This window comes from Miscanthus floridulus, chromosome 11 (genome assembly GCF_019320115.1).
Source record: "Miscanthus floridulus cultivar M001 chromosome 11, ASM1932011v1, whole genome shotgun sequence".
NCBI classification, from domain to species: Eukaryota; Viridiplantae; Streptophyta; class Magnoliopsida; order Poales; family Poaceae; genus Miscanthus; species Miscanthus floridulus.
In genome coordinates, this window is record NC_089590.1 from 65,096,140 (window position 1) to 65,231,086 (window position 134,947).

The following is a 134,947-nucleotide window of genomic DNA, read 5'->3' on the forward strand; positions in this document are numbered from 1 at the left end:
AATTTTGGTGTAAACAGCATTTCAATCCCGCTACATTTGAGTGATGATGCTTCATGGAATTCAGGAGGATTCGCCAGTTGGTTAGATTCCTTGCGGTGGACCCTATCCACCCGAGTTTAAGTCCTCGACTTAGCACGGGTGCTCACATTTTTTTGTATTTATTCTAGGATTTTAACGACGTTGTACTTTTAGTGGTAGGCGATGTTCCCATCAACAGCGAGGTGCCTGTGGTGACTTCATTAATTTCAAGATGTGCCGACACAGTCTTTCGTAGGTGCTCATAGGGGTAGGATTTGCTTAAGTCAAAAAAATTAAGGAGGATTCAAACTAGTATAAGCTTTATCTCTTATCTTATCTTATCTTATATCCCTAAAAAGTCTCTAACGTCAATATTTACCCAGTGATACCAAATCTTATTTTTTCCCTTCTCACACGTATGTGTCTAATACTAATAATCCTCACGTGTCCACGTCCTAACCGATTTCAATATGAAGACCGGATCCACATTTCCACATCCGATATGAAGTCTTCAGAGCTCAGCGTCTGCGTCTGATCACCAAGGTTCAATAAAACAAAATCATGTTCTAGGTGAATATATCTAGTTTTGTATCGAAAGCAGTTTAAACCCACTCCATTCCGCTTGCACCTGAGAAATCTGGGCATGGGTGGCTCCTCGGAGAGTGGACATGTGGTTCTGTTCATTTTGCAAAAAAAGGCCTTCAAAATTCTTATAATCAACCCGAGTTCCAACTCCTTTGCTAAGAATAGTAAATGTGTTCTAATAATATGAAAAATTCTGAAAATAGATCGTTGTTTCGAGAAGTCCCTCGTAGTTTTTCAAAAATGCCCCGCTCCCATCCCGCACCAACAGCCCTCCCCAACCTCATGCTCTCTCTCTCCTTTCTCTCCTCTCCCCGCTGCCCCCACCTCTGCCCCTCTCCTCCCCGCCAGCACTCGAGGATGGAAGTCGCATGGCCTCTGCAGCATGGGGGAGCGCATTGGGTGGGCATGGATCGGCCGGATCTTGCTAGTCCCCACAATAGCCATGGCCGATGGAGGCAGAAGCGCTAGCCCCTCTATGCTGGCATGGGTGCCGTCATAGCCAGAGCATGGGAAGACGCATGCCCTTTGCAGCGTGAGGGAGTATGTGGAGCTGTGCGAGATCTAGCGGTGTGCAGATCCAGCAGCGTGCGACATCTGGTGGAGGAAGAGGTGGAAGCTCTGATTAGTTGTAAGTTTCCTCCTCTGATTAGTGTGGTTACCTGTTCATACCCATACCCATACCCATACCATACCCATCGCCCGCATCCCCCATCAACAGAACGTCCAAGACCTTCGCTATGGTGACTGGTGTAGGACTCCTCCGCCAAGGGCAATCCCACCTGAGGGAGGTACGCTGTTGTTGTCTTCGGCTGCTAAAGTGCTAATCTGATGGCGACGCAGTGACATTCATCTCATAAGATCTACATGACAAGATGTGTTCATCTTTGGATTTCTTTGTAATTTGGTTTTGGATTTGCTCATTTTAATCCATGCTTCTGATCAATTTTAGATGTAAATAATTGAATGCTGAGAGAAGGCAGAGCAAAGGGGTAGAAGAGTGGCATCTTTGATTGAAGGTTGGCGAGAACAAACTCAATACTATAGTTCTTTGTGCTGCGCAGATTTGCCTCTGTTTTTGTGATGGCCTAGAACAAGATGCTGCATCTCAATTTTCTGATCCAATCCAAAGTCTTTTTATTTGTCTGAGATTGCATTATCCGTCTGTTTTTTTTCTGAACAAATAAAGGCATCCATTATATTATGTTATATCCCATTTGTCGATAGAATATCGTCGGTAGTCCTTCAAGGGGTATTCCACGAAGGTAGATTGATTGGTAGAGGAGCATGAGATCAAGAACAAGAAGGCAATAGAGACACAAGAGTTAGATAGGTTTAGGCCGTCAGCATGACGTAATACCCTACTCCTATGGTCTATTGGTTTGTATTGGCTATCGTATGATATTGCGTAAGTTTGGAGGGGGTCCCTGCCCTCCTTATATAGTCCGGGGAGCAGGGTTATAAGTCGGTTAGATCTGAGAGATAACTAGAAAGTAATAACTAATTACAGGAATCTTGGGATCATACATATCCTAATAGATCTCATAGTATCTTCAGGATATCTTCCAGATGTCTTGTGAAAGGCGCTGACCAGAGTCGTGCCCCACAAGGCTTCGTCTTGTGGCCTGGGCCGCCCCTGAGGGTGCAGCCCATGTGGTCTACCATGGGTATCCCAGGTCATACCCCCCACAGCTAGTCCCCGAGTGCCTTGTACCCATAGTGCAACGCTGTTTTGAGCATGTCCGGGCAGGTGCGAACGAAGCCGAGAAGTCAAACTCATGGTCCGACCACCGTAATGAGTTGCCGAGCAGTTGTGAGCAGTTGCCAAGCAGCGTGTACTATCACCGAGCAGCTCAAACCATAGCTAAGTAGCATAACCCAAGCATGGCTTGCCATAAAGGGTGTAAGAAGCTCAAGTTTAGAACCAAAAATTTCTTCGCAGTGGAACAAGTGTGCCCACTTAGAGTCCGACCACGTGAAAAAGAGATAGTCTTCTTCAACTTCAAGAGGCGTGGAGTCTTCAGGAATAAAGCAAGCACATTCACCGTGAGGTGAAGTGTGCCCACTTAGTCCCCAAGCCTGACAGCAGATGACACAGTCATATGGTGCCAGGGTCCAAAGTAGAAGAATAGTAAAAGACCAGCCAAGCAGGCAGCCAGTCCTCGAGCAAAGCTCTGAAATGAGAGAGAGCACATTCACCTCAAGGTGAAGTGTGCACACTTAGTCCCTAAGCCTAATAGTAGGTGGCACAGTCACGTGGTGCTAGGGTTAAAAACATAAAAATAATAAAAAGACCAGCCGAGTAGGCAGCTAGTCCCCAAGCTGTTTATGGAGATATCTAAAAAACCCAACTATGGAGAAAAAACCGGAGTAACGGTTGTACAGTAACTGTTACCGAGCCTCAATAAATGGTGGAGAAGTCGATGATTTATTCGGCGAGTGATAACCAATGGTAGCGATAAATTAGCTACATGGGATGCGGTTGCGTGAAAGCCCTTGTTATGGCCCAACAAGCCACGTCGGAGAATTCGAAGGGGCACAAATAGCGGGAAAGGTTTCCCAAAAACCCTTGAATGCAAAAGGGTGGGGAAAGTTCTTTATAACTACACCGCCGCATCCCTCGTTCATACCTTTGCCACTTTGCCATTCTGTCTTCATCCTCAGCCCTCACATTTCTAGATTCGCATCCACGCATGCTCCCGATGCCAGTCCCCATCTAGATCTAAGAGATGACACCGAAGAGGAGAGTTGTGAAGCCGAAGAAGGCGAGCCCAAAGAAGGCAGGAGCGGGAGACAGTCGCGATGAAGAGTGGGTGCCATCGCGCATGGGGGAAGCGGAGCTCAAGAGATTGGTGGAGACGGGCGTGCTTCCTGACCGCATCACCGCTGGATGGCGGCTAGCCAATGGTGAGCCCTTTCCGATGCCTAACACTGATGAAGCTATAGTCTTCGAGGATTATTTCTAGCATGGGTTGGGGTTCCCTGTTCATCCTTTCTTGCAGGATCTGCTGGAGTTATGGGCGATTAGTCTATGCAATCTCCACCCCAACACCATATTACACATCTTAATTTTTATCCATTTCTATGAGACATTTCTAGGGGTTCTACCACACTTCAACCTCTTTAGACACCTATTCTGGTTGAAGAAGAAGGGCGGCGGTGGATCCAAGGTGGCCGGTGGCGTATATCTACAGCTCTAGGATGGAATGGCCAACGAGTACATTAATGTTCTGCTGAATAGTTCTCTGAAAGGGTGGAACTCCAAGTGGTTCTACATGAAACAAAGTCACCCTGCAATCCACTGCGACGTCCACCATATCCCGAAGAACCAGAAAAGCTGGTTGGAGAAACCAAACAGTGATGACATAGAACAAGTAAGGGAACTCCTTGACCTGCTTGAAGGCATAGAGATTAGCGGCGAACTAGTGGCGGCGAGCTTCATAGTGTGCTGAATCTAGCCCTACAAGGAGAGGGCCCACCCGGGCTTTGACTACAGAGGTGATGATGATGGGACCCAAGAGAGGACGAAATGACTGACGAAACAAATTGTCCTAGAGCAGGCCACAGAGCTATTCACTCCCGGCGCCTTGTTCCGCTGGCCGAAGCAAACAAGGGCCTTCAACTATACAAATCTACCTCCTTAGGTAACCATCTCGATTGTTTTTTCCTGACACTTATAATCCTAACGCATTGTCGCACAGTGAACTGATGCACTTATGCAAAGATCTATTCGTAGGAAAGAGTAGTGTACTTCTCTAGTGTGCCGAGGGGTGTAGACACCTAGCCATCGGCTCGGCCTGAGGAAGATGCGGCCAGTGCTTTGTCAGAGTCTGGGGATGATCAGACAGAGTATTCGCCCCCAGTATCAGAGAAAGTCTAGGGAAAAAGAGCAGCGATAGACAAGCCGGCCCGAAAGAAGAGGAAGACGGCAGCCGCCGGTCCCCTCAAACTGGGCGGCATCTCGCTTGGTGGCGACCAGACCACTTGATAGCAGAGGACCGCGGTGCGTGAGTGGTCGGACAATGATGAAACTTTGGTGGCTCCTCCACCAAGCACAGAAGCACTTCCACGCAACACTCACATGGAGGAACAAGCAAGGAGAGGTGAAGAAGTTCCCGAGCAGCAGGTGATGGGAGTCCCCAAGCAGCAGACGACGGGAGTCCCTACACAGTAGGCGGAACAGAGGCCAACAGTGGAGGAAACTAGACCTCCACCCCAAAGTATGGGAGTCAACCCCATGGTCGCGCCTGGGTGCTCGGGGAGGCATCACTGGTTTAAGAAATTGTTCCAGCAGACCAAACCATGAGTATACTTTCCTTGGAGTTACTTTGTTGTCATTTCTTAGCTTCTTTGGTGCTTGACGAACTGATTTGATGTAGAGCGAAACATGCGGAGGGTCTGACCCCACCAGTCCAGACTGCTGAACCATTGAGGGCTGATCCCATAGTGGAAGCAACGCCGGTAGCTAGCGTCCTAGAGTCTCCGAGAGCTCGACAGCCGGAGGAGAAGTCAACCGCTACTTCTGGCGATCTTGGGAATGATGAACGAGTGGCATTGGTGATAGATAGATCAGCGACAGTGCTTGAGGCAACGGTGAGAACCACCAGGTCTTTGAGAGCAAAGGCTAGAGTTGCCAGCAATGCGCCAGAGTCTAGGGCGGTGAAGCCGGTGGTGCTCAAGGGACAAATGGCGCTTCCTGAGGCATCGTAGGGCATGGTCAGAGCCGCTGTCCAGCCATGGAGCCCCCCGATGGTGCCTCGAGCTACAACGGAAGAGGATGAGGTGGAGGAGAAAGAGCGCGCTGAACCTCGACCCCAAGCTGCTTGAATCCTCCGCAAGCGTGGCGATGAAGTGGTGGTTATCATGGAGGAAGATGACACCAGGAAGATGCGGAGATTGAAGACCGCCCTCACTGAAGTGATGAAACAAATCGAGGTCAGTACTACATCTGGAGTGGTCATCTTTGATGTTGATGATCGAAGTTCATCATTATAATTGTGTATTTGTAGGGGATAACTCGGACTGCCGAGCAATGACATCAGCTAATAAAGAGGATGGAACCCCTCACCGAAGAGAACGAAAAACTCAGAGAGGCGATGAACCTAATGGAGAGAAACATCCGAAGAGCCCAGCGTGAGCGAGACCTTGCTGAGTCCAACGCGTGAGATCTAGAACACTAGAAGGGGGTCCTGGCCGAGCAACTGGTGGCTACATGCGAGCAGCTAGCGGCTACGTCCGAGCAGCTGTGATGCAAGTCTGAGGACCTAGCGAGTGCCTCCATGTAACTGGAACAGACATCTGAGCAGCTCAGAAGCGTATCCGAGTAGAAAGTAGGTACGGTATATCTGCGAATGTGCTTTGTATTGCTGAACAACTATATTTTTAGCAATGACTGTTGTGCTTATAGAGCAAAACACGAAGCTCGGCCAGCTGCGCCAAGCCCTCGAACAACTCTAAGAGGAAAAGATGAAGGAGACAGGGTGAGCAGATAAACTAGCCGAGGAGTTGAACGGTAAGTATTCCCTAGTCGGAGTTAATGCTGAAGTACTTTTCTTTTTTGACAGAACTATGTAATGCTTGTAGACTACCGTCAGAGGGTCAAAGTGCAATTCGATGTGCTGGAGAAGGACGCCTGAACATAGAGGGACAAGTTTGATGCCATAGTTGTCGGAGTCAAACCAGTGCTCGACTGCATCGACCTAGAGGTGGCTCCTCAAACCGACGGCAGGTCACCGCGCCCAGACATCATCATCGAAAGGTGTAAGATGACGTGAAAAGAGCTTCAATCGCAACACCGTTGTTTCCGGCATTACTCATGCCCTTGCGGTGGTCTGATCCCACTATCCATCTATTGACCTTCAGGCGATAGGGGGTAGATTCACTGAAGGGCTAAGCGAGACAGAGACCTAGCAGCTATAAGATGAGGTGGAGGATACGGCGAGAAAGCTAGCCGGTGACATCAACTAGTTTGGTGAGACGAGCAGCGATGGTGAAGTTCGATGATATGCTCAGTGATATGCTCAGAGATTATCATCTATAACTTCTAGATAATGTAGTTAGAATGCGCAATAGCACAAAAAACACTTATGTATGTGATAAATGTTACAAGGTGCATGTGTATGCAGTTTGAGGTCGATGTTCGGTGAAAAAATCTTTGCAGTTTTAACCATAACGCAATTATACATAGTACAAGTAGCATCCAAGCAGTTGGTTTGCTACTGAACACCATGGCCTCAGCTAGCCCATAGTCCATAACATCGAGCGCGGAGCCCGTGCATGTGTAGGAGGAATAGGCATGACCAAGGAGCCGCAGCCGACCATCCATAATGTAGAGCGTGGAGCCCGTGGCACGTGTAGGGAGGGATCGAAGACTGGGTCTTCTCCATAGAGAAAAGAGCGGGACGTGTGCTGCTCGGTGGTTACCGAAATAACTTAGAGATATAGGTAGTATAAGCGGCGCCCGAGCAATTAGTTCTATGCTGAGCTCTCTGCCTTGGCTAGCCCATGGTTCATAACATCGAGCGTGGAGCCCATGGACATGTGGGAGGAACAGGCATGACCAAGGAACCACAACCGACCACTGATAACGCAGAGCGTAGAGCCCATGGCATGTGTAGGGAGAGATCGAGGACTAGGTCTTCTTCGAAAAGAACAGAAAAGAAAGTATGTTGCTCGCTGATCGGCGAAATACCTTGGAGATTTGGAGTAAAGTGTTCGGCGATTTGGAGAAAACTGTTTGGCGATTTGGAAAAAAACTTATTCAGTGATTTTGGGAGAAGACATGCTCGGTGATTTGGAGAAATCGTTCGGCAATTTTGGCAAAAACGTGTTCAGCGATAACGTTGGAGATTTGGATAAACATGGTCGGCGCAGTTATGGCGATTTTGAATTGAAGTTCGCTATGGAGTAGCATAGAGCTCGGTGACCGTAAGTAGCATAGAGCTCGGTGACCGTAAGTGGGGGTTAAACCACAATGGAGAAAAAGTGGAGACAAGTTATGGAGACCAAAACTTTATTCAATATAAAGTGGAGAGTACATATCTGGAGCGTTTCAAGGATAGAAACATATAACGTGCTCGATGTGCTATGAATTGGGAACATCAATTCCGTCTAAGTCACATAGGCGATAAGACCCTGGTCGGGTGACCTCTTTGACGACGTAAGGCCCTTCCCAAGGGGAGGAGAGCTTGTGCATCCCTTTGGTTTTTTGTTTTCTGTGGAGAACGAGGTCGCCGATAGCAAATGAACGGCCTTTAATGTTGTGGTTGTAGTACCTCTGCAAGCCTTCTAGATATTGGGCTATGCGGACATAGGTGATTAAGCGTTCTTCCTCGGCCCTATTGACGTCCTCTGTCCGATCAGCTACGGCCTACTCTTCATCATAATTTTTCACCCTAGGTGCTGGGAAGGCAATATCCACTGGTAGTATGGCTTCTAGCCGTAGACCAAGAAGTATGGAGACACACCGGTGCTGTGACTACCTTAAGTACACAGTCCCCAGACTACAGCTGGTAGCTCCTTGAGCCATCTACCCGGGTGCTTTTCTTCTTTTTGATATAGTCTCTTTTTGAGGGCATCAAGGATCATGCCATTCCCCGTTCGACCTGGCCGTTGGCTCTAGGATGAGCAACGAAGACATATTTGATGAAGATGCAATGGTCTTCGCAGAAGTCCCAAAAGTGATGCCTAGTAAATGTAGTTCTAAGGTCGGTGATGATGCTGTTCAGGAGACCGAATCTATGGATGATGTCTTCGAAGAGTTGGACTGCTTTCTTTGCAGTAGCCGAGATGAGCGGTTTATATTCAATCCACTTGGAGAACTTATCAATGGCGACGTATACGTACCAAAAACCACCTGGTGCTTGCTTAAAAGGGCCAATCATGTCCAGTCCCCAGCATGCAAAGGGCAAGGAAGTGGGAATAGTCTGCATTTCTTGTGCCAACACGTGTATTTGCTTAGCGAAAAATTGGCATCCTTCACAACATCGGATGAGGTCTTCTGCATTGGAGATGGCCATGGGCCAGTAAAAACTAGCTTGAAAAGCTTTGCCGACCAGTGTTCTCGAAGTCACATGGTTGCCGCAGGAGCCAGAGTGAATTTTAAGAAGTAACTTCACTCCATCTTCTTGTATGATGCATTTTTGCAGAATCCCTTCCTTAGCACTTTTCCTCATCAAGTTATCATCTACCAGCACGTAATGTTTGCTTCGATGGATTAGGCGTTCGATTTCAGTCTTATTGGTGGGTACTTCGACGCTAGTAAGGTACTTGATGAATTGTTCCCTCCAATCGGCGGCCGGCGAAGGTACCGCTAGTACCAGCTGCTCGACGTGGGGAACTTCCTGAACTTCCTGAACAAAGACCCCCGGTGGAATCGCGGCGCGAGAAGAGCCCAACTTAGATAAATGGTCGACGAGCTAATTCTGGTCGCGTACCACATGGTGGTACTCGATGCCGTAGAATTTTCCTTCAAGCTTCTTGATTTTGGCGCAATATGCATCCATCTTCTCGCTGGAGCAAGACCAGTCTTTGTTAAGCTGGTTGATGACCAGCGCGGAGTCCTTGTATACCATGAGGCATTTAACGCCGAGCTCAATGGATATACAGAGTCCATGGAGACATGCTTCATATTTGGCGACGTTGTTGGAGGCCGGAAAGTGTATCCGGAGAATATATTAGAGCTTATCCTTGGTCGACATAATGAACAAAATGCCCGCACCAGCACCGTTGATGTTAAGGGCGCCGTCGAAGTACATCACCCAGTGCTTGGGGCAGGTGGTGGTGATGGGATCTTAGAGCTCGGTCCACTCGGTGATGAAATCAGCAAGCGCCTAAGACTTGATTGTAGGCCTGCTTCTGAATTCAATGGAGTAAGTGTCGAGCTCGATAACCCACTTGATGATATGGCCGTTGGCCTCTTTGTTGTGGAGGATGTCCCCTAGAGAGAACTCAGTGACCACGGCGATCTTGTAATACTCAAAGTAGTGGCAAAGCTTATGTGACATGATCAGGACGGTGTACAACAGCTTCTGAACCTAAGGATAATGAGTCTCAGGCTCGTTAAGAACCTCACTAATGAAATATACTAGATGTTGCACCTTATAAGCATGCCCAGCTTCCTCATGTTCGACCACAATTGCTGTGCTGACGACGCAAGAAGTAGCGGCGATATAGATCAGGAGAGTTTCATCTGGCCGTGACACCGTCATGGTCGGAGGCATTGTTAGGAATAACTTAAGCTGCTCAAAAGCTATGTCTACCTCTTTTGACTAGGAAAAGCGCTCGGAGGCCTTGAGGAGTTTGAAGAAAGGTAGCCCTTTTTCACCGAGGCACGATATGAAGCGGCTTAAGGCAGCCATGCAGCCTGTAAGTTTATGTATATGCTTGACGCGTGTTGTCCGTTTCATGTTAGTGATGGTAGAGACCTTGTCAGGATTGGGTTCGATGCCACGAGCACTGACGATGTAGCCCAGCAGTAAACCAGATGAAACTCCAAAGATGCACTTTGAAGGGTTCAAATTCCATCGGTACTTTTTTAGGTTGGCGAATGTTCTTCGAGGTCGACAATGAGATTGTCGGCGGTTCTAGACTTGATGACCACATCATCGATGTAAGCTTCGATGTTGTGGCCGATCTGTTGATCGAGGCATATCTGGATGGCCCTTTGATAGGTCGCCTCGGTGTTCTTGAGTCCGAAGGACATGGTGGTGTAGCAATATGCATCGAAGGGCGTGATGAACGATGTCTTGATTTGGTCTTCTTCCTTGAGAGAGATCTAGTGATAGCCGGAGTAACACTCAAGGAAGAAGAGCAGTTCACAGCCGGCGGTGGAGTCTACAACCTCATCTATCCGAGGCAAACCGAAGGGGTACTTAGGGCAGTGTTTGCTAAGATCAGTGTAATTAACGCACATTCTCTATTCTTTATTCTTTTTTCGAACGAGAACAAGGTTTGCTAACCACTCAAGGTGATACACTTCTTTTATAAATCCGGCAGCTAAGAGCTGTTTTATTTCTACCCTAATAGCCTCCTTCTTGTCTGGCGTGAATCGGCGGAGTTTCTGTTTGATCGGTTTGGCGGTTGGCGAGACATTCAAGGAGTGCTCGATCTTCTCCTGTGGTACCCCCGGCATGTCTACAGGTTTCCAAGCAAACACGTCGGCGTTGGCACGTAGGAAGGAGACGAGCATGCTTTCCTATTTGGGGTCAAGGTGAGCCCCAATCTTCATGGTCTTGGAGGGGTCATCGAGGCCAAGGCCGACCTCCTTTATTTCCTTGGACTTGACGGAGGCACAGGGAGGCTCCAGCTCTAGGATCTCCATGTCGTCGGTGGACAACGTCTTGGCTTCGGTGACCACGCTGGCCATCTAGATGGAGAGGTCAGTGGCTTTAGTGAGGGCGAGACTCTCTATCTCACAGGCGTAGGTGATGGAAAGGTTAGCCCGCAGGGCCAGAACTCCTGCAGGCGAAGGCATCTTCAGCACCAGATACATGTAGTGCGGTACAACCATGAACTTGGCCAGAGCTGGCCGACCAAGTATGGCATGGTAGGCGGTGTTGAAATCGGCGACGTAGAAGTTGATGTGCTCGATGCGGTAGTTGCTTGTCATGCCAAACTGTACTGGTAGGGTGATCTCTCCAAGCGGTTTGGAGGCCCTACCAGGTACCACACCCCAAAAGGAGGAGTCAGAGGGTGTGAGATCTGCTAATCCGAGGCCCATCTCCTTTAGGGCTCTAACGAAGAGGAAATTCAGAGCGCTCCCACCGTCGACGAGTACTTTTCTGAAGAGCACCTTCTGGACGGTTGCGTCGAGGATGAGGGGGAAATGCCCTGTGTAGGGAATGTTCGCCCACTAGTCGGCCCTGCTGAAGGTGATGGAAACTTTGGACCATGGGCGATAGCTGGGGTTGGCGATAATGCCCTCCGTAGTGACGTTGAGCACCCGCCGTGCAGCGAGCTTCCACTCTCTTCTGCTCTTGGTGGAGGCGAGGCCCCTAAAGATGGTGGCGACCACCTTGTCATGGTCCTGGAAGGCATTGTCATTGCCCCTAGGTGGTTGGCGACCTCCGGCTCCATCGTTGGCGTCGTCGTCTAGCTTTTTGTCCGGGGACTCCTAGGCCAAACCGAGACAGTTCTTTATCTTGTGCTTGGCATTTTTATGGAGAGGGCATGGGCTGTCGAGGATCTTCTTGTACTACTCATCGTAGTTGCGCTTGGCGCGAGGTTCATTGATGGCAGCGACGATGTGGTCTAGCCGGTGGCGGCGATTTTGACCAGTCTTGGGTCCTTCTGGCCGATCACGGCCATTGTCATGATGATAACTGCGGTCATCATGGTGGTGGTCGTTGTGGCGGCGGTCATCGGAGCGGTCGTCGTAGCGACATGCTGGGCGATGAGTGCCCGCATCCTCATTGAAGCGTACCTCGGCGTCCTTAGCATCGGCATACTGGTTGGCGATTGTGATCATCTCGCCGATCCCTGTGGGTGGCTTACGGTTGAACTTAGAGCGAAGCTCGCGGTGATGGAGTCCTCGGATGAAGGCGGTGATGACCTCGGCTTCCGTGATGTTTGGAATAGAATTCCTCATCTCAAAAAAGCATCGGATGTAGCTGTGGAGGAGCTCGGATGGCTTCTAGTTGATACGGTTGAGATCATGCTTAGTTCTCGGTCGTGTACATGCAGCCATATAGTTGTCGGTGAAGACTTTTTTCAGCTCATCCTAGGATTCGATGGATTCCGGGGCAAGGCTAGTAAACCAGTTCATGACGGTTGGTGCAAGCATGATGGGAAGATAGTTCGCCATGACACTGGTGTCTCCCTCGATGGCACGAACAGTAGTGGCGTAAGCCTGCAACCACTGTGTTGGATTCATCCTCCCCTCATAGGGCTCGACCCTAATGATTTTGAAACCACGGGGCCACTAAAGTGTTCGAAGCGCCCTTGTGAATGTCGGGGGCCCTCGGGGTTGTCGGCACCGTCATCTATAGCGTTGCCGCCAGTGATTGGCTTGAGGGCTGAGTCTAGGTTATCGTACTCTTTCTCGTACTCCTGGCGGCAGCATACTTCGTCCTCATGGCGACCGAAACGGCGTTCGTCGATACGTCGATGTGCATCTCAGAGATTGTTGAGGTGCACCCAGACATCCTAGTCGACCTCCCGGTCATGTTGGCGGTGATGTTCGGCGTGGTGGCCCCTAGCTCCGCCCTAGAGGGGTTGCTTGTCGTCGCGGTGCTAGTCGGTGAAGCAACTTTGGCGGCGATCAGTTCTTGTGGCGACTGACCGACGAATTGAAGTAGTGGAGTATGAAGGTCTCTAATCCTATTGAATCTCATTTGACCTGGCAGTGCGCCGCTTTAAGCATGGCGGCGACCTTGGCGAGCTCGGGCGTCTATGGGAGGCGGGCGAGCTCGTTGGCGGCCACTGCCAGATTGGCGCTTGGAGTCTTGAAGTCGTCGTGGCTGTCAATGTGGAGAAACTCTTCGTCAAGGTTGCGCTGGAGTGGCCTTCCTTGCGAGTCGAGCTGCTGCTCAGCCATCGCGAGGGCATTCTCGTTTGCTCGGCGTTGTGCGCGGTTGATGTTTCGGTTCTCACGAGCGACACGTTCCTTCTCGGTTTTGCCGTTCCGAGGAGGGCTATCGACACTAACGTTGAAGATTGTGCCACCCTAGAAGGGTGGGAGAAGGAGTTGCTCAGTGAAGGTTTCAGCGAGGGTCTCCGTAGAGCCCTAAGACTCGGAGCCTAGATTTTCTCCCAGGATGGTCTGGAGGGACGCTCTGGGCACCGGCCTATGTGTAGCATGTTGACGACTGGTGGAGGCGGGACGGCGAGCTGGTCGGCGAGTGGATGGGCGTCTCCCACCTGGTCGGCGAACTTTCCCCTCAGGGCGCCTTGATAAGTAGCGGCGATGTTGGTGAGCCCGAAGGGCAGAGCCGCAACTCCTGGAGTTTTTGGAGCAGCCTCCGATAGATTTGGATCAGAGAGTGGTCGGGACTGAACCAAAGTGTCTAGGGTCAATTCGAAGATGGAGAGGCAATCGACAAGCTTCAGACTGACCTGATCGATGGACTCGATCAGATCATCGTTGTTGACCTGCCTCCTCTGGTAGCGAGGAAGTGGGCAGCGAGTTGCTGATGAAGGTGGCCTCGGAGGTGGTTCCGAGACCAGATCTGCAGTCGCAGGTGCGGGGATGATCAACGCAGAGACGATCTACGCCGGCTCGAAGAGCTCTCCGACTCCGTCATCGTTGATGATCTAGGAGATCAATCCAACCGTAAAGATCTGGCCGAGCTACGGGAGGGACGAAGAGCCTGCGGAAAAAGGCATCTTGTTCGACAAGGAAACAGCACGCAAGCCCCTACCTGGCGCGCCAACTGTCGACAGAATATCGTCGGCAATCCTCCGAGGGGTATCCCCCGAAGTTAGATTGATCGGCAGAGGAGCGTGAGATCAAGAACAAGAAGGCAACAGAGACGCACGAGTTAGACAGGTTCAGGCCGCCAGTATGACGTAATACCCTACTCCTGTGGTCTATTGGTTTGTATTGGCTATTGTATGATATTGCGTAAGTTTGGAGGGGGTCCCTGCCCGCCTTATATAGTCCGGAAAGCAGGGTTATAAGTCGGTTAGATCTAAGAGATAACCGAAAAGTAATAACCGATTACAAGAATATTGGGATCATATATATCCTAACAGATCTCGTAGTATCTTCAGGATATCTTCCAGATGTCTTGCGGAAGGCGCCGACCAGAGTCGTGCCCTGCAAGGCTTCGTCTTGTGGGCTGGACCGCCCCTGAGGGCGCAGCTCATGTGGTCTGCCATGGGTATCCGGGGTCGTACCCCCACACCATTATAAACAGGTTACTCTGGATGCACAAGAGTGGAAGAGGTATCGTTTTTAGAATAATAACCGATTGGTTAGTTTGATAATGAATGCTTGGCCCTATATATCTTTGATTATTAATAAACAAAACATTGGTTATCTATCTTCTTATATAGTATTAAATACCATGCTCAATTTACATTTCAGGTGGCCAGCGGGAGCAGCTTTGCAGGATGGGAGCAGATGTACTGTTGATTGGAATGCCGGTTTAATTTAGCTCCACAAATTATCCATATGCTGCATTCAAGGTGGTTGATGCAGCTCCTCAGGAATAAATTATCTTGGAATGTCTCCGATTGGTACAAAAATTTAGGTAAAGATCTAGATCAAGAAGTTCTCCAGCGTCCATTCACGCTGCAATTTATATTTGTCAATATCCACAGCTAAGCGTTTTTCATGCTGTGGTTTAGATTTCTCTGAAAGTTATGTGCACCGTGCATGGCTTCCTAGACACAAATTTATGGCCTGAAAGTTTTGCATGTTCTTAAAGGCTTCCTGAACACACATTTATGGCTTGAAAGTTTTGCAGCTACGGATTTTGTTCAGGGGCAACAAAGAGTATTTTTACATAGACGTATTGTTTTGTTAGTAGATTATTACTGAATATCTAGGTTGCCAAATGTATAGCTTATGGTGCAAAACATATTGCCTGGAGCATTGACTGAAATTACTTCTACCCACATCAGATTATGATCTCTTTAATTATCCTACTGTGTTGTTTGGTCAATAGCTTACTAATGAATATATAGGTTGCCAAGAGTATAACATGTGTTGCAAAACACGTTGCCTGGATCATGATTGAACTGATTTACTACCACTCTAGACTACTGATTGTGTGGGGGCTTGTGTTTTATACACCGGCTCTGAAGCTCTCGGTGCACTAATATTGTATCTTTACCTACCTGGCTGATCAGGTTTAAACATTGCACAAAATATTTACCCTGATTCCTAAGATGTTTTCAAAAAATGGAACTCTTGCTTCTCATTTAATTGTTATTGTTATGCTGGGATTTTATAATTTGCTTCCTTTTTTGAGTGTTTGAAGCATAATAGTAATATTTTTACCATGCTTCATTGCAGCCCACTGCTATAGATGCTGACATCAATACAAATTCTCCTCGCCATTCGATGGTCAAGACTTTGAAATCTCTTCTAGGATGTCGCTTTGGTCGGTTGTTGAGATTTTCCAGTTAGTGTGTTTAAGTTACATGATGCTTAGTTATCCATGTTTCATATATTTCTCATCTGCAGCATATACAAGCATTCTTAGACGCAAAGAAACATTCCTTTTGTAATATGCCAGATCGCCTATTGCTCACCATCTCTGTTTGACATTGAAAAAACTTATTACTGTATTAGTCAACCAGATACTTCGGTGCGCTATACAAATGACACCTGCTTCATGGCATCCGTGGTTAAATATTGGCCCACAGAAAAAAAATATATAATTGGGATTTTTCATTTCCTTTTTTTTGAGAAGTCGAAAGGGGGGAGGGAATCACCCACCTGATTCACATTAATATTTGGCTCTTAAATAGCCATTATGGATTACAACTTGTTCCATTTTGAAAATAGATGGTTTAAGTTTACGTGGCGTTAGAAATTGCTAGGCACCAGGAGGCTGCAATGCTTCTCTCATCACGGGGCAGCCGAGAGCTCCAAAGATGAGCTTCCGTTTTGCAGGCCACCAGCGTCGCACTCAGTGAAGCCCGGTCCGATCGGAAAACTTTGTTGTTCCTTCGCTTCCAGATATGCAATGAACACAGCAGGAGGAATGTGTTGAAGAACCTCGCTGGAATGTGAGCAGGAGGTTGGATGTCTTTGATCGCCTGAACCGGGCACTGTATTTGCAGTGCATTCCAGAACTCTTGGGCATTCGGACATCCAAAGATGATATGTGCAGCTGTTCTTCCGGCGCTTGACAGACTTCACAAATTGTGTCTTGCGCTATCCCTTTTCTCAGATTCATTTTGCACTGAATTTTCTCTTAGGACAGCAGCCACGCAAAGAACTTCAGTCGCGGTGTGGCTTTGTTTTGTCAGATGAACTTGTCCAGGCGTCTGGGCTGCCGTGTGCGCTCTTGAGTGCCCGGTATAGCCGCGAGGCGTCCAGGTCTCCATTTTTCTTGAGCATGTGGCTGCACCGTTGGTCTTTCCCATCAGTGAGTGCATGCTGTCCCATGACTTAAGTTAGTTGAAGTAGCTGAGCCGATGCCAGTGATGATCGCCGAGCAGTCAGTGATGCTTCAAGCTCGCCCCCAAATTTTTCATTTCCTTTGAAAATTAGGACATGCAGGATATGTGGTTGCACTGTTTGTGTAATATGCATGTCTCTATATATAAATATATGTCCTTACATTTTAGTTACCACAATCCATACGATGTAGTGATGATAATGGTTTGTTTTCTTTAATTCATTGTAGGGCGCCCGAAGGACGCATGATGTTCTAGTAAAAAAGAAAGAAAGAAAGAAAGGTTGTCTTTTTTTACCTCCCTTCGCCCTACTCTGCTTTTGGCCCGGTCTGGCCCAGCCAGCCACGGACACTCTCTCCAATTTCCACCCCGAAATGGACAAATGGTGTTGTCCGTGACCTAAATCCCCAAATTCCACGGATATTTAACTTTTTTACCATTATAACGGATGTCACCTCTTCAGATAGCACTTTTAAAATTGTTCATACATATTTACCATCGAGAGAGAGCATTTGATACATTCTTGCCATTTTCGTTGATGTGGCACGCCAACTCGACCTGACAACATAGACCGACCACGGAAAATAACATTTTTACCCCTCATCTATTTCTTCTATCTCTATCCCGTCCTCGCTCGACCTCCCGCCGGAACGCAGGTGGTGGTGGTGGCGCCCGTTACAGCGATTGGTGACCGCCGCGAGCTTCTCCTTGAGCCCGTCCACCTCGACCTGCTTGGATTGGAGCTGGCGCTGGAGGTCGTCGAGCGCCGCCTCGTACGACACCACGGCCTCGCGGAGGGGCGGCGCTGAAGGGTTCGAGCGCGGGATGTGGCCCACAGCGGCGGAAGCGGTCGTGGAGGCGCGCAAGGTGGTGGAGCTTGGCGACGACGGCCGCGTTCGCGGCGCGCATCTTGTCGGGGTCCTAGGGGCAGCGCGCGCCCTGGAGCGCGGCCCACCCCGGAGACGGCGTCGAACACCTCCGCCATCAGCGCGTCCGTGTCGCGGGTACGCTCGGCGCCCTTGGCCACGGCGGCAAACCTCTCCTTCTCCTGCTCCCCCTCCTCCCAGATCTTGAGCTTCTCCTCCTCCTCCTCCCCCTCCTCTTCCTCGATTCCGCCTCCGCAGCGGACGGGGACCACCGACATTTCTTGCTGCTGGAGACGGCGTCGGCGAAGGGGTCGTCGTCGTCGTCGTTCAGGTCACTGTCGATGGAGTCGCGGAGGGTGTAGTTGCAGGGCGGGCGGTTGGAGAGGCAGGAGGAGGCGACGCGATGGATGAGGTCACCGACAGTGACCGGCTTGGTCACCATTCCTCGACGCTGAGACCGAGCCTTCCCCTGCGGGCTGCGGCCATGTTCGTCGCCGACGTCGAGCGCGGCCGTGGACCTGCAGGCCGTGCCCCCGGCTGCCTTACCCCCAACTTCCCCTATGTCCTGTCAGCCGCCGCCATGGACCCCTTCGTCGGCCATGGCCGGAGGTCTAGCGAGGAAGGGATAGAGATAGAAGAAATAGATGAGGGTCAAAAATATCATTTTCCGTGGCTGATCTATGTTGTCAGGTCGAGTTAGTGTGCTACGTCAGCGTAAATGGCAAGAATATATTAAATAGTCTCTCTCTGTTGTAACTATGTACAAGCAATTTTAAAAGTGAAGAGGTGCTCATTGTAACGATAAAAAGTTAAATATCCCCCGATCCCATGCCGTCCCCACTCTCGATGGAGCTGGGTGGCGCCGCCAGGAGCGCGAGGCTCTCCTCCGACGATGCCGCCGCCGCAGCTGCAGGCGAGGACCGGCTCAGCACACTCCCCGACGACGTCCTCGTCCTCATCCTCCTCAAGCTCAGCACCCGCGCCGCCGCCCAGATCAGCGTCCTCTCCCACCGCTAGCGCCGCATCTGGGCTCTCCTCCCTGTGCTCTGCTTCACTTTTCCCACTGAGCCCCACCGGTTGCTTGACGCCCATGAGGTGCTCGTCCGCGCCCTCCTCGTCCGGGCCAATGGCGCCACCCCTGAGTCTCTGGAGGTCTGGCTCCCCACCGCCGCACGCCGAGTCTCCGGTGACCTAACCATTTTCAGCCATGGTCCGGTGCAAGATGAAGAGGAGCAGGCCGCGCAAAGAGGCGCCTTTGAGCTCCCCTGCTTTGAGAAGGCCACCTCGATCTCGCTCTACTTGGCTTTTCAGGGTCTCGCCGTGCCTCCCACCGGTGTCGTCACTCGGCTCACCGGTCTCCGCCTGAGTGGCGTCTGGTTCCACGGCCCAGGCGAGCTAGGCGACGCCGTGTCCTCGCCGCGGTGCCCGTGCTTGCAGAGGCTCACCGTTGAGGACGCCCGTGGGCTGTGTGATCTCGCCATACATTCGGATTCTCAGCTGCTGATGGAGCTCAGGGACCTGCACTCCTTGTCTCAGCTCACCGTTATGGCGCCGGCGCTCAAGGAGTTAACTGTGGTATTGTGTTTTTTGCAAGAGTCCACCGGTCGCCAACATCTCAGCCCCTCAGCTGGCCAATCTTAATTGGAGTGATGAATATGATCCGATCTCTGTCCACCTTGGCAAGATGGAACATCTCCGGATGCTGCGCACTGACTATTATCATGTTTATGCAACTGAGACCTTCCTACACAATCACTCTTGTTTAAGTCTCTTGCAGCGCTTTGAGGGCATCAAAACTCTTTTCCTAGTGCTGGTGTATCCACGGGTGAGTTCTCACTTCTATTATCTGGAGCCACATAGATGTTTTGGTGTAATAACATTTGATTCATCATATAATTTATACGTATGTCATGAAACTAATCATGCACTACTTTTCCCAGTAAGCATGTTAGCTTATCAATTTCTCTTATCATGCACCATTTCACTATGTCTAATCCCCACTCTTGCTCTTTAGATATTTATCCTTTAGACATCAACATGCTATTACTGAAATGTTCTGCCTATTGTCAATTCTGCAATACGACCTTTTCTTTTCAACTTATGTGTTGCGCCCGCGGCAACGCCCGGGGTTCCTGCTAGTGTTTTCTTGTTATGGACCATACTGTATGAGAACATCAAAATGCTAGAAGTTTAAGTCCATTATATTTTGTATTTTGTTTATGGAAGTTGAAGCCTTGCTTTTTTTTCCACAAGCTGGAAGTGTATAAGAACCAAATATAGGCACGTTAAACTTCAGCCAATCTATGATCCTGCTTGCTAGCTCATGGTATTTAGAACACGGATATAATATCTCCAGTATCTGGAAAGTGCAAAATTGACATGTTTCTGTAGCTTATAAGTCGACTGATGCTGTTTTATTGTGAGAAAAAAACACTGTATTATGGCTGATACGATGAAGCGAACAGGGTAATAAGCTATGCCTAAGAGCATCTCCGAGAGTTCCCTAAACTCCCTTATAATTCTTTTTTTTTTTTGAAAGATAAGGAAAAAATTCTCTCCAACAACTCCCACCTCGGAAAAACGGAGCCAATCCGCGTAAGACTCCGCGTACCCTTCCTCTGTGGCCGTTCCGCACCGCCTGCCGCGCTCCTCTCCATTGTCCTTTCTCGCGCGGGCGCAGCCTCACCTTCCTCCTCTGCCGCCGTTCCACACTGCCGGTCGCGCTCCTCTCCTCTGTCCTTTCTCGCGCGGCCTGCGCTGGTCCTCTGAGATGCAGCCCCCCTTTCTCGTGCGGCCATGCTGGTGCTCTATGGAGATGTAGCCCTTTCTCGAGCGGCCGTGCTGATGCTCTTCCGAGATGCAGCTTGATTCTCAGACCGGACCCCCTGCCCCCTCCAGGTTGGTCACCATCATCAAGGTGGATCAGTGTTGAATTTGGTCATGATGTTATTCATGGTGGTGATCTTTGCCTTTTCTCTTTTTCAGCTGCATATGTGGGACATCTGTATATCTTGCTACTAGATTCTGAAGTGCTGGGTTTGGTTGAGAAGAGGAATGAATAGATTGATTTCTTCCTTTTTTATTTGTACAATTTTGAGTTAAGAAATTTTCAAAATGAGTTCAGATCTAAACTCACGGTCAGCCAGTGACGCACGACGTCGCCAAGGGCTGGTCCGGCGTTCAGGTACCCCGCCGGCACGCTTGCTTGCTTCCTTGCTTGCTCCGATCAGTGTCTGACACACTCACTCACTGCGTATTGGCTTGTGCGACGTACGCAGATGTTTTTAGATGTCATTTATTGGAAATTTTTTGAGATGATCTTCTTTTTTTCTCCCTAAATTTTTTTTTAAGGAGTTGCTAAACTATAAATTTTTAGGAGAAAAAAGTAGAGAACTCTTGGAGATGCTTTCCTACTGGCTTGAGAGAAAAAAACTGTGTCACAAAAAAAAATTGCATGGATTTCTCATACAAATCTCGCTAATAGTGGCTAAAAGTTCCTTAAAAAAAGAAACATCCTGAGGTGAAACGGCGTGGACATTTGTGAAAAGGTAAAATTGACTATGACACTGAAAGTGACTTCTCCTTGTTGCAGGACATTCAAAATAGAGCAGTTTGCTGAAAGATATTCTGCTGCTTATCAAATTTGCTGGTGGACGTCGGACCTAATAAAATATTCATTTCTAACATTTGAGGAGAGAGGAGCGGTAAAATGATCGTTATGCCCCTGCCTCTTTCTTCTTCCTTCTTCCTTGCTTTCTTTCTTTTTTTCGAGCACGGGTGGGCAGCGAATTGGGCGAAGGTGGCTGCGGCCTCGGTCGGCGCCCGCGGCGAGCAGCGAGACATGCTCGCGCCAGGAGAGGAGCGGTGAGTAGTGAGTAGGCTGGGGTCGCAAAACAGGATGCGGGCCAGCGCGGCACCCGGGACGCGAAGGATCGGGGTCACGAAACATCATTGGCACACGCGGCGAGTAGGGCACTACACCCGCGCGGGAGTAGCGAACGACGGTGGGCGCGGTAAGCAGGCAGCGAAGGACCGGGGTCGTGATACGTCGTTGGCGGACGTTGTGAGCAGGGCGTGGGTCGGCGTGGCACCCGGTGGGATTCACGAAACGATGGCGGCACATCGAGTAGGACACATGCTGGGGCGGTGACAAGCGGACACGGCGAGCTGGGGGAGAGCGCGAGCTTCGCTCCGCCGACACGGGCTACGTCGCAGCCTCGCGGGCGTGGGCGGGTTCTGCCGCTACCTTGCGGGCACGTGTGGTCTCCGCCGCGACCACGCATGCGCGTGCGTAGGCTCTGCAGCGGCCTCGCGGGCACGTGTGGGCTCCGCCGTGGATACGTAGGCGCGCGCGTAGGCTTCGTCGTGGCCTCGTGGTCTTCGCTGTGGCTCGCGGGCGTGGGCGTGGGAGGCGTGGTTGCAGGAGCTCGCCGGCCATGGGAGCACAAGCCGCCAGGGGCAGCCAGCCGCGAAGCAAAAGGGCTGGGCGGATGGAGGTCACGGCTGGCATCGTGGCATGGGCAGGTGCGGGCGGACGGAGGTCACGGCCAACGTTGCGGCTTGGGCAAGCGCGGGTGGCCATGGTGGATGCGTCCGTCTTCGTGGCCGGGCTCGCGGCCTGGGCGGGGGCCATGGGTTCCTTGCTGCTAACTCGGATAGAGAGAGGGGAAGAAGAAAGAGGTAGGGGCATAGTGGATATTTTACCGGTCTTCTCTCCCCTCGAATGCCAGAAATGAATATTTTATTGAGTCCAATGTTCACCATCATATTTGACAAGAAGCAGAGTGTCTTACAGTAAATTGTTTTATTTTGGATGTCCAGCAGCAAAGGGAGGTCACTTTTTAGTGTCCCGTAGCCGATTTTGCATGTTTTGTACGTAGAAAAAAATATTTCATATAACTGTGAAAGTGGAAAATTAGGCATGTTTTGTACGCAGATGAGCCAGAGGGCCGACCTTTGATGTTTTGGCCAAAAAAATGTATAATCAGTGGTACAGCAAAAATGCTATTACCTTTTTAGTGGATAAAAATAGAAAAAAGTTCACATTATATCTCTCAACTTTTGTGAAAGTCTGTTTTTTCTTCCTGAACTCTAAAACCAGGTGTCGGGTTCATAAACCTAGGGTCCCGGATGGGTCCACTTCCTAGCAAAAGCTCGGCCCAACAGACAGCATTACAACAACATATGACTCCTAGGCTGGTGTAAGGTCGAGATGGCGTCTAGGGGGGTGAATAGTCATTTTTTAAATTTAATCGTGTCAGCTAACCGAAACAAATACGGAATTAAAACAATCTGTCTAGCCTAGACTACACCCCTCTATCTAAGTTCACAAGCACCTTATGAAGATCTTAATTATGCAACAAAGGTGCCAGGCTAGCTAGAGCTCACATATCCAATTCTAGGAGTAAGGTCACACACACCTATGACACTAGTATTTTATACACCGGGGAGCTCCTACACAATTCTAGTAAGCAAAAGCACAATGCTTCTAAGCTCACTAGTAATACTCAATAACAAGGCAACCAATGCCAAATTAGAGAGCGCAAATACTTAGCTACTCAAACTAAATAATATGACTAACAAGGTTACACAAACCAAATTAGTCACGTAAGGGAGCTACTTCTTATGCTATACAAGCTAGAAGGTAACTAGCAATCTACACAAGCTAACTAATTAGAAAAGCAACTACACAAGCACAATGTGTATGAAAGTAATTACAAGCTTATATAACGAGGATGCAAACCAACAGGAAGAATAATGTTGACACAGTGATTTTCTTCCGAGGTTCACGTGCTTGCCAATACGCTACGTCCTCGTTGTGTCGACTGCTCACTTGGTGGTTCGGCGGCTAATTGACATCACCCGCTAAGCCCGCACGTCGGGCGCCGCAAGAACCTACCCCAAAAATGAGGGTAGCTCAATGACACGCTCAACTAGAGTTGCTCTTCGCGGCTTCCGCGGAGCGACCACAATGCCTCTCACAAAGCCATTCTCCGGAGCACCGCACAAGCTTCTTGCGGTCTTCGATGGAGACCACCACCAAGCCATCTAGGAGGTGGCAACCTCCAAGAGTAACAAGCACCACCAGCTTACAACTCGATCACCTAGTGCCACTCAATGCAACCTCACGATGCAATCGTACTAGAATCGCTCACTCACTCAATCGGATGAACACTATCAAGCTAGAGTAAGTTAGAGGGCTCCTAAGTACTACCACATAGGCCACCAAGGCTCTAATGTGCTCAGCTACCAGCCTAAGGCCGAGACCCCTTCTATTTATAGCTCCCACGAAAATAGAGCCGTTATTCCCCTTCACTGGACACAACTCGGGGTGACCGGACGCTCTGGTCAGATCGACCGGACGGACCCTGCCAGCGTCCGGTCAACGGATGCACGCCACATGTCGCCTCCATTCAACCTCAGTCGCTTGATCTCAATGGTCAAGTGATGACCAAACACAGCATAGTGACAAGACTAGACGCACCACTACCGAGTCCGGTTGTTTCTAGAGAGGTTCCACTTATGATCGGACGCATCAGTTTGATCATGACCGGACGCAGGACTCTAGCATCCGGTCACTTTCAGTAAGCTCCTAGAGCTACTCCACCATGATCGAACGCGTTCGGTTGGTCACGATCGGACGCAGCATCAGCGTTCGGTCCTTTCTCCTCTTCTCTGTGCTGCCACATCAGCGGGACCGGACGCACCCACCCAGCGTTCGATCAAAGACTGACGCCTGTGCCTTCACTACTGCCATTGACCAGATGTAGGACCCCAGCGTCCGGTCACTGCATGACCAGTGTCCGGTGCACTCTGTGAAACCCCATCTTTTCTGTACAGAGCGCCGGTGGCACCGGTGGACTGTCCACACTCTAGGGCAGACACTCCGCCGGTAAAGTTCCAAACCCTTTTCTTTACCGAGTTGATCCACATCAACTCTAACTTCTTCTCCTTTGTAAATGTGCCAACACCACCAAGTGTACACCATGTGTATGTGTGTTAGCTTTTTCATAATCATTTTCCAAAGGATTAGCCGCTCAATTTGCCATGCCACTCGATCCTAGCGACGATGCAAAGTTAGATCACTCAAGTGGCACTAGATGACCGATATGCAAATAAGTTTGCCCCTCTTGATAGTATGACCATCTATCCTAAATCCGGTCATCAACTTCTCTACACACCTATGACCGGTGAAATGAAATGCCCTAGGTTATACCTTTGCCTTGCGCATTCCATTCCATCTCCTCAAATATCGATGCAACACATGCACCAACACGATCAACAATGATATGATCCACTTCATATCATCACGTGATCATATTGATTCATTGATCTTGACTTCACTTGCTTTTCACCGTTGCCTTCGTCCATCAACGCCAAGTCTTGCTCAAGCTTTACCGCCACGTGGTCCATCGCTCCAAAGTCTCTGACTTGCCCATCACTCTTGCAACTGGTCCATCAAGCCATGTCTTGTCTTGATCTTCTCATAGGTCATCCATTTGGTGGGAAACCTCCCCCTAAGTCATTTTTGTTGGAAACCTCCCCCCTATGTGATATCATAGGTCATCCATTTGATACATTTGAGTTCTTGTAGATGAGGGATGCATTCTTCATTTGATGACCATTTAAGGTTGAGGATCACTTGTGGAACCATCGTCTTGCATGATTGATACCACGTGTATATGTGATACCACTTGAAAGAATTTTCTAGTATGGAACCACTTGTTGGATTTGTCAATTTTGACCATTTCTTGAGCATTTGCTATCTTTATGAGTACTACTTACAGGATATCACTTGTGAGTTGATCTAGACATTACTTGTGAATTCTTGATAAAATACTTGAGTCTAGATACCACTTGAAACAAACAAACTCAATATCTATTTGCAATGTTGTCTTGTGCTTGTACTCTTATCACTATCATGAGCTTCCATGGTTGACTTAAACTAAGTTGATTTGTCTAAGCTTCCAAGTCCGGTTTCACTATTGCCTTCATCCATCGGCGTTAAGTCTTGCTCAAGCTTCACCGCCACGCGGTCTATCACTCTAAAGCCTACGACTTGCCCTTCACTCTTCCAACCGGTCCATCAAGCTGAGTCTTGTCTTGATCTTCTCCACCTTGATCACATGACTCAATGTTATGTCTCATGTGCATTGAGCTTCTTCATCATCACATGTGTGAGCTTTGCAACATCTCTGAGCCATTTCTACCTTTATGGCATATGTTGCTCACACACATATACATGTGGACTAATCATCTGTGTATCTCACATAAACACAATTAGTCCACCTAGGTTGTCACTCAACTACCAAACCACACAAGGACCTTTTAGCCAGCACAGATACCTAACAACAGGCTGGAAGAGCGATCTAGTCTCCGATCGGAAGGCTTGGCCAAGAAGGGGACAACACCCGCTTCTGACTCTGACCTGTTTTTCCGACCGAGAATACACTGAACCTCTGCTTGTAGCTCTTCTCCAACCGGCGTGGTCGGAGCCAACTAGGAACGACTGACCGGGGACGCCCGCCCGGTGAGGACCCAAGAATTAGGCAGAGCACATAAGGCAAGGCGCTCAAGTCAACCGTAATACCAAGGACCATACCCTGCACACCTGTAGGACAGTACCGCCAGGCCATACCAGAAGGGTGCTTTACAACCTTCCAGGCATGTTAGAACCTGAACATTATTATGGGCGTCGGCATTTGCCTTACAGTGTTGTGGACGCTGGCATTTACCATACTAGGCGAATACGGTAAAGCCTACCACACGTGTAACAGAACCGACCAATTATACGAAATTAAGTAAGAAAAACACCCGTCAGAGCAGATGATTTAGCAAACTTAAGCCCGTATAACCCGGTAGTCCGTGAAATCACGAAGGATTTCAAACCAACTCACATACCAGCCAAGATCGTAATAAGTTTAGCGGTCACCATCACATATTACATAAAAGTTCACATCACAGGTACATCAGAGTTTGAACATAGTTATTACAAAATGAGTTCAAATAAAAGTAGCGGAAGCCATTTGTTCAAAACCACACACACTCACACGGAGTTCAATTACAGTGCCAGCTAATGATCATCTCCAACAAAAGCATTAGACGAGACATAAGGGATGACCATGCCCATGGTCCTAAGCATCACCCATCGCAGGATAAAGGCAGTTGATATAGTAGCCGTAATACATCTGTCCATCTGCAACAAGTGGGAATAAAACCCTGAGTATGAGAAGGTACTCAGCTAGACTTACCCGACATAACCGAAAATAAAGTGACACCAAGGATTATGAAGGTTTATAGTAGGGTAGCTGGCTCATTTGCAAAAAGGCATTTTTAGTATTTCAAGCACCTTTCCAAAAGCTTTATTGCCAAGTTAATTATTATTAACCTGTCGACTACATTTGCACCTATACTAGAGCAAGCATGTGATTAAGCAAATAATGATAACCAATGATCATTAACAACTTCCATAATGTCATATTCATTATAACTGTCCAAGTGTTCCATCAACATTACTACGATGAAGTCACTCAAGTCAAGTGCTCACTATCCAGGAGCGATGGCGATTTGAATCGATTCCTAACCAGCTGGTGATTTATTCCTTACACAAACCTCACTCACCCGCTAAAGTGAGGTATCGGTCACCGAGTCAACTATCCAAGAAAATCTCGAGTTTGCTAGGAACCACATGTACCCAGGGGCTGACCGACTACCTTTCGGTCTTATCATCGCGCCCCCGTGTCCTACCACATCTGCTCCGGTACAGTGCGTTGCGGGCAATCTACTCGGCCTGAATAATCTCCCAGCTTCATGGTCGAAAGGTACTTTATTTGGCCAGCTAAATGTAAGGCATGCGTTCAATATGACTCGAGGCCCAACAACGGTCGGTCCTTAATCGACACAGACGAAAAGCACTACAGTCCAGAACCTTGTAAGTCTCCGTCCGGTCTCAACTTCAAATTAACACTTAGTTATACCATGACTACATAGTTATCCAAGCAGATCTAGGTAACCGCCTATAGCTCGCAGGTGACAGGAAATCACCCGACTTCTACCGGTCTAAGCAAGCTAAGCATTGACTCGACTGCGGATACCAGGGTAACAAGGATATAGTATAACAAAGGTAGACAAGGTATAATACAGCAACAGTTGCAAACAACTCCTGAACATAATGCATCAATTAAAGTAAAGCATTTAATTAATAATTGTAAACCGGGGAGAAAAATGCTCTGGGGCTTGCCTCTCTCGAAGGAGCTCGAGTGGTGATCGGGGCACTCCGGAAGTTCCTCAACGTCCGCCTCGTCTGCTTCGGTCACTTCCTACGGCTGCACCTCGAGTTGCTCCTCAGGCTCCTCAGGTATGACGACTAGGCTCTCGGTTTGCGATCCTGTATGATGCAGGTGCGTAAGTGCTTATGCAAAAGGTGCATCAGATGAAATGAACACAATGAATATGCTTGAATGCAAGGTAGTCAACATCATCCAAGAACATGTACTACAAGCACATGTCATCTACTGCATTCTCTTCTACTACTAATATGCTAAGTCAACACATCTCATTAAATGCTTCAAAGATACAGCAAAGCTTCACTAATTTCTTAATCATGCACAAAGCAACATTTGATTGAACCATAATTAATAATAGGTTTGAATAGTAACATCTATTTTTATAGCTTAGAAAAATCTTAGAAAATTACCATAGCACAGTACTACCCTAAGTAGTCTATCATTAAATTTTTATGGCATTTGGATAATTGGATTAGCCTACACAAAAATGACAAGCTATGGCATACTTATGAACATGAAAATACTTTGTACTGTGAAAAGTGTCAAACAACAGATGTAATATTTTTCCTATGTTCTACACAGTAAATAATCACTACACAAAAATTATCACATATATGTTTTATACAAATTTTGCCCTCTAGCAAAACTAACAAAAATTAGCTATTAAAGGCACTTGAACTACACCTCACAATTTTTCTACAGGACATGCATGGCATATATTTTTACTAGAAAGTACATTACACAAGAAGAGTAACAAACTTGGAATCATATTTTTCTAATACATATAGGATTTACTAAACATTTTACAAGATATTAGCAATATCAAGAATTAAATAAAGCTCTACAGTAAAGTATCTCAAAAATGACATGCAATATTTTTATCATGTAGATCTGGTGACAAGGAACACAACAAATTTGTTTCAACAAATTTGGAGCCATTTTGAGCAAGTTATAAATTCCCAAAGCATTTAAATAGAAATCTGAAAATCATTTCTTAAATCCTTTCAAAAATCAGCCGATGAAAATGCTAGGTACACCCGGTGCTGTGCACCCAGACTCGAGTCAGGGCGTTGACGAGCGGGCCCCCACGATCAACGACCCCCACCTGCCGGTCAGACCGAGACAGGGGCGGAGCTGACCGGCCAGCTCTCGCCGACGGTGAGCTAGCCGGCGACGCGGTCACCACCAGCATCTCACCCGCGACAAGGCGGACGCGGTGCACCAAGAGAAGGCACCGGAGGAGCTCAGAATGGAGCAAGATGGTGTGCATGGCGGAGCGGAGGCGTGGCTCATCAGCGGTACGCCGACTCCGGCCATGGTAGGGCATGGGGAGGCGCGCAAGAGTTTTGCGACGGCAAGGCGGTGCTCATGCGTGCAAAAGGAAGGAGAGATGTGGAGTGGAGAGGGGCTGTCCGCGCAGAGCCAAGCTCCGCCGAGGAATTTCCGGCCGGAGAAGACTTACCACGGCGAACAGACTCGAGCACCGGTTGCGAGAGGTGGAGGCGATGCTGCTGGCAAGATGGAGCGGCCTACGGCGAGCTAGGACGGTCGGGCGAGCTAGTTTCGGCGAGGCACGCAGTGGCGGAGGCGAGCGCGTGTGCGTGGGTTGCTGCTGCTGTTGTGCTGCTGCTGGCGGAGTGAAGAGGGAAGTGGGGGAGTGAGGGGGAGCGCAGCGTGGTCGGGCAGATGAAGGCACGATAGGAGGGCGCGGGGCAGGCCGGGGCTAGCTTGCGCAGCTGGGCCGAAGGCGAGGCGCGCGTCCCATTTAATGAAAATGTTCTTTTTCAAATTCTTTTCAAATCTTTTTTCATTCAAATGAAATTTTAAACTATTTCAAAGCAGTTTCAAAAGTTAGTGTAAAAATGAAAGTTGTTCCATTTTTTAAGATCTACAACTTTGCTTTTATGACCAAAGTCCAATTCCAAATAGATTTTGAATTACAAAATAAAATCAATATTAACTCAAAACCCTAATTTTGGAGAATTATTTTTAAAGGCAAAATTTGGTAAAAATTTAAATATGAACATTGCTCCAAATTGTATCCTAAGTATTTTTAAGCTATCTTAGTGATTAAAACAAGAATCATGGCATCCAAGCATGAGCATGGCATTTCACATTGTTTGAACCATAAATGAATTTCAATCACTTAAGCATCACATGAAATGATACTTCATTTCTTTCGAAATGAAATGCATGAATGATGCTTATGCATGAGGTGATGATGATTATGCTCATGGGATGAAATGTTAATGCATGCTTAACATTGAGGTGTTACATTCCTCCCCCCTTATAAAAATCTCATCCCGAGATTTGGGTTACGAACCATTTATTATAAAAATCTTCATATGCTTTTTGTAGGTATTCTCCCGTTTTTCAAGTTGCATCTCCCTCATCATGGTGATTCCACTGTATCTTGTATGTTTTCACCACACTATTCTAAGTAGCACGTTCTTTAGTGTCTAACACACGGACCAGTTGCTCACGATACACCAAATCTGATTTGAGTTTGATGCCTCGAGGTTCTATTCTTTCCTCTGGAACACACAAACACTTCTTGAGTTGTGATACATGGAAAACTGGAAATACGGTACTCATTGTCTCAGGTAACTCTATCTTATAACCTACTGGACCTCTCTTTTCTAAGATCTTGTATGGTCCTATGAATCTAGCGGCAAGCTTTCTTCAGACTCCAAACCGTTTCTTCTTTATTGGCGTGACCTTTAGATAAACATAGTCACCAACTTCAAACACAAGAGGTCTCCTTCTTCTGTCTGCATAACTTTTCTGACATGATTGGGCCGCCTTCATATTTTGTTGAATAATATGAACTTTCTTCTTGGCCTCTTCTACAAAGTCAATACCATAATACCTTCTTTCTCCTGGCTCGACCCAATTCAGTGGTGTTCTATATTTTCTGTCATACAAAGCTTCGAATGGAGCCATCTTGATGCTTTCTTGAACATAGTTATTACAAAACAAGTTCAAATAAAAGTAGCGGAAGCCATTTGTTCAAAACCACACACACTCACACAGAGTTCAATTACAGTGCCAGCTAATGATCATCTCCAACAAAAGCATTAGACGAGACATAAGGGATGACCATGCCCATGGTCCTAAGCATCACCCATCGCAGGATAAAGGCAGTTGATACAGTAGCCGTAATACATCTGTCCATCTGCAACAAGTGGGAATAAAACCCTAAGTATGAGAAGGTACTCAGCTAGACTTACCCGACATAACCATAAATAAAGTGACACCAAGGATTATGAAGGGCTTTATAGTAGGGTAGCTGGCTCATTTGCAAAAAGGCATTTTTAGTATTTCAAGCACCTTTCCAAAAGCTTTATTGCCAAGTTAATTATTATTAACCTGTCGACTACATTTGCACCTATACTAGAGCAAGCATGTGATTAAGCAAATAATGATAACCAATGATCATTAACAACTTCCATAATGTCATATTCATTATAACTTTCTAAGTGTTCCATCAACATTACTACGATGAAGTCACTCAAGTCAAGTGCTCACTATCCAGGAGCGATGGCGATTTGAATCAATTCCTAACCAGCTGGTGATTTATTCCTTACACAAACCTCACTCACCCGCTAAAGTGAGGTATCGGTCACCGAGTCAACTATCCAAGAAAATCTCGAGTTTGCTAGGAACCACATGTACCCGAGGGCTGACCGACTACCTTTTGGTCTTATCATCTCGCCCCCGTGTCCTACCACATCTACTCTAGTATAGTGCGCTGCGGGTAATCTACTCGGCCTGAATAATCTCCCAGCTTCATGGTCGAAAGGTACTTTATTCGGCTAGCTAAATGTAAGGCATGCGTTCAACATGACTCGAGGCCCAACAACGGTCGGTCCTTAATCGACACAGACGAAAAGCACTACAGTCCAAAACCTTATAAGTCTCCGTCCGGTTTCAACTTCAAATTAACACTTAGTTATACCATGACTACATAGTTATCCAAGCAGATCTAGGTATCCGCCTATAGCTCGCAGGTGACAGGAAATCACCCGACTTCTACCGGTCTAAGCCGGCTAAGCATTGACTCGACTGTGGATACTAGGGTAACAAGGATATAGTATAACAAAGGTAGACAAGGTATAATACAGCAACGGTTGCAAACAACTCCTGAATGTAATGCATCAATTAAAATAAAGCATATAATTAATAATTGCAAACCGGGGAGAAAATGCTCTGGGGCTTGCCTCTCTCGAAGGAGCTCGGGCGATGATCGGGGCACTCCGGAAGTTCCTCAACGTCCTCCTCGTCTGCTTCGGTCACTTCCTGTGGCTGCACCTCGAGCTGCTCCTTAGGCTCCTCAGGTATGACGACTGGGCTCTCGGTTTACGATCCTGTATGATGCAGGTGCGTAAGTGCTTATGCAAAAGGTGCATCAGATGAAATAAACACAATGAATATGCTTGAATGCAAGGTAGTCAACATCATCCAAGAACATGTACTACAAGCACATGTCATCTACTGCATTCTCTTCTACTACTAATATGCTAAGTCAAAACATCTCATTAAATGCTTCAAAGATACACCAAAGCTTCACTAATTTCTTAATGATGCATAAAGCAACATTTGATTAAACCCTAATTAATAATAGGTTTGAATAGCAACATCTATTTTTATAGCTTAGAAAAATCTTAGAAAATTACCATAGCACAGTACTACCCTAAGTAGTCTACCATTAAATTTTTATGGCATTTGGATAAGTGGATTAGCCTACACAAAAATGACAAGCTATGGCATAATTATGAACATGAAAATACTTTGTACTGTGAAAAGTGTCAAACAACCGATGTAATATTTTTCCTATGTTCTACACAGTAAATAATCACTGCACAAAAATTATCACATGCATGTTTTATATAAATTTTGCTCTCTAGCAAAACTAACAAAAATTAGCCATTAAAGGCACTTGAACCACACCTTACAATTTTTCTACAGGACATGCATGGCATATATTTTTACTAGAAAGTACATTACACAAGAAGAGTAACAAACTTGGAATCATATTTTTCTAATACATATAGGATTTACTAAACATTTTACAAGATATCAGCAATATCAAGAATTAAATAAAGCTCTACAGTAAAGTATCTCAAAAATGACATGCAATATTTTTTATCATGTAGATCTGGTGATAAGGAACACAACAAAATTTGTTTCAACAAATTTGGAGCCATTTTGAGCAAGTTATAAATTCCCAAAGCATTTAAATAGAAATCTAAAAATCATTTCTTAAATCCTTTCAAAAATTAGCCGATGAAAATGCTGGGTGCACCCGGTGCTGTGCACCCAGACCTGAGTCAGGACGTTGATGAGTGGGCCCCCACGATCAACGGCCCCCACCTGCCGGTCAGACCGAGACAGGGGTGGAGCTGACCGGCCAGCTCTCGTTGATGGTGAGCTAGCCAGCGACGCGGTCACCACCAGCATCTCACCCGCGACGAGGCGGACGCGGTGCACCAAGAGAAGGCATGGGAGGAGCTCGGAATGGAGCAAGACGGCGTGCATGGCGGAGCGGAGGTGCGGCTCATCGACGGTACACCGACTCTAGCCATGGCAGGGCGCGGGGAGGCGTGCAAGAGTTTTGCGACGGCAAGGCGGTGCTCATGCGCACAAAAGGAAGGAGAGAGGTGGAGCGGAGAGGGGCTGTCCGCGCGGAGCCAAGCTCCGACGAGGAATTTTTGGCCGGAGAAGACTTACCACGGCGAATAGACTCGAGCACCGGTTGCAAGAGGTGGAGGCGATGCTGCTGGCGAGATGGAGTGGCCTACGGCGAGCTAGGACGGTCGGGCGAGCTAGTTCCGGCGAGGCACGCAGTGGCGGAGGCGAGCGCGTGCGCGTGGGTTGCTGCTGCTGTTGCGCTGCTGCTGGCGGAGTGAAGAGGGAAGTGGGGGAGTGAGGGGGAGCGCAGCGTGGTCGGGCAGATGAAGGCACGATAGGAGGGCGCGGGGCAGGCCAGGGCTGGCTTGCGCAGCTGGGCCGAAGGCGAGGCGCGCGACCCATTTAATGAAAATGTTCTTTTTCAAATCCTTTTTCATTCAAATAAAATTTTAAACTATTTCAAAGCAGTTTCAAAAGTTGGTGTAAAAATGAAAGTTGTTCGATTTTTTAAGATCTACAACTTTGCTTTTATGACCAAAGTCCAATTCCAAATAGATTTTGAATTACAAAATAAAATCAATATTAACTCAAAACCCTAATTTTGGAGAATTATTTTTAAAGGCAAAATTTGGTAAAAATTTAAATATGAACTTTGCTCCAAATTGTATCCTAAGTATTTTTAAGTTATCTTAGTGATTAAAACAAGAATCATGGCATCTAAGCATGAGCATGGCATTTCACATTGTTTGAACCATAAATGAATTTCAATCACTTAAGCATCACATGAAATGATACTTCATTTCTTTCAAAATGAAATGCATGAATGATGCTTTTGCATGAGGTGATGATGATTATGCTCATGGGATGAAATGGTAATGCATGCTTAACACTGAGGTGTTACATTCCTCCCCCTTATAAAAATCTCATCCTAAGATTTGGGTTACGAAACATTTGTTATAAAAATCTTCATAAGCTTTTTGTAGATATTCTCCCGTTTTCCAAGTTGCATCTCCCTCATCATGGTGATTCCACTGTATCTTATATGTTTTCACCACACTATTCCGAGTAGCACGTTCTTTAGTGTCTAACACACGAACTAGTTGCTCACGATACACCAAATCTGATTTGAGTTTGATGCCTCGAGGTTCTATTCTTTCCTCCGAAACACACAAACACTTCTTGAGTTGTGATACATGGAAAACTAGAAATACGGTACTCATTGTCTCAGGTAACTCTATCTTATAGCCTACTGGACCTCTCTTTTCTAAGATCTTGTATGGTCCTACGAATCTAGCGGCAAGCTTTCTTCAGACTCCAAACCGTTTCTTCTTTATTGGCGTGACCTTTAGATAAACATAGTCACCAACTTCAAACACAAGGGGTCTCCTTCTTCTGTCTGCATAACTTTTCTGATGTGATTGGGCCGCCTTCATATTTTGTTGAATAATATGAACTTTCTTCTTGGCCTCTTCTACAAAGTCAATGCCATAATACCTTCTTTCTCCTGGCTCGACCCAACTCAGTGGTGTTCTACATTTTCTGCCATACAAAGCTTCGAATAGAGCCATCTTGATGCTTTCTTGAACATAGTTATTACAAAACGAGTTCAAATAAAAGTAGCGGAAGCCATTTGTTCAAAACCACACACACTCACATGGAGTTCAATTACAGTGCCAGCTAATGATCATCTCCAACAAAAGCATTAGACGAGACATAAGAGATGACCATACCCATGGTCCTAAGTATCACCCATCGCAGGATAAAGACAGTTGATACAGTAGCCGTAATACATCTGCCCATCTGCAACAAGTGGGAATAAAACCCTGAGTACGAGAAGGTACTCAGCTTGACTTACCCGACATAATCGAAAATAAAGTGACACCAAGGATTATGAAGGGCTTTATAGTAGGGTAGCTGGCTCATTTGCAAAAAGGCATTTTTAGTATTTCAAGCACCTTTCCAAAAGCTTTATTGCCAAGTTAATTATTATTAACCTGTCGACTACATTTGCACCTATACTAGAGCAGGCATGTGATTAAGCAAATAATGATAACCAATGATCATTAACAACTTCCGTAATGTCATATTCATTATAACTGTCCAAGTGTTCCATCAACATTACTACGATGAAGTCACTCAAGTCAAGTGCTCACTATCCAGGAGCGATGGCGATTTGAATCGATTCCTAACCAGCTGGTGATTTATTCCTTACACAAACCTCACTCACCCGCTAAAGTGAGGTATCGGTCACCGAGTCAACTATCCAAGAAAATCTCGAGTTTGCCAGGAACCACATGTATCCAGGGGCTGACCGACTGCCTTTCGGTCTTATCATCGCGCCCCCGTGTCCTACCACATCTGCTCTGGTACAGTGCGCTGCGGGCAATCTACTTGGCCTGAATAATCTTCTAGCTTCATGGTCGAAAGGTACTTTATTCGGCCAGCTAAATGTAAGGCATACGTTCAACATGCCTCGAGGCCCAACAACGGTCGGTCCTTAATCGACACAGACAAAAAGCACTACAGTCCAAAACCTTGTAAGTCTTCGTCCGGTCTCAACTTCAAATTAACACTTAGTTATACCATGACTACATAGTTATCCAAGCAGATCTAGGTAACCGCCTATAGCTCATAGGTGACAGAAAATCACCCGACTTCTACCGGTCTAAGCCAGCTAAGCATTGACTCGACTACGGATACCAGGGTAATAAGGATATAGTATAACAAAGGTGGACAAGGTATAATATAGCAACGGTTGCAAACAACTCCTAAATGTAAATGCATCAATTAAAGTAAAGCATTTAATTAATAATTGTAAACCGGGGAGAAAAATGCTCTGGGGCTTGCCTCTCTCGAAGGAGCTCGGGCGGTGATCGGGGCACTCCAGAAGTTCCTCAACGTCCTCCTCGTCTGCTTCGGTCACTTCCTGCGGCTGCACCTCGAGCTGCTCCTCAGGCTCCTCAGGTATGATGACTGGGCTCTCGGTTTGCGATCCTATATGATGCAGGTGCGTAAGTGCTTATGCAAAAGGTGCATCAGATGAAATGAACACAATGGATATGCTTGAATGCAAGGTAGTCAACATTATCCAAGAACATGTACTACAAGCACATGTCATCTACTGCATTCTCTTCTACTACTAATATGCTAAGTCAACACATCTCATTAAATGCTTCAAAGATACACCAAAGCTTCACTAATTTCTTAATCATGCACAAAGCAACATTTGATTAAACCCTAATTAATAAATGTTTGAATAGCAACATCTATTTTTATAGCTTAGAAAAATCTTAGAAAATTACCATAGCACAGTACTACCCTAAGTAGTCTACCATTAAATTTTTATGGCATTTGGATAAGTGGATTAGCCTACACAAAAATGATAAGCTATGGCATAATTATGAACATGAAAATACTTTGTACTGTGAAAAGTGTCAAACAACAGATGTAATATTTTTCCTATGTTTTACACAGTAAATAATCACTGCACAAAAATTATCACATGCATGTTTTATACAAATTTTGCTCTCTAGCAAAACTAACAAAAATTAGCCATTAAAGGCACTTAAACTACACCTCACAATTTTTCTATAGGACATGCATGGCATTTATTTTTACTAGAAAGTACATTACACAAGAAGAGTAACAAACTTAGAATCATATTTTTCTGATACATATAGGATTTACTAAACATTTTACAAGATATCAGCAATATCAAGAATTAAATAAAGCTCTACATTAAAGTATGTCAAAAATGACATGCAATATTTTTATCATGTAGATCTGGTGACAAGGAACACAACAAAATTTGTTTCAACAAATTTGGAGCCATTTTGAGCAAGTTATAAATTCCCAAAGCATTTAAATAGAAATATGAAAATCATTTCTTAAATCCTTTCAAAAATCAGCCGATGAAAATGCTGGGTGCACCCGGTGCTGTGCACCCAGACCCGAGTTAGGGCGCTGACGAGCGGGCCCCCACGGTCAATGGCTCCCACCTGCTGGTCAGACCGAGATAGGGGCAGAGCTGACCGGCCAGCTCTCACCGATGGTGAGCTAGCCGGCGACGCGGTCACCACCAGCATCTCACCCGCGACGAGGCAGACGCGGTGCACCAAGAGAAGGCATGGGAGGAGCTCGGAATGGAGCAAGACGGCGTGCATGGCGGAGCGGAGGCGTGGCTCATCGGCGGTACGCCGACTCTGGCCACAGCAGGGCGCGGGGAGGCGCGCAAGTGTTTTGCGACGGCAAGGCAGTGCTCATGCGCGCAAAAGGAAGGAGAGAGGTGGAGCGGAGATGGGCTGTCCACGTGGAGCCAAGCTCCGACGAGGAATTTTTGGCCGGAGAAGACTTACCACGGCGAACAGACTCGAGCACCGGTTGCGAGAGGTGGAGGCGATGCTGCTGGCGAGATGGAGCGGCCTACGGTGAGCTAGGACGGCTGGGAGAGCTAGTTCCGGCGAGGCACGTAGTGGCGGAGGCGAGCACGTGCGCGTGGGTTGCTGCTGCTGCTGCGCTGCTGCTGGCGGAGTGAAGAGGGAAGTGGGGGAGTGAGGGGGAGCGCAGCACGGTCGGGCAGATGAAGGCACGATAGGAGGGCGCTGGGTAGGCTGGGGCTAGCTTGCGCAGCTGGGCCAAAGGCGAGGCGCGCGACCCATTTAATGAAAATGTTCTTTTTCAAATTCTTTTCAAATCCATTTTCATTCAAATGAAATTTGAAACTATTTCAAAGTAGTTTCAAAAGTTGGTGTAAAAATGAAAGTTGTTCCATTTTTTAAGATCTACAACTTTGCTTTTATGACCAAAGTCCAATTCCAAATAGATTTTGAATTACAAAATAAAATCAATATTAACTCAAAACCCTAATTTTGGAGAATTATTTTTAAAGGCAAAATTTGGTAAAAATTTAAATATGAACTTTGCTCCAAATTGTATCCTAAGTATTTTTAAGCTATCTTAGTGATTAAAACAAGAATCATGGCATCCAAGCATGAGCATGGCATTTCACATTGTTTGAACCATAAATGAATTTCAATCACTTAAGCATCACATGAAATGATACTTCATTTCTTTTGAAATGAAATGCATGAATGATGCTTATGCATGAGGTGATGATGATTATGCTCATGGGATGAAATGGTAATGCATGCTTAACATCGAGGTGTTACATTCCTCCCCCTTATAAAAATCTCATCCTGAGATTTGGGTTACGAACCATTTGTTATAAAAATCTTCATATGCTTTTTGTAGATATTCTTCCATTTCCCAAGTTGCATCTCCCACATCATGGTGATTCCATTGTATCTTGTATGTTTTCACCACACGATTCCGAGTAGCACGTTCTTTAGTGTCTAACACACGGACCGGTTGCTCATGATACACCAAATCTGATTTGAGTTTGATGTCTTGAGGTTCTATTCTTTCCTCCGAAACACGCAAACACTTCTTGAGTTGTGACACATGGAAAACTAGAAATACGGTACTCATTGTCTCAGGTAACTCTATCTTATAACCTACTAGACCTCTCTTTTCTAAGATCTTGTATGGTCCTACGAATCTAGCGGCAAGGTTTCTTCAGACTCCAAACCGTTTCTTCTTTATTGGCGTGACCTTTAGATAAACATAGTCATCAACTTCAAACACAAGGGGTCTCCTTTTTCTGTCTGCATAACTTTTCTGACGTGATTGGGCCGCCTTCATATTTTGTTGAATAATATGAACTTTCTTCTTGGCCTCTTCTATAAAGTCAATGCCATAATACATTCTTTCTCCTGGCTCGACCCAATTCAGTAGTGTTCTACATTTTCTGCCATACAAAGCTTTGAATAGAGCCATCTTGATGCTTTCTTGAACATAGTTATTACAAAACGAGTTCAAATAAAAGTAGCGGAAGCCATTTGTTCAAAACCACACACACTCACACGGAGTTCCATTACAGTGCCAGCTAATGATCATCTCCAACAAAAGCATTAGACGAGACATAAGGGATGACCATGCCCATGGTCCTAAGCATCACCCATCACAGGATAAAGGCAGTTGATACAGTAGCCGTAATATATATGCCCATCTGCAACAAGTGAGAATAAAACCCTGAGTACAAGAAGGTACTCAGCTAGACTTACCTGACATAACCGAAAATAAAGTGACACCAAGGATTATGAAGGGCTTTATAGTAGGGTAGCTGGCTCATTTGCAAAAAGGCATTTTTAGTATTTCAAGCACATTTCCAAAAGCTTTATTGCCAAGTTAATTATTATTAACCTATTGACTACATTTGCTCCTATACTAGAGCAAGCATATGATTAAGCAAATAATGATAACCAATGATCATTAACAACTTCCATAATGTCATATTCATTATAACTGTCCAAGTGTTCCATCAACATTACTATGATGAAGTCACTCAAGTCAAGTGCTCACTATCCAGGAGCGACGGTGATTCGAATCGATTCCTAACCAGCTGGTAATTTATTCCTTACACAAACCTCACTCACTCACTAAAGTGATGTATCGGTCACCGAGTCAACTATCCAAGAAAATCTCGAGTTTGCTAGGAACCACATATACCCGGGGGTCGACCGACTGCCTTTCGGTCTTATCATCGCGCCCCCGTGTCCTACCACATCTGCTCCGGTATAGTGCACTGCGGGCAATCTACTCGGCCTGAATAATCTCCCAGCTTCACAGTCGAAAGGTACTTTATTTGGCCAGCTAAATATAAGGCATGCGTTCAACATGACTCGAGGCCCAACAACGATCGGTCCTTAATCAACACAGACAGAAAGCACTATAGTCCAAAACCTTGTAAGTCTCCATCCGGTCTCAACTTCAAATTAACACTTAGTTATACCATGACTACATAGTTATCCAAGCAGATCTAGGTAACCGCCTATAGCTCATAGGTGACAGAAAATCACCCGACTTCTACCGGTCTAAGCCAGCTAAGCATTGACTCGACTACGGATACCAGGGTAATAAGGATATAGTATAACAAAGGTAGACAAGGTATAATATAGCAACGGTTGCAAACAACTCCTAAATGTAAATGCATCAATTAAAGTAAAGCATTTAATTAATAATTGTAAACCAGGGAGAAAAATGCTCTGGGGCTTTCCTCTCTCGAAGGAGCTCGGGCGGTGATCGGGGCACTCCAGAAGTTCCTCAACATCCTCCTCATCTGCTTCGGTCACTTCCTGCGGCTACACCTCGAGCTGCTCCTTAGACTCCTCAGGTATGATGACTGGGCTCTCGGTTTACGATCCTGTATGATGCAGGTGCGTAAGTGCTTATGCAAAAGGTGCATCAGATGAAATAAACACAATGAATATGCTTGAATGCAAGGTAGTCAACATTATCCAAGAACATGTACTACAAGCACATGTCATCTACTGCATTCTCTTCTACTACTAATATGCTAAGTCAAAACATCTCATTAAATGCTTCAAAGATACACCAAAGCTTCACTAATTTCTTAATGATGCATAAAGCAACATTTGATTAAACCCTAATTAATAATAGGTTTGAATAGCAACATCTATTTTTATAGCTTAGAAAAATCTTAGAAAATTACCATAGCACAGTACTACCCTAAGTAGTCTACCATTAAATTTTTATGGCATTTGGATAAGTGGATTAGCCTACACAAAAATGACAAGCTATGGCATAATTATGAACATGAAAATACTTTGTACTGTGAAAAGTGTCAAACAACCGATGTAATATTTTTCCTATGTTCTACACAGTAAATAATCACTGCACAAAAATTATCACATGCATGTTTTATACAAATTTTGCTCTCTAGCAAAACTAACAAAAATTAGCCATTAAAGGCACTTGAACTACACCTCATAATTTTTCTACAGGACATGCATGGCATATATTTTTACTAGAAAGTACATTACACAAGAAGAGTAACAAACTTGGAATCATATTTTTCTGATACATATAGGATTTACTAAACATTTTACAAGATATCAGCAATATCAAGAATTAAATAAAGCTCTACATTAAAGTATCTCAAAAATAATATGCAATATTTTTATCATGTAGATCTGGTGACAAGGAACACAACAAAATTTGTTTTAACAAATTTGGAGCCATTTTGAGCAAGTTATAAATTCCTAAAGCATTTAAATAGAAATCTAAAAATCATTTCTTAAATCCTTTCAAAAATCAGCCGATGAAAATGCTGGGTGCACCCGGTGCTATGCACCTAGACCCGAGTCAGGGCGCTAACGAGCGGGCCCCCACGGTCAATGACCCCCACCTACCGGTCAGACCGAGACAGGGGCAGAGCTGATCGGCCAGCTCTCGCCGACGGTGAGCTAGCCGACGACGCGGTCACCACCAACATCTCACCCGCGACGAGGCGGACGCGGTGCACCAAGAGAAGGCACGGGAGGAGCTCGAAATGGAGCAAGACAGCGTGCATGGCGGAGCGGAGGCGCGGCTCGTCGGCGGTACGCTGACTCTGGCCACGGCAGGGCACGGGGAGGCGCGCAAGAGTTTTGCGATGGCAAGGCGGTGCTCATGTGCGCAAAAGGAAGGAGAGAGGTGGAGCGGAGAGGGGTTGTTTGTGTGAAGCCAAGCTCCGACGAGGAATTTCCGACCGGAGAAGACTTACCACGACGAATAGACTCGAGCACCGGTTGTGAGAGGTGGAGGCGATGCTGCTAGCGAGATGGAGTGGCCTACAGTGAGCTAGGACGGCCAGACGAGCTAGTTCCGGCGAGGCACGCAGTGGCAGAGGCGAGCGCGTGCGCGTGGGTTGCTGCTGCTGCTGCGCTGCTGTTGGCGGAGTGAAGAGGGAAGTGGGGGAGTGAGGGGGAGCGCAGCGTAGTCGGGCAGATGAAGGCACGATAGGAGGGCGCAGGGTAGGCCAGGGCTGGCTTGCGCAGCTGGGCCTAAGGCGAGGCGCGCGGCCCATTTAATGAAAAATGTTCTTTTTCAAATTCTTTTCAAATCCTTTTTCATTCAAATGAAATTTTAAACTATTTCAAAGCAGTTGCAAAAGTTGGTGTAAAATGAAAGTTGTTCCATTTTTTAAGATCTACAACTTTGCTTTTATGACCAAAGTCCAATTCTAAATAGATTTTGAATTACAAAATAAAATTAATATTAACTCAAAACCCTAATTTTGGAGAATTATTTTTAAAGGCAAAATTTAGTAAAAATTTAAATATGAACTTTGCTCCAAATTGTATCCTAAGTATTTTTAAGCTATCTTAGTGATTAAAACAAGAATCATGGCATCCAAGCATGAGCATAGCATTTCACATTGTTTGAACCATAAATGAATTTCAATCACTTAAGCATCACATGAAATGATACTTCATTTCTTTCGAAATGAAATGCATGAATGATGCTTATGCATGAGGTGGTGATGATTATGCTCATGGGATGAAATGGTAATGCATGCTTAACACTGAGGTGTTACAACACGCGTCTGACATAAACAATATTATGGGTGCCGATGATCGTCTTGTACCTGATAGCATGGGTAACAAGACTTAGTAAAACACAAGCACACTCTTTCTCTCTCTCTCACTTGTAAGGCTATCTTTTTTTACCTATAAAAGGGGATACGCTCCCTCCCAACAGAGAACGGTCATTCCGACTCTGCTAGGCTTTAGATATTCTGAGCACTCAAATAGCTCCACGGCTCTAGAACTCTAAAGCTATACAGAGCATACATTCTAATACTTAGCACACGTAGGAGCTCCCATCACTCTTGACTCTTCGGTCCAGAGTCCGACCGGACCTTTAACACCCATTTCTTATTCTCACTCGTTTGTAACCCCACAGTAAACTTCGAGTACCTGGCCTTAGGAATAAAGTCATCAACCGACTAGAACTACACGTAAGGCACGTTGTCTGAACCAGTATAAACTCTGTGTCATTGAGTGCTAGGTCACATCCAATCACAACGCACGACAAAACTATAAATATTTACTTGTTGGTTACTTTTCGCACCGACACTAGATAAATCACCTTCCTGAACTTTTAAAACCGTTCGTTTTACCTCCCTGACCGATTGTAAGCGGTTTTCAAAGGCGGTTTTGTATTTTTCTTTTTTATTTATTTTGGTTAATTTTTTGGAAAACCATAGTAAATCACAGAAAAACCATAAAAATAAAAAATTCAATTTTGTTGGACTCCACATGAGTAGATCTACAAAGTGAATATATAATATGATATGCTTTAATACTTTTTTTTATTGTACCTTTACATCTATGTTTTTCTATAATTAATTCATAGCTGCAGTTTCGATGGTCTAATTATGGTAAAATTTTTATGGTGGGCTAATTATTGTATGCTTCAATTATAGTCAAAATTTCATATTTATTGGATCACGTATAACTTAGTTATAGATTTATTTACGTGTATACTTGTTAAAAAGTATTTATAAATCTGTAATTAAGTTATACGTGATTATGTAATTTTTACTATAGTTCAAGCATACAATAATTAATCTACCATAAAAATTTTACCATAATTAGACCATAGAAATTATAGTTATGAATTAATTATAGAAAAACATAAATATAAAGTTACAGTAAAAACTTTGTACTAAAGTATGCAATATTATATGTTTAATGTGTAGATTTACTCCTATGAAGTCCACAAAAATTAGGTTTTTCATTTTATAATTTTTCTATGATTTACTATGATTTTTTAAAGATTCAGTCGAAATATATAAAAAAGGAAAAGACAAAACCGTCTTTGAAAACTGCTTATAACGGAGGTAAAATGAACGGTTTTAAAAGTTTAGAGAAGTGTTTTACCCGGTTTTAGAGTTTAGGGAGAAAAAATAAACTTGGGTAAAAGTTGAAGAGGTAATATGGACTTTTAGCTAAAAATGCTATTACATGGGCCTGTAGGCCTTATCAGCTCATCCTTCCCTGCCAGGCCGACCCCGTGAGCCGTGGCCCGCCACCTGTAGCCTCGTCAAGCCCGTCCAGGCGTAGGCCACTTCGTGAGTTCGTCGGTTCGTCCCCAGGCGGACACCAGTTGCGGCACCGTCGCGAGCCGATCTGTGTCTCTCACTTGCCATCTCGCCTCCGCGGCGCGAAACCCTAGGTTCGCGACGCCATGGCTGCCTCTGGGTCGCCCCGTGATGGTCGAGGCGCCGAGGAGGACGAGGCGGCGCGCAGCGGCAGCAAGTCGCTAGACGCCGAATGTAACGACCGCTCAAATGGGAGCGGGGACCGGGACCACCGCGGCAAGTTGAAGCGGCGGGAGGAGGAGGAGAGCGAGAGCTCCGGAGAGGACTCCGGCGAGCGACGGAAACGGCGTAGAAAAGAGAAAGAGCGCCGGCGCCGGCGCCGCAGCCGCAGCGAGAGCTCGGGCTCGTCGTCAGAGTCGGAGTCCGAGTCGTCGTACTCGGGATCCAGCGTGGAGTCTGAGAGCGAGTCGGTGTTGGATTCGGAGGAGGAGAGGCGGCGGCGGCGGCGCAAGAGGAGGAAGGAGAGGGAGGAGGAGAGGAGACGGAGGAAGAAGGAGGAGAGGAGGAAGAGGAAGGAGAAGGAAAAGGAGAAGGAGAGGAGGAAGGAGAAGAAGAAGAGGAAGGAGGAGAAGAAGAATTTGGGGAAGAAGGGCGCAGTGACCAACTCGTGGGGGAAATATGGCATCATCCGTGAGGTCGATATGTGGTGAGTAGCTTCATTCCTAGTTTCAGGGTTTGGCATAAGACATGAATTGCTTGAGTTTTTCAGTTGTTATTTGTTATTTTTGTGCTACTAGATATAATTCAATCTGAAATGCGGAAATGACATCTCCAATTCCTGTAGCTTACTGAAAGCAAAGATGAAATATAATTCAATCGGAATATCTTAGATTGGATTGGAATGCATGAAACAGTAGCCTTATCACTGGAATGATAGTCTGGTAAGAGCTTATATTGCTCCTATTCTACTACTAGCTTTGAAGCAAAGTCTGCAAGCTCACCTTTTAAAGTTCATATTATGATACACTTAGAAAATTATACTTATGCTTCACCATCCAGTTCACTTAGCAATACTATACTAATACTGAGGGCATGTTATATGGGACTTTGCTAGCTTAATCCAACGTTCCAGCCAGCATCATGTAGTATCTTTCACTAAATGAGATGGGTTTGGACTCTAATTAATTAATCATATGAAGCACTAATGTTATTTCTACTACATTTCTTTGAATTAACTGTGCAATGTGTTTTGTAGGAGCAAGCGACCAGAGTTCACTGCATGGCTATCAGAAGTCAAGCAGGTATATTTCTTTCTGTTATTCTGTATGTGTTGATTTGTTGATGCACAGTGAGGGAGGCAGAGGTCTATGTGGATCCACGGCATTGTTCAATTTAGTTTTTTTTTGTTAATGTGAACCCAGGTTAATTTGGAGGCATTGTCAAATTGGGAAGAGAAGCAAATGTTCAAGGAGTAAGCTACTCTACTGTCATGAAATCGCTTCAATAATTGCAGACCTTGTCGTGAACTAAGAAAAGAAATAGCTACTGTATCATTGATGTTCCAAGGTGTGTCTGTATCTCAGATTCATGGAGGATCACAATACAGCCACTTTCCCGTCAAAAAAGTAATGGCTCTCGTCTTTTGGGTATAATAACTTTTATTAGATGACAGTTCAGGAAAAGGATTCATGATTTCACTCCTTATGTTCTCTTTCAGATATTATAATTTAGATGCTTATCATCTCAAAGCAATGGAGAAAGAGAAAAAGAAGGGTTTAAAGATGTCTGTGACAGAACGTACAGTATTTAATGATGAGGAACAGCGAAGGTACGTAAAAATGAAATTGTTCTGAAAAAAACATTTGTTGGTTTCCACAATACTGTCCATATACTTTTCTTAAAACATGGGTCATCAATAATGTTGTTAGTGTCTTTTCTAGAGCTATCAGTTTATGGTTTGTGGGCTATTATCTTTACACTAACCTTTTGCATGTTCTATGTAGGGAGTATTATGAAACTCTTGGATTTTAATTGGGTTTGGAGTTTTTCTGCATTGATTAGTTCCTTTTTACATTTTTTATTTGAAAAAATCATGCAGATTAGAATTGTTGAAGGAGCGTGAACGACGAAAGGAGGAAGAAGTGGAAGCTTTAAAACGCTCTATGCAAGCTGGACTGGTTAGATTATTTTTTTGTTTCTTTTGGCAGTTCTGATTTATCTTCTAGTCATCATATAAATTCTAGAATGCTCATGAATTATGTTTTCTGCCCTTGCTGAAAGTTTTTTTTTTCTTCTATTAGTAGTTTTAAGATAGTGGCCCAGTATTAAGTGTATATAGCCTATATATAGTTTTTCTAGTGCCATGCATATATTTGGCCAAAGAGCATAGCACATCATGGGAAGCAGTATGCAATGGACATGGAATGTGCAATGTGTTCGAAGTGATAGATTTACTAGTCAGCACATAACAGCCCTTTCATTGAATATGCATACGAAGACTTTGTAGTTGACATCTATTACTTGTGTCATTTTGTGCCACCAAGTTTGATTTCACAGGTGGCCTAATCGTACAAATGTACATTTTAATATCTTCTATTGTATCAGCCTCATATATTGTCCATTTACCTGAAATAAATGTAGTGGCAAGTAGTGCTTTGGACCTTACGTTGGAATACTTGAGTCCATGGTATCACAAGTTTATTTTCGTTTTCATATTCAGTCCTTGTTTTTTTTTTGGGTAATAGTCCTAATACATGTTCTAGTAAATATAATATGCATTATTTATCTATCTCTAGATTTTCTTAGATAATATCCCTAGCAGGGTATTTTTTTTGTGTATACATTGCGGAAGGAATAAGCCATGGCATGGTAATTGAAAGCAGAACTTGTTTCTTTCTGTCATCTAAGCTGTGTCTGTCTTCTGTGTTTTGCTCATTCTTAGGCTCAAGACATGAAGGAGCAGGCTCGTCTACGCGAAGAAATGAACTACCAATACAGGTTGGGCAATTTTCAGGTAGGTTCGCTCTTCCTAAACTTTGCAAGCCTTTGCAGTTAGAAGTTGATGGTTCAACACACACTCCTCTGACTTAAATCAATCATTTCCCGATATCAGGCTGCAGCTGCAATCCAGAAAAGATTGGATCCTGATGCTCCTTTGCAGTAATCGGCTGGTGGATAGCCCAATTCGCTGCAGTTGTTCCTTGGCTTTCCTGAACACTGTAGGACGACGAGCATACCTTAGCATGTTAAACTGCTGTCAGCTACTACAAAGTTTTTTTTTACATAGTGTGTCAGATGCTACTATTGTGTATTGTATCGGCAGAATTTTGAATTCCAGTTTCAAAGTTTGTTTCCCATGTTCCAACTACCTTCGTCATTCATCACACATTCACATGCAGTGTGCTATTCTGTTGCATTATTTTTGGACCTGCCCGACCGGCCGTCTCCAGCGTTGTCGTTGTGCACGGCCCACATGCAGAAACGGTAGCAGGTGTCAGCATGATGAATCAGGATCCATCTGGAGTTGTGGACTGACATTTTTTTTTCTTGAGCCACGAGGCAATCAAATCGTTCTGTAAACTTCTTGCGTTCGAAACGTTCCATCATCCTTCCTGTGTCCCTAATTTCAATATCATGGTATGTAAACAAAATCAATATCATGGTCTGAACTTTGGGCACCTAAGCACCTGATCGATACGTGTTTTTGTGTTCTCTTGATTTAAGTAACCGGTGGTTGCAATCATTCGTGAGTTGCAACAGATCAGTGTTCAGATTCTTTTATCAATAAGTATATTTTGAAAAAAAAAAAAAATTAGTGCCGATTGTTTCAGCGTTACCGGTTAGGAAGCAGGCTAACGACTAACAATCAGCGGTAATCGGTGATATAGATGGACATCCTGATTTCGGAAGCGTTGATAAGGTCAGGAAGCAGGAATCAAGGTAGGTTCAACGACGATAAGATGATGCGGACCCTATGTTGCTTTTACGAAGATGTAGAAACTCTCTGCAAATTTTTTCGGTGTGCGATGAACATCCAGACTCGAGAGTTCGTTGGCACACTCAGCCAAAGATCTATCTGCTATATAACAACTGAATTCGCCACCGGAAGAAAAGCATGAAGAGGATCACAACGAACGAACAGAAGTAAAATACTATGCATGCACATACAGACGATCTTCACACATCATGTATTCAAGTTGCTCAAATAAATAGATCCAACAAAAACCAAAAAAGCGCAATCTACCACAACTCAGAAAACCACGCAGAAATCCCATCCCATACAGACGCGGACGCCTAGGCCTAGCGCTTGATGCTGCTCCTGACCTTGCTCCACGCCTTCTTGCACGACTCGCCGGCCGCTTTGATGCCCTTCATCGCTGCGGTCTTGAGGTGCTTCAGCTCCTTGGTCCGCTCCTTCACCTGCTGATCGAACCCGCCCATCTCCTCGACTCCTTCGTTGCCCTCCGCTCCGCTCGCGCTCTCGTGGAGAAAGATGGGTGAGAAGGAAAAAAAAATGAAAGGCGGCGGCGTCGCTGACTTGTCGCGCGTTTGGATCGCACAGGGAGATGGCGACGGGGAGGAGGAGACTATATAAAAGGTAGCCCGGTGCGGTGTGCGGTGTGCGGGTGTGGTCGTGAAGTCGGGGCTGATCTGTAAAGCTCTGGAAATGAGTTGTGCGGCCGCGTCGGCGTTCGACGGAACGGTCAAGGGCGGCGGTTGACGTTTGAATCACGCGATTGGAGGGTGCGATGCGAAACAGTCTGTAGAATTGCCTAGCCATCGAGTGAGTGTCCTGAGGTACATGTGACTGACATGTGGGTCTGACGCATGCCTGTCGGTTCGTGCTAATTGCCCCAATTGTCCTTTCTAACCTTCTTCTAGGTTCTGTTTGTTACGAGAAAAAGCTTCTTCTGGAAAGCAAAAAGGCAGCGGTCGATGCTTCTTCTTCTTCTTTAAGATGAAAGGAAGCGCGTACGCTGGTCCTGTGAGACTTTCGGCGGATCCGTGTGGTTAGGTTTAAGCCTGGGCAAAGAATACATTTTCCCAACCGAAACGTTGGGTAAGGTGAGATTCCTATTGGCCGGTGCTGGTTTTTATGTTTGATCATCAGAGAAGTAATAACAACCTGGAACTGGAACGAACTCTGGGTGTGAACGCGCTCGTGCTGGGTTGGGTGGATTCATCGGCACGAAAAAACTCCATCGGCGGCGACGGCACACAGCGTCGTTTTCTCGGGCTCCCGGCGTCGTGGGCCCGCTCGGCGCACCGCCGAGACTGTTTTTTTTCCCCCTCGCGGATGGATCGGGTTAGCTCAGGATGAATCAGATTGATGCAACATTACCAAACGGAAACAGCTTCATAGATACATCTGGCACATGAAAAATCAGTCGCGAAAAGAGCTATTGATATCAAGTAACAGGTCGCGAAACGAGCTATATATTGATATATCAAGTAACAGGCTGTTCCAACGAATCGAAATGCTTGCAACAAACATAGGCATCATCTCCAGGAGTTCATAATACGTGACAAACAAAATTGATCCTACGAGGCTACAACTACGAGTCTTTCTTGGACGCCTTCCTCTTGATCCGGCTGAAAGGGCCGACCGTCTGGTCCATGATGTACATGTATATGACCTGGCTCCAGGACCTGTACGACTTGAGGCTGTCGTAGTACTCCGGCGCGGTCTCCTTCACCCTGTGCAGCCTGGTGCCGGGGATCCTGGGGAAGTCGTGGTGCTCGTTGTGGTACCCGACGTGCCACGCCATCAGGTTCAGGGGCCCGTAGTACGAGTACGTCTCCTGCTCCGGGCTGAACACGTAGTGCTCCGTGATGAAGTGGCCCGCCATGGGGTGCATGCCGCCGCCGACGAACGTGGAGAGGATCAGGTACGCGAGCGACTTCCAGCCGCACAGCCAGACGAGGCTGGCGTCAAGACCGGCCTGGACGGCCAGGTTGGTGAACTCCCACAGGCCCGGGGGCTTCGGCTTCAGGAAGACCGGCCGCAGCGCGTAGAAGAAGAGCTGGAGCACGACCCATATGGACTTGCTGACGGCGTTCCTCACGGCATGCGCCTCCGCTTGGCTCGGGATGTCCATGTCGATGCCGTCCACACCCTGGAACCGGTGGTGCTCCAGGTGGTACTTTTGGAACGTTATGGACATGGGGACGCCGATGGGGAGGTTTGCGAAGATGCCCAGCCAGCGATTGAGGGATGGGGTTGTGAAGGCAAGGTTGTGGCTCAGCTCATGGATAGCAAGGAACAGGTTGTGGTTTAGGAAGGAGCCGAAGAAGTAGGCCACCGTCAGTAGCTTCAACCAGCTGGCATCGCGGAGGAATGTAGCAGTCCATAGCTGAAGCGACACAACCAAAGCAATCTGCAAAAAACAGTTGAAATAACCATCAAAGCATGTCGCAGTTAAAACTTGATATGAGAAGTGATGGTTTCTGGCTGTAATATCTTAATAATGAAATTGGCAGAAGATTCTATGCTTAAATTGGGAATTCGGACCATACTGACCGTGTCATACAGGTATGCACAAACAACTTCAGCAGATACAACAGAACATATCAGTGCAAATAGGAGTACAACTTATTGCTCCAAAAAGTAAATTCAGCTTATGGGCAGGATGGCAGTAGCCCTTACGATTTTTTCTTACAAGGGGTATGAGATGTGCCTTGCCAGCTTGCCCAGCCAAAGTTAAAAGGCCAACGAAATAGTTGGTGGTGAAAGGGATATGACACCACCTTTGCACATGAAGCCAAAATTCAGCAAGGACTGACAACAAGATACTCTGATTCAAATGATTGCACAGAAAATGGTGCCGGGAATAGTAATTCAGTAAGGATGTGTCAATGTGCTTACAGATTCATGCCATATTCAAGTCATTCATCTTTTGATAATGGTCTCACATACTGGCATTAAAGTCTTAGTTGATTTACATTCCTCATTAATGACCTCAATAGGAAATGAAAAACACTTTTTCTTCATGCAGTTCTTAATTCCTATGGTTCTTCCCACAATCTCACCATGATAGAGGGTACCAAAGATATGTTTGCATCTTGTGGTTGATTTGAAATTACTGTCCTAAATTTGTCATACGAAACTGAGGGTGCAATATGATCAGAAGCAAGATATGTCATGGCCAAAGTTGGTGGGATTTGCCTACCCTTCAAGGAAGTAGCAGTAACTAGTTAGGGCCTAGGAGAATGAATCTCTTAATCGCTCCTGAAGTTATAATCTTGAAACAACCAGGAAGGTTTAATGCATGTCTTGAAAGGGAGTGCCGGTAGTCAATAAGAAGAAGCAACTGCCATTTCAGGAACCCTTTCAGGCTTAGAGTTACAGCTGGAACTGATTCAGGGCCAACAAGAAAGGTTCAGCAGGGCACAATAAAGTCGGCAGCTTATGCCACCTAGCCATATGCCATTAGGCTCATTATGGGAAACAATTCAAAAGATGATTTGACCGTATTCTTTGGTTACTACTTCATCTTGTTTGCACCATAAAACCCCATCTTAACAGTTAGCAGTTTGCAGGCACATCAAATTTGCAGTGACATAAGGAATACTAACCAGTTAGTCGAAGACAAGGCAAACAAAATTACAAAACAAGCAAGTAACAGAAGAAAATGTGAAAGTCCAAAGAATTGTGCCTGCAGTCTTCCTAACAAAGAAAAGCATATCTACAATCACTTCGTCATAGTGGTGGTTCCAGAGAATACCTCTAGCAATGTACCGTAAGCACCATAACCTGCACAATGCCAAACTAACCTCGCACTGAAACCGTAACAAACAGCACACCAATTCTGAATTCAGATATGCGTAGTAACTTTAGGGCTACCCAACTTTAATGGATCCAAACCGACTTGTATCTGTTCAGCAAACGCCAAACATCGTAAAAGGAAACAGCGTGAATCATACTTTCAGGCGAGCTCAAATCCTCGATCCTATATTCCTCATTGCACACACAGAAGCACACAAGAAGGAAAGAAAGAAAGAAAGAACAGATGCAAAGAGCAGAGCGTAAAGGAAGCAGATCACGGCACCTTGAGGAAGGCCCACGGATCCGGGCCGAAGAGTTCCTTGATCTGCGGGTACTTGGCCAGGATCTCCCGGCGGCGCGACGCGTGCGGCTCGTCCGTGTACGACCAGAAGAAGTCCGTTGCCATCACCCCTTCCTCCGCCTCCATCCCCGCGCCCATTGCTCCCCTCCCTCCCTCTGGCCCCGCGAATGGCGGTGGCTCGCGGACGCAGTGGCGATGGCACGGGGTGGAGCTGGCCGCTGGCGCCCGAATGCGGGTAGGTGGATTCGTCGCCTCCTTTTCACGCGGGCGGCGTGATCCTGTGTGCTATCTTTGATGAAAGTATCTACCGGCTATGGGTGGGCGTGGAGGCGTGCAGCGGCGGAGGGGGTGGGAGAGTTTCTATTTCGGGGAATCCGGAGGTGACGACGAGCATGAACGTGCCCTCGCTGGGGGAGAACGTGACGCGGAGCTGGCACTGTGGAGTCAACATGTCATTGAAGGCGATGGCCATGGGCCAGGAATAGTTTGGGCCTGAAGGCCATGTGAGGCCTAGGAAGAAAGGAAAACTGCCCCAGCCACGGGCCTCGTGGACCGACCTATTTTTAACTTTTCAGGACACCAAATGGTAAACAATCGAGCGACTTTTGAGAAATTGATTTGAGACTTCGTGCAATCTCCATATGTGCCGGCAAAGTTTTTTTTTAAGGTGCTCATAGAAGTAGGATTTGCGTACGTGTGTCTATAGAAGTGAGTGTGCGTGCGTGTTGAGCGTCTGTGTATGTACTTATGTAATCGCAAAAAACGAGATCCATTGGTCATAGGTGGGCGACACTAGCGTCCAAACATCCAGACGCGACATTTGTTCAGGCGCGGATCCAGCGCCTGCACTAGACACAGTGCCCGCGCTCGACGTAGCGCCCACGACCATCCCTACTCTAGACGTGGCGTCCATCTAGACAGAGCTTTCGCGCCCACGCTCGACTAAGCTCCCTCGCCCGCGCCGGTCTGAGCCCAAACTAGTCCACGAACCTAGTGATGGTGTAGGCGAGCAGTCGTTGATTCAGGAGCAGCGCGATGAGGACCCACTCCAGAGCCACATACAACAGCGTGGACGTGACCCTACGCATCCTCCGGTGGAGCGGTGCCGCCAACCTAACGACCGATGCCGCCAACTCTAGTGCTAGCTCTCTCTTTCTCGCTCGACCACCCTACATCTAAATCTACTTTTGCAACACTCAGATGAAAACAATTGCAATATACATCTGAAAACTAATGAAACATATATTTGGAACATACATTTGCAACATAGCCATTGAAACAAATGCAACATCCAGTTATAACACTTGTAACATACGTCTGAAAAAAGATGAAATATTTTGAACAAACTCTTGCACCATACGTGTATAGCCATTGCAACATGTGCAATATCCAGATCTATCTTTGCAACATCCATACGAAACAATTAAACTATACTTCTAAAACCTAGGTTTGCAACGCACGTTTTTTTGCGGTACATAACGCGGGCGCGTGGTGAATCGACGCGGTGGAGGCAGCCCACGGCCAAGGTGTGCGGGAGCAAGCAACTGTACGGAGGACAGAGCGCTAGACGCGTGGAGCGAGCAACGACACGAACGGGCGGGGTGCACGGAGCGGTCCGTCCGTCGGTCCGGACAACAAGCATTATCGTTGGTCATATCACATTGTCGGTGTTTCGTACAAGCACCGGCAAGTAAATTTATAGTAATGCGCGTTAGGCTCGGATGGTGCGCTAAAGGACACATGATTTATACTGGTTTGGGCGGAACGTCCCTACGTCCAGTTTGTTGCTGCTTGTGTTATTAGCACCGTGAACGGTCTGTAGTAAGGGATACAAACTGCCGAGAGAGGGACTGGTCCCAAGTCTCTGATCGAAGGATTGAAAGGTGGTCGAGAGCTTCGTAGCTGCTTGTGTGTATGAGTGCGTTCTATTGTTCGGTCCTATTTTTTCCGTCCCTTTGATGGAGGATGCGCATCCCCTTTTATAGATGAAGGGGCTGGCTTTACAAGGGTGAGGGCTCCAGGATGCGTACTCTACTTAGCCTTGGGGCTCATGTCTACCTGGTCAGGTCCCCCATTTTGATGAGTGCGAAGGAAGATAAGTGCTTATGATGTTGTCGATATCTCTGTAGGATGTCAGATTAGTCACAGCATGCTGCCCCCAGGGTATGGGCTGTAGTACAGTGGTTTTGACTTAGGAGCCTCCCCCCAGCCTTGCTCCATACGCCTTCTGGTTCCCATGATTCTTGTTGGGAGAATTCAGGGTCAGGGTTCGGTGTAGCGCCGTGGCCAAGGCCCTCTGACTGGGAGGACCTGAGGGGTTGGGAAGAGGGCCCCGCTCCCTCGAGTCCACAGCGCGGTGACGGAGTATCCGTCGTTCATGAAGATAGCAAATCCGTTCTTGGAGCGTAGCGGTTGTCGTATATCTTCGTTGGGTTCTGTGTCCTAGAGCTGAAGGCGGCGCCTACAACTCTACCGAGTGAGATGCACGCACCTGTAATACCTTTTGGGCTCAGCGGCGCCCGGAAGGGTCTAAAGCATCAGTCCTGTTGCTCCCTGGCAGTCTTTTTCCTGCCAGGGCGCAGGGTATGGTCGTTGGAGCCATGGTTGACCCGAACGTCTTGTCTCGTCCTGTACCCATCATTATGAGGGATAGATATCGATCAGGGCGAGGCTCGTTCTGGGCCATCGGGTGAGGCGGAGATCAATCCCTATCTCTTGGGCGAGACTAACCCTATCCCTCTGGGATCGGGCGAGGCGGAATCCATCCCTTAGCCTTCGGGCGAGACCGAGCCCGCCCTATAGGCGTCGGGCGAGACGGAGTTTAGCCTTGAGCCTTTGGGCGAGGCAGGGTTATCCCACAAAGGCGTCGGGTGAGGCTGACCCTGCCCCTCTGGGATCGGGCGAGACGGAACTCATCCCTTAGCCCTCGGGCGAGACCGAGCCCGCCCTCAAGGCATCGGGCGAGACGGAGTTTATCCCTCGGCCCTTGGGCGAGACCGAGCCCGTCCTAAAGGTGTCGGGCGAGGCGGAACCGAACTCCTGTTACTCGAACAAGGGATGACATGACGCCTTTATGCGTCCAGAAGTTTTTCATGTTTGGTGGTTATCGGTTTCACCTCCTGGGGTACCCTGGTATTAGGTCCCCGACAGTAGCCCCCGAGACTCTAGGTGATTCGTGTAGAACCGCCTGGAGGATGTTTTTGATTTCATCGAAGGTAATTTGCCGGAGGGTGCGCGCGAGCGCACCCGATGGGTGTAGCCCCCGAGCCTCCGGGTGACTCGAGTAGAGTTGCCCGGGGGGTTGTATTGGCCCCTTCGCGGGTAAGGCTGAAGGACTTAGTTTTTTATCAACTGGATGCTCTTCCGAGTGGGTCGTGGCGTCCCGTTCGCTGGGAACTGATTCGGGGCTGTCCTAACTGGTGCTTCTGCCCTTGATGACGGATCGTTCATGGATTCCTTCTTGGTTGGGCTGGTGGCGAGTTTCTAGGCCCTAGGTGGGCCAGAGAGAAAAAGAACAGGCCTTTGTGGCTTGCATTTCCCGAGTGGGTAGAGAGTCCGGATTCGCTTGGGGAAGGCGAACCGTCCGCCGAGATTTTTGGGGTGAGAGGATAGGGACTACGGGCGCGTGTCCCGCGACGTGACGTGGTGGCGCGCGTGGCAGGCCCGGAGATCAAGGCGGACGGTTGCCCTTCTCGCGTCCGTCGCCCCCTATAAAACCGCGGGGTTCGCCCCCAGGGTCTCGTATTTCGCTCCCCTTCCTTTGCGTTCTGAAACATCTGCCGCCAATCTTCCCAGCCTCTCGCGCCCGCATCGCCACTGTCGACCGGCCTGCGTTCGTGTTCCAGCTGCCGTTAAGCTCGCGCCTGCCCTTCCCCCCTACTACTTCAATGGAGTTGTGGGGTAGATCAAGCATCACCTCCCGGCATCTGGAGGGCCTCGTCCGCCGTGGCCTTCTCCGCCCACTGTCCGCCGTCCAGGAGTGGTTGCTTCCTAGCGACGAGGGTGGGCCGGTGCCGCCTGAAGGGTATGTCGTCTCTTTTGCCCTCTTCCATGAGCGGGGATTCGGGGTACCCGCGCATAGATTCCTTCGGGGGCTATTAGATTACTATGAGGTAGAGCTGCAGCATCTAACTCCCAATGGGATACAGCATATGGCAGCGTTTGTTGCCCTGTGCGAGGGTTTCCTGGGGATCGATCCCCATTTTGATCTGTGGCGGTATTTCTTTAGCGTTAGTCTATCGAAGAGGAAGATTGGGGGGAAAGAAGTGAACGCGCCGATGGGGTGTGCCAGCATTCATCTGCGCCATACCCGGTCGAAGGGTTACCCGTACATGCGTCTAGCTACATCCAACAAGGAATGGCATTCGCAGTGGTTTTATCTTAGGGATGATGTGAGTGCCACCCTACCGAAGTACACCGGACGTCTTATTGTGGATGCTCCGGCGTCGTGGGGCTGGGGCGTCCAGTCTAAAGACAAGAAGCACATCTCCGACCTTCTCTCCACCCTCCATGCCCTGAAGGGTCAGGGTGTAAAGGGGTCAGGGATTATCGGTGCCTACCACGCGAGGAGGGTGGCACCACTGATGGCGCGTGTGCTTCCCCTGCATCGGATGATGCCCGCGATATCGTTCGAGGGGACGGTGCTCGTTGACGAGGCGCTCCCTTATTCAGAAGTGGCGCAGCGTGTCAAGGAGGCGATGGAGCCAATGAAGGATTCTGCCGGCATGGTCCTCGACATCATGTATCCGGTGCCCGGGCATCCTCCAATGCGGCCGGAGCCTGGGTTCTTCGAATTCGTAAGCCCTCTTCTCCCGCACTCTTTTCTTTCTCCTGAATCTCCCCTTTTTTAATACTTGCTTTTGTGATGTTGGGGCTAGCCGAGGGGGCTAGTCTTCAAGGATAGTCCGGCTCCACTGCTAAAGGACAGGGCTGCGGCGGCGGCGAATCGACTCGCAGCCGAGCGGGACAAGAAAGCAAAGGAGGAGATGAAGAAGGCGAAACGACTGAAGCAGGAGGCACGGGATCGGGGAGAGGACGTGAGCAGTGAGGATGACGACGATGATGAGGATGACGACGACGACGACGAGGTAGCCGTCGACGTGGATTAGGGCGTCCTGGAGGATGAGGAGACGCTGACAAGTGGCCACCCACCCGTGCAGGGGCCCTTCGCTTTTCACGCAGAGGGAAGTGAATCGATGAGGTCAGTGGAGGCCGGCGAGTCTACCGTTTCGCACGGCGTGCCGGCCGAGGATCAGTGGACGGGGGACGCTGGGCTTGCTGCCGCCGACCTTGAGGCGATCGTGGAAGAGGGTAGCACCGGAGCCGCGCTCGGCTCTGATGCCGCGCCCTGCGAGGTGATGGAGGGGAGCAGCTCCGGTGCTGCGCCCCGCGAGACAATAGAGGGGGACGGCTTCGGTGCCACGCCCGACGAGATGATCCCCCCTGCTCTGGAGCAGGGGGTAGGCACGAAACGGTCCCGTCCGGACGAGTCAGGGCAGGGATCTGGGGATCCGTCCCCAAAACGCTTTCGCCGGCCGAGGACGTCAACGTAAGCTTTTGACTCCTCTGTTTTCATCCTTTTTTCATTTTTATTTTGACTTAACGGTTATTACCTTTGTGTAGGTTCTTGCGGACGGGTCACCCCCTGGGGCTAGCGCCCAAGAAGAGTCTCGCCCTTCAAGTGGGACAGACGGCGTCACCTGGAGCCACCCCTGTTTCGAGCAGGGGTGGTGCCAATGTCGGGGCCGCGTTGGCCGAACCGACGGCGTCCATGGTGGCTCCCACGCCCGCGGAGGTTATTGAGCGAGCGGTCTCTTCCGTGGCGGGCGTGGAACAGCCAGCCGAGGACCGCATACCGCCGGTGAAGGTGATCGTGACTGCGCCGAGCCTGGATCAGCCGGGCGCGGTCGTGGTGGCACCCGAGGGCGTGGTGCAATCCGCGCCGCCAGGCGCCCATGTGGATCCGCCCGTGGTGCCCAAAGCGGTCCAGACGGAGGAGGGTCCAGTCGGAGGGTCCTCGAGTGCGGCGGTGGTGCCGCACAGGGTCAGGAGGGAGCCACCACCGGCCCCTTTGTCGGGAGGAAGCCGCTCCCCTGCGCAGGGGGAGCCGCCACTCTAGTGGATGGCTGTTCAGGACCCGACATCAGCTCTTTTCTCGCTCGATGATCATTCCGAGAGCATGGAGCGGGAGGGTCTTGACATCGGGATCTCGACCATGCTGAACGCCCTGGACCAGGCCAGAGGAGCCCTTCGTGAGATCGTTATCCCTACCACTCAGGTATTTTCTGGACCTTCTTCTTTCTTCGTGTGTTCTTGTGTTCTTGCATTTCTGATATCAGTCCTCTTCCTCCTCAGATTCTTGTTGCTCGTAGCCAGAAAAAATCCCAATTCCTCCGTGAGCAGAAGGCGGAGCGGGATCGCCTCTCTGAGGAGGCCCGGCTGTGGGCAAACATGGCCGCCCAGCTTGCTATCATCCAGGAGCAGGAGGCCCAGGCGCGTCAGGATGCGGAGGAGGCGCACGGGATGTTCGAGGACCTGTCGGCGAGGTCTAAGCTAGATGGAGAGGAGATTGCCAGACTCAAAAAAGAGCGAGACGAGCTGCTGCAGAGGAATGTCGCGGCCAATGAGAAGGCCGGCGAAGTCCTGAAGGAGCTAGAGATGGAGTGGGACCTCCGGCGGAAGGCCGAGAGTAGGGCCACAGCCCTCCAGCAGAAGGTGGACGAGGACGTCGAGGTGGTCCGCTCTCTCCGAGCGGAGCTTGATGACGCGGTGAAAGGAAAGATGAGTGCTGAGAACGTCGCCACCAAGCTGGAGAAAGAGGCTGCCTATACGCGCGGGGCCCTTCAGGCTGAGAGCAATGAGCATGATCTTCTACAAGCTACGGTCGGGGTGGTCCTTGAAGCCCTGAATGTGACGGAGCCGGTGGAGACCAGCCCGCTCGCGGCTCGTGTCGGAGGTATCACGGCTCGGGTGGGCCAACTTGAGGAGAGTGCCTTTCACGCCGGGATTACCCAGGCCTTCACCGTCGCCCACGCCCATTATGAGAAGGAAATAAACCCGAGGGTGATGAGCGAAGGCTTTCCGTCCACCTACAAGGATGAAGAGCTGGAGGAAATGGAGAAGATGGTCGCTCCCCTTGCGAAGAACCTGGCAGACAGTCTGAAAGAAATGGTTCTCCCTTCGCGGGAGTAATTAATCGAACAATTTTGAGAACAGCTTATATGTAATATGTGGACAAGTGTCGGTACTTTTCGAGTCTGGACGCCTTTCGTGCTTTTGCGTCTTAATTTTGTTTTGTTTGATTTTTTGCGATTTCATTTTTTACGGTCTTACCAATATGTTCCCCTGAATTATGCCGCTGATTATAATGCGAGGAGATTGTTCCGAAAGAAGGAAAGGAGGTGGCCGTACCTTAACAGCCCCCGAGTAAGGTCCGACCCCCGCACCTGCTGGGGTCGGGTGTTACTGAGATCGAAATCGTGGTTCTGGTGATAATGGATGCCATCGCAATAATCCCCGCCCTGTCTTCCAACAGAAATCCCAACTGGGGACTCTATGGGCTCGGCAAGGTGGGGCCTTTGAACCTGTGTCCCTGCATTGTTTGGCCCGAGCCCCGAGCCCTGTTAGGGTCTGATAGGGTTTGGCCGTTAATTGCGTGTTACCCCGTCCTCGGTTTTTGCAATCGGAGGGGCTGAGTGAACGACACTTGCCTCGACGGCTTGAGTACCGCGCTCAACGAGCTCGCTAACGGGTACGTTCGTGCGGAATCCGGGTCTATCATTTGCTGATGGGGTCGGCAGAGCCCTCTGGTGGCACTCCACAACTTCTTAACCCACCTCCCGGCAGATGCCTGAGTCATTCGATAAGCTCAGGGGGCCCGATGGCCTCTCCTCGATGGAGATTCTGTGGGTTTGGCTCGAGGTTAGAATCGAACGAGAGAAGGTCGAGACGTCCCGGTTCGCTTCTGAGCGGGGTCGGGCAGGGCCGCTGGGGCTCATCTCAGTTATCTCTCCCTGGCTCTGTTCGGCGTGAGGCGGCCTCGAGCCCTTTGCGGGCCGACCTTCGAACCTCATCCTGTGGTTGCCTATATCGAATGAGGCGACAGCCGTTTCGTGGTGCGACACGAATCGTTGGGATGCAATTTTTTGCATATGAAATGTTTTGAATGCAAGATTTAATTGAAAATAAAGGCGGGGTCGGTAACGTTACCTTGGTGGTATGAGTGGCGGAAAGCTCCTACTGGATGGGTCCAGGCCCTGACGTTTGTGACGAGGTTGGAATAACCTGCGTAAGAATTGCTGTTCTTTGTTTTCGTGTCTCGGTGACGATCTGAGCCATTCGATTAACTTGGGCATCCTGACAGTTCTTCCCTTGGGGGAGACTCTGTAGGCGGACCCCTCCGATCCTTCTTTGAGAAGGCAGATGTCGAAACTAGAGACGCGAGGGGCGTTGAGTATGATTTTTCTGGTGAACAGAAACACCGTAGCTATCGGGGCGTAGGGTTTGCTAGTTCGTCCAGTTTTACTCAAAGCTTTCTGCCTGTATGTCGCACCCTTAGTTTCAAGCGTACGGAGGGGTCGGGTGAAGAGGATGTCTAGACTGGTAGTCATCCTCGGCAGCCCACTGTTCGCGTCCCTGCTATTTGACGGGGTTGGAATCTTGCGAACGAATTTTAACGCATAAAGTGAGAAAACTGAGAGGCTTATCTTTCTTTGGTCGTTCGTTCGTCGTGTCTTCTGGGCCAAACGGCCGACCCAGGAGATCTGAAAGGTCCCATCGTCGGGTCGTCCGTGGTCCTGCATGGGGGAGGCGAAAAGTTGTCTGCCTATGTGGGTGCCTTAATCGCCGCGTCCGGAGCGGGTCAGTGGCGGGCCATACCCAGGCAGTGTTCAGTTTGACCAAAGAGGGACGCCTCGTAGACCGGGGTTCGTCCCGTCACTTCTGGCGCGTCCCCTCAGATATCAATCAGCATTGATTACGTATTAAAAAAAAGGGAAAGGGAGAGGGTTTTTTGTCCGACCTTTCGCCTTTCCTTAGTTACAGCGCCTCCTCTTTAAATAGGGAGGGGGAGAGGAATTCTCATCCCACCTCCCCTTCTGCCTCCGAGCCGCTATCTCTCCTTCTTCTTCCTTTCCGCCGAACGCGTCCGTGCGTCGTGGCAGTTCCTGAGTGAGGAAGAGTAATGCCAGAGAGAGATAGAGAACTTACAACCTTGCTCGTGAGTCTGGTGCGTGATGTCGAGCCGGAGGTTATCCAACGTAGATGAGATGGTGCGCGCGGCCCTTGGTGAGGAGTCGCTGCTGCTGAAGGAAAAAAGGCGTCGGTGGGCGTCGTACGTCGTTGACTGCGCCGTCGTTCGCTGCGCTCCTCCCTTGGCGGGAGGCGTTTCCTACCCATACGCCGTTGTCAGGGTTATGGCTGGGGATGATGGCGTAGTCCCCAGACGCCATGGCGGTGGCGTTGCTGCCGGGGTTACGGCTGACGACGATGGCGTAGTCCCCGGACGCTCCGGTGGAGGCGTCGTAGATGGTGGCGCCTTCGAGGATCCAGCGAAGATGTCGCCGATGGAGAGCGTGGCACGGCGACCGCAGTAGACGAGCTGGCCCGTGTACACGCCCCGGACGTCACCGATGGAGAGTGCGGCGCGGCGACCGCAGTAGCACTTGTGGTAGAGCTGAGCCGAGACTGTAATGAAATAACGTTGTGGGGAAGCCCCCGAGTAAACAGTCCTTAGAGTATATTGTTACTTTTTGTAATGACATCGCTTTGTAAGTGGTGAATTTGTGCAAAAAATGAACAAAATTACATCCTTTGCTTATGGCAAGTCATTTTAACGCTTTCCAACTCTTCTCATGGTCTAAGTCATAGGAAACTAGGAACGTGGGTGAACTAATTCTAATTGAACTGGTGAGCAAAGAGGTTGCAGCCGCTGGGGCGTGGGTGTCTCGCAGTCCTACCAGTTGTGTTCAGAATTGGTTCCCAAGATCTTAGCCCTCGAGACTCGTTTACGAGGCGAATGGAAAACTTAGAGAATGTTTGCAAGTATAACACAGGGATTTTTTACAAGCGTAATACTTATATTACACATGACATATGTTACGATCACATGCCAGCCCCCGAGTGAGGTCTGACCCTTCGCGATTTGCAGGGGCCGGAAGTCACTAAGGATCGGGGTTCTGTTAAGACAAAAACTGATAAAGAAAAGTGTAAGCTTATTTTAAGGATAGAAACGACGTAGCTGCTCAATGTTCCAGGCGTTGGTGAAGACCTCGCCTTTGATGGTTTTCAACCGGTAGGCGCCTGGGCGAAGTATTTCCGCGACGATGTAGGGCCCTTCCCAGGGCGGGGAGAGTTTGTGATGATCCTTGTTGCTCTGCACAAGGCGAAGGACGAGGTCTCCGACGTTGAAGGCTCGACCCCGCACCCATCGGCTGTGGTACCGCCGTAACGCTTGCTGGTACTTGGCTGAACAGAGGAGGGCGATGTCGCGGGCCTTGTCCAGCTGGTCCATGGCGTCTTGGTGAGATGCCTCGGCTCCCTTTTCATCATATGCTCTGATTCTTGGTGCTCCATAGTCGAGGTCTGTCGGGAGAACGGCCTCGGAGCCATAGATCATGAAGAAGGGTGTGTAGCCGGTGGCCCGGCTAGGAGTCGTCCTTAGGCTCCAGAGCACAGCCGGGAGCTCAGCGAGCCAACGCGCGCCGAACTTGTTCAATCGGTTGAAAATTCTGGGTTTGAGGCCTTGAAGAAGCATGCCGTTTGCGCGCTCGACCTGTCCGTTCATCCGGGGGTGCGCGACGGCTACCCAATCAATTCGGATGTGTTGTTCATCACAGAAACGAATGAATTTCCTACCGGTGAACTGCGTGCCGTTGTCTGTAATGATGGAGTTTGGTACTCCAAAGCGATGGATGATGTCGAGAAAGAACAACACAGCTTGCTCGGATTTGATTGTGGATATTGGCCGAGCTTCAATCCATTTTGTGAACTTGTCTATGGTGACAAGCAGGTGGGTAAAGCCTCCGGGCGCTTTTTTAAGTGGCCCAACCAGGTCAAGCCCCCAGACCACGAAGGGCCACGTGATGGGGATCATCTGGAGAGCCTGGGCCGGGAGGTGTGTTTGTCGAGCGTAGTATTGGCACCCTTCGCAGGTGCGTACAATTTGCTCGGCATCGGCTACTGCGGTGGGCCAATAGAAACCCTGTCGGAATGCCTTCCCAACCAAGGTTCTTGGTGCGGCATGGTGTCTGCATGCCCCACCGTGGATGTCGCTCAGTAGGAGTTTTCCCTGTTCGTCAGGGATACAAAGTTGCAGAATTCCAATGTGACTTCGTTTGTAGAGTTTGCCCTCTACAAGAACGAAGGATTTGGCGCGTCGCGCGAGCCGCCGGGCTTCCGTCTTGTCGGTCGGTAGTACGTCGTGGAGGAGATAGTCGAGGTAAAGCGTTCTCCAGTCATTGGGAGGATCGGATTCCATTGCTGGATCTTCTTCAAGCTCCATGACCTCAGGGTCGGGAGGAACAGTTGGTGGATCGGCCTTGGGGATCGGACTAGAAGGGCCATCGTCGGCTTGTTCCGACCCCGCATAGCGTACCGAGGGCTTGTGTTGATCACTGGCAAAGACGCCTGTTGGAACCAGCTCTCGGCTGGATGCTGCTTTTGCGAGTGTGTCGGCTGCTTCGTTGAGGCGCCTGGGGATATGATTGAGTTCGAGGCCGTCGAATTTGTCCTCCAAACGTCGGACCTCTCGACAGTATGCCTCCATCTTGACATCGTGGCAGCCTGACTCTTTCATGACCTGGTTGACGACCAGCTGAGAGTCGCCCCTGACGTCGAGGCGTCGGACGCCTAGTTCGATGGCGATTCGTAGGCCGTTGATGAGCGCTTCGTATTCTGCAGTATTGTTTGATGAGGGAAAATGAAGCCGAACCATGTACCTCATGTGCACCCCGAGGGGGGATACAAAGACTAGTCCTGCTCCGGCGCCCTTCTTCATCAGCGATCCGTCAAAGTACATTATCCAATACTCTTGGTCGACGGCTGCTGGTGGCATCTGGACCTCGGTCCACTCCGCGATGAAGTCAGCCAGTGCCTGAGATTTGATTGCCGTTCGGGGGACATAAGAAATGCCCTGATCCATCAGCTCGAGTGCCCACTTTGTGGTTCTTCCCGTAACGTCATGGCTACGAACGACCTCGCCGAGGGGGAACGACGTCACTACTGTCATGAGGTGTGACTCGAAGTAGTGGCGTAGCTTCCTTTTGGTGATGAGGACGGTGTAGAGGAGTTTCTGGATCTGGGAGTAGCGGGTTTTGGAGTCGGATAACACCTCGCTGATGAAATATACAGGGCACTGCACCTTGAAGGCGTGCCCCTCTTCCTCTCGCTCTACTATTAAGGCGGAGCTAACCACTTGGGTGGTGGCTGATATATATAGTAGGAGAGATTCTCCATCGCATGGAGGAACTAGGACCGGCGCCTTAGTTAAAAATTGTTTAACCATGTCAAGTGCCTCCTGAGCCTCGGCCGTCCACTCGAAGCGGTCAGTTTTCTTCAGGAGTCGATAAAGGGGGAGTCCTCGTTCGCCGAGGCGTGAAATGAATCGGCTGAGGGCGGCAAGGCACCCGGTGATCCGCTGAACCCCCTTTATGTTTTGGATCGGGCCCATCCTCGTGATGGCTGATATCTTCTCTGGGTTGGCCTCGATGCCATGCTCGGAGATGATAAAGCCGATCAGCATGCCCCTTGGGACCCTAAAAACACATTTTTCGGGATTGAGCTTGATGCCGTTCGCCCGGAGTTTCGCAAAGGTGCGTTCAAGGTCGGCGACAAGGTGGTCAGCCCGCCTGGATTTGACTACGATGTCGTTGACATAGGCCTCAACGGTTCGCCCGATGAGGTCTCCAAAGCAACTAAGCATACAGCGCTGGTACGTTGCCCCAGCGTTCTTCAGACCAAACGGCATTGAAACGTAGCAAAATGATCCGAAGGGCGTGATAAAAGATGTCGCGAGCTGGTCGGACTCTTTCATCGCGATTTGATGGTAGCCTGAGTATGCGTCCAGGAAACAGAGGGTTTCGCACCCCGAGGTGGAATCGACTATTTGGTCTATTCGTGGTAAAGGAAATGGATCCTTTGGACACGCTTTGTTGAGGCCAGTATAATCAACACACATTCTCTATTTCCCGCTTTTTTCCGGACAAGAACAGGATTTGCTAACCATTCTGGGTGGTATACTTCCTTTATGAATCCTGCGGCCAGTAGTTTGGCTATCTCCTCGCCGATGGCCCTGCGTTTCTCCTCGTCGAAGCGGCGCAGGCGTTGTTTCACCGGCTTGGAGCCCGGGAGGATTTGGAGAGTATGCTCAGCGACCTCCCTTGGGATGCCTAGCATATCCGAGGGTTTCCACGCAAAGATGTCCCTATTGGCGCGGAGGAAGTCGATGAGCGCGCTTTCCTACGCGGAGGAGAGCGTGGTCCCGATTTGGACTTTTTTGCCCTCGGAGCTACTGGGATCCAAGAGGACGTCCCTGGAGCCCTCTGCCGATTCAAACGATCCAGATGACTTCTTTGCGTCGGGTGTCCCTTCAATGACCTCCTCCCTGAGGGTGGCGAGCTCTTCGGATGCGATAACCGCAGATGCGTGTCCGCAGCATTCGACCTCGCACTCGTAAGCGCGCTGGAAGGAGGTGCCAATGGTGATGACCCCACGGGGGCCCGACATCTTCAGTTTCAGGTACGTGTAATTGGGTACGGCCATGAACTTTGCGTAACATGGTCGCCCCAGAATGGCGTGGAAAGTCCCCAGGAACCCTACTACATCGAAGGTGAGGGTCTCAGTCTGGTAATTGGATTGATCTCCAAAAGTGACGGGCAGGTCAATCTGCCCTAGCGGCACGGCTTGCCTTCCTGGCACGACGCCATGGAAAGGTGCTCGGACGGGGCGAAGGCGCGTTCGGTCGACGCCCATCTCGTCGAGCGTCTTGGCGTACATGATGTTGAGGCCGCTGCCCCCCATCCATCAGTACCTTGGTGAGCCGCTTTGGACCGACGATCGGGTTGACGACAAGCGGATACCTTCCCGGGTGTGGGATGGTATCCGGATGGTCGGTCCGATCGAAGGTTATGGTGGATTCCGACCACCGAAGATAAGTTGGCATAGCCGGTCCAGTGGTATAGACCTCTCGACGTGCGACCTTCTGGCGGCGCCTGGAGTTGTAGGCCGCTGATCCTCCGAAGATCATGAGGGCACCGGTCGGAGTTGGGAAGGTGTCGTCCTTCTCCTCTATGTCGTTAGTGGTGGGAACAGGCTCCTTCCCCTGCTCCTCCTTGTTCAGACCACCGGCCAAGTATTTGCGCATAAGGCCGCATTCCTTGTATAGGTGCTTGGCTGGGAAGGCGTGGTTTGGGCATGGCCCCTCGAGCATTTTCTCGAAGTGGTTCGGAGTGCCCTCCGCGGGCTTCCGGCCACCTTTGCGGTCGGCAGCGGCCGCGAGTGAGTTGCCGCGCCGTTGCTTCTTATTTTTCCCTTTGGCGGGACGGTTGGAGGCGCCTTCGCTGGCGTCCTCGTCTCGCCTTGTCTTTCCGTCGGAGCGATCAAAGATGGCTCCGACTGCCTCTTCTCTAGAGGCGTGACTAGTGGCGATGTCCAGGAGTTCCTTGGTAGTTCGTGGGCCCCTGCGTCCTAGCTTGTGGACCAGGGATTCGTAGGTCGTTCCGGACAGAAAGGCTCCTATCACATCGGTGTCGGCGACGTTCGGGAGCTCATTGCACTGTCAGGAGAAGCGCTGGATGTACCCACGGAGGGTTTCATCGGCTTTCTGACGGCAGTTCTTGAGGTCCCATGGGTTTCTAGGGTGTTTGTACGTGCCCTGGAAATTACCCACGAAGATCTCAGTCAGATCCGCCCAACTCTGAATAGAATTGGACGGTAGGTGCTCCAGCCACGCTCGCGCTGAGTCGGCCAAGAACAGCGAGAGATTGCGAATAATGAAGTTATCATCACTCGCACCATTGGCCTGACATGCAAGCCGATAGTCTTCGAGCCAAAGCCCGGGATTTGTTTCGCCAGAATATTTAGGAATGTTCGTAGGCGGTCGATACCTTAGAGGGAACACAGCATTGAGGATGTGCCGGCCAAAGGCCTGAGGGCCTGGCGGGACAGGGCTCGGGCTTCGATCCTTGTTGCTGTCGTAGCGCCCGCCACGTCGGGGATGATAGCCGCGGCGCGCTGCTTCTCCATCGTCGCCGTGGGCACGTCTCCAGGCGTCGATTATGCTGCGTACGTCGTGGCCACGGCCGAGGCGTTGATGTACAGGGACGACGGAGGGCTGCCCGCCGGCTGGCGGTGTTTGGTGTACGGATGCGTCCTTGGTGGGATGCACTGAGGGTGCGCGCTGGCTGGTGTTGGGTTCACGTCGTCGAGACAACGAACTTTCCGCCTGCTGCGTGGCTGCACGCTCGAGCAACGTGCGAATCTCCCGATAAGCGTGTCGATCCTCAGACATCGCGGCCTCTGGGAGGCCATGCAGCAAGGCGGTTGCTGCGACGATGTTCTGGCTGGCTCAAGCAAAGTGAGGAAAGGCCCCATCGTCGGTGAGGATCCTTTGATGTACGGTGCGGGCTGTGGCGCGCGTGCCCCCCGTCTTTGCGGCGTTCAATCTCGCGATTGATGCCCGCGTATTCCCGTGCGAGCCCTTGCCCGGCCTCATCGATCTCTTGCTGACGAGCCCTTAGCTGCTCCATCCTCAGGTGAGATGGGGTTGTCCCCTCTTCCCCGGATCTGCTCTCAGGATTGTTTGTAGGGGTGGCCTCTTCCCTGGAGGCGCTTTCGACGTGACCCTCGGGGGTCTGCGTCATGTAGCACTCCCAGGAAGGGTGGTGGCTCCCCCTGCTGGAATCTGAGCTGGAGAGTGATACAGGCTCCTCGTTGAGGAGCTCGTAGAGGGTCTTCGTATCCCGCTCCATTGCTCCCACGAACTCGATGTCCCTGGGTGGTTGAACCACACGTAGCGCCAGAAGGCGGCCAGCGGTTGCCGCAACATTGCGGAGACCGAACGGAAACGCTGTCGGGGCGCTCCATACGGACCCTTCCAGACACATGGTGGCGTTGTGAGAGGTCTCCTTGGGTGGCGGGACTCCCCGGGAGTTGCCCGATGGGCCCTCAAGCCTGAGACGGCTGAGGTTGATCAAAGGGGGAGATGGGGCGGCTGAGTGAGTCAGCGCCAGCTCTCCTCCTAGTGTGATGATGAAATCCAGGTCGCCGAAACGCACGTGTGCGCCCGGGGCCCAGGTGATTGCGTGGGTGGCCATCCGAGACCTGATTTGGAACGCGCAAAGCCCCTATCTGGCGCGCCAACTGTCGGTGTTTCGTACAAGCACTGGCAAGTAAATTTATAGTAATGCGCGTTAGGCTCGGATGGTGCGCTAAAGGACATAGGATTTATACTGGTTCGGGCGGAACGTCCCTACGTCCAGTTTGTTGCTGCTTGTGTTATTAGCACCGTGAACGGTCTGTAGTAAGGGATACAAACTGCCGAGAGAGGGACTGGTCCCAAGTCTCTGATCGAAGGATTGAAAGGTGGTCGAGAGCTTCGTAGCTGCTTGTGTGTATGAGTGCGTTCTATTATTCGGTCCTATTTTTTCCGTCCCTTTGATGGAGGATGCACATCCCCTTTTATAGATGAAGGGGCTGGCTTTACAAGGGTGAGGGCTCCAGGATGCGTACTCTACTTAGCCTTGGGGCTCATGTCTACCTGGTCAGGTCCCCCATTCTGATGAGTGCGAAGGAAGATAAGTGCTTACGATGTTGTCGATATCTCTGTAGGATGTCAGATTAGTCACAGCATGCTGCCCCAGGGTATGGGCTGTAGTACAGTGGTTTTGACTTAGGAGTCTCCCCCCAGCCTTGCTCCATACGCCTTCTGGTTCCCATGATTCTTGTTGGGAGAATTCGGGGTCGGGGTTCGGTGTAGCGCCGTGGCCAAGGCCCTCTGACTGGGAGGACCTAAGGGGTCGGGAAGAGGGCCCCGCTCCCTCGGGTCCATAGCGCGGTGACGGAGTATCCGTCGTTCGTGGAGATAGCAAATCCGTTCTTGGAGCGTAGCGGTTGTCGTATATCTTCGTTGGGTTCCGTGTCCCAGAGCTGAAGGCGGCGCCTACAACTCTACCGAGTGAGATGCACGCACCTGTAATACCTTTTGGGCTCAGCGGCGCCCGGAAGGGTCTAAAGCATCAGTCCTGTTGCTCCCTGGCAGTCTTTTTCCTGCCAGGGCGCAGGGTATGGTCGTTGGAGCCATGGTTGACCCGAACGTCTTGTCTCGTCCTGTACCCATCATTATGAGGGATAGATATCGATCAGGGCGAGGCTCGTTCTGGGCCGTCGGGTGAGGCGGAGATCAATCCCTATCTCTTGGGCGAGACTAACCCTATCCCTCTAGGATCGGGCGAGGCGGAATCTATCCCTTAGCCTTCGGGCGAGACCGAGCCCGCCCTATAGGCGTCGGGCGAGACGGAGTTTAGCCTTGAGCCTTTGGGCGAGGCAGGGTTATCCCACAAAGGCGTCGGGTGAGGCTGACCCTGCCCCTCCGGGATCGGGCGAGACGGAACTCATCCCTTAGCCCTCGGGCGAGACCGAGCCCGCCCTCAAGGCATCGGGCGAGACGGAGTTTATCCCTCGGCCCTCGGGCGAGACCGAGCCCGTCCCAAAGGTGTCGGGCGAGGCGGAACCGAACTCCTGTTACTCGAACAAGGGATGACATGACGCCTTTATGCGTCCAGAAGTTTTTCACGTTTGGTGGTTATCGGTTCCACCTCCTGGGGTACCCTGGTATTAGGTCCCCGACACACATCGTTGTGCTGAGTCACCTATGACCAGCTGCGCAGCGCGCAGTCACCACCAGCGGCGAGAAAAATATGCTGAGGAAATCATACCCTGGTGGGAAATATGAAAAAGATCATAATCTCTCGAAGAAAATTTAAAACTCAGCACATCCATAGTTTTTCCATATACGCCGCTTGTGCAAAAGTTAGGAAGCAAAGTCATTTTCAAAAATAAAAATCACAAACGAGTTTGCATCTCAACTTTTGCTAAAAAAAATGTGCATATCTAAACACATTATGGATATATATGCTGAGTTTTAAAATCTTTCAAGGGTTCAAAGTATGTTTTTGCGATCAGTTTCCATCTTCACTACATATTTTGCCACGAGTGTTCCTCTCTTTTTTTCTTTCCTTTTCTGAGCACAAGTGTACATCTCATTTCAGCTTCATTCATTTGCTACTTGAATATTCCTAGTCCTAGCACACATGGTTGAAACCGTCTTTGACCGACAAGACAACAAGGTGATGGACACGCCAACAATCTGACACTCACATGGAAAGCACAGGGTCATTCCTCATTGTGCACAGATAACATCCTGACAACTTTTTTGTCACGAACCCTGCATTCAGATTTAACCAGGGCAAACACAAGACTGAAACACATCGACGCCAAAAACACAGCCACACACGAGCGAAGCAGAAGCAGACACCACGAGGGATCCAAAACCCTCACGGCCCAACCAGCTTCCACATCGGATTCCGAGCCTCCAAGGGCTGGAGGCCTGGAGCTGGAGCTGGAGCCGAGAGCAAGCAGCGAACGCTCTCTCCTTTGGAGACGGCGGCTGCCTGTACCTGGCACTCTGGGCCCGCTCCCGGACTCAACTCATCAGCCATCACGCATGCCCGATGCCTACTATGATGACCATGAATCACCTCACACTAGCTACGCTACGATACAAATAAAATCATATAAAACCAAGCTGCCTGCATACAGGAAAAAACAAAAGTCTGGATTCCTCCTGCCTGGCTGCCTGCCAAGCGGGCCATCAGCCTTTGCGGGCCCACGAGGCAGAGTCCGGGGCCGATAAAACGTGGGCCCCCGGTCGCCGCGCTCCCTCCGGCAGTCTCCGGCTCCTGCCTAGAGAGACGGCTGGAAGTTGAGGCGCGAGGTGTAGGTGGCCTTGGGCGTCCAGTTCCTGGGGATGACGTCGCGGGCCGTGAGCATCTTCCTGGCGGACAGCGTGGTGAGCCTCACGGAGAAGGGCCCCACAAGCGGGCCCCGCACCAGGCACCACGTGGCCCCCCACACGTGCCTCATGTCCAGCCACTCCACCGAGTTGGCCTGCAACACAGCATAGGACAGCAGCGATTGCCAATGGTTGGCATTGGCAAGCAACAAGGTGAATGATTGTAAGCAAGAGCAGTGAACAGCTGTTGTTACTGTTAGTTAAAACCCGGCCACTACCACTAGGCAAAGCGCAGCAGCGTTTGAAACTTTTACAAAGGCAACAAAATAAAGCCAGCGGACCAAAGTCGCATGGGATTCCTTGGCATCTTTGGATTCCCCAGCCCAACAAAGGCCAGGACGACAGACGACTCAGCCACAAGCGTGCCACAGGGCGTGGATGGCTGTCGGATTTAACGGCCACCGTGAAAGCACTCACTAGTGCAACGCAAAAGCAGGCAGGCGTGAGACCTTTGTTGGGTTTCTTTAGTTTCAGCTTCATGGTCGTCTTAGACCGAGCTGATGAAGAAGCAACATCATGGGCGGCCGGCACAGAGCAGTTGATTTCAGGGGGGGGAAAGGCGACTGAGATGAGTCCTCGATGGAGCAACAGCACCATGACCAGCCAGGGGCTCACGTGCTGCTTTTCCAACACATTCAGAACGGGAATCATTCGGCAAAGAAGATCATGTCGTATGTCTTAAACTATTTAGGTTTATGCAAAGCTTTGACTAGGGCTTGTGTGGTAGACAGCGCGAGAAAGTAGCAGCACTAGCACGCCTTGTTGCCTGGGCATGCGTCCCTATTCCAGATAAGGTGCTGCCTTTCCTTGTGTGACCTTAAGTACGAGTAGAAATGTAGAATGGGTAAACACTAAACAACGTGAAAGAGATTTTTAGCTGCCAGGTCTTTTGGCCGGCCTCTCACCTCTTCAGATCGATTCGATCTACCAGACAGGGCAGGATACAAGCCAAAGGACAGCGGCAACTGGCAATGCTATTGAGAGTACTGAAAGCAAGCAACACTGGAGCACGCACGTCTTATGTCTCCAACATGCTGGGGTTAAGGCAAGGCAAGGCCCTATGGGCTGTGGCCCTCTCTTTGGTCGGTGGTGCATCTACATGGCCCAAGGACACGGAATAGTCCTTTTTTTTCCCTACCGATCGATCACTTTGGTGCGTGCCACTACTCTACGATGTGTCAAAATACAGGGTAAAGTATATTTTCTAACCTAAATTGTATATCAGTTCGATTTTCAACCCTCCAACTGTTGAAACTAGTCAAATTTGTTCCTATGTTTGGTTTCTAAAATTAATAAATATCTGGTTTAATCAGTAGAAATTCATAATTAATTTCTTTTAAGAAAAAATGAAACTACTTTCTACTATTCTAAAAGTGTTATTTAACTGTTGTTGTTTTACATGTAGATAACATTTTTAGAAAAAACAGTACTAGTTTCATATTTTTCTCATTTAAAATAAATTAGTTATGAGCTTAAGGTCAAACCATATTTTTATTATTTTTATAGAACATAGAACCACCGTTTTCAAACAGGTAGAGTGCTTGTTACCCGATTTCATGCTTCAAGGTTGAAAATCAATGTGACTTGGAGGGCGAAAAATGTATTTTACTGCTAAAATATAAAATGAATTTACCGTCTTCTCTATGACCCTATCACATTAAGCTTTTGGATTAAATTGGTCAATTTAATATGGTGTCATAATCATATGTCTCGAGTTGAAATCCTCATCACTGCAATTTAAAATAATTATTCATAGAAAGAATCGTCCGTTACCTGCTTTATCTGCATGGATCCGATGTCGCCTTCGCCGTCCTCGAACTCGACGAGCAGAGAGAGCCAGAAATTAGTCGAGCCCTCGTTCACGCGGAATGCTATGTTCTTCCCGCCGTACTTGCAGGCCGTCCTGGTATCCGTGTATGCATATAGGCAAACGGCACTGCACCGGTCAGTTTCAGAAACAAAACGAAACAGGGAATCTAAAACTGCCAGTGCCAGTTGAATTAATCGGGTTTTCTTTTTGGGCTAGTATTGACATCTGCTGCAATCTCTAGTAGTAACCCCCTCCCCTGCAGAGATTGATCAGGAGGTGTTTACAAGTGTTCAGAATCAGATGCGACTCCGACCGAGTTACTTCAGGCAGCGGCATGTTTAACCCCAGCAGCAGGTCTCAGACTGACGGACAGCTGGGCTGCATTCCCTCCCATTTAACCCTGGACAATTGAATTCACTACACCCCGCAGGAATCAGGATCATAGTACTAGTACTACTCCTACAGAGGTAATCATAGCACCAGAGATGTTTTCGGATGCCAAGTGGCCATTTTTCAGCATAGCATCACGATTTACGAGACACTGTTACGGCTCCTACAGTACCCTACTATGCAACGCAGCAGTTGGTTCTGAACTGACGAGCATTCACAGCAAGACTGGGAGTTGCGAGTGGTGCTCACCTCCTGTACACGACGTTCAGCTGGCCCCGGTCGCGCAGGCGGCCGCCGGCCCCCGCGACGGCCATCCTGCTGTAGGCGGCGCCGCTGAGGTCGAAGTGGGTGCGGCCGAAGGCGCAGAGCCCGCCGGGGCACTCGTCCGTGACAATCACCGTGACGGCGCGGCGGGAGCAGATGCCGCGGTCCAGGCACTTGACCTTGTAGCAGGCGCCGCAGCCCTCGCCGTCCTTGAACAGCACGGGGCTCACCGACCCGACCCGCGCCTTCATCGGCACCACGTCCACCAGCGTCCCGTACCCGCACGCGCCGCCTGAAAGAAAACCGTACGTTGTGTTCGTTGCGGCCGTCAGAATAGTAAAATCATCACAGCCTCACTCACAGCTTCTTCAGTTTTATAAATTAGAAAAAAAAAACAAGAGAAATTACGGAGGGGACAGAACAGCCGAGACAGGGCATGGAAATGCAGGTTGGGCTGTGGCCGCGTGTGAATTGTGATGGACAAAAGTCACGGGCTCACAGGTGGGTACTGTTCTGTTCAGTTGCGAGACGCGTCAACAGGACGACAAAACTGAAGGTCATGCACCGCACGACGTATGAGTACTGCTCAGAACGGCGTAAATGCCAGCAGTAAACGATCGAGCAGGGTATTGGTGCGCCGTTGGATTAACTTCTACTGGTACTGATTTGGTTGAATGGAGATTACCCGCAGTGTCGGTGGACGGACCAGAGAGGCTCAGAGAGTGCAATGCTGCATTTATTCGTCAATATTTCAGCAACTGCTCCATGACCATGCAGTTGCCTGTTGGAAGGTCGCCGGGTGCTGAGACGGGAGAGGACGGGGCTGGCGGCAGCACGAATCCTAAAGTGATGGGGCACCCAGGCGCTTGACACGCGTACTGGGGCGCGGCCCGGGCCCACCGAAATTCGCTCCGCGATTCGTGGGATGCGCAGGGGTCCCGCCAAAAAATGTCGCAACGGGAGGAATTATTTATTCCTCTCCTTTTTTACTGCTATACGGTGCTACCACTACTAGCCTACCACAAAATCATTTTCTTCTAGACGCGGTAAAGGAAATTGTACTACACTGTGATAGCAGTAACAGCTGAAGAATCCTAATAATCAACTCAGCGAATGAATTAAGAATAACAGCATCGTTGTACACTGCACTCCCTCAAGTATTCTGCTCGTATCCTATACAACTACTCCAGTGTGTACTATGCCCCCAGTAAAACGCTCGGATAAGACCAGTGCGATACGGAGCTGAGGAGCAGAGTCGAGAGTGCTCACCGTCGCTGCCGTCGCCCTCGGCCTCGCCGTACCACGTCGCGGTGGCCGGCCGCCACTCCATGTCGGCTCCCGGACCCGGCTTGGCCGCCGCGGCTGACTTGCCGCCGCCGAACAGCAATGCGGCTGAGACTGAGATGGGGGGCGCGGGCAGCAGAGCGCAGAGGAGGAAGAGAGCGAGGGCGCGCGAGGAAGCCATTTCCCGGGGGGTTCAGAGGTTTGGCTTGGCTCTGGCTCCTCGCCTCCTCCCCCTTCTGCTTCTTCTTCTTCCCCTCGCTGGGCTGGACTGGACTTGACTGGAATGGTGGTACTGCGGCTGCTCTCGGAGGCGGAGTAGTGGAGTGGTACGTGGTAGGCTTCTTTTTGGGGCTCGCTCTTTTATGGCTTCGAGAAATCCCAAGCCCCAATGCCGCAGTCAGAGGCAGAGGTGCTCTCGCCTGGCTTGGCTTGGGTAGTGTTTAGTTGGCGAATTTTTTTGCAAAATAGCACTGTAGTATTTTTATTGTTATTTGGTAATTAGTGTCTAATCATAGTCTAATTAGACTTAAAAGATTCGTCTCGTGAATTTCGTCTAAACTGTGTAATTAGTTTTATTTTTTATTTATATTTAATGCTTCATACATGCGTCTAAAGATTCAATATGAGAAAGAATCTTAAAAAAAATTTACAAAATAAAGTGTAACTAAACAGTGCTCTGCTCTACCGGTGGTGTTTAAATCCACGTCGGTGTGTCGTATGGGCGTGGCATCAGGGTTTGATTACTAATAAAAAAATTATAGAATCCACGAGTAATTCACGAGACAAATTTATTAAATTTAATTAATTTATTATTAGCACATATATTATTGTGTCAAATCGTGGACTAATTAGTTTTAAAAAATTCGTCTATCAAATTAATCATAATCTATATAATTAATTATTTATTTAGTCTGTATTTAATACTCTATGTATGGTCGATGTGAAAGGGAGTAAACTTCAGAGTAAGAAAGTAAATCAGGCCCTAGCTGCTCTGTAGTCTATACAAATGGCAAGACGGGCAGATTTATAGCGGAAAAGCTGTAGGGGGAAGAAATACAGAGAATGCAGTGTGCGGCAGGGTCCACGTCCAAGTGATCGGTGTGTGGGATGGGTCCATGGCTAGTGGAAGTGGGAGCCCGTGTCGCTTTGTTTCTTACAGTTGGCCGTAACCGGAACGGGCTCTTTGTGATGTTGCAACGGCACGGTGCAACTACGGATGTCTGTTCTTGGCTTCGTTGTGATTGTCTTACGCTTACGCATGGTTAAACACTTGGACTAAGCTGCATTGCAGGCGTGACCTTTTGCCGCGCGCCGGGCCCTCACCCCATGTGCTGGTGCTGCCGCGGACGCGCCGGGAGCTAGTGAATAGTGGGGATGCGACACCACGGAAGCGCCCCTCGGGGCGGGCGGAAGACCGTTGACGTGCGCGTCCCGTGGCGGCGGCAGTCTGCCCACCTCGCTTCGCTTGACCGTTGCCGTTGCACAGTGATAAAGATTAACCGCTGTGGACCTGCCAACCCTAACGGAAAGCCTGTGTAGTTACCATGCCAGACCCAGATACCCGGTCACGTGGTGGTGGACTGGTGGGCGACAGCGATACTGGACTGGACGACTCGAGTGGGATCGCGGTGACGCTGCGTGGATATGGAGTGGCTGTGGCCTCGTGGGCTACTGGGCTGGTCGAGCGGTCGTTGTTTCTGGGTGGCACTGGCGCTAGGAGGGCTGAGTTTACAAGGCTTCACACCACGCTGTTCCAGCTCCAGATAGCGCGGAGATCATGCGATTCGCCACGGCTCCAGAGTGTTGTCTCAGACTTCATGTTCTACACGCAGATGTAGGGGTGAATTGTGTGCATTGCATCGCCCGTGAATGACTGGATGGTCAAGAAGTGGACATACGTACTTCTCCCTCCACTTTGAAAATCACAGCAATGAACTCCCCGAGAACGGGGACTACGCATTTCTCTTTGAGTTCTGCGGGTCCTGGGTCCTGGGTCCGGGGGCAGGAGGTACTACCGCCTCTGCGTCTGACCCAAAAGGGGGGAATAGGTATCATCCAAATAAATGGATGAAAATCCTCCTTTCCTAGGCCGGCCGTCGACTATTTGAGAAAAAAAAGAGGAAAATCACTATTATTTTATTATTTTCCGTAGCCGTTGGTGTTGTAGGGACCTTTTTTTAAGGCCTGGTACAGCTTATTTGGAAAACGTTTTCCAGATAAGCTGCACAATAAAGTAAAAGCGGCGGTCAAAATAAGCTGGTTTGATCTAAATTCTGCTTTTTAGTATAAATATGGTTGTGGGAATAAGCGTGGTCAGAATAAGCTACTGGAAACCGTGTCGTTTAGCTGTTGATTTCAGCTTATTTTGATCATAAACAGCTTATAAGCTGTACCAAACAGGACCTTTAGCTTTTTCCTGAGGGTCATCAGATCATAATATATATCAATACCCTCTAATATATAAAGGTGTTTTAGCTTTGTTATAAATTAATTTTTAGCACCACAAGATCTATACAAAATATATGCCAACATCAATAATATCCAATTAGTTTCATTGAATCCATCATAAAATGTATCAATAGTGCTTTATTCAGTATTTAGTTTCATTGAATCCATCATAAAATGTATCAATATAGCTTTATTCAGTATTTAGTTTCATTGAATCCATCATAAAATGTACCAATTGTGCTTTGTTTAGTATTGTGGATATTAAATGTATGTCAAATGTTAAATGGCTTACTTAGGATATAACTAGAACGACATATATTTCAAAACAAAAAACACTCGGTTGTGGAGCAAGAAAAAACTAGGAAAAGGATGCTAGACTAGAGAAAAGATGCTGAATTCATCTTTGACTTCTTTGTCCTGATTTGTTCTTATCCTAGCGCCCCCCCCCCCCCCCCCCCCCCCCCCCCCCGCCCCACACACACACAAAGACAGTACCCTTAGTCCCTCATTTACAAAACTATAATTTTAGACTCCTCTAACTATCAAACTTTGCAATTTGGACATTACCGTGTAGGGTGGACTCAGCCTTAGGCCATCTAGGCTTATGCTTACCCTATATTTTGGATTGAATTATTATTACTAGTTAGATTTTAAAAGGTCTAAACTAAAAAAAATTCAACATCGTTAAGTACTTGTCTCTAGATCCTCTCTTCGCTTGGCTGATCCTCGCTGCTTGGGCTCGATTGGATTCAGATTATGTATTGGATTATATATACCATATCAAACGCGAGACATTTTTGCTAGCCACATCCTCGATTCAAGTCCTAGGTCCGCAACAGTTACCGTGGATTCAAGTCCTAGGTCTGCAACCATCAAAGTTTTTTTTTTCCCAAAAGATTACCCATTTCTTTGTTTATGATTTGGATTGGAACAAATAACTATAATTGGCTCATGCCTAATGAGTCGACATTTTGAACAAAATTTAGGAACATAACCTCTTATTTTCATATATAGGTATTTCTTTCTTAGGCATGTTTGGACCTAAATTAGCTAGCTAATAGCTAATAGTTGCTAATTTTTAGCTAGCTAATTTTTAACAGGGGTTGTTTAGATCCATCTGCTAATAGGTGGTTGGATAGTGCGTTGAATGTGCATATGAACTATTAGCACCTATTAGCAACTCCTAACCTGTGCTAATGGAACAAATAGTTAGCACCCTCCAGCTAATAATTAGTAGGTTTATTAGCATGTATGTTTGGATCCATTAGTACTAATTGTAGAGGCTATTTTTAGTGCTAATGGATCCGAACAAGCCCTTAATCTATGAATCTATTATTTTGGGAAAACATAGATCTCTTCACTTAACTTTCGAAACTTGGAAGTTATCACCGTAGAAAAACCAAATCTTTGGTATCATCCAAATCTTCGGTACGCTTTGAATCATTGGCCCTGTTCGGCTTATCCCATATTCAGCTTGTTTGGCTTCTTTTTTCAGCCGGAACAGTGTTTTTCTCTCACAACAATTCAGCCGGAACCGTATTTTTCAGCCAGTTTCAGCTAAGTTTCAGACCAACGAACGGGGCCATGTTCCAAGTATCGAGAAAGTCTGATTTGTCTCCTCAATAAAAAAAACAGATTTCTAGATTCCTCCAACTTTTGAAATCATCTTATTTATCTCCCTAAGTGGTTTAGAGTGTCTTTGGCGTACGTGACACCATGCCAGCCACGAGAGATGTAATAAATCAAACTATATCGATAGTTTAATGGTCAATTTTTTTTATCGATAGTTTAGTGGTCAATTAGTGAGGCAAAAAGTGGGGTGGATTCAAAAAATTTCTCCGTCTCTTCTTGCCGGCTATGGGCTACCGCTCGCAGACCCACACCGCGCTCGCCAATCTCGGCCCACGAGCGCCTAGCCGCAGCCGGCCGAAGCCCACACGGGCGCAGGCGCTCAGCCTCCTCGATCCCTCCTCCGGTTCTCCCCGCCGCCTTGCCGCCCAACCGCGGCCCTCCGTAGTCTGGTCCTTCCCGCCGGTCGCTGCCGCAGCTAAGAGAGACCCACCGGCCGCCGCTGATCATCACCCTCACACGTCTACCGCCGCCCGTCGGCTGGTCCCTCCCGCCGGTCGCTGCCGCAGCCCGCAGCTAGGAGAGACCTACTGGTAGCCGCTGATCATCACCCTATCGGGGTCTACCGCCGCTCCTTACGTTGCTGTGCTTCCGCTTGCCGTACGATAGTCGTGACCCCGGTGTGCTGCCGCCTTGCCGAATGCCGAGGCCCTTGCTAGGTATGCATTCACATTGCTTTTCCCCTTCATTAAATGACTAATTCAGATTTATATTTTTTTTGCGACTAATTCAGATTTATATCATGCAATCAAGATTGTGAGGTTTCTATGGTATGGTTCGCTGCCGGCTACCAAGCTCCTTGCTAGGTGGCAGCTGCATACATTGTTTGATTGCAATCTATGTTTGGTCTGATTCAGTTTAATTGCAAGTTAAAATTAGCCATAGTTTTTATTTGTCTAAATTAGGAAACAGTACCCTCTATTTCTATATCTGCCACTGGAACGTAAATGATAATATGATATTTTGTTTGCACATTGATCCGTGAACAACTGAATATTGAATGTCACTACTGAGTTGCTGATACTAATATTAGAACGCATGACTGGCTACAAGTATTTTCTGCACTGTGCTGACGTGTTGTTGCATATAATAACATAGGTTGCCGTTCTGGTCTCCTGCGTGCTGAATAGGACTGAAGAGTCTTCTTGGTCTTGCAATTGGAGATGTCAGAAACACTTGAGAAAGACAAGAAACTTGGTCAGGAGGAAGAGGAAGTGGAAGTGGAAGAGGAAGAGTATGTATTGCTGGAGTTGGACGATTGTCTTTACTCAGACATATCACCAGGTGCACCGTTTGTACTCTCTGTAAGTTGGTTCTTCTCTGGATCTACATCTCTGCGATTAACTTGTTATGTCTTATGCCATTCGATCATTGAATAGACTTGCAGCTATCTCCAGATTTTTTATTCATCGCCTTTATGTTAGGTTATTAAGTTGTGAGAATCATGTTTTTCAGGGTTTGGATACACTAACGCCTACCTTGATAGTAGGCAATGGTCTGAAGATGGTAAGTCATGTTCTGATAATGTTTTCTGTACTCTGTACCGTGTCTTTGGGTTGTGGCCTGTGGGTCGTAGCATTGCTTTTTCACTAGCTGCAAAGGCTGTTTCTTTTTTTTTCATTTTCATGAACACAAAATCTAAACTCCGCCTATGGTGGGGCGCCTTTGGTGTCCCAGCATAGCAGGTCCCAAGCCCTGGTAAAGGAGGAGGGTTGTGTTAGGCGTGGCGAGCCAATGTAAAAACTTAGCCACTTAAATGGAGATGAAACCCGAAAGAAAATCGTTGGGGCGTAACCCTCTTAGCGACGCGCCATATCGGAACCCGGGTATGGTGTTAAATGGGCAAGGGCCGGGTCGTCACCCCCGTGACGCGCCGTGTCGTGATCTGGGCATGGTGTCAAGTAACCAAGGATCGGGTCGTCGCTTCCTTAGTGGCGCGCTACATCGGCGCCCGGGTGTAGTGAAAAATGAGCAAGGGTCTTCGCATCAGAGTCGACGGGTGCGAAGGGTAAGGAAGCTAGTCGAACCAACTAGGATCCGTTTAGGTAGTTGGAATGTAGGGTCACTTACAGGTAAGTTAAGAGAATTAGTTGGTACCGCGACTAGGAGGCGTGTAAATATATTATGCGTTCAAGAAACTAAATGGAAGGGTCAGAAGGCGAAGGAGGTGGACAATACAGGTTTCAAGCTTTGGTATACAGGGACAGTCGCGAATAGAAATGGAGTAGGAGTTTTGATTGATAAGAGCCTCAAGAATGGTGTGGTGGGAGTGAGAAGGCAAGGAGATAGGATTATCTTAGTCAAGCTTGTCGTTGGTGATATGGTCTTGAACGTAATTAGTGCGTATGCCCCCCAAGTAGGTCTCGACGAGAGTGCTAAGAGACAGTTCTGGGAAGACTTAGATGGCCTGGTTAGAGCTATACCTAGTAGTGAGAAGCTTTTTATAGGAGGAGATCTTAATGGGCATGTAGGTACTACAAGCGCAGGTTTCGAGGCAGTTCATGGAGGTTTTGGGTATGGTAGTAGGAATCAGGAGGAGGAGGAAGCTCTAGACTTCGCAGTAGCTTTTGACCTGATGATAGCCAACACTTTTTTTAGAAAGAGAGAATCTCATCTAGTGACCTTCAGTAGCGGACAACACTGTAGTCAGATTGACTTTGTCCTCGCAAGAAGAAAGGACAAACGAGCATGCTTGGATTGCAAGGTGATACCAGGGGAGTGTGTTGTTTCTCAACATAAGCTTTTGGTGGCAGATTTTCGTTTTCAGATGCGTGCCCGTAGGGATAAACAAGTTAAGATTGAAAGAACAAAGTGGTGGAAACTGAAAGGGGAGACGTTAGAGGTATTTAGGAAAAGGGTTATCAAAGGGGGCTCTTGGAAGGAAGAAGACGACATAAACAATATGTGGGACAAGATGGCAACCAACATTCGGAAGGTAGCCTCAGAGGTGTGTGGAGTAACCAAAGGAAGGGGACGTGAGGCTAAAGATACTTGGTGGTGGAACGAGGAAGTCCAAAGGGCTATTAAGGAGAAGAAAGAATGCTATAGACGCTTGTACCATGACAGGAGTGTGGACAACATAGAGAAGTATAAGGTGACAAAGAAGACTGCAAAGCGAGCTGTAAGTGTGGCAAAGGGTAGAGCGTACGAGGATCTTTACCAACATTTGAGTACGAAGGAAGGAGAGAAGGACATTTATAGGATGGCTAGGGTTCGTGAGAGAAAGACACGGGACTTCAACCAAGTTAAGTGCATTAAGGATGAAAGGGAGCATCTCTTGGTAAAGGAGGATGAGATCCGACATCGATGGCAAGAGTATTTTGACAAATTGTTCAATGGTGAGAATATAGACACAACCTTTCAGTTGGATGACTCTTTTGATGACACCAATAGGCGCTTTGTGCGGAGAATCCAAGAATCTGATGTCAGAGAGGCGTTGAAAAGGATGAAAGGAGGTAAGGCGATGGGACCGGATGGTATCCCAATCGAGGTGTGGAGATGCCTCGGGGACATAGCTGTAGTATGGTTAACCAAGCTGTTCAACCATATTTTTCGATCGAACAAGATGCCTGATGAGTGGAGGAGAAGTATATTGGTACCGATCTACAAGAATAAAGGGGATATTCAAAGTTGTACAAATTACCGAGGAATTAAGTTGATGAGCCATACTATAAAGCTATGGGAGAGAGTTATCGAGCATCGCTTGAGAGCAATAACGCGGGTCTCTATGAACTAATTTGGTTTCATGCCCGGAAGGTCAACTATGGAAGCCATTTTCTTAATAAGACAAGTTATGGAGCGGTATAGGGAGAAGAAGAAGGACCTACACATGGTTTTTATTGACTTGGAGAAGACTTATGATAAAATACCAATGAATGTTATGTGGTGGGCGTTGGACAAACATAAAGTCCCAACGAAGTACGTCGGGCTCATTAAGGACATGTACAGCAATGTTGTGACTAGAGTTCGAACAAGTGATGGAGACACGGATGACTTCCCGATTAGGATAGGACTACATCAAGGGTCAGCTTTGAGCCCTTATTTGTTTGCTTTAGTGATGGATGAGGTCACAAGGGACATACAAGGGGACATCCCTTGGTGTATGCTTTTCGCGGACGATGTAGTGCTAGTTGATGAAAGCCGGACAGGAGTGAATCAGAAACTGGAGTTATGGCGGGAGACTTTGGAGTCCAAAGGTTTTAGACTTAGTAGAACTAAAACTGAGTATATGAGATGTGACTTCGACACTACTATTCGGGAGGAGGAAGATGTTAGTTTGGAAGGTCAAGTAGTGCCTAGGAAGGATACCTTTCGATATTTAGGATCAATGCTACAGAGGGACGGGGATATTGATGAAGATGTTAGCCATAGAATCAAAGCAGGGTGGATGAAGTGGCGGCAAGCGTCTGGTGTCCTATGTGACAAAAGGGTACCACAGAAGCTAAAAGGCAAGTTTTATAGGACGACGATTAGACCTGCTATGTTGTATGGTGCAGAATGTTGGCCTACGAAAAGACGACATATTCAACAGCTAAGTGTCGCGGAAATGCGTATGTTGCGTTGGATTTGCGGTCATACAAGAAGGGATCGAGTTCGGAACGATGATATACGTGAGAGATTAGGGGTAGCGCCAATTGAAGAAAAGCTTGTCCAACACCGGTTGAGATGGTTTGGACATGTGCAATGGAGACCTCCAGATGCACCGGTGCGTAGTGGAATCCTAAGTCAGGATAGTAACGTGAAGAGAGGCAGAGGAAGACCGAAGTTAACTTGGGTAGAGGCAATAAAAGGAGACTTGAAAGGATGGAATATACCCAAAGACTTAGCCTTAGATAGGAGTGCTTGGAAGACAGCTATTCACGTACCTGAACCTTGATTGCTTCTGTTGGGTTTCAACTCTAGCCTACCCCAACTTATTTGGGACTTAAAGGCTTTGTTGTTGTTGTTGTATGAACACAAAATCTAATTCTCTAAGCTCCAAACTTTAGATCAAGTCTTTTTTACATATCACCGGTCTGCTTTTTTTTTTGCCACTCTTCAAGATCAAATGAATTACTTGTTTGAGTTCAATTGTTGGTGACTATCGAGGTTCGTAAAAAATTCTTAACTGTACCTTGCGCCTTTGAAAACTTTAACGGGACAAGATGGAATGAAGATGTATGTGGCACCCATAAGTGCTTTAGTTCGTTTAGTTCCCAACATGCATTAAGTACTGACTAGAAAACCTGGGCGCGGCATTTGCCGCGCAGTCTTCGATAACCATGTCATTTTATTGGCCTATGGTTAAACAATAGAATATTGAAGCTCGATAGGAAGCTCTAGCGTGTTAGATATCTTCTCGAGTTCTTTACAAAATGAAGGAGCAATACAGGATTGATGAAGACGTGAATCCATGAGCTTTAGTATGATTTATTGTATTTGTAGTAATTAAAATGTAGCTCATCTGAAATTTAGTATTTGGTGAAATTTAAGAAGATTTCTTCTCACGACTTACAGTGAAGAATAAATATATGGCACGGCTGAGGTAACGATTATCAGAATTGGAGCTAAATTTTGCTCCCAATATGTGCCAACACAAACTAAATAGATTTACAGTGTTCAGCTGAATTGAGAGCCTACAACTTCGTATCTATATTTGAGTACTTATATCTATATAAAACTCTTGATGAAAATTAGTATATACCTAGGAACTTGGTGCCAATTGCCAAACCATGAGTCAAAAATAGCATAGAGCCTTGCATAATGTGTATGTGACGGTAGATTAGAAAAGTAAATAAGGTATCCCACAACTTCATATAGGGGGTTGCTACACTGTCACAAAAACGACAGGGACCCTTGTGATTAATAAAGCGTATAAAAGATTAATAAAGCTAGCAACAATTCCGTCAAAAAAATAGCATGGATTTTCTGCATTTTTTTTTGAAAGAATGGATTTTCTGCATCTGACCTTGCATTTTTAGGAGCAGTGCTTCAAACCTTTATGGAAAGCATCAACTACCAAGCTTGTCCTAACGTGATATACTATGGGAGGCATTTCTAATCACATGTTGACCTTGAGTGATCAAAACTGAACAAAGAAAAAAAATGTTTATGATCTGAATCTTCCGAAGAGCAACGGCAGCCTGATGAACACCAAAAGAAGGCATAGCTGCAATGAGCACGGACACGCTCTCGTGCTGTGCTTGGCTTCGCCGAGGCGATGCCGATACATGGCCATGCTGGGGAAGGGGTGTATTTATGAAGTATTTCGGGTTTTATTTCCAAGGGGAAAAGGGAGTATATGACATAGCCATAGTGTCATGGTGACTTCATCAAGCTAGCAGCAGAGCAGAGCACGTGGCGGTCGTGGCACAGACGCGATCGACCAGCTCTCGGCCGGGCGACGGGCGGTGTGCAGGAAGGCGGCGCAGGAGCTGCACACGCGCCTGGCCGGGCCCGGGACCCGAAGGGCACCGGAGCTGCCGGTGCCGAAGCGTGGCGGCGCTTGGTCAAATTTGGGGCAGACCGGCAGAGCCCAAGCCGTCTCCGTTGTAGCAAGGAGGGAGGCGGCAAAGGGGAGTTGCGGACAGGCTGCGCCACACTGGAGCGAGGGCTGTGTAGATGCGCGCTACCATGTGCTAATGGCCGTGCGGGTCCGCAGGGCGGCGGACAGGCCACGGCGTAGCGACGCGGGGAGCAGCGGACAAGCTGCGGCACAGGCGCACAGCGTCGTGGTCCTCCCTCATGAGCCTGCGAACCACCCCGCACCGCCGCCCTCCTCGGACCTCTGATGGCGTGTGGCAGAGCAGAACGACCTGGGCGTGTTGAACTCGGGCGGGAGAAGGGACGACCGCAGTGCGATGCCCACGAGAGGACGCTGGAGGAAGATGGAGAGCGGGCGGTGGCGGGCCCCACGAAGACAGGGACCGAGCAGGGACGTTGCTCGGCAACCATGCTAGTGCCAAGCTCGGCGTCCGGAGACTCGCGGTGGGCGAGAGTGGCGGCTGCAAGTGGAGGGAGCGACGCCGCTCGGAGAAGGTAGCTCACGTCACGTGCAGCGTCGACACCTCCTCTTTTCCCGCTGGGCCGATGTTGGCGCTCGCGGCGGCGAGAGGACACATGTGCACAAGGTGATACACTTGGTGGTTGGCACATTTGAATAAGGGTAAAGAAGATAGAGGTGAAAATGAGTTAGTCACTGGTCACACAGTGACCGAACGCTGGGCCACAAACTGATCGGACGCTGGCTGTAAGTAACCGGACACTGTAACCAGACGTTGGTCACCGTAAGTAATCAGACACTGGTCTCGGTTGGACCGACGCATCTGGTCAGTGGCAGCAGAGGGCGCGCAGCATCGGTCTCTGACCAGACACTGGGTCACTCAGTAACCGAATACTGACAGGGTGCGTCCGGTCTTGCTGACATGGCAGCGCACAGGGGAGTCACCGTGTGACCGGACACTAGGTGTGTCCGGTCGAACATGACCGGACGCGTCCGGTCATGAAAAATCATTTCTGAATGCTTACTAGAAACGACCGGACGCTGAGGTCCAGCGTCTGGTCACTTCACAGCAGCACGTCCGGTCATCACTTGACCATTGAGATTGGGCAAACAACATTTGAAGCCGATGACACATGGCATATATCGCATGACCGGACGCTGGGGTCCTATGTCTGGTCAATATGACCGGAGCGTCCGGTCACCCCGTGTTGTGCCTAGTGAAGTAGTGAAGGGGTACAACGACTCTATTTCATGGGGGCTTCTATTTAAGCCCCATGGCTAGCTCAAGCTCACTTCTCTTGGCCAATTGCATTGACATAGCAACCTTATGAGCTTAGCTAAAGCCCTCCTACTCATCTTCATCATTGATTCATCATCTTTGTGAGATTGGGAGAGAATCCAAATGCATTGCTTGAGTGTTTGCATCTAGAGGCACTTGGTGTTCGTGTTTCGCTGCGGGATTCACTTGTTACTCTTGGTGGTTGCCGCCACCTAGACAGCTTGGAGTAGCGAGGGTCATCAAGCGGAGGTTGGTGATTGTCTCTAGTTCTGATCGTGGTGATTATGAGGGGTTCTTGACCTTTCCCCGGCGGAGAGCCAAAAGGTACTCTAGTGAATTGCTTGTGGCTTGTATGATCCTCATTTTGTGTTGGTTGTGCGGCACCCTATTGAGGGTTTGGCGTGTGATGCCAATTAATGCGTGAACCTCTAAGTGAGTGAATCACCACAACGAGGACTAGCTTGCCGGCAAGCAAGTGAACCTCGAAAAAAAATTATTGTGTTCATTATTTGATTCCGAGGTAATTGGTCTTCATTGGTATTCATTCTTATGATTGATTGGTTCCTTCCTCGACATGGGCAGTATAAACAAATTGCTCACTCTCTTTACTTTACCACAAACTAGTTGTCAAGCTCTTTAGTATAGCTAGTTGTGAGAGCTTGTTAGTTTGGTTAGTGTGGCTCTTTAGTTAGCCTTTGTGAGCACATTAACTTAGTGTAGTGTCATAGCTTTTGTGTGGATAGAAACTATATAAACTAGAATTGTAGTAGGTGGCTTGTTATTATAGTAGGCTAGTGCAACACTTGCTTCGCCTCATAATTGTCTAACTGGTTTGTTAAGTGTTGTTGTAAAATTTTTTAATAGGCTATTCACCTCCCTCTAGCCATTAAGACCTTTCAACAACACCGATAGCAGCGAGTTGAGCATGTCGACAGCAAGCAACACCACGCTACCACATCTTGAGGCTACCAATGCCAAAAGAGCTCTCAATGATGATGAGAGAAGAAAAAGGAAGGAAGCAAGAAAGCTCAAAAGAGAAGCAAGAGAGAAGAAGAAGCAACAACAGTGGTTAGAAGACAAGAAGCAAAGAAAAGAAGAAAGAAAGCTCAAAAGAGAAACAAGAAGAAAAAGGATAGAAGCTAGAAAGAAGATGGAAGAAGAAAAGGCAACAAATGCATCATCAAGTGACATATCAAGTAGTTCCAAAGATGGAGATGATGATTTGTCCTACCAAGTGTCGAAGGGGGGCAAGAAGGAGAAGAAAGGAAAGGGCAAAGCCAACAACAACAAATATGCCGCCGTATCCTTTAACTATTCTTCTATAGCTATGACTAACCATGATCGGAGGTCTTTCATCAATGTGCCCGCGGGCAAGCCACCTCATTTTGATGAGACTAACTTTGCTAAGTGGAAGCACTTGATGAGAGCCTATCTTATAGGTCTTCACTTAAGCATTTGGGAGATTGTTTGCAATGGATTTGAGTCACCGGTTGATCCTAAGAACCCAACACTAGAAGAGATGAGAAACTTCACCTCAATGGTCAAGCCACAAGTGTGTTGCTTAGTGCTTTAGATGATGATGAGTATAATAGAGTGATTGGGGTTAATGTTGCCAAGCAAATATGGGACACTTTGCACCTAGCACATGAAGGGGTTGACAAAGTGAGAAAGACAAGAATTGATTTGTTGATGTCAAAGCTCAACCGATTTGTAATCTTAGATAGAGTGGGGCCACAAGAGATGTTTGATAGGTTGATGACAATGGTGGGCAAGATTAGATGTTATGGTTGTGTTGAGCTAGATGATCACAAAGTTGTCAAGATTATGTTAGAGGCTTATTCACCTAGAAATGAGACCGTAGTGACTCTAATTAGAGACAAGAAGAAATTTGAATACTTCACACCAAATGATGTACTTGGGAGAATCTTGACCTTTGACATGCAAAGAGAAGAAGCAAATGAGAGGAAGAAGCTTGGAGAACTACAAGCAAAGCTAGAAGGCATCAAGATCAAGGATGTAGCTCTCAAGGCTAACAAATCAAGCAAGCAAGGCTCTATAAGCAAGTCCAAGATCAACAAGCAAGCTTTAACTAGCAAGCCCAAAGCAATCAAGCAAGTCCAAGAAAGAGTAGAAACCACATCATCCTCAAGTGAAAGTAAAAATGATGATGATCAATATGAGAAGGTTGATGATGTTGCTCTCTTTATGAAGAGGTTTCACAAGGGGCTAAAGAAGCAAGGCTACAAGGTAGTAAGAGAAAGTTTCTAAACAAGAAAAAGAGGACATGCTACAATTATGGTAGCACCGATTACTTTATTGCCAAGTGTCCATATGAGACCAAGGACAACAAATACAAGAAGAACAAGAAAGAGGACAAGGCCAACCATAGAAAGAGTAAGAAGTACATGGGAGAGGCTCACATTGGGTTTGAATGGGACTGAACTATAGAGAGCACAAGTGAAGAAGATTAGAAGGTTGCAACCGTTGCCATTCACAAGTCATCCCCTACACCAAGGCTCTTCAACAACATGTCCGACGATGACTACTAGTCCCCTCATATTTGTCTTATGGCAAATGGTGAGAAGGTAAAATCCAAATTGAAGGCCAAATCTCCTCCACCTCCTAGTGATATCTCTAGTAGTGATATTAGCGATGGCTCTAGTGATGAAGAAATTGATCAAATAACTAAAAATTTGGATGGAAAGACCAAATTATTCATCACTAAGCTAATGTAGGATTTAGAGAGTGTCCAAGCCAAACTATAATCTAGAGAAGAGACTCTTATCCAACAAGAGGATCTCTACATTACTAGCAAAGAAGCTCTTGCATTAGAGAGAAGTGAGATGCAATCCTTGTGCAAGGCTTTGGCCAAAGAGCAAGAGGACCATGCTATTACAAAGAAAACAAATAAAGCTCTCAAGAAAAAGTATTGTGACTTGGATGAAATGCACAAAGAACTTGAGCTACAATATGGCATTCTTTGGGATAGCAACTCACATCCCCCTAAGGCAAAGGAAACCTCTACTCCCTCCACTAGTCAAGGTTATGAAAAATGTTATAATCTTGATTTGAATGCCTATTCCACTAATCAAGGTTATAAAAAACATTGTCGTGATGAAGAATAGTATCATCGGTGCGTCCGGTCACTCCTTCGCTCAGCGTCCGATCATAGCTATTAATGCCTATTGTTGCTGAGCAACTGATTGGACGCGTCCGGTCCCTATAAGGGCCGCGTCCGGTCACCTCTATCAAGCTCATTTCTTCATGATCTAGCATCCGGCTTGGTTACCATCTTCGTGCTTGGACTATGCTTGATATCTTGGGTCTTCTCTTGTGCTTCTAGGGTCTTGCTTATGATATTGATCGTGGGATCATCATATCGCTTTCGTGCAAGTCACGTCTTGCACCCTATTGAACTACAAAACAATTACTTGCAAATTCATTAGTTCAATTTGGTTGTGTTGGTCATCAAACACCAAAATCCAAAGTAAATGGGCCTAGGGTCCATTTTTCTTATAATCTCTCCATTTTTTGTGATTGATGACAACACGACCAAAACAAGCAAATAATAGAATTTTTAAAATTTAAAAACTATTTACTTGCTAAGATGCAATGCAAAGGGCAAGGTTATATGATGCTAAAAGATACCACATGTAACATCTTTGGAAACTTATCTTGCCCTTGCAAATGTCCTCATGTGGCATTATGGATTTAAGCCTCCCTCTAACTCCATAATCCACTATCCTCCCTTTCTCAGATCATTATCACTTATAAATTATTATGATCGGGCTTGCTTTTGATCCTACAAATTCCCCCCCTTTGGAATTAAACACAGAAAAGGAAGACATTAGTAGCACAAGGGAGGGTCAAACTTTGTGATCTTTTGTATGTGGAGTGGAATAGGTCATAAAATTTGACTCTCACATTACATAGACTAAGCTCCCCCTAAATATATGCATACATATGATGGAGAATGTAGTTTATGCATAATTGGCAAATTAATGCTCAAGGGAGTTTAATCTATATAATGCTTGGAGAAAGCATATCAATACCAAAGTGAAGTCAACATGATGATATCGGTTTAGAAATACCATATGTGGAAACCAATTTGATTTATACCACTTTCAATAGGTGGTGGATATTTGAAGTATGATACTTGACTCTAGGGACTCCGTTTTCCTTGCAATGAGACTACTACACACATGATAAGCTTGAAAAGGTATTAGTCTCAAAGCATCTAACTTGTAGAGTAACCTCCCCCTAAATTTGTGCACACAAGTATGGAATACTTGTAGGAGACATGCACATTGATTTTAGAATAAAAAATACCACTTGAAAGATGACATCACATGAATGTGAGAATCATTTTCGAAAGTGATATTTGGTAGAAATAATCTACAATTTGGATTTGGGCACATATTAGATGAATAATTATAAAACAAGCTATGTGCTGTGCTCCTAAATAATTTAAACCATGTAGGTTTGCTCCAAGGGTTAAGAGTGAAACCGAGCAAGCGTACCATAAGATATACCTAGTGTATGCAAGATAAAAGATTAAATATGCAAATACAAACCTAGGCATGAAAAAGGAACTAGATGCTAATTGAAATTGCAAGAAATTAAATCTAGTTACCTAACATGGGAAGAGGAATTTGGGTCCATAGTATTCACTAACCCACTTGGCAATTACCTTGTCCATAATGATGCACCCCATGAAATGCACCCATACTTTGCCAAGTCTTAAAATTCCTCAAAGTCCATCGGACTTGTCACTTCCCTTTTGGGATCCAAACCTTCTTGGTGCTCTTCATATTGGAAATGATCTCTTTTGGCACCTAAATGCGTTTGGCCCCATTATTGGCTTGCTTGTTCACCTTGATGGCCACCACCTTGTTATTTTTCTTCTTCTTCAAGAGATAAGGTGTGGAGGTCTTTTTGTCCACCTTGTTAGTGTAGGTGTTGGTGAGCTTGCTTGTTTGCTTTTTGTTTTTCTCTTTCTTCTTTTCTCCTCCCCCATTCTTCACCTTGCACTCATAGGACTTGTGGCCTTCCTTGTGGCATACGTAGCAAACCATGGTTTGTCCTTCATCAAGCTTCTTCACTCCCTTAACGGTGTCATCTTGATGAAGTTGGGCTTGCTCCATCTTGCCTTTCAATTAAGTCAAGTCCTTGGTGAGGCGAGCCACTTCTTGCTTGAGTTGCTCATTCTCCATTGCGACCTCTTGTGTGTATGTTTCTATAACAACTTTCTCAACACAAACTTGGTTGCACAAGAATGAGTCTAAACAAAAATCATTACAAGAAGTAGATGCATCCTTTTTAGGCATGTCAAAAATTAAACCTTTATTTTTAGGTAACTCGGTGGGGGTTGCACCGATGGCTTCAAAATTAGCAACTTTATTAGTTAGCTTATCACAATATTTGCACATGATTTCCATTTTAGCAAGCAAACTTTTATAGATATCTTGTAAGCTAGCTAACTTTTCTTTTAGTTTTTTATTTTTCTTTATAAGTTACTCATCATTGATCGTACATGCATTTGTTGTTGCAATAGCCTCAAGTTGCTTAATTTTAGTAGATAGTTCAATATTGAGATTAGCAAATGTCTCATATTGTTCGAGCAAGGTTTATATGCTTCTTGTGAACTATCTAGCTTTTCTTGCAACATTTTTAACTTCTTTTGTTGACTAGTGCAACTTTTAGCATATTTAAGATTTTCTTGCACAAGTTGCTCATAAAAAGGTAGCTCATCATCACTATCACTATTATTGTCACTATCACTAGGGATAGACTTTTTGTTACCTCATGCCATAAGGCACACTCGTGAAGTGCTTGATGATGAGTGCTTGTACCCTCGTCTCTTGTGATGGTCTTCTTCTTCACTTGAAGAATCATCCTATGACCTTATTGATGTGAGGGCTTTGTCCTTGCATGCCTTCTTCTTTATCTTGGGTGTGGGCTTGTTTGGACAAACTTTCATAAAGTGCCTCAACTCACCGCATCCACATTATCCTTTCTTCCTTTGCTCATTTCTTTGATTGGTGAAAATGAAATCTAGAATTTGGATGGACACACCCTTGACATTGAGCCTTTGGATCATCCTCTCCACCTTATTGATAAGTTTGATTGATTCTTCATCAAGGTCGGAGGTGGAGGAGGAAGATTGATCATCATCACTTGATTCTTCATCATCATCTTCTTCTTCTTCTTCACTTGAGGAGCTTGAGCTTGAGCTTGTCTCAACTTGCTTGCCCTTCATCTTCTTTTTCTCACTACATGCGAGAGCTTTGCCTTTGCTCGATGACGAGGCTTCTTCTTGACCCATCTTCCGTGACATTTCAAATGCCACTATCTTGCCAATGACTATGGCTGGGGTCATGGTGCTCAAGTCCTCCATGTTGTGAAGAATGGTGATGATGCTTGCATATTTCTTTTGTGGTAGCACGGAGATGTTCTTCCTCATGATGTCTGCATCATCTAGCTTCATTAATCCTATTGAATGGAGCTCATTGATAATTAGATTCAAACGAGAATACATATCACGAACAAGCTCATCATTATTCATTTTAAAGGAATCATAATTTTGTTTAGCTAGGCAATATTTTTGCTCACGGACATTAGTTGTGCCGTCATGGGGTTCTTGGAGTTTTAACCAAATTTAATGTACAGTATTTAATGTGAACACTTGGTTAAACACATCCATGCTAAAATATTTAAACAAGCAATTTTTAGCTCTAGCATTGAAATGAATTTCTTTTTCTTCACTCTTTGTGGGTTTATCAGGATTCTTAATGGGTTTCATCCCATCACGAGTGACTCTCCAAACACCCAAATCTACCGCCTCAAGGTGACAAGCCATTCTAGCTTTATAGTAGGGGAAGTTAGTACTGTCAAAGTGCGGAGGCCTACAGGTATCCATCCCAACCACTCTAAATAGCGTCGGCTCAATGACGGTGAAGCCAAAGGTCCAAATTGAGTCAACCGGCTCTGATACCAATTGAAAGGGGCCATGACACCTAAGAGGGGGGGGGGTGAATTAGGCAACTTAAAACTCTAACTCTAACTAGGGCCTCTAATTTCACCTAGTCAAAACTTATATAAAAGATAAACTATCTAAATATGCAACTATGGTTTTGCTAGGTGTGTTGCTATCTCTACCACAAAAAGAGTTATCCAAACAATGTAAATGTGGAAGCTAAAGAGTAAGGTAGAGATACATAAACTCCCATCGATGACTCTAGTATTTTTATTGAGGTATCGAGTAGCGCGCAAGCTTAACCCTAGTCCTCATTGGGGCCCCTCGCAAAGAATCCCTTATAAGGGCTAAGCTCCCGGTCGGGTAACTCCATGGATAGCTCTAGGCCTTCCTAACGCGCAAGCGGGTCTCCAATTAAGCCACTCGTGGCAAAGCCTCTCCCAGACCGCTCCTCGACGTCTTCACTATCAAGCTTCCGGCCAAAACGCCACGGGCCTTGTTCCTTCTGGTACACGGTGGCGGCCACACCACAAACGTTATTGGTGTGATCTCGCAAGACTACAAGCCCCTCTAATGTACAATAATGGTGCGCGCAAGCATCGAGTGGTAAGAGATATGCAAATCTCACTAAACACTAGGCCTAAACCTAGTGCAAGCGCATAAATGGTGGTCTAATCAACCTAAGCACTTCGCAAAGCACCTACACTAATCACCTAATGAATCACTAAGCACTATGCAAGTGAAGATCACTAAAATGGTGTATCAACACCCTAAACCCTTGGTATGTTTCCTCAACTTTCCACATCTCAAATGGCTGGTTGGGGGTCTATTTATAAGCCCCACCAAGAAAGTAGCTGTTGGGGGCGAAACCTAGCTTTCTGCTACTGACCAGACGCTGCTATCATCCTGATCAAATGCGTCCAGTCGTCCTAACCATTAGAGCGTGCACGTTGATCGGACTCTGGGTTGAGTCTGGCCTCACTTGATCGGACACGTCCGGTCGTGCTGGCGTCGCTCTAGAACCTCTCTAGACTTGATCGGACGCTGTACTTTGTGTGTCCGGTCGTCTAGTGCCACTGCGTTTGGTCACGCTAAAAACATTGCCGTGACAAAGAACAGTGTCATCGGTGCATCTAGTCACTGCTTTGCTCAGCGTCCAATCACAGCCGCTGACGCCTGATGTTGCTGAGCAACTGATCAAACGAGTTCGGTCCCTATAAGGGTCGCGTCCGGTCACATCTGCCGATCTTGCGTCTAGCTTGGTTCCCATCTTTGTGCTTGGACTATGCTTGATATCTTGGGTCTTCTCTTGCGCTTCTAGGGTCTTGCTTATGGTGTTGATCGTGGGATCATCATGTCACCTTCGTCCAAGTCACGTCTTGCACCCTATTGAACTATAAAACAATTACTTGCAAATTCATTAGTCCAATTTGGTTGTGTTGATCATCAAATACCAAAATCCAAAGTAAATGGGCCTAGGGTCCATTTTCTTATAGAGATCATTGGTAAAGGGTGCATGATTGACAAGGCTCAAATCAATGGCAAAAAGGAGGAACAAAAGGGGCCATAGTATAAGCAAGGAAGGCATCCCTCAATCAAGCATGGACTTAGACACACAAAAGGAGCCAAAACAAATAGAAGAAGGATAGTGAATGACTATGAGTATGTGTAGTTTGAGAGGAAGGGTAGAATTGGTACAGATCAGCCTCAGTGCAGCGTCCTCGAGCGGTAGTACCGTGCAGCGGCAGTGCCATGGTGAAGGGCGGCAGTACCGCGCCCCACAAAAATGGGAAGGCTACCAATTCTGTTCCTGATCAAACTAAGCCCAAGAAGAAGGTGTTCCAATAGAAACATGTTTTCTAGAAGCCTAAGGAATCAATGTGGGGCACCAAGAACAAGTATGCCTATCAACCAAAGTCCCATGCACCTCGACAAAGTTTGACATCATGCTTTGTTTTGAAGAACAATAGCAGTGGAAAAGTGGTTGCCAAATATGTTGGAAAGGAAACCAACATATATATGAATACTTCTATTTGGGTTTCTAAGTTTCTTGTGACTAACATACAAGGCCCCAAGTCAAGTTGGGGACCTAAATCTAGCAACTAAACTTATTTTGTAGGCATACTCCTCTGATGGATCAAGTTGGGTGCTTGATAGTAGATGTACAAATCATATGACCGGAGAAAGGAGTATGTTATCATATTCCCCGATGACGCACTCAAATGAAAATATTATTTTTGTAGACAATTCAAAGGGGGATGTGATTGGTCTCGGTAAAGTTGCTATAACCCTTGAGCATTCAATTACAAATATATTACATGTTGATTCGTTAAGTTATAATTTGTTGTCCATTTCTCAATTGTACGAGATGGGCTACAATTGTCTCTTTATGGATAAGGGTGTGGAAGTCTTTAGAAGGGAGGATTCCTCTATTGTCTTTACAGGTCAATTAAAGAACAAGTTTTACTTAGTTGATTTCAACAAAAGTAAAGCTAAGCTTGAGACTTGTTTAGTGGCCAAATCTAGCATGGGTTGGCTTTGGCATCGTCGACTAGCCCATGTTGGGATGAGGAACTTGGCCAAACTTCTAAAAGATGAACACATCCTTGGACTAACAAATGTTCACTTTGAGAAAGATAGGATTTGTAGCACTTGTCAAGCTGGAAAGCAAGTTGGCATACCTCACCCACCGAAGAGCATCATGACCACCAAGCAACCATTGGAGCTAATACATATGGATCTCTTTGGACTGGTCGCCTACCTAAGTCTCCGAGGTAACAAATATGGTCTTGTTATTGTTGATGACTATTCCCATTTCACTTGGATATTTTTCTTGTATGACAAGTGTCAAGTTCAAGAGAAGGTGAAGATATTTATTAGAAGAGCTCAAAAGGAGTTTGGTCTTCCCATCAAGAAAGTGAGAAGCGACAATGGGACTGAATTCAAGAATACTCTAGTTGAGGAATTTCTTAATGAAGAGGGCATCAAGCATGAGTTTTCAACTCCATACACCCCTCAACAAAATGGTGTAGTAGAGAGGAAAAATCATACACTCATTGACATGGTAAGGATAATGCTAGATGAGTATAAGACCCTAGACCCCTTTTGGTGTGACGCCATCAACACCGCTTGCCATGCCATCAACTACCTCTATCTATACAAGAAGTTGAAGAAAACTTCATATGAGCTTCTAATGGGTAATAAGCCCAAGGTGTCTTTCTTTAGAGTGTTTGGGTGCAAATGTTTCATACTTAACAAGAAACCTAAAACCTCTAAGTTTGCACCTAAAGTTGATGAAGGTTTTCTTCTTAGTTATGGATCAAATGAGCATGCCTACCGTGTCTTCAACAAAACCTCTGGGAGAGTTGAGATTGTGGTAGACATAACTTTGATGAATCTAATGGCTCTCAAGTGGAGCAAGTTGATTCAAGTGTTGTAGAAAAGGAGGATCCACCATGTGAAGCAATCAATCAATTGACTATTGGTGATATTAGACCACAAGAAGATAAAGTCATTGAAGTGGAGGTTCCTCAAGTTGCTGCTGCACCCATTTCTGCTGACATACCTGATACTGAACAGCAGCAGGCCCCTATTGCAACACCTGCACATGGTAGTGTCACACCTAAGAGCGACAGTGCTGTGCCTACACAGTCAGCAGCAGTTGATTCAACTCCAGCTTGTGGACAAGACCTACAACCCATATTTGAGCAAGAAGATGATGAAGGTCACTGAAGTGGAGGTTCCTCAAGTTGCTGCTGCACCCATTTCTGCCGACATACTTGATACTAGACAGCAGCAGACCCCTATTGCAACACCTACACATGATAGTGCCATACCTGAGAGCAGTAGTGCCGCGCCTACACAGTCAGCAACAGCTGATTCAACTCTAGCTTATGGACAAGACCTACAACCCATATTTAAGCAAGAAGATGATGAAGGTCCAGAAGATGAACAAGAGGCCATTGAGCATCCAAGGCTAAGGAAAACAATATAATGGGATCATCCCATTGACAACATCCTTGGGAGTCTTCAAAAGGGGACAACAACTCGTTTACATTTAGCAAACTTTTGTCAATATTACTCATTTGTTTCCTCTTTGGAATCTCTTAAGGTAGAACAAGCACTTGGAGACCCAGATTGGGTGATGGCCATACAAGAAGAGCTCAATAACTTTGAAAGAAACCAAGTGTGGACCTTGGTGAAATGACCCAATACCAATTTCATTGGCACCAAGTGGGTCTTTCGCAACAACCAAGATGGGAATGGCGTGGTGACAAGGAACAAGGCAAGATTGGTTGCTCAAGGTTTCACTCAAGTAGAGGGCTTGGACTTTGAAGAAACATATGCACCAGTGGCAAGGCTTGAAGCAATCCGAATGCTTCTAGCCTATGCCACTCATCACAACTTCAAGCTATACCAAATTGATGTGAAGAGTGCATTTCTCAATGGCCCTATTTAAGAACTTGTCTATGTTGAGCAACCACTGGGCTTTGAAGATCACAAGTTTTCCAACCATGTCTACAAACTCCAAAAGGTGCTCTATGGGCTTAAGCAATCACGAAGAGCATGATATGAATGCCTTAAAGAATTCTTGCTTAAACAAGGCTTTGAAATAGGCAAAGTCGATCCTACACTTTTCACTCGCAAAGTTGGCAAAGATATATTTGTGTGCCAAATATATGTCGATGACATAATATTTGGTAGTACTAATCATTCTTTCTATGAGAAATTTAGTAGAATTATGACCAAGAGATTTGAGATGTCCATGATGGGTGAATTAAAGTTCTTCCTTTGATTTCAAATCAAGCCAATGAAGGATGGAACTTTTATTAGCCAAACGAAGTACATCCATGATATGCTCAAAAAGTTTGACATGGTGAATGCCAAGCCTATCAAAACTCCCATGCCAACAAATGGACATCTAGATCTCAATGATGAAGGGAAAGCCGTGGATACTAAGGTATATCGCTTCATGATTGACTCTCTACTTTATTTGTGCGCATCTCGGCCCGATATTATGCTTAGTGTGTGCATGCGTGCTAGATTTCAAGCTAACCCAGAAGAGTGTCACTTAGTGGTCATTAAGAGAATCTTGAGATATTTAGTACACACTCCTAACCTTGGCTTGTGGTATCCTAAGGGCTCTAAGTTCGATCTACTTGGGTATTTGGATTCTGATTACGTCGGTTGCAAAGTAGATCGAAAAAGCACCTCAAGGACATGTCAATTCCTTGGATGGTCCCTAGTGTCTTGGAGTTCTAAGAAGCAAAATTATGTATCCCTTTCCACTGTCGAGGTCGAGTATGTTGCAGCCGGTGCATGTTGTGCTCAACTACTTTGGATGAGGCAAACCCTTTAAGATTTCGGATGTCGCTTCACCAAAATCCCACTCTTGTGTGACAATAAAAGTGCCATAAAGCTTGCAAACAATCCCGTAAGCCATTCAAGAACTAAGCACATAGACACCCGACATCATTTCTTGAGAGACCACAAAATCAAAGGAGATATCGAAATTCACCATGTGAGCACCACAAAGCAACTAGCCTATATCTTCACTAAGCCTCTCGATGAGTCAAGGTTTTGTGCTTTATGTAGTGAGCTAAATATACTTGATTCTTGTAACGTGGTTTGAACTATAGCACACCTTGATTGATGAACTAGCATGGATAGCAGAAATAAATCGCAAAGGTTTAAATATTGTGCTTCAAAATGATTTATCAAAAGCTACAAGTACATTATGATCATTGTTTGTATTGTTTACCTGCTGCTGATCATAATGCGCCTGAGATATGTGTCCATATCCTATATATATAGAGTTATTTAGTTAGTAGCTATTTCCCGCTGTTCTGGGATGTGCGGCTATGCTGCGCGTGTCAGGCAGCAGTGCCACACTTTGAATTCCAATCAGAATTTGGCCCACAACATCTAGTTACCATGGGGCCCATCTTTCCTCCTTAACCCATCTGGCCCTAGGGTAAATCTCTCTCTCTCTCTCTTCCCTTCTGCCCGATGTGCCATTCTCTCTCCTCCTCTCATGTGTCCATGCTGTCCCACCGTCGCCGCGTCTTTATGCCATGTCTTGGTGGTGCCACGTCGGCTGCTGGCCTTCCTTGTTATTGCCAACAGCTACTGAGGCTCTTAGGCAGAGCCATTTCCCCTCTTTCCTCCCCAATCTATGAGCAAGTCAAGGTATAACCCTATTCCCTCCCGATCTATGCCATGGAGTTCTATTTCAATTGGAAAATAGTTTCTAGTGACTGCATGATTAGGGTAGAAGCAAGTTTGATGGATGAGTTGAATCAAAACACAGATTCATTGGTAGAGCATCATCTATACCCATGGTAGTGCCATATGTTGGGTGCGGCAGTGCCACACACAACAACATGACTTTGCAAATTTAGATGATGTTTCATCAATGACTCTGTTTTAGTTGGATTTGTGCACCGGATTTATTTCTATCTTAAACATGTAGCTACTTTACCTATATTGTAGACAACTCCATGTATTTTATTAGGTCTACTCCTTATGAGATTATCTAGTGGTTTAGAAGAATGGTTGAGAAATAGTCTGAATAGTTGAGAAAAAATAAATCATGAGAGAGGTGATGCACTAGGTGCGGCAGTGCTGCACCCTCTGGCTAGGATTTGTTCAGGGTGCTTTCCTAACTCAAGATTTGAATCATCTCATCTATTCGGAGTGTTTTTCATTTGTTCTTCTATACCCCTCATATATAGTTTCTTGTTTGGACCTATATTTATTTGCATAGATGGCTTCCGGAGGAGATGATGACCGAAGGGGAAAGCGAAAGATGGTCGAGCCTCATGACAAGGATCCTCCTCGATGTGGTCGTGGGGGGATAGCAGTAGGTAGTAGTAGTGCAGTAGGCAAAGGGGCTGCTAGAGACAGGGGGAGGAGGGATCAGTTGATCTAGGAGGAGAACTTGGAAAGGGCTGGCCGCATCATTCCTCCTGATACTTGCTAGATACTCCACCTCACCTTGAGGAGTTTGATAGAGGCTATATCAGAGAGTACTCTAAGGAGGTGATCATGAGGCATCCAGTTGACACCCGTGCTCAACTATGTGGAAAAGCAAAAGATGGTGGAAGAAGCACGTGAGAACAATCCTTTTGAGTAGCCAAAGGATTTGGGGGTGGACTACATATTTTTGAATGAGTTTCATTCCAACTTTTATGCCTCTATGATCTTCAACTCCAAGAAGTCCAAGATTGTCAAGATGTAGTATGTTGACTATGAGAAAATGAAGGAGAAGAATGAGCCTGAATTCAACAAAGTAATCAAGGCTTGTGAGCTTTTTGGCTGCACTGACATCATGAGCTTCCAGTATAATTGGAATGAGGAAGTGCTAGCTCAGTTCCATGCTACCTTCTTCTATGACATCTATACTGATGAGATACACTAGATAACTGAGGGACGACACTATCGGATTGACTTTGTGACTTTTAGCCGGATCCTTGGTTTTGGTGAGGAGGAGCGGGGCTTCACTTATATCCATGATGAGGCTAGAGCTAAGACCCGCGACATTGCATACATGTGGATTGATAGGAGAGGTGCAGATGGCAAGGTTAGTGGCTTGCAAAGCTACTACTACATCTTGAACAACCTAATCAGGCACACTATCAATCCCAAGGATGGAGCAGCTTCAAATCTTAATGGGTATGTGAGAAATGTGCTTGCTAGGTTTGCTCCTAGAGGTGACAGGTTCAATGTCCCTCGCTTCATGTGGCATGAGCTGAGAAATGCCATGGATGATGGGAGAAAGGGGCTGCCCTATGCCCCCTATCTCATGTTCATGATTGAGAGGGTCACTGGTTACAAGTTTGACAAAGATGGTCTGCACACCGTCTACAAGATTGAGAAGACCCAAGCCTCAGGTGCTAGCAAGGCAGTGAGATGCTCTCCATCAGTTGAAGATGTGCCTGAGTCCTCTCGCTCTAGGCCTTGCAAGGACAAGAATATAGAGAAGTTTGGGAAATGGATCAAGGCCATTTTCACTACTTGCACCTATGCAGCGAGGACCGCATATGAGGACTGATTGGAGAACTGTGAGGCCAACCGGGAGGCTAGAGAGCGTGCAGGGCTGCCTCCCCTGTAACACCCAAAATTTTTCATTCTTTAAAAAAAATAAATTTGATTTAATTATGTTATTAAGTGTGCATTCAATTATAGTAAATTAATAATTTTTGGGGAATTAAAATCAATTATAAGATTAGAAACTTTGATGCATACATGCTGCTGCAATATTTATTCATGTGATGATTGTTCTTGAATTAGAGTTCAAATGAATTCAAAAATTATTTGAAAATGCCTTTGGGAAAATTTGTTTGGAAAATAAAAAGGAAAAATGAACATCTCCTCCCCTTCCTTGTTTTCGGCCCGCGAGCTATCCCCTGGCAACCGCCGGCCTAGCTCCCCTCTCCCCTTTCTGCGCTTAGCCCAGCAGCCGCTCGGCCCCGTAGCCGCGCTAGCCTAGCAGCCGTGCTCGGCCCAGCAGCCACGCCAGCCCAGCAACCGCGCCAGGCAACCGCCTGCGCCTGCGCCCGTGCCTAGCCGCTGACCGCCCGGGCCTGCTTGTCGGCGCCGTCTTCACCCCTACGTGACTCGGCAACCGCCCGCGCGTGCGCCTGGGCAACCGCCGCCGCGCCCGGCCTTCTCGCGTCGTGGGAGCGCCCCTCCTCGCGCCTGGCTTCTTTAAAGTGAAGCCGAGCCCCCCCCATGTGTCTCTCTCGCTCCCCGCTCTAATTTCTCCCTCCCTTGCGCTTCGGAGGCGCCACTGTCGCACGGAGAAGACCCGCCGTCCGCTGAGATCGGAACCGCTGTGACCCGCCTTCCTTAAGCCATCTCCGACCCTATTTTTCCCCTCTGTGAGAACCCCCTCGATCCCCTCTGTCTTCCCGTGCAGTTTTTAGCATGTTTCATGGCCGTTTGACTTTGTTTCGCGTGCGACCGTGGGCTCCTTGCCGCCGGCCATGGCGACTGCCGCCACGGCCGCACCCTCCGGCCACTCTTCCGGCCTAGGCGAGTTAGCATGAACCCATGCCACCTCCTGGTGCCCTAGGTTTGGAAAACCGTGGCCCGTAGGCCCCTAACCACGCGCTCCGGTGAGTCCACTACCGCCGACCATGGAGCTTGCCGCCGGAAACACTGTTCCGGCCGGCCGTCCCTCCCCAGGCCGATCCTAGCCGCCCTTCGCGAGATCAACGGCCAGGATTAGAAGTTACCCCTTCGCGGGTAATTTTGCTAAAGAGTCCCTGGACTTTTCTAGGTCCTAACCCGTAGCCCAAAGCGTATTTCCCCGAAGGCGCAATCCCATTTGGAAAGCGTAAACTCCACGGCTTAAGTCAAAAATACATTTTCAGTAATTACAGAAATGCCATTTGAACTCTTTTGCTTATAAAATTATCGTTTTAGCTCCGAATTGATCCATTCAAATCGCGTTAGCTTTGTAATTTCATAAGCTACATGTTGGAGCTACTGTTAGTCAAGTTTAGAACTTTTTAATTTCATGATTAGATTTAATTAAATATATGGCTATAAGAAAACCCATTTAAATCATAACTTTCGTATTTTAGCTCTGTTTTTTCATGAACTTCGCGTTGACGTGATCGTAGCGAGACGTAGATTAGTTTTACAAACATTTTATCTTGATTTCAATACTGTTGGTGTACTGTTCTAATGATAGGAATATTTGCTTTGCATGAATGCTTTTGGAATGTTGTATGTTGCTGTGTTGATCGCGTTCAGACGATGAGGAAAACATGGGAGACTAAGAACTCTTCGACGACCAGTAGGACCAGCATGAGTTTGTGAACCAAGGCAAGTATAACATGGGCCTTCCTTGATGTCCTATTTCACTTTAATCAATTACTCATTTGCATGTGTCTAATTTTGATACCCGTAAGGACATCCTAGTGATTGTTTATCCTGTTCCTTGTCTCCTATGGGTTAAATGCATATGGGTAGATTGCTAGTGCTCTAACTGAACTTGATATACATGTCGATGAATGATACTATGGAACAAAGTGAGTAACATGATTTATAATAACTGTTCCATAGGGTGAAAGTACAAATGACCTTTGTTCATGTTGCTCCTGGCCCTCCATAAGGACTTATCTGTCGGCAAAAGCTAGGACTGACAGTGCAACCGGGAGAGTCATATGGCTCTAACTTTAGCTCAGTAATAGGATCTTCCTAACTAGTTAGAGGTTACCTTTTTGGTGCAAATGGGGATTGCCACTTTGGGTATAGGGCTGCCTCTATTCCTATGAGTATAGCCATGATGGATTTATGCCATAGGAAAGGGGGGTCCCTACATCTGCCTGCCAAGGAAACCTAGCGGCCCTAACTTGTTAGGGAAACCTATGAAATGACTTCATAGTGTACCCTGCACGCTCACCTTGGTAGTGACATAGGAGTAATTAACTCGGGCATATGGGGATCATGACTCGCGGTGAATGTGCACCACCTCTGCAGAGGGTAACAAACTATTATAACAGCTGTGCTCACGGTTACGAGCGGTCCGGAAAACTCACAGAATAACTAGATACTTGTTGATGATCATTTATGTTGGTATATGATGGATATATGATACACTTGACTCTAATAATTGTTCTTATGGGATTAAATGGGAGCTTAAGCAAAACTTGACAATACTTGAGAATAAAAGTTTGACCTATTAAAAATGCTAACTGCAGTAAACCAGAGTCTATCCTTTTTGAGCTTCATAACCCCATGTTAGCTTGCTAAGTACGGAATGTACTTACACTTGTTTATTTTCTTTACTTGGATAAAAATCCCAGATGGGTAACAGATGATAATGGGTATGAGGATTTCCCGAAGGATTATTAGGCTTGTGGTCAACCAGTTGACCTTCCCTGTGATGATGGCCACGAGAGTTTTATTATCTTTTTATTATTCCGCTGTGATGTATAAGACTAAGTTTTATTATAACTCTGATGTATGAGACACCGTGATGATACTTTATGTAATTTGTCAGCTTGTGTGTGTGATTGATTCCTAGGCACACACGAGTTTTATGCATTCAATTTTATCCTTAAAATTGGGTGTGACATCCCCTTTCTCTAGCTCAGTCACCGCCGAGCTCTACCTTGCAGCCCTTGAGGAGGAGCACCTGGTATAGGGGCCACACTTCGACCACCTATCGCCAAGGGAGGGTGGTGGTGTCCTCCTCCAACAATGATGATGATAGTGGTGAGGAGGATGCTACAGGTGCTGGTGGAGCTGCTGGTGGCGATGATGTCGATTGGGAGAACATCTAAGAAGATGAGGAGTGAGTTTGTTGGTTTTTCTTCTTTTCTTCTCTTTTTGGTGCTTTATGCCAAAGGGGAGAAAATTAGAGGGGTCAACAACTTTTTCGACACCATGGAGATGTTGTTGCAGTAGGAGCTTCATGTTCTTATCCATTGAGAGTAGACTTCGCTAGGTTGAGAGTTTGAGAGACGATCAAAACTCTATATGTGTAATAATGCTACCTAAGTACTCTATATGTGTGGAATATGGACAAGTATTAATCTATGCTATAGCTTTGTGATATAATTGTGCTAGAATGTACTTCTTTATATGTGTTACATGTTGTGTAGTGCCTGTTCTTATATGTGCTGTTGCAGCAAGTGCGGCAGTGCTGCACCCAGGCCCGGCAGTGCCGCTCTATGGCAGTGCTGCAGCTAACGAGCGTCAGTGCCACACCCAGCTATCACAGCTATCTTGTTGTGCATGAACTATTATTTGCATCATGGTTATATGTTTGACACAAGTGTGCTGCACCCCATAGGAGCATGGATGTAGGGAGAGCCCCATCATTTTCACTAAAAATGTGAATCTTGGCCTCTTATGCTAATTTGAGAATTCAAATTCTCCATTCAATATTTAGGGGGAGGCTCTACACCCATGACTCAAAAATCTTAGTATTTATTTCTTATCTTTTGTAAGCTCTAATTGGGTTATCATCAATCACCAAAAAGGGGGAGATTGAAAGTGCAATCAAGCCCTAATTATGGGTTTTGGTGATAATGACCACACAATTAGATAACTAATGAGATTTATCGAGATGACAAGTAGGGAATCTATATTCGAGGATGTTACATGAAACAGAGGAGCCCCCAATTACAAATGTTGATGGCTTCAAACTCAAAAGGGGTTTAAATTCTTTTATATTTTGAATTTGAGTACAAGAAAAGTTGTACTATAAAGGGAGACACAATGCTTAAGCCAACATGTGCTACCAAGTGCTCAATCCTACACATATACCCTCAGCTTTACAACAAAGATAGCTAGCACTTTACTCTTACCCTTGTTGTCTTGCCTGGTGCAGTAGTGCCACACATGAAGCGAGGCACTACCGTAGAGTGTCACTACCGTACTTGAGCCACGGCATTGCTATGACTTAAGTGACCGTTGGGGGCTAGGGGGTATTTATACCTTTTTTCCCTTCCTCCCCAACATCTCTCTCTCTTCTTCCAACCGTTCCGTTTGACCAAAACACAACAGAGTGCTCTTTTCTCTCTCCTCCATTGGTGACCTTGAGCTCCCAAGCTTCTCTATTGATTTCCCTATCAATCATTGAGAGAAAAAGGTCCCAAACTCGATTAGAGAGCCAATCCTTTGATTTCTCAACTCAAAAGAGCACTTGGTTCATGTTTTGGCTGGTGATTGTGTTTATTACTCTTGGAGCTTTGCTCCTAGCTGGCTAGAGCATCGCCCGTGGAGCTTGTCAACTTGTGTGGCAGCCCTAGGAGGTTTGTAACCATCTCTTGAAGCTAGTAAACTCACCCCTCATCTCAAGAGTTAAGTCTCTTAACTTGAGAATAAGGAAGGGTTGCAAAGCCCTAAGCCTTAGTGGCTAACCTCATCAACATGGACCTAGGCAAGCCTTGGTGATGAGCTAAACCATGGGATAAATCATCGTGTCACCTTGTGCTTGATTTACATCATTTACATTTTATTTTGTTGTTGAGGTGATTTCTAGGGTTTGTGGCTGACCTACTTATGTGTGGTGTTCCTATCACTTCTAGCTGTTGATCTATGTTAGATATACCTGTAGGAAGCTTAGTAATTTATCTGATTCAAGTTTCCATTCACAGTTTTTGAATTGTGCCACGAAGTTGTTTGTAGGTGTGGTAATGTCATGGGCACAGAGCGGTAGTGCCGCAGGTTGAATTTGACAAAAGTTTGAGTATTTGTTTTAACAGGCCTATTCACCCCTTCTAGGCTAACCAGAGATCCTACAATTAGTTTTGTTTTTAATTCTAGTGGGTTGACTCCATCGATATTGACTCCACTTGGTGATTATTTCTAGAATTTGGAGGGCAATGTTCATTCTAATGCTAATTTGGGCGAATCTACTTTGTCTTCGTCTCGAGTTAATGTTGGCGAAGATACTTTTCCTTCTCTGGTTATTCCTATTCATTTTCTTGCTATTGCTACTGCTACTGCTACAACTATGACTATAGAGTCACAAGCAGAAGGTGAGGTTGCTACTTTGTCTTCGCAGGAGACTGCCGAGCCATCTTCTCAAAGGTTTGTTGCCAAAACTCTACCAGGGACTATAGGAAATGTTGGTGCTACCCTTCATGTTGCCTCACCTCCCCAAGTTGTGATGCAAGATACTAATTTGGGAGGTGGGCCTCTAGAAACTGATGCTCTAAAAGTTAAAGCTCACAAGGGTAAGGGTACTACTACCATTACCCTTGATTCTGATGATGATATTTTTGACAAAGAGGTCGAAAATGCCTGTGGTTCTCGTCTTTTCGAGTCCACAATTGATGTAAATACTGGTGAAAAAGTTGCATATCAACTTGAGAAGGGTGTTTCTATGAGTAAGTTTGTTTTGTTTTCTTTGTGCCTGCTTTTTTACTTTTGATTTTGATTATTGAATTTTTCCTGGACCCTTCGTCTCAAAGAGAGATGACTGTGGATGTTGGGAAAATGAAAGAGGTGGCCCAGGAACCTGCTACTCTAGCTGAACCTTTGGAAACTATTCCTGATGGGGTGGACCTAAAGGCATACAAATGTTGTTTGGAGTACTGCCAAGCTCAAGGTGTGAATTTAGACACTTTCAAATTTATTGGGATTGGCTTGGACAAACTTCGTATTATGTCAAAGAAGCTAGAATTAAAGTTGTCAAGGTGCATTGATGATGCCTTTGTAGTTCCTGACGCGGAGGCTGAACTCGTTGGTAAATCTTCCCTTGAGTTGGCAGATGCTAGTGTTACCTTGATTTACAAGGTTTGTATGTTTTTGTCTGATTTCTTATGTAAATTTGGCTTAACTTCTTATGTTGATTTACAAGTGTTGCTTTGTATGTTTTTGACTTTGTATATATATATGAATGTTTTGATGTTATATTTTGTATAATGCACTTTTGCAAAGGAGTTTGCGTAAATCTCTTGAAGAAGGTGCGAAGAATGCGACACTTCGCGAGAAAAGTTTGCTTGAAGAGATTAAATCTTTGAAGTCTCAACTTGCTGCTAAAGAGAAAGAGAGAATAGAGACAGTTGAAGCTCTCCAAGACATGGAGTCCAACTGTATCTCTGTTGGAGCCAAGCTTGAGGCAAAGACTGAAGATTTTGATAATTCAAAAAAATATCTTGATAAGATTGTGAAGGAGAAAAATTATCTTGAGAAGAAGTCTGCTTAGAAAGATCAAAATTTTCATGATAAGTGCAACCGCTTGTGGGAACTTTGCAAAAATTGCTATGACAAGTTTGGAGCGAAGTCAGAAGATCCTTGTTGGGAGCTTGGAGAGTTTGATCCATTTTTTGCTTGATTGTGCCATCAATATGAGGATTTGCCAACTGTTATTCAGACTAGTGCTGATTTGAGTTATGTTTATGCAACTCGCGCACTTTTCCACTTAATGAAAGAGGCAAAAGATCCCATGTATGAACAAATGTTGGACAAGGATTATAAGTTTCCTTCTTAGGAGCAATTGAGTCAGGTTACTTCTCGGACTCAATTACTTTGCAAGAAATATTGTAATCAATATTGGAACATGGGTGGAAGGGAGAATGCTTTTCTGAAGGTGAAGAAGAAGATGGAGAAGGTTGGATTAAGAGTTTTACTCTCCCTATTTTTGTTTTTTGTGTGTATTTGGTTTTCTGGTGTTTTTATACTTATATTTTGTTTTCTTTTTGTAGCAGCTTGAGAAAGAAATTGCCGCCAATGAGAAGGTGCAAAGAGAGCAAGACAAACGTGAAGAGGAAAATGCCAGGGATGCTGATGTTGGTAATCACCCATTTTAGTTGTCCTTGTAGTTAGTTTTTTAGTTTTAAGCTGAGGGGTGAGGCTTTTGAAAGATGTTTGACATTTGTAAATATTGAACTTAGCAGGATAAAGTTGGTGTTTTGCCATTGTTGATGTGTAAGGACAACTTTGTTGTTGATCCTTCGCTGTGGTTGGAGTATGCAACTAATGAGGAGAACCCTACGTTTACATTTGTTGAACGTAAGCTGACATAAGCGTTAAGTTATGATGCTTTGTTTTTTGGTCATCATGGTTCTTTTTTTGATGACATGTGCTATTTCTAGATTTTGAATCTAAAAATCTTATTGCTGAGAACAAGAAATCTTGTTTACCGTGAATTGTTGACTTCAGCAAAATTTCTTAGGTAGTTTGTTTTAACTCTTTTTTCTTTTCTTGTGGAATTTGGATGGGATGGAAAGTAATTTGATACTTTGTATTTTTCCCAGTCATCATGTTCGAGTGCTTCACCGAGCTATGTTTCTAAAGATTTTCTACGATGTAAAGTTGATCATATGTTGGATAGGGACGTTGAAGACTTGATTAGTGAAGCTGCAACTATTGTAGCTTCGAAAAGTGACTGATTGTAACTTTTATTGTAAACTTCTCTTATTGATATGTAATAAATTATTGAGTTTTATGATGGAATTGAATTTTGCATACTTTTGTATTGATGTTTGAATTTTTGTGAGCATAGTGTAGACTTCGCTTAGAAGTCAAATTTCACCTTAGTGAATTTGAAAAATGCCATCCACTCACTTTTTTGTGAAGGCAATGTGTAGACTTCGTTTAGAAGTCAAATTTCACCTTAGTGAATTTGAAAAACGCCATCCCCTCACTTTTTTACGAAGGCAACGCATAGACTTCGCTTAGAAGTCAAATTTCACCTTAGTGAATTTGAAAAATGTCATCCCTTCACTTTATTGTGAAGGCAATGCGTAGACTTCGCTTAGAAGTCAAATTTCACCTTATTGAATTTAAAAAACACCGTCCCTTTACTTTTTGGCGAAGGCAACGCATAGACTTCGCTTAGAAGTCAAATTTCACCTTAGTGAATTTGAAAAATGCCACCCCTTTACTTTTTTGCAAAGGCAACGCGCAGACTTCGCTTAGAAGTCAAATTTCACCTTAGTGAATTTAAAAAACGCTGTCCTTTCACCTTTTTGCGAAGGCAACGCGCAGACTTCGCTTAGAAGTCAAATTTCACCTTAGTGAATTTGAAAAAACTGAAAAGTAGATACAATATTTGTTTAGATAGGTTAGCATTAATTTTTGCTTGTTAAAAAAATGATGCTACCTATTTTAGTTTATTTTGGCTGATATTTGAGTATATTTAAGTATACTCTTTGGCTTTTTAGTTTTTTGTAGTTCTTTTAAGACTTAGGGGAATAGTTTCTCATTTATATTTGATGAGAATTTACAATAGAGACTGCCTCATTAAAAAACCACTCACCCTGTGAAGGGCTTCCCCTGAGTGGAAAAAGAGTGCAGCTCGTTTATATTTGAATTGAAACTTTGGAATGTAAAAACTGTCTACTTCTATCATAGAACTTGTAAAAAAATTGGAGTCTAAGGGTAGTATCTCCATAGAGCCTCAATGTTCCAGGTCTGGTCAATTTCTTCTCCATTCATGTTTGCCAAGTGAAATGCTCCCAATTTGTGTGTTCTTGTGATAAGATATGACCCTTCCCATTTCTGTTGAAACTTTCCAACTGTGTCTTCATTTCTCTTTCTTTTTAGAACGAAGTCGCCTGGGGATAATTGTCTTGGTCTTACTTTCTTGTTGTACCAATTCTTTGTTTCTTTCTGGTACTTCTCGAGGTTTTGGATTGCTTTCATTATGTCTTCTTTGAGCAAATCCTTGCTTGTTACTTGCTCTTCTTCTTCAATTATTTGGACGCTTGTTCTTGAGCCTTGAAATTTTATTTCTTCGAGTCTCATTGCTTCTTCTCCGTACAAGAACTTGAATGGTGTAAAGTTTATTGATCTTGATACTGTTGTATTGTGTGCCCAAACAACTTTTGGTAATTCATCAACCCATTTTCCCTTAGGAAGCCCCACTAGGCATTTTGAAATTCATGTGCATATGATTCCATTTCTTCTTTCAATTGCCCCATTTGACTGTGGGTGTCTAACTGAGGCAAAGCATAGTTGGATTCCCATGTTTTGACAATAATCTTTGAAATCTTGACTGTGAAATTGAGTACCATTGTCTATTGTAATGTGTCTTGAAACTCCAAAACAGCATATGATGTTCTGCCATAAATTTTTTTCCATTGTGAATGAAGACATATTTGTTATTGGCTTGGCTTTAGTCCACTTTGTGAAATATTCCACTGCCACAACTACATATTGGAAATTTCCTTGAGCTGGGGGTAATTTGCCTATTATGTCAATTCCCCATCTTGCAAGTAGCCAAGTTGGTTCTATTGTTTGTAAGTTTGTTGCTGGAGCTCTTATTTTGCTGGCAGACATTTGACAATTGTGACAAGCTTTAACTATTTCTTTGCTGTCACTCTATGTTGAAGGCTAATAAAATCCTTGTCGGAATGTTTCCCTACCATGGCTCTTGCCCCTCGATGTGTGCCACAAATCCCCTCATGTATTTCTGATAGCAATTCTTTTCCTTCTTCTGCTGATATGCATTTGAGAAGTGGTTCATAAATTCCTTGCTTGTGCAATTGATTATTGATGATTTTGTAATTTCTTGTTCTATGTTTCATTCTGACTTTGTTAACTTCATCTTCCGGTTCATAATGCCCATGAAGGTATGCCATGATTGGTGCTCTCCAATCTTCACTTTGTATTATATGGACTTCTCTTGGGACTTCTTGATTTGCCTTGATAGATGCATGAGTTAATACTTGGAAGAAAACATATTGAGGAAAACTTGTATTTTGAGCTGTAGCTTTTGCTATTTCGTTAGCATCTAATTTATCTGTTCTTGAGATATTTTTGACCGTGAAGCCTTCAAAGTATTTCTCTTATCCTCTTAAAAATTACAAGTATTTTGCTAGCTCTGGATCTCTTGCCTTATAATCTTTTTTTATGTGTCCAGCCACAACTTGTGAATATGTTTTGATTATTAGACTTTGTATCCCCATTACTCTTGCTTTTCAAAGTCCGAGTAAAATGGCTTTGTATTCAGTAATATTGTTGGTACATTGAAATTCAAGCCATGCAGCGTATCTCATTTTGACCGCTGAAGGTGATGTGATTATTGCTGCTGCACCAGCCCTTGCGAAGCCCTATGCTCGATCGCAATATATTATCTAGTCTGGTTGCTTTTTGTCTTTGCTTTGATTTTGAGACGGAGTCCAATCTGCCATGAAGTCTGCCAAGACTTGGGATTTTATTGATGTTCTTTTTTCAAATTCGATATAATGCTGAGATAGCTCCGCTGCCCATTTCCCCAATCTTTCGGATGATCTGTAGCTTTGCAAGACTTCTTTTAGAGGGTAATTTGTTGGTACTCTAATTTTATGAGCTTGGAAATAGTGCTTTAATTTTCTTGCTGCCGTTAAAACTGCATAAGCTATTTTCTTGATCTCTGAGTAATAAATTTTTGAGCTAGACAAAGCATCTAAAATGAAGTATACATGGACTTGTCTTTTTGTGTGTTCATTTTCCTGTTCTTCAAATAAGACTGCATTTACTGCACTTTCTGTTGATGAGACATATAGGAGCAATTCAGCCCTTGGGGTTGGTGTGGTTAAAGTATTTGGCTTTGACAAGTAGCTTTTTATTTCTTTGAATGTATGTTGTTGCGAAGGCCCCCATGCGAAGTCTCTTTTTGTTCCCTTGAGTGCTTGAAATATCAGCAGACTTTGCTCTGCTGATTTTGCAATGAACCTGTTTAAGGTGGCAAGTCTTTCTGTGAGTTTTTGAATGTCCTTTATATTTTTAGGAACTTTCATGTTTAAGATTGCCTGGACTTTGTCTGAATTTCGATCGATTCCTTTTTCTGATACAATGCAACCTAGAATTTTACCCTTTTAGACTCCGAAGGTGCACTTTTTAGAATTTAACTTTAAATTTGCTTTCCTGAGATTTGTAAATGTTTCTTGGAGGTCTTCGATGTGATCTCTTTTCTTGCTCTTGACTACTATGTCATCAAGGTAAGTGAGTAGATTTTTGCCAATTTGTTTGTGTAGCATTGTTGAAGTCATTCTAACAAATGTTGTGCCAGCATTGCGAAGCCCTTCTGCCATTCTTACAAAACAGTAGGTTCTGAATGGGGTGATAAAACTTGTGAATTCTTCATCTTCTTTTCTCATCCAAATTTGATGATAACCAGAAAAACAATTCAAGAAACTTAGCATTTCACTTCCGGCTACTTGATCGACTAATGTGTCAATTCTTGGAAGTGGGAAATTGTCTTTTGGGTATGCTTTATTGAGATCTATGAAATCGATGCACATTCACCATTTTCCATTCTTCGTCCTGACCATGACAGTGTTTGCGAGCCAGGTTGTGAATTGAACTTCTCTTATAACTTTTGCATCGAGCAATCTTTGAATTTCAGCTCTGGCAGCCTGAACTCTGTCTTCGGCTAGTTTTCTCAACTTTTGCTTTTTTGGTCCAACTTTTGGATCGATGTCTAATTTGTGCTCAATTATGTACCTACTGACTCCTCCTGAGTCATTTAATGACCAAGCAAATATATCTTTGTTGCTTCAAAGGAATTCCACAAGTTTGTCCTCTTCTTCTTGAGAAACTCTAGTACCATTGATGACTTGTTTATCTGGGACAAATGGATCGAGAGGTACTTTTTTGTCTCTTCATAAGCTTGAGCTTTTGTTTGAGGCTTCGCATTTTCTGTTTCTTCTTTTTCTTCTTCTTTAGCGATTGCGTGAACATTCTTCTGTCCTGGAGTGTATTCTTTTTCAATATTTCTTGCCTCAGTTTGGTCTCCATATACTATAATTACTCCATTTATTGCTGGCATTTTCATACATAAATATGAGTAGCTTATGATGTCTTCGAATGCATTTAAAGTTCCTTTTTTGAAGAGTGCATTGTATGGATAGTACATGTCCACCACATCAAATGCAATTTGTTCTGTTCTTGCGTTGCTTACTGTTCGAAAAGAAACTAGTAAAATTATTCTTCCAATTGAGTGGATCTTTTTTCCGCCGAACCCATAAAGTGGATGCTCAGCTCTTCCTAGTATTTTGCGATGATTTTCATGGCGTCAATTATTGATGTGAATATAATATCAGCGGAGCTGCCTCCATCAACCAATATTTTTGAGACTGCCCATCCATCAATGTTTGCTTCGATTACCATAGCATTCATATGTGAGTAATCTTTCAGCTGGAGGTCTTCTTCTGAAAATGTGATTGGTAGATGGGACCATCTTGTTTTCTTATATGGGCCTTCCATTGAAATTAAATTTATTCTTTGGAAGTAGTTTCTTCTTTGACTATTATTTTCATGGTCCATGCTATTTCCACCTGTGATGTCAATGTTCTTTCTCTACTTGGGATGATTGCATTATTGTTTACCGCTGAAACAGATGGGGAGTTGTTCTCTTGTTTAGCCTAGTTGCTTTGTGGGTTGTTGTTTGCAACTGAAGCTTCGGGTTGTGCTAATTGAACATTGGATTGCTGAGATTGATTTTGCTTCCATTGATTTTGCATGGGATGATACATTGCTAGTGGTTCATAGTTGTATGCAGGAGGTGGCCCTGGAAGTAGGGTTTGGGTATGTCCATAATGCATTGGATAATAAGTTTGATGAGGACTTTGCTGTTCTTGCCTCACATGATTGACAATTTTTGATTGGCTTAGTGCCCTATTTTCTTCTTGGGCTTCTTCGATGTTTTTTTACTTTGGGACACATTTTAGATGTATGTCCAGCCCCTTTGTCATGAATAATGCAGTACATATCTTTAGGTTTTAAAGGTGCTTTTCCTCTTCCTTTTCCTCCTCTTTCTCTTGCGCCGAATCATCCTCTTTCAAATGTTCTTTTATTGAATTGACTTTGCTGGTTATATTGGTTTTGGTGAGCATAATCACTTTTAGTTGTTGAATTGTTGTCATTCTCAATCTGATTGACTTGATTGTGCGGTGTAAATGGTCTTCACTCATAGTTGTTTGGTCTTGGAGGATGGAAGTTATTGTTGCTTTGCTTGATTTGAGCCCTGAAGTTGTTTTCTTCTTTAATTCTTTTTTCTGTAATCATCATCTGACTTGTAATATTTTTGAATGTTCGTAAAGTTTAGCAACTGTACTTGGTTTTTCTCGAGCAAGATGAGAAGCACATTGGCCTACTCGAAGCCCTTTAATTGCGGCTATTATTACCACTTCGTCTGGGATATTTGGAATTTGTGCCTTGATTTGAATGAATCTTTTAAAGTACTGGCCTAGGGGTTCTTTGATTTGTTGTTTGCAATTGAATAGATCTATATCTGTGAGGCCAGCTGGTTGGAATCCTTGGAAGTCTACAAGTAAATTTGCTTTAAGTTGATCCCATGAATGTATGGATTTTGCTTTTAGCGAAGAGTACCATTGTTGTGCTGGTTCTTTAACTGCCATAAGAAGAGATTTTGCTAGTGTAGTTTCATCGCCACCCTCAGAAATTATTGCGGCTTTGAAACTCATCAAAAATTGCCTTGGGTCAGATTGGCCATCGAAAGTTGGTATCATGTTGAATTTGTACCCCAAGAGCCATTGTGCTAGCTGCAAGTTTATTGACAAGTGAGAGCTTGTGTCAATTGATATGAATGACTTTTGGGATTTCTTTTTTTGAGAAGCCTTTGTTGTTGAATTTGGTTCATTTAAATATATAACTTTGTGGCTTGCGCTTTGAAGTTGTTCATTTAGTTCTCGAAGAGTGGCTTCGGTTTCTTCTATTCTTTGTTTGAGAGACTTTTCTCTTGCTCTTGCGCGACATTCTTCAAGTTCTTTTTGCTTTCTCAGCACTTGTTCTTCTAATTCTTTGAGTCTTTGTTCTTCGGCTTCGCTTGCCTTTGAAGAGTTTGGGTCTTGAGGTGTATTTTTTTCGAGACTTTGGTCTTCGACTGTCGGTGGGTCATCTTCTGTTACCTCAATGGTAACTTTTTTGTTAGGTCTGCCCATTAGCTTCGCGTGGTCATGAGAGTTTTCGAGCACACACAAACGGTGGACGTCCGGTGTTGGGTAAGAAATTACTCAAGCATCAAAAGTTTGAACACAAGACAAAGTTGTATTCATTTCATGATCATACTATACATGTCAGAGGGGGTATTTATAGGGGCCAGGCTTCATATTTTACATAAAATGATTATTTTACTCATAACTCAAATATTTACATCCCTTTTGTACTTCAAGGGTGAAGTGGTCATTTTGCACTACTTCAGTCTGCGTTCTTTTATTTAGCCATGATTCTTTTGAGAAACATTGTCTTCTGACTTAGTTGATTTCTGCTCCGCCTTTCTTTGTCTTCGTTAATCAGCGAAGTCGAATTCTTATTAGCGAAGCCAAACTTTTGTCTTCGCTCTTGGTATCGACTTCTTCTACGTCTTGATTTCTCCATCTCCTAAGCGAAGTCGAATCTTTTCATACGAAATCAAAATTTTGCCTTCGCTCCCTTTTTCTCTGCAAACAGATATTGTTACGGAATTTTAAGGTTTCAGCTCCAAAGTTTGGGGCTATGTTTTCTAACGAAGTTAAATTCCCAACAAAATCTGAATAAAAAACCTTTATCTCCCATTTTGTTCTTCGATGCCTTATTAAGTGTATAGTAAGGCAGTCAGTCAGTTGACCTTCCAAACTTGCTTAGTTCTTGCACTGGATAAGATAAGTGGATAGCAGCCCCTTGCTCGACATAATCACGCTATTATATTGGTTTGTTGGTCTTGCTGTTTCTCTCTAAGCATTCCTTGTGTGCTATTTTTTTTAATCTATGCATTATTGCAAACAAATTGCAAGGCACCGAGATTCGTGTAAGACTGCTGAAACAAGTTAGTCAGGCTTAAGGCCCTGTAGGCTGTAGTACCTTATAAACTCTGCAATGCCATCCTGTACTTTGGTTGAAAGTTATGGCCATCCTGACCTCCAAAGCTTTGGTACCACTAGCTATTAGTCTAAACCGTCCTCGTGAAGCGGAACCAAACAGATCTGAACTTGTGAAGTCTCAACTCTGAGACCGGTATCTGTTCGCAAGTCGCTGTACCCGTGCCACTTGCAACATAGAATTATAGGAAGAAAAAGATGACGGCCTGCCGTGAACGTGGAGGCGACTCTAAAATAAGCTCCAGAGGTCCTTGAGTAACCATTTCTCGTGCGATGAACCAGAGCGAGTGAACGCTAAAGCCACATTCGGAGCCCTCGCGTCAGATCTGCATATGCAGGTCACAACGCAGTAGTAGTTACCAGTAGCAGCTGTTGGCAAGCAAGGAGGCTAGCTAGCTAGGCACAAGCACGGCGCCGGAGAGCCGGAGCCGGCGGAAGGAGATCATGGAGTTGGTGAAGATGAGGACGGCAATGGCGACGAAGCGGGAGTACAGGAGGATGGAGGTGGCTGAGGAGGGGGAGGAGCTGGACGAGGCGGAGTGGGCGCACCGTGCCGAGGCGCAGAGGCAGCGGCGCGGGCGGGGCCAGCGCTACGCCTTCAGCTGCGCGCTCTTCGCGTCCCTCAACGCCATCCTCCTCGGTTACGGTCAGTCCATGTTCCCTCTACGTGCTCCTCCTGCATGGACTGCAAATTGCCATCGTTTTCTTTCCGAGGGAGAGGGACGAAATTCAAATTTTTTGCGCGCTGGGAGCCTGGGATTCGACGAATAGATCATGGTATAGGATCATCATCTTGCTTCTTAACTCCAAACCAACCATTGAAATGAAACCATCCATTTCTGATGTCGGGTGTGACGATCGGTGAACTCTCGAGCCAGTTTGGACACCCGTCTTCGTCGCAGGAGCTTAGCATGGGCGCATAGGGAGGTCCCATACTCCAAACAACAAGCTCCAAAGTCCAAACAGGCCAGCTGCCGGTTGTTTGACCCGTTCCATGTCAAGAGACTGTTCGTTGTCTTTTGCTTTATTTCCTGCCCTCAACCTCCAACTGCTAATAACCTTGCGCTAGCGCTAACAACAACTGTATTTGAGACTAGTGGCAAGACCAAACCATCTTCAATCAACAAAGAATAAAGAAAGCAAGAATATAATTCGTACTTTTCAACTTGTTTTTTTAGCTAGAGTAGTGTTTTCTTTCACAATAAATTAGTCGCAACAATGTTTCGGCTCGCGAAGGGACCAGGGTCACGGTAGCTTCACCAGACTGCTGTGAGCCTGTGATGTACTGTCGTCCGTGTTCGGCAAATTCAGGCAAGAGACGAAGTTTTTGAAAAGAACGCGCTCAAAGGAATCGTATGGAATGGGGGGAGTTGGGGACATCTACTGTCATGACGTGGACCGGGGAGCTTTCTGATATTTTTTCCGTTCGTACTCGAGGATTGATTAGTCCAAACCGCCATGTCTTTGCTTAGACTTCGAATGAAAGCGACATCCTCAGGAGACAACTGAAAAGATATTAATAGTAGTTACGTTCTATCAGGGACGATCACAAATACACAAACCCAAGTTACTGTGTGCACGACGGCTGCGCACAGACTGGAATGGTGTGCAACGTTCCGGTATTGACTCCCTCTTTGCGCTAGTATCATGGGAAGTATGGAAAGAACGGAATGCGCGCTGCTTCAGAGCGGCAGCTGTCGCACCTATCGACCTCTTTTCGGCCATCAGAGCAGAAGCGGGTCGCTGGGCAAAAGCCGGAGCTTCAGGATTTCACAGCTTGGCGATGCCAGGAAGTTAGAACGCGGCGACAAACCGTGTCCGCAGATAGTTCTTAACGCCTATGTAACCCCCCTTTAAATTTCTGTTGTCGGGCCGGCGTAGGCCATTTGTAATTTAAACTCTCTTCCTTCTTAATACAAATGATACGCAATGCTCTTGCGTATTCGAGAAAAAAAAAAGTTACTGTGTTACTGCTATGCCAGTTTATTTATCACAAGTGGGCTTTAATTTTCACCAGACTATCTGTCTATCTTGTACGTGTTGCCGCCTGGTAGATCTTAAGCCACTAAACCATCTCATTTTCCACAATCAAGCACCATCATTTAGCCCTTTATAATAAATACTCCATCCATTCCAAATTATAAGTTATTTTGATTTTTTTCATTTATTTTATTATGGATCTAGACATAGTATTATATATAGATGCATAATAAAATAGATGTATAAAATAAATAAAAGCAGTTTATAATTAAGAACGAAGCGAGTATATAGTAGTGTCAATCACACACCTTCCGTGAAGGACGGGAGAGGTGGTGACACGGCATATCTCGTCCAAGTGGTGCTTCCAACATTTTTCTACGTCAAAACCGAGTACGAATATGACCCAGACAAAATCATCGACTACCAAGGTTAACCTCGAAAGGTCTCCAAATCCCAGTTTGGTCCCTGCTACTCTGCTGCATCGTGCAAGGAGGGATTTTGTTGAAAAAGATTTGTAGTCCTGAGGATTTCCTCGATAAGAAATGGAAACGATGACCTTTCAAAAAATATAAAAGAAAAGAAATGGAAATAATCGCACCTACCCCTAAAGAAACTGGCAAAACGGGAGAGCGAAACGGAGCAAGAACACCAACACCACATCGACATCCTCCCACCTTCCTCGCGCTCCATTGGATTTTGGGGGGGGCGCGGGCCACTGATGATCTCCGGAACGAGCACCAATCCGCGGCGAGGAAACTCCACCGGGTAGCTAGCTGCCGGGAGAGCGGAGCAAGGCGATGGCGGACGCCGGCGCAGCGGTCAATGGCGGCAGGAACAAGTACGCGGTTCTTGATCGGAGCGAGGAGCGGGAGCCGGACGCGGGGACGGAGGGGCGGAGGAGGCCGTCGGCACCCGAGAGCGAGAGGAGGAGAAGGGAGCGGTTCGTGTACGCCTGCGCGGTCTTCGCCTCGCTCAACGCCATCCTCCTCGGCTACGGTGAGTTCGCGGCGCGCCACGGGGATCCAAGCTTACGGATGAAATTGGCATCTTTTTTTTTTTGTTGGCAATTTATTTTCACCTAGTCCATCATGGAATCGTAGCGTGATTCCGACAGCGATAGCAATTTGCAGCCTGGCCTGGTGGAAACGCTTTTCATGCCTTCCACGAGACAACAGCTAGATTCGTTCTTACGCTACTAGCAACTATAGGAGGGCTTTTGGTGATTGCAAGCAGCAACCTTACACATGAACTGAGTTTGAGATCCTCTTAGTTTGTCCTTTTCTCTATGTTTCACAAGTACTGTAGGATCTTGGCTTCTCTTTGTTCTGGTTGTGCAAAACAGCATCTGAAACCAGGCTTACTGAGTTTTCATGTCTGCTGACAATCACGATGCTCAGAAATCAATTCTTCTTGCTGTGTAACGTTTTTCAGTTTTGGTGATCCGAGATTCGTGTTTTCATCTGCAGATGTTGGCGTAATGAGTGGCGCGATCATCTACATGCAGAAAGATCTTCACATAACCGAGTTTCAGCAAGAAATCCTAGTAGGCTGTCTGAGCGTGGTCTCACTCTTGGGAAGCCTATCAGGGGGGCTAACATCTGATGCAATTGGCAGAAAATGGACAATGGGCCTCGGTGCAATTGTGTTCCAGATGGGCGCAGCCATCATGACATTTGCTCCATCATTCACTGTGCTTATGATCGGGAGGCTCCTTGCTGGAGTTGGCATTGGTTTTGGTGCCATGGTATCTGGAGTGTACATTGCTGAGATCTCCCCCGCAGGCGCCCGTGGGACTCTCACATCACTTCCTGAGATCTGCATCAATTTAGGGATCCTCCTTGGCTATGTTTCCAATTATGCCTTCTCAGGCCTTTCTGAGCACATCAATTGGAGGATTATGCTTGGTGTCGGTATCCTCCCGTCAGTCCTTCATTGGCTTTGCGCTTTTTGTGATCCCAGAGTCCCCTAGGTGGTTGATGATGGAGAAGAGAGTTTCAGAAGCAAGGGCAGTGCTGCTGCAGATTAGCGAGTCTGAAGCTGAAGTTGAAGAACGGCTGGCTGAGATCGAGGAAGCCGCTGGTCTTATGAAATCAAATGAAATCTGAGGACAAAGAAGTGTGGAGAGAACTTTTGAACCCTTCTCCCGCCGTTCGCCGGATGCTGTATGCTGGCTGCGGTATTCAATTGTTCCAAACAGATCACAGGAATTGATGCTACTGTCTATTACAAGCCCAACAATTTTCAAAGATGCTGGGATCAAGTCTGATCAGGAGCTTCTTGCTGCAACTGTTGCCGTGGGTTTCACTAAGACAGTGTTCATCTTGGTTGCAATTTTCCTAATTGATAAAGTTGGACGAAAGCCACTTCTTTATGTGAGCACCATTGGCATGACTATCTGCTTATTTCTCTTAGGGGTTGCACTTACAATGCAAAAGCATGCCGTGGGGCTTATGTCTCCACGTGTTGGTATCGACCTAGCAATTTTTGCAGTTTGTGGCAATGTGGATTCTTTTCAATTGGCATGGGACCAATATGTTGGGTCTTGTCTTCAGAGGTATTTCCTTTAAGATTACGAGCTCAAGGGTCAGCACTTGGTCAAGTAGGTGGTAGAGTGAGCAGTGGTTTGGTTTCCATGTCATTCCTTTCTATGGCCCGTGCTATATCAGTGGCAGGAATGTTCTTCGTCTTTGCTGCAATATCCACTATCTCTGTACTGTTTGTGTACTTTTGTGTGCCAGAAACAAAAGGGAAACACTGGAGCAGATCGAAATGATGTTTGAAAGTGGGGACGAATGGGGAGGAGGTGAAATTGAGCTTGAGGATACACAGCATTTAATACCGAGTAAACAAGATGTCTGTGCCTCTTGGTTGATATTTGTAGTAACAATAAACTTCTTGTTAGCTCCATGTTTCAATGACGAGCCAACCGGACCAGCTGGATTCTGAACTTTAGTTTCAAAAATTATCTGGCCACACTGAGCCACGACCGATGTGAGAACAGAGAAGCTTGATAGGCATAGGTGCAACATAGAAGATTAATTGTGATGTTAGTCTAAAATGTCAATGATTTTACTGGGAGGCGGTCAGTCATGTATGATCTTACATCTGTTGTATCTCCCACGGAAAGAATATACTCGCAAAAAAAGTTCTTCTACAAAGTACATTTTTATAACACAAAAATGAGTGTTAGTTGTTATTTGCAGAATATTGTTTGCATGGTATCTGATGCTCCAACCCATTCAAAACCATGACATGTTAGGATAGCCTTCAGAATTACATGTGTTCTTCATTGGCTTTGAAGGCTCTGTTCTATTAGTTTCTGATATTCTTTACGTGCGCAGATATATACATATTTTTTCACTAAGACAGATATGATAGATTCTTCTTTTTTCCTCTCGAGGACGAAAAACAGCAATGTTTGATGAATGTAAAGAAAACATTGTAGTCTTGTCAGATCTTCTGGTTGTCATACCATTTTCTGATAACTTTGCACTCCCTATCGAAGTGGCTACTTGATGATCATATTCATATTCCCACAGGTCCCGTTGGGATAGTTCAATCAGAACACCGATTTATAAATGGCACTCTCCTGAAGTAGCTTGTCAATCAGTAAGATAGTTTCTGATACTTAGAAGTTCAAAAATTCTGTACTACGTATGTCATTCCAATTCCTTCAAGTAAGATGTACGTGCTTCATCTTGCAAAATACCAATATCTCACTTCAGCTGCAAATGGCAGAATCTCCTGCTATCCTATCCTTGCTTTACAAACATGGAAGAATTGCAGAACAGGCAACTGTCTGAAATCAACGTCCCACAACACTCCCCTCCTCCATTTTCCAGCCTACTGCTCTCCCTGTCCAAAGATGGATGCCAAAGCTCTCGCCTTTGATGTTCTCCCACCTTGGCCTTCACCCACCTCTTGTCTTTCCTATCCTTGGGTGCAACGAACAGTCCGCCGATCTTGCTCCAGTGCACGGGGTAGAAGGCCCGCGGAGGCAGCACCGCGAAGGCGAGATCCGGGCTCCGGTGGCGTAGCCTCGACGCCACCCGGGACACAAGGTACGGCCCGTTGTGGCCCCACCTTGCTCCCGTCGAACGCGGCACGGCGAACTCGGCGATGAACTCGTGCAGCAGCGGGTGTGCCCTGTCGAACACCATCACGGCGTTGTTCAGTCGCCTCCAGTCGCCCGTGGCCTCGTCCACGGCCCTGCGCTCCAATGGCGTTGCGGAGGTCGGAGAGCGGTCCTGAGGACGACGACGTCGGCGTCGAGGTAGATGCCGCCGTACCTGTAGAGCAGCGCGAGGCGGAGGAGGTTGGAGAGGTTCTGCCCGAGCGGGACGCTCCCAAGGCTGACGCCGCCGCGCTGGACAGCGCCGAGCCACGCCTCGCGGGCGTACCGTTCAGGAGGTAGGCAAAGTCCGGCGAGGCGACGGCTAAGCGGAAGCCGCGCTCGAGGAACGGCCTCAGCTTGTCCCTGCCGCCCGCGGAGTCCATGGTATCGGAGGCGACGAGGAGGCAGCCGCCGCGGTGCCACCTGAAGAGGCTCTCCAGGACGAGGAGCTCGCGGCGACCGAACTGCGCGAGCGGGGAGAGCCACGTCATGAAGAAGCGGTCGGTGCACGGCGCCGCGAAGAACTCGTCCGCCCGCGCCTGCGAACCGCCGCGTCTGCGGTGTCTTCCTGAGCAGGAGCTTGAGGAGGCTCTTGTTTCTCTTCGCGGACGCCTTCTTCTGCTGCTTCTCATAGCAGCCGGAGCAGCCGGCGGCCACGACGGCAGCGGCGGCGGTGGCGCCGCCGCGAAGGCATGGAATGCTTCTTGCAAGGTCTTGTCCACTGAGACAGCAATAATGCTGGTACTACTACTGGAGCTCGTCGCATTGCGCCTTGAAGGTGTCGTCGGCATCGAGGCATGGAAGGCTTGCAAGGTCTCGTCCATGGAGACACCGAGACTGGTACCAGTACGACTGGCGCTGCTCGTCGCATTGCGCGTCGAAGACAGCCTCGGGAGGAGAGGGCAGATGAGGAGGCTAAAGGTGGTGTGCGAGAGCAGGAAGACGAGGGAGAGCACCAGCAGGAGGGCGGGGAGCGAGAGGGAGAGGAGGAGCAAGGGCAACGGCTTCCGAGCCGCCGGCATCGTCGTCGGAGATGCAGGAGTGACCATTTCGTTCTTGGCTTGCTGCACCTTGGGTGCTACTGCCTTGTACACAGTGCACGTACGTGACCTCTGCTTTGTGTACGTGAGGAGCCGTTTCGATCGATCTGGTCCTCGCATTGTAGCAGGGGAAGGCAAGGGGCGCCATCCGCATGAACAGCTGCTCTTGCCGACAGGTTAAAATTAAGTAGAGTTCCTGCTTGCCACTTGCTAGCTTTAGGGTTTGTGTTTAATTCAGAGTCCACTGCCCACTGGTGTTAGTTATACTATGCTTTTTTTTTTCGGGGGAAAGTTAGTTATACTATGCTATGTGCTGTCATTAGCATGGATATGATCGTTTACTTATCATTAGTTTTTTTTTTGCGAGATACTTATCATTAGTTAGGATGCTATATATGTGCAGCGTGCTTGTATGCTTCCTTTCCATATATGAGAAAGGATTTCTCTGGTTGTGCACTTTAGGAAAATATTAGTAGTGTATACATATCCTAGCTTGTGTCCTCCCATTAATGTAGGATTAAAAGAAAAATATGATACTCCAGTTACCCCTTTATCTTGAATCATACTCCCTCCCTCCGTTCCTAAATAACTATTGTTTCGTTTTCGAGAAACAACTTTGACTAAATAGATATAAAAGTATTAATATTTATGGTACAAAATTAATATCATTAGATATATCGTCGAATCTATTTTTATAATAAATTTATTTAGAGATATAAATATTATATGTATTTTTTCTACAAATCAGTCAAACTTACATCACGAAAACCAAAAGCAACAATTATTTAGGGACGGGTGGAGTATATGTATGTATGTAAATTTTTTATTAGCAGTCTCAAGAAGCTTAATTTAATGAGCGTTTCTCTAGTCCTATATATATATACGCGTCATGCAGACCGTAAGGCCATCGATCCTTAACATGGGCACATGTTCACGACCACAACTTGGCTCTCATGAATCGCGACCATTTCTTGGCGTAATAAACGATTAGGAGAAGAGAAACGAGCGAGATGGCGCGCGATTCATGAACCTTAGCATCGGGTTCGCTTACGCAGCACGATAAGTTATTCTGTAGCCACCTCTATTTACCATAATTTTATATACTAATTTACCATAATGTCAATACATATTTACGATAGTTGGGTTACTATAACACATGGGAATATTTACCATAACGTTATAGTAAACCACTTAGTAAGGAGTTACTGTAAATCTCGTAAATTAACATAGTAATTATCGTAACTCAAAGTGGCTACAGAATAAGTTATTCTGCAGGCAGCTATAGGATAGTAGTTCTATATATATATACACACACACACACATCGGGTTCGCTTACGCAGCACGATAACGTACTATATATATATATATATATAGAACTACTATCCTGTAGCTGGCTACAGAATAACTTATTCTGTAGCCACTTTGAGTTACGATAATTACTATGTTAATTTACGAGATTATAGTAACTCCTTACTAAGTGGTTTAATATAATGTTATGGTAAATATCCTCATGTGTTATAGTAACCCAACTATCGTAAATATGTATTGACATTATGGTAAATTAGTATATAAAATTATAGTAAATGGAGGTGGCTACAGAATAACTTATTTTGTAGCCGGCTACTGAATAGCCTCTCCCTATATATATATATATATATATATATATATATATTATATATATATAATATATATAGATACGTTGATTTGAGCGATACTTACGCCATATGCATGTGGTAGCCAAGGCATTCCATGCTGAACGAAGAGAAAGAGATCAATCTTCTGTGCCATCGATTCGATTATGCTCGAGTTCCATGTGGTCTTGGGGAAATTTCTCCCTGCAGGAAAGTAAGTACGGTGTAAAACACAGCCGTAGTTAAATATACTCGGCCATTTCTAAAGTTCTAAACTGTACTTCGTTTTAGCTGTGTCCTAAAAAATATTAACATAACCAAACATATTTCATAGCATATCCAATAGAACTAATTCGTGTTACAAAATTTTGATGCATTTTCTCTCAACTTTTGTTAAAGTTAGAAAAGTTTGACTTAGACGAACAAAAGACAATTTGGATTTTTTTTGGGGGGGGGGGGTTCACACATCAAGGAAGTCCAATTGTCCTTATACTCCCTCCGTTCCAATTATAAGTCGTTTTGACTTTTTTGGTACATCTATTTTACTATCCATATAAATATAATAATATATTTATATACATAACAAAATGGATGAATAAAAAAAAACTAAAGCGATCTATAATTTGGAACGGAGGGAGTACGGTGTAATAAACATGGAAAAATATGCAAGTGTTGGGATGTTTCCATCTCATAACTTTCGGAGAACTGCACATCGAATTGTATGGACCTGCTAATATCACCGAACTCTGCTTTCTCTCACTACTACACTAGAACTCTGCCTTTAAATTCAGATTCGCTGCAAGGGAACAAAGCTGGATAAGATGCCAGCTTAGTATGCTCATCTTAAGTTTCACTGTTCCAGTAATGCATGTCAACGGTCAACCATCAAGTGGACCCAAAGGGAAATGCAATGTAGTTAGAACAAGAATAGGCGTGATGAGATCAGGGCATACAGAGAAAACATAGAGGTGCCCACTCTGCTGCTCGTTATCAATCGCACCCTTTCGTGAGTTCATTTTCTGTTAGCAACCCCAACTGGATTGACTAACGGATAGCTTGATTCAGTGGAAGCAAGTTCTAGAATGTACTGGAAGGTAGAGAATCTAGGTACAGGAGAGGGAGACTTGAGGAAGAGAAACAACTAAACTAGTAAAGGTAAAATAGATTCTGTTTGATAATTTGGTTGATGATACACTTCGCCCGGATTGCTTGTGCCTTTGTACTCCGACTTCAGCCACCTGGGCAGGCTCGGGCCACGGCCCATAAGGCCCAACAATGGTTGGTCCCTGACATTCCCCCCTTCTTAAAATTCGGCTTGCCCCCAAGCCAATAGAAAAGTTCAGAACCATCGGGATCCCAAGGAAACTGCTGACACTCTTGTTCTGAATGCAGACCATGACCAGTGCATATGGAACAACCAGCCCACTTCTGTTGCCTTGACTCTGGTGTGAATGAGCAATCTACCAACTCGTTGTTAATGTGAGCATGAAGTATCACAGGAGGTAGCCATGGCTGATGCAGTATTGTTGTTGCAGTTGATTTGGTCCTCAGCGAAAGAAGTAGGAGTCAGAAGCTTGCCAAAGACACCCGCTGATGTCAAATTGAGTTCCAACCAAGTCCAGCTCAAGCAATTAGTATTGCACTGCACTTCCTTGCTGGTAGTCAAGAAGCCTATAGCAAGCACCATCAATTCCCCGCATGAGTCCACTGTCACTGACTGTGCAACAAGTAATGCTCCGAACAATGCTGAACTTCATATCAACTGTGTAAATTCTCACTACCAAAGGGCGCCTAGCTCAAACGGTTAGGTGAACCCGGCAGCACTCCTCAGGTCCTGAGTTCGACTCCCCATAGGAGCGAATTTCAGTCTAAGGTTAAAAAAATCCTCTCGCCCGTCCCCATAACCAAAGCACTGGGGGGCACCGGCCTAATTCTCACTTGGGCGACGGAAAGCCATCGTGTAAGGGTGGGGCGGAGGTTCGGAGGTTTTCTCGGCCAGGTGAGAAGGTCCTTCTTCTTGTTTGAAATGCTGCGGAGCAGTCTTAACCCCCGGTTCAGAGTTTTTTTTTTTTTTTTGAGAGCTGAACTACATGCCCAAACACGTGGTGACCAAAGGGAACTGTCAACTGCATAAACAGATCAGAGGTACATCTGTGGAACCATGTCCAAAACTTCCAAGGGACTAAAATAATTGAGCAACAATCAACACACAGGCGCAGGCATGTGTACATGTCGCTGAGCCTTTGCACTGTCAAGTTGCCTTAGTAATACACAGGGCCTGACACTTGGAACTGTCTGCTGAAAATACAAGAACTCCATCAGGAGAATTAGGACCAGGTAGCCAAAGATGGCACAACCTCAACTGTGTAAATTCTTAGCCAACAAAAGAGGGAACCCATGGTGAAGTACCACTGGTATGGAGGTGTTCAACTGCACAGAAGCTGCATAACTAGAGAAGGATGGCCAAGGAAGCCGCCGTAGTTGGGCGCTATCTCTGATTGATGCAAGAATGCACTTGATTCTCAACAAGCAGTCCTCACAAACACCTTCTGAACAATATATGATTCGGATGCAGAAAAAGTAGGCACAACATCAACTTGAATATGCAAGGTTGAGGATGATGATGTACCAGCTTGGCATTTCGTTAAACACCAATTGAGCGCCCACTGCAGCCGGAGATGATGTCGTAGCCACAACAATAGAAGCAATGGATCCTGAATTGATCTGTTTTTGGGAACGTCCTGGGATGCAAACCAGACGCCGGTGTGGGGTGACAAGCAGTAGGGTGAGGCCCAGGTGCTGCCGGCAAGGCTGTGCCCCGCCACAACGAACCTGGCGCTGCTGTTCTCGGACAGGAAGCGCCACAACGTCTCGCGGATGGCGTAGTGCGTGAACGGCTTCCGAAGGCCACTGTTCCATGACGACCTCCGGCCAGCCGCCGACGTGGGAGCACGACGTCGTCGCCACTGATATCCCCCTCCAGGTAGTCGGGGGCGGAGGCCCAGACCCTCGCACGACAGCCACAGGATGTCCATCCCCAGGTCGAGGCAGACTTCCATGCCGGGGTTCCCGCGGCCAATGACGAGGACGAGCTTGCTGCGGGACTTCGCGCCGCACTTGTACTTGGAGACGTGAGAGACAGTGGCGGCCAAGTCTTAGGCGCCCTCGAACTCCGGGAAGATGCGCTCGGCGTCCCTGCCCATGGCGACGACGAACTCGCCGAGCCAGCTGAGCACGGCGAAGAAGAGATCCGGGTGGGAGGAGGACGAGCAGAGACGCAGGACTCTCACCGACGCTGGTCACCACCTCAAGCTCGGCCACGATGGGTACCCGCGGGCCGTAGCGGAAGGACTGCCCGCTCTCGCCGCCATTGTAGTTGTCGTGTCCCCAATGGAACACCTCCACCTTCCAGATCACGCCGCCCGGGACTTCAGCTAAGCAATGGCCGCTGGCCGCGCAATCCGTCGAGCAGTTGGTCCGGGCTGACCCCGCAACGTCCATCCAAGCCGAGTGCCCACCACCTGCTGCGCCTACAGCATCGGCGCGGAGCGCAGCAGGCCGCTGCGAGCACCTGGCCAACGCGATCGATGGCTCGAAGGAGTGGTGTGTCGTGGTGGGCGGAAGACGGACTCCAGGTCATCGTCAAGGGAGCCGTCGTACCACCGAGCGGGATGGCGCGGAGCGCGCACTCGACGGGGCCGATGTGGAAGGAGTCGGAGGCGTAGATGGCGTAGGCGCACTCGTGGTCGGCGCCGCGTGGGTCGAGGTCGAAGGTGATGATGACGGCGGGGGAGAAGCTCCTGCCGCGCTCCGCCTCTGCGTCCCAGGCCCGGAGGTCCGACTCCAGCTTGCGCGCCATTGTTCTGGTTCGGGTTGAGGAGGGTGGCGCTGCGCCTCAGCCGTGGGGGCATGCTCGCTTCTCTTATGATCCATCTTTTATAGTGGAATATTATTTTTCTTTTACAACAAATCAGTCGAAACAGTATTTTGGTTTATTTTTTCAGCGAAGCGAACAGGACCAAGACGAGAAGCGCGGGGGCCTTGGAGATGGGAGAGCCCGAGCCGGAACTTGGGCGTGTCACCATGGTGGACGATTGAGACGGCAAGAGACCAGCAACGTGAATTCATTTGAGCTTAATTTATATCTTTGTAGAGTTATCATCAATTATCAAAAAATAAAAAAAATAAAATGTCCTTATTTGATTTGGTAATTGAGTGACAACCTATGTGGACTAATATATTTAAATATGAGATACACAGGAGATTAGGCCCACATATGAATATGTAATGAAGGAGCTCATTGCATATGAGACATAATATGGAGTCATATGACTAAGGTTGAGAAATCAAGATGAGACTTACCTTGATGGACCGGTTGCAAGAGTAAAGGGCAAGTCGAAGGCTTTGAAGCGCTGGACCGCGTGGCAGGATGCTTGAGCAAAGACTTGACGCTGATGGACTGATGCAATGGTGAAGAATAAGTGAGGTCAAGATCGATGAACCAATAAGGTCACATGATGATATAAAGTGGATCATATCATTGTTGATCGGTTGATACATGTATTGCGTCGACATTAGAGGAGATGGAATGAAATGCGCGAGGCAAAGGTATAACCTATAGGATATTTTATTTCACCGGTCATAGGTGAGTATAGAAGTTGATGAACAGATTTAGGATAGATGACCGTACTATCAAGAGGGGCAAACTTGTTTACATATTAGTCATCTAGTGCCCACTCGAGTGAACTAACTTTGCATCGTTGCTAGAATCGAGTAACGTGCCAAGAAGAGTGCTAATCCTTTAAAAATATGTTTGTAAAAAAGCTAACACACGTGTCGGTACAGAAAGTGACCAACTAGTGAATATTTGTAGTTTTGCTATACGTTGTGATTGGAGGTGGCCTAGCACTCAATGACACATGATTTATACAGGTTCAGGCAACGTGTTCTATGTCTAGTTTGGGTCGGTCGGTGACTTTATTCCCGAGCCTAGGTGTTCGAAGTCTGTAGTGGAGTTATAAACGACAAGGAGAAATGAGGGGTGTTCAAGAGGCCGGTCGGGTCCGACCGAAAGGGTCGAGGGTGACCGGAACTCCGCTATGAGCTAGAAGTCCAGTGCGTGCTTGAGGGGTTGTGAGCTATCGATCTAGTGAGTCTGAAACTTGAAAAAGTCCGACCTCCTTTGTTAGAGGGAGCGCATCCCTTTTATAGATAAAGAGGATGGCTTTATAGGTGAGAGAAAGAGAGTACGTATGTTTCTAAGCCTTGTTGCCCACGCCGACGAGGGTAGCAATGATGGTAGACGCCCACAATACTGTTGATGTCCACTGTAGAAATGTCAGGTGCACATGGGGAGGTTGCGTTGGCTTCTTTCGAAAGGGTGGAATGTCGGTACCCTGCAAATACTATTGTTATGTAAGGAGCCCTTACCACATGTGTACCAGGTATGGTGGAACCCTGGTTCCCACTATCGATGCCTAGAGGCATGGGTTTTTTTTTGCCGTATGGGAGCCCAATGGTGCCTATAATACTGTAGACACAAATGTCGGCACCTATAATACTGTTTGTGTCAGGGCGGTTGTGGAGCACTGTTTCCGCAGACGTATAGGGTATGGTCCCGGTATCGTGGTTTGACTTGTGCGATGCCTTCTCCGTTCGCCCCTGGTCCCTTCCGAGTGGACGTCCCCGGTCGGATGCCCCCAGTCGGCCCTGGCCGCGCCAGTCGGAGAAGAGCGGTAAGCAGGCCTCCTATGGGTCCCCGGTTGGAGTCACGAGGTCGGAGTAGGAAGCAGCGTTTTGGGCCAGGCCTTCCGATCGGAGAGACCGCTCGGAGGCGGCTGGTGCCCGAAGCGAGTGCTCCGGTCGGAGAGGTGGGCCAAAGCAGTTGACGAGCGGGCGCTTGTTCTTTTAGGTAGACCTTCTGGTCGGCGACTGGACTGCCCTTCTGGCCCGTTGTGTTTTAGACTCTTGGGCTGGCCCATGAACTACATGTTGTTTTCCTAGGCCGAGCCCTGGCGTGGAAGCCAGTACCCGAGGGACCCCGGGTTTATGAACCCGACAAGAGCCCCCGAGCCTCCGGGCGATTTGAGCCGAATCGTCCGGGGGATTTTTTGTCTTGCCGGCGAGTGCGCACGAGCGCACCCAGGGTGTAGCCCCCGAGCCCCCGGGCGGTTCGGGCAGAACCGGCTGGGGGGTTTTCTACGTTGCCAGTGGGAGAGGTTTTTTGTGTCGTGTCGGTGGGTGCGCGTGAGCGCACCTGCGGGTGTAGCCCCGAGCCCTCGGGTGGTTCGGGTAGGTAGAACCGTCTAGGGGGTGTTGTTTCAGGGGCGTGCGTGTTTTTAGTTTGAGATGGAATTTTATTTAACCACAACGTCGTTGTGCAGCCGAGGCATTTTTAGGTGCGGGGATTGGATCGAGACAGAACTTACTGATCTCGGCGGCGGTGCGCGCTGGGGATCGAGTGAGGAAGTTTGGTTTGAGACAGACCCTGACGTCGGTGCGCGCCGTGAATGGAGATAGCTTAGTTTGGATGCGACAGAGCTCACTGATTTTTGGCATCGATGCGCGCCGTGGGATCAGGTGAGGGGAGTCGCGAGTAGACCCAGGCGTCGATGCGCGCTGTGGGATCGGGCGAGGTGGAGTCACAGTAGACCCAGGCGTCGGTGTGCCGTGGATTAGGAGAGTTAGTTTTAGTTTGTTTCAGTTAGTGAAGCCGTTACGCGAGTTCGGAGTCACGGTCCCATGAGTATTTGGAGCGTAGTCGGAAGTGAAGCCGTTATGCGAGTTCAGGAGTCGCGGTCCCAGGTGCCGTAGTCGGATGTCATAGATCCTGTTGACACGAGTTCGGGGTCGTGGTCCCAAGAGCCGTAGCCGGATGTCGCTGATCCTATCGACACGAGTTCGGGGTCACGGTCCCAAGATTTCTTTGGAGCGCAGTCGGAAGTGAAGCCGTTACGAAGACATTGTTAGTTTAGTTAAAGATCGGACGAGGCGGTGCTCGCAGATCCTGGCGTCGGTGCGCGCTATGGGACCGGGCGGCGAGTCATAGTCGTTGATCTGGCGAGTTCGAGGTCGCTGTCCTTGGCATTTTTCTTGAGCCCCCGAGCCCTATCGGGCCTTCGTGGGGGTCGATGTGAGTATTGTGCGTTACCCCATCCGGTTCCTCACAACCGAAGGGGCTGAGTTTCGTTGCCTGTCCCAATCGCTCGAGCTCGAAGACTAGCTCGGTGAGTTTGCTAACAGGTGTGATCGAGAGTAGAATCTGGGTCCGTCGTTCGTGACGGGGTCGGCATAGCCCTCTTGTGACATTCCACTACTCCTTTACCTGCAACCCGATAGATGTCTGGGTTGTTCTGGAGACCGACCCAAGTGGCCTAATGGCCTTCCCTTCGATGAAGATTCTGTGGGCCTGGCGAGAGGTTCAGGATCGAATGAGAAGGTTGAGATGACCTAGTCTGCTGGACCGGGCTAAGGCCACACAGTGCTCATCTATGATTTTCTCCCCTGGCTCTGTTGGTTGCTCATGTCGAATGAGGCAACCGCCGCTTCGTGACGCAACACGAAGCGTTCTGGTGCATTTCGCTGCACGTGCGATGCTTAGTTCTCGAGCCCCCGGGCGGTTAGGGCCCAAATCGTCCGAGAGGCACGGACGTATGAGATGAATGCGTGTATGGATGTATGAATAATTTATAAGGAAATAGAGGGGGTTTGATAGTGTTTACCTTGATGAGAGGAGTGACGGGGTTCAGAGAGCTTCAGTCGGAAATGTTCGATCGGGACCCATACTCGTCGTTCGAGACAGATTCGGCATGGACTACATGAGGCATCCCTTTGCTCCTTACCTATCGCTTGGTGTTTGTCCTAGGTGATTCGATCGACCCAGTGAGGATCGATTGGTCTCCCAGTGGAGACTTTATTTTTTGGTCTCCCTAGGCCTAGCTAGGGAAACAGGGAGTTGCCCACATGCGGTGGTGCTTCGGTTCCTATGCCCATCATGTGGTAGTGGTTGATCGTGTGGGTGGTGGGCCACAGCCAGCCCATGTCCCGTCCGATCAGGAGCTGTTCCATCGAGTAGGGCATGTCTCATCGGTTCAGGGCACGTCTCATCTACATTAAATGGAAAAGAGAGAGAAATTCTTGCTCCGCCATTCTGTCTTCCCCGATCAGCGTGTCCTTCCTTAACCACTATTCCCTTTCCTTTAAATAGGAGCAGGGAGAGGGTTTTTGTTTCGTTCTCTTGCCTGTTCTTCATCTGCTGCCGCCTTCTCTCTTCCTTTTTCACCGTGAGCGTTCTTGGGAGTCGTGGAGGTTTCTAGGAAAGAAGGGGGAGAGAGCAAGGGAGAAGAGAAGAACTCACTGACCTTTTTTAGATCCAGAGCAAGATGTCGGACTGGCGGACGTCCAACGTGAGGAAGTCGATGCTGGAGGATTTTGTCGTAAAGGGGTTTCTGCCACCGTAGGAGGTGGCGCACTAGAGGGTCCTTGGAGGGGAGGAGTTCCTGCAACCTTGTCCCGATGAGGTGGTTTCCTTACCTTCCATGAGCGTGGATTAGGATACCCCACGCACTAGTTCCTTCACGGGCTCCTCAACGAGTGGGGTCTCGAGGCGCAGCAACTCAATCCGATGGGGGTGCTGTACATTGCTAGTTTGTCACCGTCTGCGAGGCTTTCCTTGGGATGGAGCCACATGTGGATCTCTTCTCGTTTTCTTCTCTGGGAGAGCTATGGTGGACTAGAGTTTGACCGAGGTCGCATCGGTTGGAGGCTTCGCCCTGCAGAGGAAGCCATGTGCGAGAGGGCTCGTATCTGAATACATCC

The 134,947-nt window shown here is 46.8% G+C and overlaps 3 protein-coding genes, 1 non-coding gene and 3 pseudogenes across 5 annotated transcripts; 4 read left to right on the plus strand and 3 right to left on the minus strand.

Moving 5' to 3' along the window:
* Positions 1-1,582: 1,582 nt before the first annotated feature.
* Positions 1,583-1,708, plus strand: LOC136495057 (small nucleolar RNA snoR86). The gene has a single exon (XR_010768845.1). It is a non-coding gene; the product is annotated as a small nucleolar RNA snoR86 (small nucleolar RNA).
* Positions 1,709-18,383: 16,675 nt separating this feature from the next.
* Positions 18,384-19,917, plus strand: LOC136491024 (putative F-box/FBD/LRR-repeat protein At4g03220; annotated as a pseudogene).
* Positions 19,918-44,424: 24,507 nt separating this feature from the next.
* Positions 44,425-47,778, plus strand: LOC136491025 (vicilin-like seed storage protein At2g18540). The gene is made up of 8 exons (XM_066487230.1): positions 44,425-45,105; positions 45,655-45,700; positions 45,821-45,870; positions 45,983-46,024; positions 46,117-46,227; positions 46,498-46,576; positions 47,341-47,412; positions 47,512-47,778. Exons 1-8 carry the CDS (start codon positions 44,546-44,548, stop codon positions 47,560-47,562), a joined length of 1,011 nt encoding a protein of 336 aa, XP_066343327.1. The 5' UTR covers positions 44,425-44,545; the 3' UTR covers positions 47,563-47,778.
* Positions 47,779-49,826: 2,048 nt separating this feature from the next.
* LOC136494608 (sphingolipid delta(4)-desaturase DES1-like) lies at positions 49,827-52,832 on the minus strand. The gene is made up of 2 exons (XM_066490770.1): positions 52,448-52,832; positions 49,827-50,776 (listed from the first exon to the last, which is right to left on the minus strand). The coding sequence occupies exons 1-2, from the start codon at positions 52,601-52,603 to the stop codon at positions 49,955-49,957; spliced, it is 978 nt and encodes a 325-aa protein (XP_066346867.1). The 5' UTR covers positions 52,604-52,832; the 3' UTR covers positions 49,827-49,954.
* An 18,015-nt stretch (positions 52,833-70,847) lies between these two features.
* Positions 70,848-75,635, minus strand: LOC136493378 (expansin-B17-like). Of its 2 annotated transcripts, none has more exons than XM_066489455.1 (4): positions 75,265-75,635; positions 73,981-74,287; positions 73,305-73,467; positions 70,848-71,626 (listed from the first exon to the last, which is right to left on the minus strand). In XM_066489455.1, exons 1-4 carry the CDS (start codon positions 75,458-75,460, stop codon positions 71,423-71,425), a joined length of 870 nt encoding a protein of 289 aa, XP_066345552.1. In that variant the 5' UTR covers positions 75,461-75,635; the 3' UTR covers positions 70,848-71,422. The 2 variants fall into 2 exon arrangements, with proteins under 2 accessions (XP_066345552.1, XP_066345555.1); XM_066489458.1 differs by having other exon boundaries at positions 70,849-71,626; positions 73,305-73,434; positions 75,265-75,634.
* A 44,115-nt stretch (positions 75,636-119,750) lies between these two features.
* On the plus strand, positions 119,751-122,610 carry LOC136493279 (probable polyol transporter 4; annotated as a pseudogene).
* A 487-nt stretch (positions 122,611-123,097) lies between these two features.
* LOC136490738 (uncharacterized protein At4g19900-like) lies at positions 123,098-124,594 on the minus strand (annotated as a pseudogene).
* Between the last annotated feature and the right edge of the window lie 10,353 nt (positions 124,595-134,947).

Coding starts and splice junctions, on each gene's coding strand:
- LOC136491025 (XM_066487230.1), top strand. CDS start 44,546: ATGGCTGCCTCTGGGTCGCCCCGTGATGGTCGAGGCGCCGAGGAGGAC. Junction 45,701..45,820: donor GGCTATCAGAAGTCAAGCAG/GTATATTTCTTT, acceptor ATGTGAACCCAG/GTTAATTTGGAGGCATTGTC. Junction 46,228..46,497: donor AATGATGAGGAACAGCGAAG/GTACGTAAAAAT, acceptor AAAATCATGCAG/ATTAGAATTGTTGAAGGAGC.
- LOC136494608 (XM_066490770.1), bottom strand. CDS start 52,603: ATGGGCGCGGGGATGGAGGCGGAGGAAGGGGTGATGGCAACGGACTTC. Junction 50,777..52,447: donor ATCCGTGGGCCTTCCTCAAG/GTGCCGTGATCT, acceptor TGTTTTTTGCAG/ATTGCTTTGGTTGTGTCGCT.
- LOC136493378 (XM_066489455.1), bottom strand. CDS start 75,460: ATGGCTTCCTCGCGCGCCCTCGCTCTCTTCCTCCTCTGCGCTCTGCTG. Junction 74,288..75,264: donor CGAGGGCGACGGCAGCGACG/GTGAGCACTCTC, acceptor GTTTTCTTTCAG/GCGGCGCGTGCGGGTACGGG. Junction 71,627..73,304: donor GATCCATGCAGATAAAGCAG/GTAACGGACGAT, acceptor GCTGTGTTGCAG/GCCAACTCGGTGGAGTGGCT.